Source organism: Pempheris klunzingeri, chromosome 14 (assembly GCF_042242105.1).
Source record: "Pempheris klunzingeri isolate RE-2024b chromosome 14, fPemKlu1.hap1, whole genome shotgun sequence".
NCBI classification, from domain to species: domain Eukaryota; kingdom Metazoa; phylum Chordata; class Actinopteri; order Acropomatiformes; family Pempheridae; genus Pempheris; species Pempheris klunzingeri.
In genome coordinates, this window is record NC_092025.1 from 20824077 (window position 1) to 20965622 (window position 141546).

General features: G+C 40.9%; 2 protein-coding genes across 4 annotated transcripts in view; one reads left to right on the forward strand and one right to left on the reverse strand.

Moving 5' to 3' along the window:
• Positions 1-1186, forward strand: part of LOC139213561 (proline-rich protein 7) — a 12934-nt gene extending 11748 nt beyond the window's left edge. The window contains exon 2 of the mRNA XM_070844292.1: positions 603-1186. Coding sequence (XP_070700393.1) covers positions 603-1186 — 584 coding nt within the window. The remainder of the gene's footprint in view (positions 1-602) is intronic.
• A 13757-nt stretch (positions 1187-14943) lies between these two features.
• dbn1 (drebrin 1) lies at positions 14944-120394 on the reverse strand. Of its 3 annotated transcripts, none has more exons than XM_070844132.1 (15): positions 120255-120394; positions 38002-38057; positions 36699-36811; positions 33674-33748; positions 31635-31778; positions 31280-31357; positions 30329-30480; positions 29750-29807; positions 28286-28336; positions 28089-28203; positions 25952-26080; positions 17960-18079; positions 16472-16959; positions 16265-16364; positions 14944-15781 (listed from the first exon to the last, which is right to left on the reverse strand). In XM_070844132.1, exons 1-15 carry the CDS (start codon positions 120335-120337, stop codon positions 15726-15728), a joined length of 1818 nt encoding a protein of 605 aa, XP_070700233.1. In that variant the 5' UTR covers positions 120338-120394; the 3' UTR covers positions 14944-15725. The 3 variants fall into 3 exon arrangements, with proteins under 3 accessions (XP_070700233.1, XP_070700232.1, XP_070700234.1); XM_070844131.1 differs by having other exon boundaries at positions 28280-28336; XM_070844133.1 differs by lacking the exon at positions 25952-26080 and having other exon boundaries at positions 28280-28336.
• Positions 120395-141546: the final 21152 nt, after the last annotated feature.

The following is a 141546-nucleotide window of genomic DNA, read 5'->3' on the forward strand; positions in this document are numbered from 1 at the left end:
CAAATGTGCTGTGATGGTTTTTATTCCCACAGCTGAACATACTGTCACGGTATCACAGTGGAATGATTAATTACATTTTGGGTTGTGACAATAAAATAAAGTACAATAAAAAGGTTTCTGGTTTGCAGGAGTTATGCAGCCCGCTGCACATGCTCAGTGGTGTTTTCCTTGGCCTTGGACTTCAGATTGGGATGATTTCAAAACATAAATGGCTTTCAATGATTTTGGGAAAGTTTCACAAATACAAAAAATGCTCATGGTTTTAAAACATCATACTAGAAAGAGTAGTAATTAACCTTTTATGAAACTCGGAATAATTTTGCCCATTGGAACTTTGTGTAAAAGCATCAGTGTAAACACAACATAACCGTACAGGTGACAAGAGAGTCGACACCATACCAGCAGCTGTTCACCAGGAGTTAAGCAGTTTGATATGTCCTGTTGACATTTTTACTCATGTCCCTTTATAATGATAAAGTATGAGTAAAATGTATTGGATTTTTGAGTTGTGGTACTTGCTGTTGCCCAAGATTTTGATTGATCACTTTGGCAGAATGTTTGAGTATGTTGTGATTAATCCCAATCTCCTAATCTTTCCCCAGATACAGCTGTGTTTGGGAAGCCGCCCTGCTATGAGGAAGCCGTTCTGATGGAGGATCCTCCTCCGCCCTACAGTGAGGTCTTGGCAGACCCGCGGGGGGGCACCTACCTGAAGCCCACCCCGTTACGAGCTGCTCCACCGGCAGCTACCAGGGAACATCAGGATCCTGCTCCGGTGTTCACATCAGAGACCAGCAAGCCTCCCGTGGCAGCTGTATTCCCCGACAGAGGTTACTCCTCCCTGATACGCCTGCCTTCGTCCCAGCGCTGGGATTCCCTGGGTCATCTCCTGTCCAACATGGACCTGAACCATAACAACCTCACCCCGCCGGGGGCCCGCAACATGCAGGCTGCCACCGCAATGGCTACCATGCCCCGTCGAGAGCCCAGGACGCACCATGATGGACTTGGGCTCCGCAGTGGAATACAAGGACTCCAAGGAGGCATGCAAGGATTCCAAGGAGGGATACAAAGTCTCCAAGGAGGGTTACAGGGGCTTCAGGGGGTCCATGGACTGAGGGGGCTTGAGGCCAGCTGCGGTTTGCCCACAGCCTTCCCCCTGCTGGGTCGGAGCACTGCTGTCTAGACCTGGAGGCTTACTGGAGGAGTCTAACCAGCCAATACACTGGTCCGTCCCTTAAGAGCCTTCAAGCAAGGGATCTATAAAAGTCAGACCTCCTTTACTGCTCAGCGTTTACAGCACTAACATCACTAGAAATAGAGATTAAAGAGCTAAAGAGGGTTAAAGTGCTGCAAAAAAAAAAAAAGGTGCCAGGAGTTCAATTCCCCATGCAGCTCTGTGGGCGAAGGGTGCCACTTACTCTGCTGGGATTGTGGCTTTCAGCCTTACGTGAGGCTAAAAAAAAAAAATTTTAAAAAGAGGAAATTACACTGTTTCAAGCCAGAGGTATTCTCATGCCATATCATTGCTAATCAAGTCAAGGTTCTTTTGAACAGCAGAGGGTGGGGAAGGAAAGAAAACAACAACAACAACAACAACAACACAGTAATGAGGTAAAAGGATGAGCAACAAGCACAGCAGTTTCTCTGCCCTTCATCCAGACTCCCTTTGCCTTTATTTTCATCTCTACCTCCCTCTCTTTTGGTGTCGCCTTCTCATTCTGTTCATCCCTCCCCCCCTCTGCTTTCTCTATGACTGAGCAACCTATTGTACCAGTGTGCCGTTGCCATGGCTCCCGGGAACTGTCTGTTGCCCACGACGACCTCTCCTCTTTTATCTGCTCTGATTTTCAGAGACTCTGTTCACAGCTTGTCTCCTCTCGAGGACTGTGAATTAACACTTACAAAAGAACACGTGGTGACCTTCAGTGTCACAGTGTTTGTGACATAAGAGCCCAAAGATCAGTTTTCCCAGTGACATAAAATAAAACAGGTAGAGTACGACAAGCTAGCCAGAGAACCAAGTGTACATGGATCACATTTTGTAACATGCTGCTTTGTTGTTTAATGTCGTCTTTACTTCAAACTGTTGTTTGGCTTCTATCTGGAGGTAAGGTTCCTTTCCTCATAGGATGGCGTCAACTGGGTCAAAATGTTATTTTTCATGTACAAAAATTTACTATCATTCTTTTAAAGCTTTGTGACAAATGCCTTTTCTCTTGTGAAATAAAAACATCTTCACCTGCCAGGCTTCTTCCAATAATTTATTGTGTGAACAAACATAAATGATGCTACAGAGGCCCGATTTTCGTGAAACTGGAAGGGTGTAGCATGAGCAAAAAGGAAGAGCCCATTAAAATCTTGGTTTCAATCTATCCTTCCATTTTTGTGGAGTTTTTTTTAGCATAAGTAACACCTTTTTTTTGTGGTGTGGATGCACAAGACAAGACACAGTTCCACACTATTCCACTGAGAGTTGGTGGTTGTAACTTGTCAAGAAATATAGCCATGCACCAGCAGGAGCAAGGAAGAGGAACTAGCAAGCAAACAGATGTAAACAATGCTGGTTTCAAAACTGTTTCTCCTCAGTTTTTAACTACCCTCAGATCTATTTGGATTTACTTTGTGATTGAGAGTCTTTTAAAAAGAATAATGAACATACGTGTATTCAGTATGGTTTTCAGATCAGGTCCAAATAAACAAAACATTAACTCAAAAAGGCATGCTGCATCTTCATTCAAACCCCCTCTTCAGATTGTAATTTGCAACAGTAATCTATTAAAATGCAGATGTCAGTGAGCACCAACATAACCAACAACTCAGAGTTAGGTTAGTTGACCATTTTCTGTGTTCTGCATTGTACATTCAGAATCCAACAAGATGAAGAGCTGTTCTCCGGCCTTCTGCTCCCATGAACACACTCTTCTGACCTCTGCTAACCACTGAAGTTTTCACATAAATTATTCATTAGATTATCTCTGTCTTTTTATCTCCGCTTCTCCCAGCTATAAATTGATTCAGAATGCCTGCATCTGTCAGTCAGGAGAGATTTTAATGTAAATAGTGAATTTCAGTTTCTCTTCGACTCCCTAAGGAAGCCTCTGAGTCACTCTCCTCCCCCCCTCCCCCTTCAGCCTCACTCTTTTGACAACACTTCTGTTGTGCTTATTCTGTTTTAATTCCCTCATCATCATCAGACTGTTGTGTTGTCTGTCACTTTGTCGTCACTCCTTTTCTGCCCTTCTGCCTGCCCTGACGTCCTTGCCTAGCACAATGTTCTTTTTCTTCGTAGGTGAACCTGCCACTTTGCAGGTCATGATTGCTTCAGTAAGTTTGTCAGTTTTAAAATCATTCACCACTTTCTGTGCTCAGAATGAGACAAATATCTCCCTTCATTTCACCCCGTCACTATTATTGTCAGAGTCTCGTGGCAATGAACATCAGTGTCAGGCACCACTGCTACATAACCAGGAAAAAAAGCTGAAAGGTGCTGTTGGTTTCAAAAAAATGCTTCAACTTTCAAAACAATGTGGAATAAAGGAGATTTAATTTATTGGCACAGCTGGTATCTGATTACATTTCAGAAAAGTGTGTGATTCTTGCAGCGCCATACAAAAGGAGCCAACAACAAGTACCTTGCGGTTAATACCATGCAAAAAAATCTAATTTAAATAAATCAAAAAGGCTTAATTTCCCTGCTGTTTGGAGCCCTGATTTGACTTTTGAACTGCAAATGTTAAATGAAAGCACAGAGGCAATAAAAAAAAAAAAAAAAACTTAAATGACCCATTCTCATTGATGTACTTGACTGACGTCAGTTAAATTAACGTCAGTTTATAGAGTCCCATGTCGGTAGAATTCTTTGTTGCCATGGAATTCCAGGGTTGATCAGTTCTGTGTCAAAGCTTCTTGAATTCTTTGGCTGAGCCCTGCAGGGCTCTCGAGTTCATGCAATGTGGGCAGTGAATTCAGTTTGACGTTCTCGAATTCTTTATCTTGTTCTGCGAGTTGTTGGAGTTCTAAAATTCCCTCTTTGAGAGTTGCGTGTTGCATTTAGGGAAATACAGAGAATATGGGTTGTCCATTATTATAGCACTGTGCTTTAATAGAGAGAACATTTTGTCATTGCTTTGGTAATTCATGCATTTATAGGAATTCATTGCAGGGGTGCTCACAGAGTCCTGAAGCATGCAAGGGTTAAAAGGGGCAGGCAAGAAATCTAAAGTCCAAAAAGACTATGCAGAGATTTACAACAGAATCCAGGCAAGCAGTCTGGTCTAGTGATCAGGGCTGGTGTGTATATATATGTGTGCTGAGTGACCAATGAGGGAACGAGATGCAGCTGAGGAGGTGGGCGGGGATGGGCAGGCAACTGCTGAGCAGACGAGTTAAGTGGGAACAGGTGTGAAGATGGGAAGAGTAATCAGGCGATGGGGGGAAAAGGGGAAAGTGTGAGGGCATTCAATGGAAAGGAAAATGGAAACACTGAGCATGGGGAAGTGGAATATATTTCTGCAATGATACTGTATGATATGAGGTTCTTAATCTTTGCATCTAACATTGTAGAGTTGTAGATGTTTTTGTCTGGTTTTGCTGATTCAGTCCTCACTTCTGGAGTGACTCATCACTCAGAGCCACGGAGCCTGTGGATACTTCTGACCGCTTTCTATATCGCTGCGCAAAGGGCAAAATTAAACAAATAAACTTTCACACTGCCTCGCATCATTAATGTGAGTCTTGAGGTTCAAATCTCTCTCTACAGATAAAGAAAAGAGCAGCGCAGCAGCAGTTTTCTACCCTGCAGTGGGTGATTCAGTGCTAATTCACCCTTTGAACAGATCATCAATTCCTATCATCACATTTTAAACTACAAAGCCATGCTTGACTTCACAGCCTCAGCCAGAGAGCGAAAACTACAGCAATTTGTTTAAATGTCACATCTTCTCAGCCCCTCTCGTTCCCTGCTGCCATAAAAACGGTGGTAATAATGGTTTTACATGATTATAATCATTTCCAGCTCTGGCTTCCATCAAAGTAGAGAGCCTCAATGATAATGTTGCAGGCAATTATTATCATAAAATCAGAGGGGAAGGGTTGGGACTGGCTGTTGGCTGAATGCAGCTTGACATTTATCATACCAATATGACTGTGGTATCCATCTTTTCAAACGTATGAATGAATAAGTGCATTTCCCAAAAAGCCAGACTATTCCTTTAATTAGGAAAGTCAAGCACTGAACATCTCTGTGATTTCAGCTGTAGTTTTAAGACCAAAGCTCCAAGAGAAAATCTCCCAGAATAAAAGGAGCATCGTTTATGACCCAGAATTCCTCGAGTGATGGTTATGGCTGACATGTGACACAGGCCCCATGAGTATGATGTTTGTAATAAACAAAGTAGGACGTTCCCCAGACAAAACCAACGATATTAAATGATTCGGCTAGAGTACAGTTAGGGAGGGTTCACTGAGTGTGCGGCTAATAAGAACATGAATGCTGCAGGTCTGTGATGGGATATGGCCGTCCGTGTTACCAGCTCACTTTAGGGGGAGCAGCAGAAATGCCTGATCAACGTATATGATGACCACATGAGTGACTTCAGGCTGCTGATTCACTGGCGAACAGACATTTAATGTTCACACCGTCACAGAAATATTTCTTGGCCTTGAGAGACCTGAGAAGTGAATTGCGTAACCGAAGATGACCATCTCAGTTTTAAGAGGTGCATTTCACCAAGGAGATGATCGCCTTGATGATGATTCAGCCTGTGAGGTTATATAAAGAGAGAGAGAGAGAGTGATATTCATCATATTCAATAGTATTACCACAACAGCAAATGTGCTTTTGAGTAATAAAAGATCTGTAGAGAGAGAAGGAAACAGACTCCCGACGATTTTCAGTAGCCTTAACGTTTTCATGATATTTTTGTACTAAATTCTTACAAAATCATGATTCGATAAGCATGTTGTTTGATAAGCATCTTACATATTCACAGATTATTAGTGTGTAATCTTTATACTACGTCACCCTTTGATACACAAAATTAATGGCAGGTCTATAATGAACCCTGTTGTCATCATTGTCTTCCTTACATTTCTAAGTGAGGCGCAATGACTGATGGGTAATCTGGTTTGTTAACTGATGAATGGTTGTTCAGTTTGTCGCTACACGGGTCACAATGTCCTTTGAAGTGAGCATTTTTCTCATCGTACTAAAGATGGCTGAACGTACTGTGCCCACCACTTTGCAGGGAACTACAAGTAGTTCTAGTATTATTAGTTTCCTGCGTTAGTACGACTACTAGGCAGCAGGGACGCATCTTCTGAGTCTGCAGAAAACTCTGAATGGGGCTTTGGAATTCTAGAATTTAAAGATCAGTTGAGTCTATGAAGCTACAGACTAATGGAATTCTGTGTCGGAGATTCTAGAATTTTCTGTTTGTGTCTGTGGAATTCTAGAATTGTTGAGTTAATTTGCGCGACAAATGAACACGTTAACATGTCGTGTTCCAATACTGGAAACAGTTGACTTGTCACATCATATCTCCATAGTACACATGACATCATGTGTTTTCAACTTGTGTTGAAGAGGTTTTTCATGTGGGGTTCAATTGAATTCAAGGGTTAGGGTTAGGGTTAGGGTTAGGGTCAAGGACAATTGAACATGTGGACATGGAAGAGCTGAGGATCCGTTTCCATAGCAACAATCTGGGAGTTTGACACCCGGTGTGACTCCTTCTGCTGGCACTGGGTGACATTTTTTCACCCAAACACCAAACAGAAAAAAAAACCAGAACAACACACCGCTGAGATTTTCTCCTCCATCAAACCTGACTTAACCGTCTAATATCGAGCCTGGATGGCATCTGTGAGAGCAGTTTGTTGCCCGGCAACCTGCTCAGCCTTGTTTACATGTAGTAAAGAAAGAACATCAGCCCACCCCTCCATCGCCACGGCAACGGCTGAGCATTGGCTGCACGCTGCGGTCCTCAGATTTCAGCCTGTGTTGGCAACCACGTTGTCACGCCGACCCCGCCCACTGTGACATCACTGCTTCACAGCTGGACGTGAGCTGTCTGAAAATCGGGGCGCTTTCCCAGCTACTTGTGGAGGTTGAATCTTCCCACAAAAATTCAAGCCCACTGGAGAACTGCAAATAATCTAATATATCACATAAAAACATGATTGTAATTATAGTTTCCTGTGGCTTCAATTCTACCCCAAATCATCCTTTCTTCATAGTGAAGCATTAGCATCTCATCTCATCTCATTAGAGTCTCAAAAGTTTCCCTTTTTCTAATGATTGTTAGTCCATTGCTCTTCTGTTAATAGACGTAAGGCCTGTTTGAGTTGACACGTGTGTGTTAACTTATCACTGTGCTGGTTCCTCCCTGGTTCGACCCCTCGGCTGCACAAACTGTACATAATTTGGCAGCAAGCCGGTCGTTCACACACAGCAGAGATACACCTGTGAAGGCTGACAAACAGCCTCTATCCCTCCTACAGTCAGTCATTCAGTCATTCATTCGGCTGCAGACACTCCTTTGTAAGCCAATTTGATTTGTTCTGTTTGGTTAAGCCTTGGAGCACCATGTGTGTCACTCTAATCAACAAAAAACGTATTTCCTTACTGTTTTAATTTAGTCTTGCGGTTTATCTGTGAGCTGTCAGCGTGAGCAGTGAGAAAGAAACAGCTGTTGCTACTATTGTTGATTATCACTATACCAGAATGACATGAACATAACAGGACCAAAGCTTCTCTACGACCAAACCCGTACTTCCTAAAAGCAATTTAACACATTTCTTTTATAGTCAATGAATAGTTGAGTAGAATGTTTCCTGTATGAAGAGCTGATATTCAGTGTCAGTGATGCCGCCCTGCTGAGGGAGACTCATGCTCACCACTCATTTAATGATAAAATGATGGTTAAGTGTTATATTTCATGGGCTGACCCCAGTGAGGTCATGCAGAGACTCGTTTGAACTGCTTGTATGTGCAGTGTGGCAGAAATCCCAGCATGCACAGCTGGAAATGCAACTTTCCTGAATTTAAAACTTTGTAACAGCCCAAACATTAGAGAGATGAGATGAGACTTTATTGATCCCTGAGGGGAAATACCAATGTTGCAGCAGCACAGAGGCAGGTGGAGAGGTAAGAAAACAAAGAACCAAGTCAATGAAGGAATGAAAAATAAAACAAGAAGCTAAAGAGGTGATAAAAAAACACTTATATAATGAATACATTGCACTACGTCAGCCTGTCTATTTGAATTGTGCATTGTGTGTAGTAAGAAATCTTGTTTTTACTTTTACCTCCACGCACTGTTGAAGCCAAGGGAAAGTCAGACTTCACCATTCAAATGTTGTGTTTTTGTCTCTTAGAGTTTAAAGTATCCAAAGGGTTCACATTCTTGATCCGACCGTAGTGAAGTCAGTGGAGCTGCTGCTCGTCACTCAAAGCCTCTGAGCAAAACCTTGGAAACAAGGGAAATCACTTCTGTTTTTCTGTTTCTCTTCTCGCTGTTTATCTTCGTCCAAGAACTCAACACACGCAATAAAGTCCACTGATTGCAGTGACTGTTAAAATGAATTGATTTTGCTGGCCTTCATGTTGAGATAAACACTTTTTGATTAAACGCAGATTTGTTGATTTGTTTCTGGTGTACACATTACAGTTTGAAGAGTGACAGTTCATCTGGCTCAGAGATTTTCAAGTTTCAAGTTCAAAAACCAGAGATGTAAACTTTTCATCAAACAGGGACACGGTTAAATTGGCCTTCTGAGTGAAAGAAACACTCAGCAAGAAAGCAATTCACTTAATTCTCTCTCCTATAAATGATTGAAATTAATCATTCGGGTTGTATGTCCAAGCTTGAAATAACAGGGAGGGGGAAAAGGAACAAAGAGCTGTTAGAGAAGCACAGAGAGCACACACACAAGGTTTGAAGTCTTTTTATAACATACAGTTCATCAGTACTTCAGTATGTCACAAAAGAAGAGAAGAAGCACACAGGAAAAGATGAAGAGGAGGAGAAGAAAGAAATGAAATGAAAGAAATGCAGAAGATAAATATCTTTAGAGCGATGAGTTGTTCCTGTATTAGGGGGCGGTGAGCGAGATGTTGTACCCATTTTAGGGGGCGGTGGAGGAGATTCATTGCTTTGGTTTAGGCGGTGATGGGAGACTATGTTGTGTTTTAGGGGAGAGAAGTTCTTCTTGCTGCAGCAGTAATAGTAGAGTTGTTGTAATTCTCCTTGAAGTGCAGTTGTTAGAGGTTACTGGACACCAGCAGGAGCAGTTTGAGGGGGTAGAAGAGTTCAGTCATCGTTGAAAATGGAGAGTGAGCAGCAGAGCAGGGTCACAGATGAAATTTACTAACAATATCAATTATTCATGCAAACTATCAACCGAGCCTCGAACCAACAGGCTCATATTGGCAAATCCATGGACTTCTCAACAGCAGCTTTTTATTAGAAAACAGAATAACCCTCACAGCCTGCCAGCACTGTGAGGCCTCAGCCTGGAGGTTCTCTAGTGGCTGCACAGTGGAAGCTCCCAGAAAAACTAAATTAGGTAATCCGGAAAACAACACAATTTCTCTCCAGCAAGACAAAGTCTGTGCCGATGAGTCTGAACTCTCAACATAAATTCACATCTTCTTTAGTCAGCTTTTGTAGCAAATGTGTAAATGATCCCTCTATAACAAGCTGTGGGTGTTCACAGAGGCAACACTTCTGGGTACCATTCTCTTTCACACAATTTGAGATTTTCTGGTGATTTTCCAGTAAATCCCAAACAAGGTGGCCGGCAGTACGCCCATGCTCCACGGCTGCATTTGGTTCCACAGTGACTCACTTTCCTCTGAGTGGCTGAATTTGGACAGAAGGGAGTTGTTTTTAGAGAGAGAGTTTGTGAAGGAGATCAACTGAGGACAAAACCAAACAGCCCTGCACTCGACATGAGGAGGTGTTGATATAACAAACTGTCCTCGGGTGCGTGGACCTGGAAGAGAGCATGGTATCACACCCTGGAGGCCATTTTCTGGATCATTTCAGTCAATCAGCAGCACATAAAAAATGTTGAAAGCTCAACAGATGGTGGAGAATATTTTTAGCAACTTTTGAGGTGGAGAAACAACATCAAGTGAGGGAGGAAATCCTGCGCCATGTTTGATTTCACATCATTTGTATCAGCTTTAAATATAAAAAGACCTTTCTCTGTCTTAGTAAACCATATTTTTTTGTTACTTCATACCTGCTCAATGTCCAATGTCACTAAGATGATAACGAGTTTGTGCTTTTTCCACATTCTACCCATGACAAAGTTTGAGCCACCGAGGGAGTGAAACCCCACGGGAGATGGCCACACATGACCGCAACAGTTGTGGATCAGTGGTAGGAGAAAGCTTGATAGGCTTGAAGCTGGGGGCAGCGTCCTCGATGAACGGGAGGAAAACCGAGGAATGAGTGTGGATACGACTCCCTTTGATTCACTTTGTTTTGAATCCATTTTTTCATTTCCATTTTCACGTAACATCACAGTTTTTCCCATCAAGCTTCTGCGAAGATGTTCTGAGTGAAATGAGGGGGAAGGAAACCTGCAGCTTCTCAGGCTTCGATGCAGCTCGGTTCAGACACAGAGCTTAACCAGAGGTCATTTCCACTGATTAATGAGTGATTAGAGGAGCCTGCTCACCAAGTGGCCGAACCAATTGATGGGATAACCTTTGAGTATTCCCATCTGTCAGCCTAATTAGTTAGCCCACCAGCCCTCTCTCTGAACCACAACATCACTGCAACACACAGCTCAGAGGAGACACGTTTTCCTCTGAAAAACCAGTTTAAATATTTTCCAAAAAGAAAAGAGAGACTGAAAAAACTCCAACAGTCAATGGTACTAAGACATATTGATTGTATATTAATTAGTATTATTAGCAACAGTTCAGCACAAGCATTAGTAAAATCAGTCAGAGCTACTTACATGAAAACACAATGATAATTCTTTATTGCTTCTCAAAGCAAGAAAACACCAAAGTGTGGATTCTCCATATTTTATTTATTCACTTAACTGTTGGGCAAGATTTGTTTCCCAGCATAAAGGTTTGTTGTGTCAAAGCCTGCTCTGCTGGCTTAAATTGCTCATAAGTAGTAAATATACTAAGAGCCAAAGAGTACAGGAATGAGCCGATAAAACACTGAATATGAACAGTTTTAATGGTAGAATGTAAAGAGGATGTCACCTCCAGCCCTGGTTGTCACGACACTTTGGTGGAAAATTAGACTACATTAAAATATCCTGCTTAAACTGTTTCCTGTATATCTGTCTGAGTGGATTTTGACCCTCCTGGCAGGTAAGTTTGCTCTCATGTTACAGCACCAAACATCAGCAGGGGGGAAAAGTGCTACAGAGGTCAAAGATGATCATTTGGGGTGATCACAAACTTGATTTTTACAACCAGAGTGAAACATCAGAGCGAAGACGACAGGAAACATCCTCTCAGACTGTGATGGAGCAGCTGTAGCCCAGAGGTGAAAAGGAAAAGCAGTGGGGCCATCTAGTGGTCGAGGTGTGAACTATAAGTGACATTCAGTGAAGTGTGGATGTGAGGGAGAAAAAGAAGTGAGGAAATGTTACAAAGCAGAAAAAAACTTTAACTTTAACATGTGATGCTGACCAGCAGAGACTCACAACTTAACAACTGAACATAAACCCTCTGCATCGCTCTGCTAACGCTCCACATCCAAACCATCCTCTCAGGGTGTCTGTCTGTCTGTCTATAGATCTTGAAGGGGAAAAATTACTTGCAACCTGAGCCCAGTGATGTTTTCATTATAAAATGTTTAGATCCTTTTAGATTTTCATCCTATAACTTCAGTTCATTTTATTCACCATTGCTCCACATCTTTCAGGTCACATTTGCCTTTAATGACAGTTTACCCTCATTTGATTGGCTAAAACTTCACCACTGGAACATTTTTCTTCTCCAGATTTATTAAGAATTGGGAAACCCTGAACACATCTGAACGACAGCTGTGATATCTGAATATCTATAATCACTAATGTTTCAGGTTGGCACACAAACACAACTCACACCCATTTCTAAACTTACCAGGATCTCAAACTCTTCTATTTTTTTCTCCAGCTTCCTTTGTAGTTTACTCTTGCTCTCTCAGAAGTCCTGAAGCTTGATTTATCTCAGTTGTTTTAAAATCTTTTCTATTTTTACCTAAGTAAAGCAATTTTTGCTTACATTTGTCTGATCTGCAGGTCAAAAGACATCTAGAAATTAAATCTGGGAAAAAAATTGGTGTTCAGATGTTAAAAAACTGGAGAAATAATTGGCTTTCAAAGTATTCCCCATACATCACCACTGGTGGGGTCAGTTGGTTTTAGAAGTCAATAATTAGCTACATGGAGGTCAGCTGTGTGGAGTCAGTGGGTGTCAACTGAGTGTCTTACAAATAAAACTGCATCTGATTAAAAGATGCAAGTGACAGTTTGAGTCACTTAACCTCCCCTGGAGATACAGCTGTAAATCTAATGTGCACGTTTGTATTTTTCCTTGTGTGTTTTAAAAAGACTTTAAATCATTATTACTCTCTGCAGAGACCCTCGAAGGCTTGTGAGGGTCGGTGGTAAAATTAATGCAGTAAAATAAATGAACATTTACATTTATTACAACTTCATGGGTTATTTAATAAATCTTCCAAGTGAGGTGATGACGTATAGTTAACATCGAGGCATTATAGTTACTTCGCACATCAAGATTAATTTTAAATGCTAAATACTGGGCAGCACAGTTATGAATGATGAGACAAAGTGGCAAAATAAAATAAAGAGTTGCATATTTATTCACTAATCGAGCCTCATGTTACAGAATTGAATCAAACTGAGTGTATGGTGGGTGTGACATGTCCTCTTCCCGTCACCTGATCAGTCAGGATGCAGAGGTACAACTCAAACCGGGTCCCACGCCGGGATCGGCTGCTCTGTGAACGAACGAGCCAAAATCATCAGCAGAAGCTTTCTAGAAGCTGAACTCCTCCTGTCAGGTGAACACACACAGCATCCAGGTGCTCTACACACACACAGGTGTTATTATTGCCTAGGAGTTTTTATTTTCTACAGGAATTTACAGCAAAAAAAGACTAACACTGTTGTTGCTAATATTCAAAAAGGTCCTGAAAAGGAATTCTAGCACACTTTTCGACAAGTATTAAAAACACACACGCCTCCCGTCTCAGCCCGCCCCACCTCTCACTCCAGTTTCCAGGGCAACTAAACATCACATCAATAAAAAAATGAAAAGGAAATACATATTTTGCATTGGCACAGAACAAAAGCAAACGGGCAGCAAAATAATAAAAAAAAAAAGTGTTTGTTTTGAGCTGCTTGAAGAACCATCAAGAAAGTTGTTGTGAAATATTTTCCCACAGTTTTCTGGCTAACGCTGTCTGGTCCAGTGTGGTCAATTTCTGGTTGCTTTTATCCTGCGTAGGTGCCGTATTGGCCTGGTTACCTCGTATGGAAACCAGGAAAGATCATGAAATGGCTTGAAAATGCAGAGGGGAAATGATAAAGTCACCTTCTGATGGTGGAATTCTTACTTCTATGAATTTGGAAAATTTGCAAGAATCAAATTAAAATTGAATATTGGGAGCAGAAGAGACTGAGCTATGCTGACTTTGTGTCCCTAGCTGTAGTTGAGGATGTGTTCAGACACTGTGTACATGCACACGTCAATTTAATGTGTTATTGATGATTTTAATTGCTCTGTCCGTCACACCAGTGACGACATCTACAGTTCTCATAAAACTGCTTTGCGGAGTTCAGCTGAAACTAATATGAAGCTTCAGCAGTTAGTTTAATACATTAAAGAGACTTAAAAACATGTGAAATTAAAATAAAAAATACTCAACTTTAGGTAAAAGTCATTTGAAAATGTTATGTAATTATTAAATGTTGTTAGCAAAAATGTACTTAAAGTCCTAAAGTAAGAGCAGATAACAGCTCCCATGAGTGATCAACTAATATGTTACATTCTCATATTATTATTACTGTTGGAGTAAGCGATGCTAATTTAAACTGTTTTATATACTGTTGGCTGCAGCATGTTTTATTAACTGGTCCTTCATTTTGTATGTAAAATGCGAGTCAAAGTAGCAGCTGCAGATGTAGTAGAGAAGAAGTACAAAATGAAGAAATAATACAACTACCTCATATTTGTACGTCTGTACAGTCCACCCCCACTGGTTTTTACAGTTGTTACTCTGAAGCCCTCTTTAACAAACTCTGGATTTTGGGATCTGTAATTAAAACTGAATTGACTGACAGCTTACTTGACAAGATCATATCAAGTAGTGATGTGACAAACTGTGAACATCTGGTTCTCCGCACAGATCAAAACAAAGTCAAAAACAATATTTGGAAGCATCCAGCTTCCAGTGGCGTCATCCCACCTTCCCTCTGTCATCCAGGATCTAACATCTGTCCTTCTATGAGTGGGACAATAAGGCCTAACTGCCAGAAATACCAAAATCATACATTTTTAATTAGAAAAAGCAGGATGGCCTGACTCTCAAAGACCTACCCGACTCTGGACGGGAACTGTGCCCACCGCTGCCTAAAAATGCCCAGAATCTGAAGATGAAAAGTCTAATTTTTAGCCTTTGGATGAGTTTCAGAAGAATAAGAATCACACAAGGGATTTTTCCTACTGTGCACAAGCTGAAGGAGGCTTCATGTTCATTACCATAAAGCCAAACTCTCCTAAAAAACTGTTAACACTTGGAAAAATATCTACAGTATCTTCATCTGGAGTAGATGCAAAAACAGAAACCTTTTTGTGATGAATCTTACGGACCCAGAGGGGAGGGGTGATTGAGAAGCTGCAGTTCATCCACAAGGAGGCAGAAGAAGAAATAAAAGTGCACTAAAAAAAGCAAACAGATTTACAAGCCATTTAATCTTGAATTCAGTCGTAGAATCATACAAAAGGAGTGAAAAAGGTCAAAAAGGAGCAACAATTTGACTTATTTCAGGACTTTCATCTTGAGAATAGATAATATTTCTTCAGGAAATCCATCAGCTGTTATTGAAAGAAGTTCAGATACACCAGAATAAATAAAATATTTCACCTTTTTTTTCCCAACAAAGTGAGGGCTAAATACAAGATTAACTGACTTGCAGAGGTGAATATTTTGTGAGGAAGGCAGAAGAAAGGAGGGAGGTGAAAAGAGGTAAGAAAAGAAAGAGTGAAGATATACATGGCAGCTGTAATGATCCACTGTATTAGTTTTATAGGGTGTTATTAAAGCACTACAGACGAAGTGTGTCGGCTGCCTGCCACACACTGGGCTTCATTGTCTCTAATATGCAGCAGTGCGCTACGTTAATGTGTAATAAATCATTTACACAAACAAAAGTCCCCCACTCCCAGCTGTTACATCTGCATAGCAAAAAGAAAAAACAAATAAATAAAATAACAAACACACAGAAAAATAACTGAGCCTTCAAACCATCTTTAACAATAACTCAAACCCCATCTTTTGTTTCAGTGGCTACTGTTTTCATTTCCTCTAAAAGATAATACAGAAGTAGTTTTGATGCAAGATTTGTTATTATTATTACTTTTTTGTTTGTTTGTGTTTTGTTTTTTTAGAAAAAATTTCTTCATGAAGCGCACTTCCTACTTCCTCTTGGTCCTGTGGTGGTGTCTGATTGGCCGGCTAGTCGTCGTCATCGTCGACCACGGGGTCCGTGTCCCAGCATGTGATGTCAATCTCTGAGCGCACACACAGAAACACACAAATGCCATTTATTCTATGAAAGATAATTATGGCATTTCTAGTATGATGTTACACAATTATAGAAACGCAGCACCACAAACTACATCCTCCAGTGATCATAGAGCTGAATTAACACCTTTCTAAGGACTTAAACTGTGCTAGTTTTAGTTAGTTACTTAATGAACTGGCAACTCACTGCATATGTTCTCTTTCTTAAACTGCAAAATGTGTAAAAAGTCACTAATCTCACACAAAATTCAATTTATGTCATTCTGTCAGGGATATTTTTAAACCTGGGATCTTTTTTTTACATATTTTGGGTTAAAAATGACCAGAGGGAACAAAAAGTTTGACATTAGCTTGAAAGTAAACGAAACAACGAAGCAAAATAGGAAGTGTGAATAATGGAAACAGTATTTGTGTTAAAAAGAGTGAAAACACAACATAAAATAATGAATATATAGTATTAAGTATCTCACCTGGTGGCTTGTTATAAAAGACCGGCGCAGGTTTAGCTGAGGACTCCTCTGAATGGCCAAATTCTTCCTCCTGTGATTGGCTGAAATAGCCCTCGCTCGCCTGTAAGAGCCGACAGATACAACAAGGAGAAAGAAAAAAAACTTTTAACAAACAACAACACTGAACCCTCTTCTTGATTTCCTGGCAGCAGCATTAACACGTCTCACCTGAGTCCCTTCTTTCAGCAGCGTCTCCCCATTGGTCATCAACAGCTGTCCATCTTCCAGGTCCTGCCCCTCCGCGGACGCGTGCTGCAGTGCATGCTGGTAGCTGAGGGTCATCTGATCAGAGGCCGTCACGTCCACCAGACTAGTGGGGTCGTCCTCAGCGCCGGTGCCCGAGCAGAAGGTCCCGTCCATCATCTCATCGAAGCTGAGGAGGGCCTGAGGCTTGCCGCTGGCGGCGGTGGCACTGCTGGGTGGGGCGTTGTCGCGAAGGACGCTGGCGTCACCCATCAGGTCGACCAGATTGGAGGACTGGGAGGGGTTGGCAGGAGGGGTGGAGCTGCTGTCCCACAGGTTGACCAGGCTGTCTGTCCCAGACTCCCACACAGAGAAGTTGGAGGAGTCGCGGGCCTGTGGGGCGACGCTCTGCACGGGCTTGGTGGGTGTTGACTCCTGGACTGGTGGCTTCTGCTCCTGCTTTGGCACTGAATCTGGTGCAGAAAGCACAACACCCAATGAATAACGAATCCAAATACTTTGTCTTAAAGGGACAGTTCACGCCACAATCAGTGACTGTATATAAGAGGTGGACATCATCCACTGGTTTGTGATCTGCCGTTTTGAAGCCTTGAGTTTGGTGTTTTCCAAATCACCACCTTGTGTTTTGAAGCTGGAAGTGATGCATGAGTTTTTTCCCCCTGTTCCTGATTGGTTAGGCTTAGGTATGGCCTGCCTGTGATTGGTTCATCACAAGGTAGTCCTGCATTAAAGCATATCCTGCTTTATCGTCTGTTTTCCTCTAAATCTGACCATAATTTACTAAATGAACATCGTGCTGTGTTGAAGAAGACGGGAAACTAGAGACTGAGACCATAAACTCATTAGGAAAGTGTTTACTGAGGTAAACAATCAAGTGAGAAGTCATTTACTCATAGACTTCCATACAATGGGAGCAGTGGAGTCGCCCCCTGCTGGCCATTAGAAAGGATGCAGGTTTAAGGGACTTCAGCATCAATTTCACTGTTCAGACCAGTCAGTCTATGGTTGCAATCAAAAATACATATTTTTATTATTTTCTACTGAACAACACCCCCCAAACGTCTCACCACGCATCCACTCATGGACAAAAGGCTCATGCTCATGACAGATAGCTGATGTAGCACCACTGAGCTAGCTGAGATGGACACCATTACTGTTTAGATCCTGTGCTGTCACGACCAAAAGCCTCTCTTCCATGAGTCCGTGTGTGATGAGATGGTTGGTGGGTGAAGTTTGGTAGAAAATACAACATGAAACTGCTCTTAAACTCTGTGGCACTAAAGGTAAGAGGACAAAATGTGTGTAGAACTGTATGAACTGTCCCTTTAACTCTATCTGAAGGTTACATCTAACCTTTGTTGTGACTATTTTTCAACATGTAGCTAGGAGCTGCTTTCAACTGACAAGGTCACATGTTGTCATTTGTCACTTTGATTCCACTTTCACTCTCACCCCACTCGTCTCTGCAGTCCTCCTCCTCCCTGCTGAAGTCCTCTTTGATGGGTGTGGTGACTATTTTAGGAATGGGTGACACGGCGGCCATGTTGCGCTCTGTGCTTGCTTCATCGTCCCCTAGAGAGACAGAAAAACACCACAACAACATCAGAGTGGTGCACAGCAAAAGTCTTCACCGCCAAAATCCTCCTAGAACAACAGAATCACACACAGATGCCAGACGTGTTGAACTAACACAGAGTAGTGCTGCTTCACTGATATGTCAGTATGCACAGCTGGTGTTGTTTGTTATACAATTTGCTTTGTCAGTTTACTTGAAATGGGCCCTATTTTTAACATTTGTACACATAGATATTCAAATAAAGGTACAACATGTTTTGGAATTGGTCCAATAGATCGCCGCAGCCTGCAGCCATGAAATAAGCTGCAATGGCTATGATGTAATCCTTTGAGGCAGCTGGTCCAGTCAAAGCACGTCCACTAAAATATTTTTATCAGACTGTTATTCAGTGTGTCCGACAACATTATGGAGAGGATCCATACAGAGACAGACCTGTAGCAGCCGTTACATTGTTGTATTGAAAGCCTCCAGACAGAGATTTTACCTTGCAGAACACACAAGTTGCTGGTCTACTGCTGCCTCAGCTGCTTAGTTTGTTTGTGTTATTGTGTATTACACAAATATTGTGTTGGATCTGGACTATCCCTTTAAAAGTCACACACTAACACAAACAAACTAACCAATGGAAGAAGCGGAATACGAGCAACTCCCATGTTTTGCAAGGTAAAATTACTGTTTTTTGTCTATGGAGTCTGGAGGCTTTGAAGAGAGCGATGTACCGGCAATTTGTGATTACACAAATATGTTCAGGTCCATCTCTGCAGGGATCCTTTCCAGTATGTTGCCAGACATTTTGAATAACAATCTGAGCCTGTCAGCAGCAAAAACAAAATGTTTTAGTGGACGCACTTCAATTGGGCACAGTTGCCCCAAAAAGTCGGCTGCTGGCTGAGGTGATCTACTGGAACAGCTGCAAAACTTGTTGTTCCTATCATTTAGACACCAAAATAGGTAAAACAAAATAAAAAATAAATGAATCAAATGATGGTGTAGCTTCAAAGCTGTCTGGTTTTCTGAGCTTCCACAGTCACACCCTGTGTTACTTCAACACATAACAGAAAATCACAGTAATCACATCACTTGTTTCCATCACACGACCAGCAAACAGACAGATAAAGTCATAGAGCCTGTTTCCAGACCTCCGGACCTCTGCTCACATCTAAGATCTAAGATAGCCTGCTGTCGAGCAATAGAAACATCTTGTGTTGTCTCCTCAGCCAATCAGACTCTTTGTGGATGGGGCCGTAGTTGGTGACATTACCAAGCTGCCATGTCAGGAAGACTCCTTCACTGGATTTAACGTTTTACATTTTATCTGTAGATGAGGTGAGAGTGAAAGAGGCAAAACTCTCAAAGTTGCCTCTTGCGCCGATGCTGGAGGGCAAATCTTGGGATCTACAATATGGACGGCAGGTGTCCAGATGTTGTCCTGCGTGCAGAGGTATCTATCTGGTCTATTTGAACCTCACAGCTTTATTTTTAGCCACACTAGCAGCTTGACTCTGGGGACGACAATGTCAGTCTGCAGATCAGTCAGCTGGTTCATGACTTTGGGCCAGACTGAAATATCTCAACAGCCCTCAGATGGTTTGGAACAGAAACTAACAGTAGTAACTCTTTCCTGTTGGTTTTTTTTTTACATTTCCAGCTAAATATTTAAGAATCCACAAATGGTTTGGCACTGATTTTGTGCAGAATTTTCTTCTAGGGCCGCCATGTTCATGTTTAGGAGAGAGTAGCCAGTTTAAGTCAATTAAAACTGGGAAACAGGTGCATTTTCCAACAAGGAAGTTGTCAAAACCGAGACACAATCAGTATAATCCAGGAAGTCATGAAACAGCCATCAGATACCCTGTGAACATTCATTATTATGCCATCAATGTATACGGACACATTGTGGGTGAGTCACAGTCACAATGCTGACACCACATCCAGGAATACAACTCATCATGACAAACATCATCACAGTGCCAGTCGCGATCGAGATAATCACTTCCACAATCAAAACGTCACTTTTTCTCAGATGTTGGATGATTTCATGCTTGTTGAAGTCAGACGTCCCATTTGGAGAACAAGATTTCCCAGAGGACACAAGCACAATAAACCACTGATGAAGAACAACAGAGTCACTTTGACTGGAAACAAACGGCTGACTGAGATGTGTGACCCTGTTAAAATGACAAATCTCATCCAGCCCAGCTGGGTCTTACATGGGTGGATTCGGCAATTCCAAGAACCTCTGGAGGCCTTGGAGGTGATTGTTGGACGAAATGTTTAATGAAATTGATATTTTTTTTTGTAAACTAGTTCACAAAAATTGTCAATACTATTCATATTAAAGGAGAATCTGGTATTTTTAAATCGGTGCCCAATTTGTACACATTTTGGGTTCGAATTAACTGGTATGTGCAAAACGTTTTGGAACTGATCCAGTAGATCACCTCAGCCAACAGCCGCGAAAGGGACAATGGGTGTAACAATCCTTTTCACAGCCTGTTTCACAGCTGCTGGCTGAGGTGATCTTCTGGATCAGTTCCAAAACATTGCGAACCTACCAGTCATTTAGACACCAACATAAGTAAAAATTGGGCCCAGGCTTAAGAACACCAGAGTTCTCCTTTAAAAGCAGTATTGAATTCAGTGTCAGCTGTCACCAGGGACAGGGACGGACTGGCTCTATGTCCACCCAGCATATCTGCCATTACAAACATGCACCAACAAACACTGCAGATCATAACGGTGGTCTGCATGATTCTGCCCTGTAACTACATTATTGCTGACCAATTTGTACAAAAATAACAAATTGTGTAGCTTACCATTAAAGATATCGAGCCATGCACATAGTTTTTTTTTTTTTTTTGCAGGATTTCAAAATGTATTTTTTCATGTATACAAGTTCTGCCCCTACTCTGATATCGTGGAGATTAATGGGATTTTCTTTGTGGTGCTTGCAGCATTAGGAAATAACTTTAGCAGCAACATCTGTTTCCAAAAACTGTAAAGAAAAACTAAACTAAAACTGAAGAAAATCCATTCACCCCCACTGCATTAATGTAGAGGCAGAAAAACTCAAAGACAAATATGTCAAAACCTTAACAAAGATAATAGAGTTTTGTTTGGGACTGTTGTTTTTGCAATTTCCTTGTTTTTTGATTGTTTGTCAGCTGGTTTTGATTCGTCTTGAATGTCAGAGGCTCCTTTGAGGAAATCAATCTAAAACATGCTGGTTACACTGGAAATTGGTCAGCAGAAATGTCAGGTGTTTAGTTAACCCCCTGGAGTCTGTTCATCTGTAAAAACATGGAACGTGTTTTATTTACAGTAACATAACTTTATTCATACATCGTGTAGAGACAAGATGAGAAGGCTCAAACCCAGTTCAGATAAAACCACCATGTAAAAAGACTGCATTATAGTTTAATTCCTTACATGTTTATGCTTTACATGCGTGTATTAACATTGAAAAAATATTTTTTACAACCTCAAACTTTTCTGTAATTTAATTTTGAGTGATTATGACTAAAGATTTGTACATTTTTATAGCCTCCTCTGTCATTTTCCATGAATTCTGGGTTCCTGGCAGTTTTCTACATCGTTAAATTGTTACAACACTGAGGTTGTGTGAGCTGATTTCTATGTATTGGAGTGCATTTTATAACTTCTTATCTCTTCCTCTCTTGTCCTGTGTGTGACGAGCTGCAGGTGAGTCTTGCTGATTGACTGAGTGGATGATTGATTGTGTGAGTGTGTAGTTTGCACCAGGAAGCTGATTGGTTCCTGCATCCACAGCCCCAGTGGACTCTCCTCTCGTCACCTCTGGCCACATGGCTAGAACGTAGCTGTGTGACAATAAAAACTATTTGCTAACTAATAACAGCCCAGGTTTAGAAGGGGTAGTGCTTGTATTCAACCTGTATTCTCCTGTTTTTTGGAATTAGGTTAGTGGCTTGTCTTTTTGTTTTATTTGACTGGATAAGTTTAGCTTGTTCCTCCTTAGGTCTTTTTTTTGTAGTTGTTTTGCTGTTAGCCCACCCTGAAGCTGCAAAAACCTGAAAAAATGTTAAAAAGCCTGTGACACTTTGTTGCTGGTGGTTCCTGGGAGGAAGGAGTCTCATTTACTCATATTGTGGCAGGTTTTCCTTGAGGCCACAGCGTAACATGAATCAGGGACTCCTTGCAGACTTTTAGCTGAGTTCGTGCAGAGTAAAAGACACTGTGCATGTATGAGGATAGTTTTTAAGAGGTGCTAAACAAAGACAGAAATGAATGCAGAGAAAGTCTGCAAACATGAACCAAAATCAACCCAGACTCCAGAGGGTAAAAGGGCTAAAACACACAAAATTGCCATTATGGTCTTTAAACAGATGGACAACTCCAAGTTCACAGAGGTCAAAGATCCACATTCAGTCAAAGGCCAACCAACAGCGGAGGTGACTGACGGCCAGCTCGACGACATCACGTACACACACTCACACACAAACACTCACAGGTTGGTCAGCCGGTCAGGGTTAAAAGCAGGAGGAGTGTGTTTAAGTGTGTGCGCAGGGAGGTGTTGCAGTCCAGGATCAGAGGCGAGAGATTGAGGATCATAAAAGGAGGAAGGTGAAAGAAAACCAGTGAGATTCTGTAGAGAAGTAAAAGCACCTCGTTGCTAACTGAAACCATAAAACATCAGAAACATTTGGAAAAAGAATTCAACATCAGCAGCTGACTGGACGACATCTAAAGGAGGACGACTGAGGGGACGACAGACTCAACATCTAAAACATCACAAACAGCTTTATGGTTTACAGCCATGAAGGAAGTTCTACTTGTAGTTAGCGTGGGTGTTAGGCAGCTGAGCCATGAGACAGACTTCAGAGGGACTTCTTTGGTTAACAAGTGCAAAACGAGGTTTGAGGCTTAAAAATGGGTTCGTTTTTAACGATCTGCAGGTAAAACACTGTTAGCATAAATGCTTAACATACAAATAAAGGTCGGCCTGTTAAAGACACACACAGAAAGCGTGATATGTAAGGATTCTTGCTGTTTTATTACTGAAGTACTTGCAGAAATTTGGTTTTTGGTGTTCGATAACTGTTACAGAACTTACAAAATTGCATGAAATATCTGCACTTGAAGGATAATGCTGGCATTGATTTCTATATTTTTCTTTTTATCAACAAATCCCAAAAAAAGGCCCAAAGTTCGTCTCTCAATAATAATGACTTCCCTAACAGCGTAGGGAAATATGACATGAGTATACAGCACATTATCATTTTTTAAATAAGGCTCAGTAATTTCCTTTAAACAGCTGAATACTGTAGTTTTAGCTCCAACAGGAGGAAATGGTGCATTTGTTGGACTATTTTCAGCGGCGGATTAATCCACATTTGGTGCTCTAGCTGTCTGTGGGACTAAGTCAGAATAAAAGTCAGTGTTTGGATACGCACACAGTACGCAGTTAGTAAGATACAGTTCTTATTGGTTTGGGTCTTTTTATGGGATTTGTTGACAAGATGAGATATGACAATGTGAGAATTGGCTACTTTAAGATGTTTGGGGGAAATGACAGTAGTTGGGAGCGGAGGGCAGGGCGGGGGGGATAAATTCAGTGGGAGGGGGTGAGGTGGTTTTAAGGGTTGGTGCGCACATGTGTGGGATGTGAAAGTGTGTGCGGTATGCGTCAGGTGGAGTGGATTACAAAAATGAAGAGCTAAAGCTGAGAAGATGAAAATGCATGTGGACTGAAAGTGTTAAACCATGTTTGTCTGACAGGCGTCAACTAATCGCGGTTGACTTTTCACCATTTAACATCGGCGCTGTCAACCTCTCTGACTCATGAACTCAAAGTACATCAAAGTACTGAGTGCTATTTTTCTGCTTTTCATCCACTTTTGACTTTTAGTTCCGTTAAGGCGAGACACTACAGGCACATTAGAATAACTAATATCACCATGAAACAACAATTATTTTTTGTATAACAAGTTTCCCGAAATGTTGATTATGAATTAAATATGAATATAAGGCATCAGCTAATTAAAAATGTTCCAGAACAGAAAGCTGAACATTTTGTTGACATAAAGAGCCAAAAGTTTATACAGTGGACATTTTGGATCTCTTTTTTTCTTTTATTACTCCAAAAATTAGAAAATGCCGTCAACACCCATGCGAAATGTTTTTAGCAATAAAATGTGATATAAATCCGCTATATGAATAAACCCCTTTGTCAAAACCCTCAGAATATAGATATGAATAAAACTGTAAAGTTTGGTGCATGAAAGTGCTGCTGAGATGGAGATTTCTGGCTCAGTTTGAGAAAACGGCCTTTAGCGAGATGAATTTATGCAAATCTACAGACGCAAATAGGTAAAGTGTAGTAAAATAAACACCTACATACCTGCTGTATCTACTAAGAAAGCAGAATAGCCCCAAATCTATAAATTGACCAGTGTAAGAAACAACACTGTTTTTGCCTGTAGTGCCTCGCCTTCATTTAAAGCATATAAATCCAATCTGCTCCTTGCAAGCAGCGAGCCACAAATATGCCTTCCCATTATTATTACAGTGTCCTCTGTTATATTTCCTGGTGGAAAATCTCTCACACATTCCTGTTCATTAAAATACTTGTCGCAACTTTAAAGATCCCCTCCAGACATCTTTTAACATGTATATAAATAACTTTGACAGTTAATTAATCTGATATATTCTCTTTGTGAAAACTATCTTGTTAAAATCTTTTGAGATGGCATCTGCACCTCCTCCTCTTCACTGAATATTAGACTAGGATTGGCTCCCAAACACATTTTCTTAAATCACGAATCATGCTTGTAGGCCTCTTTTTTTAAAAAGAAACTTTCCACTAAAAGCAGATGAATGAGCAGAAAAGCTCTCTAGTGTCAACCTCTGCACATACACTGTTCTCTACAACTGTAGGAACAAGACGAAAAGGGAGTGGAGGGGAACTTTAAAGTGGAAGTAGGAGTATTCTGGTTGTGTTTTGAGTATGTAAACATCGTATCTTAGTTTTTGTACACGTGAATAAGATCTTTATTCTGGTTTTGAGAAACAATGGGCTCAAGTAAAATCACCCTCATAGTCTTATCCTGTGTTTACTTTCTGCTCTGGACCGTCGCACCTTCCTTTGTCCGCAACAATGTCGAATTATCTTAAACCGCTTGTACAGTACATGGCATTCATTTCCTGTATATAAAGATGGATGACATGACGGCTCCACAAACGTGAAGTCAAATTCGACAAATTAATTTTTCCCGAAGAGTTTGTCACTTTAGGTAGTTATCACACTGATGTCTGATCACCTAGCTGTTATACATAATGATCGATAGCCCTGATCACTACTCAGGTCTGGAGCCAGCTCAAAGATTCCATATCTGGAATATTTAGGCTTCATCTTTGTACAGTAGAAGGAAGTGTTCCCATCTTTATATACAGTCACTGGTGCCATGAGTGTCGTGATGAGTTGTTGTGCTCCAGTAGAAACCAGAATACTCTCACCAGATCCAGGTCTTGTAACGTGTACGATTCTTTTTTTTTGTTTTGCTAAATTTTGAGCAAAGACACGTAATCAGAAACCAAGATAATGTTTGAATCATGTTTACAGGAAGATGAACAACAGGATTAGTTCTGTTTCGCGTCAACGTGACGTCCTGAACCTGGACTAAACCACAACAGGATTCAAAACCAGAATACTAGTGTTCATGTTCTCCGCTCACATGCAGTTTCATCCTCCCGTTATCGTCACTTCATCTTTGTTACTTCACCTCCATATTTGCGGAGGGGATTCGTGGTGTGTTCGAGGTGTTCGACCAAGCCGCCGGTGTCCACCCGTCCTGTTCTTCTGCTGTTTATCAGTTATGTGCTGTACCTACCGGCTGCAGCGGCGGGCTGCGTCCGTGCGTGTGGCGTGGTGCGGAGGGGCGACGCGCCCCGGGGTGGGGGGGTCGAACTGGGGCTGCTGGGACTGTGCTGCTGCCTCAAGAACGGGCTGTCCAAACGGCCTGGCGGTCGGGGACGACACACAGCCACACACAACCAGCCGAACACAAAGATTCACACACACACACGACATGTAACAAAAAACACGAAGCGACGCACCAGGACAGAGAGAAGAAGGGAGGACGAGACGGACAAAAAACAACAGATGGAGGGAGAGTCGAGGGAAGACAGGAGAGGTCAGAGTCAAGACGTTCAGCCCCAGAGGAAAAAAGTGAGAAGCACAGGGGATTGTGGGAAAGCCAGAGAGACACGTGGAGGCCCATGACAAAGAAAGAGACACGTGTAGAGGAGCCAGAGGAGGAAAAGAGAGACGCCATTCCACAAAGTATCACAAAATGGAAGAATTAGAGATGACAAAGAGCAGAGGAGTGGGCGAATAAATAAACAAATGAAGAAGTGAAGAAGGAATGAGGATGGTGAACGCAAATGTGGGGTCCAATGAGTGCAGAGATGCCAGAAGGAACCCCGCGAAGAAAGAGAGACAGAAAGGAGAAAAAAAGAGAAAGAAGTGGTTAGTGTGGCTTTAGACACACTGACTGTAGACAGCATGCAGTTCGGCAGAAAAGAAACGCTGACGGAGTTTGTAGCTTTTTATCCTCACGTGTCTTTACTTCCATTTCTGAGTCACGATTCCCACAAATGAAAAGCATCATTTAGAGTCCTGACGACTAAATATTGGTGTTTGGTTGATGTAAATTTCCTTTTTCTTTATGATAAAGGCTTCACAAAATAATGGTACTCAGACAAAGACATAAATCTCCCTCATTAATGGTCTAACCAAACTTCTTATCTCAGCTGAGTGATGACGATGATGGATAAATGATGATGTGTGTTTGCACCTTTACTGTGAAGAGCACTGGTTTATATTCAATTCCTCCACATCCCCAGTGGACACTACGTCCACTGCGTCACTGATATTAAGATTCGCTGTTTAGAACTGGTCCTGACAAACATTAACGCTGCACACAGACGACACACAACAATGTAAACAGACAAATCTAACATCAGCTGATCAGCAGCCATTAAACAGCGAGAGCAGAGATTGTCTGGTGGTTTTACACTGCGGACTCCAGTGAGAGAAGCTGTGGACTTTAAAAGTGTTTCCACTTGAATTCATTTTCAAAAACCTTTGACGAGACAGGATGAATCTCTGAAAATTAAATATTTATAGTTTGGTTTGCAGGACATGTTGAATGTGTGATTTAATGGCGTGTTGATAAATAGTGATTCAGATGTCATGACCCCCTCCTCACACACAACCAGTGCCCCCCCCCCCCCCCCCCCCCCTCCCTCCCTGCCTCAGGTGCTTCATCGCTCCATCACAGACTTCACACTGAAACCAAGGACGCTTTTAGTGCCTGCACACCAAAGCAGTCTGTACTCTCAGCTGGGTACTGATGGAGAGGACTGTGCTGTACTGTGAGTACAATTCTAAGGTGCTTGTAAAGAAACGACCATTATAAAGGAGTTGCTGGTCTGCTGCTGCCTCTCAGTCACTTTGTTTGTGTGATTGTGTACAAATACTGTGTTGCATCTGAACAAACCCTTTAAAACACCAAAGCCACACAATAACTACTATCAATCGACTGGACCAGTTCCAGTAGGGAATGTAGAAACTTATTCCACCACTACTGTCTCTGTTTTGTCAGATAAATAGATTTTTTTTGAGAAGAATAGGATGTAAAACCTCATGTTTGTGTCTGTGGTATAAAAACGTTTCCTGTCCTGTTTTTCAACCTGTTTTTAGGACTGCGAATGGAAATCTGAACATAGTTAGTTGATGGTCCTTGTGTTCTCAAAGCTTCACAAGAATTATACATAATGGTATGAGCCTCTTTATGGACAATGGCCTCAAACTTCAGAATTAATTTACAATAAGTGCTCTCTACTCTTTCCCCCATGTTATCTGATCCATATAAAAAGTTTAGTATTTTTCAGTATTCTTCCACTTTTTCAGGAGAAGAAACTGAACCTAGAGGATAACTGTTAGGTGAGATTTCATGTCTTTACCAGTCCTGTGGATGGAGACGGGTGAGGTGTCGACACTGATGGTCATGGCTCTCTCCTTCTGCTTGAAAAACTCTCGAGGGTTTCCTGACCGCTGAGCAATGATGGCCTTCGCCTCCTGGAGACACACACACAGATAAACATAAACTACACAGCAGTTTAGTGGATAACTTATGTGAAGAGAAATAACTGACCTCCACCTCAGACTCCTTCTTGTTGAGGTTGAGGTCCTCGATGCTCGGCTCTGCTACCTGCAGCCAAGAAAAATACAGATGAAGATGCGAATGAAAAAAAGAAACCTGGCTGCAGCAGTAAACTTCAACATTCAGACTTAAAGCAGGTACGGCTGAACACAAACGGCTTGTATAGCCGGAGGGACTGATCCCACGCTGCCACCAGCGAGGGGCGACAGACGCTGCGTTTGTTTCCACCACCTCAGACATCACATGCAGGAGTAAAGATCAACCCCACAGAGAAACTACAGTGTTAAAAGGTGGGAACATGAAAGAAAACATGCTGTTTTTTTTGGGTCAATTTCTACAAGAGTTATTATTTATTATATATCACATTTCAGTGTTTCACAGCAGTATATACTAAGTCCTAATAATATAATTAACTGATGTAACCTGGGCCTGGATTACTGTCAGAAAATCGATGGATTATTATGGATTATTTAAGGATGATTAATTCATTCAAATTTTTGTTACAGTGACGATGAGCTTTTCTAGCTGCTGTAGCTGCACTAATGACAGTGTTTGTTACAGAAACAATTTAATTTAATTTCACAAAACAGGATTAAACAGCCTCCAGCAGCACAATCCAGTAATAGTTTGGAGGGGTGTGACATCCTCTGACAGCAGAAACATTGGATAATCACCATTAGTGCTTAAAGCAGGCAAGAAAAAGATACTTTCTGTGACTTTTCATACGTACTGAGGCCTTTTCTTGAGGAAACTAAATCATTTAAATATGACATCATGTTAAGGAAACATGAAAAAATTATTTTGTCTGTCTTTCATTTATTGTATCCTAGTGTTGTATCTCACCCTGTTAATAGTTTCTTTAGCATCTTTCTGTCAACAGAACAGTTGTGAATCTGTCTTTTCACCTGAACCTTTGAGGTGTGCTGTTTTTAGCTAGCTGTTGCAAGAGAATTATGATTCTTCAGGGTGTGATTACTTGGGGGAGCAGCCAAATCATCAACCACTTTCACATGCATGTTAATACTCATTATGAAAATATTCTGAATCTCTAGAATAAAAACAAAGTGGAATATTTTTGCATGTAATAGTTATCATTGACATCATGCTGGTTTCTTCTCCTCTTCCGTCGTTAACAAACAATGCCTAAAGTTCCCTGGGTGAAACAATCGAACCACTGTCTGTGTTTGAACTCACCACAAGGACAGAGTTTAAGCATTCAGAAGACTAGCTGAAATATCACAGCTGTGCTACGTCACAACAGGCAGCAAGATGTTTTATTAGTTTTATGTCTTCTTGTAAGATAAGACACACACACACATACACACACAAAGCACACACAACATGTAACCAGACTGAAAAACAAACCTCACTGTCACACTTAATCAAAAAAACAAAACACAAATGCAACACAAACACTTTCACATTCCAGAAACCTGAACACACAAAAACACAGAAACTTACAATGGTAGGCTGGTTCTGCAACCTCTCTCTGGCCTCGTCTTCCTCCACCAACTTCTTCCTGTTTTCACACACAAAAACACACACAGATCCTTTATTCTCTAAGACCTGGAAAATACCTGATGTTTTTCACATCACAGTGACCAGTGAATAATGGAGCTACACATCTTAGACAAGTTTCACTTCAGCAGAATCAGAAAATGGCACATTTGTGACGTTTCTCATAATCGATTTTTAGAAAAGACACATTTAGAAAATAAGACAAGTTTCCCTTTTTTCTGGAATATGCAGCTCTATTCTGTACAGAATAGTAAAAGGGTAGTATAAGAATAAACTTGACATTTCAAGTTACAAGTCGACTTAGGTGCACTAACGTAGTTTGACTTATTTCTTAGAAGTTCAACTGTAGCGTGAAAATGTCAAATTTATTCTCGTCATGAGATCATTTACTCGCTAATTGTTTAATTTTGCTTGCACATTGCTTTTGTGCAGTGTTGTAGAAGAATCCTCTGCAGATATTATTCCTGAAGTAGACTTTTTTTTATTAACATCACGCTGAGAGTTCGGATGTCTGCTCCTCACCTGTGCTCCTCGATCTGCCTCTCCCTCTCGCGGTACCTCTTCTCCCGGTTCTCCTGCTCTTTCCTCTCTAGCTCCATTCGCTCCTCCTCGAAGCGCTGCCGCTCCTCTGCTGCCTTCCTCCTCTCCTCCTCCTTCCTTATCTCCTCCTCGCGCTGGAGAGCAAACAAAGAAACACCAGACATGAGTGAGCTGAAGCATCCGAGGTCCCAAGATCTCCAGAACACCCCAAAATCTTCAGTTTACAACGATATAAAACAGAGAAAACCAAAATGTAGAATTGATCCATTATCTAAAGTATTGTTGAACATTGCTGTTTGACTTGACCTCTAAACTTTTAGTGTCAGAAGCTGTGAAGGGCAGATCCAGCGAACACCCTGCAGCTCCATGTATGACACTGTCACTCTGCATTTTGTTTGAAATCACCAAAGGCAGCACGGCTGGAGGCTGCAGACATTTGACTTTGTTCTTCACCCCCAAACACCAAATACAACTTCAACAATAGTAATACAACTTATTATGTTCTCTAAATGTTTTGTTATTAAAAATACTCAGGTGATTTCAGTGATATTAGATGGCATTTATCATGAAAACTCACATTTTGGCACATTAGCTAACATTAGCTTTCGGGATACGGGACATTTTTCAGACTATCAGGGTTTCAGAATAATGAGCTGTTGAAACAACAGGCTGTACCTCACTGTCATTGTGGGCATGATTATTGTAATAAATGAATCCTCACTTGCAGTCTGACCTCTAAATGAGTACAATCTTATCACAACTGATAGAAATGATGGACAAAACTATGTGAATAAGAATCAAGTTTGCTTTTTTTTTTTTAAATAATGATTCAGGATTCTTTCCTTCCATCATTTTCTCCACTTCTCTTTCTCCTTTCGTCATCCTTTAATTCTCACTCCCTCACTCCCTCCTCCTTCCCTATTCCACACCCACCTTGGCCTGCTCCCAAAACTCCTCTCTATTGATTTTCTTCATCTCCACCTCTGCATTGGTCTTCTCGTACACTGTTCCCTGCATCAGGAGAGAGAGACAGAAAACGGTTGAGTATTTTCAGTCACAGGAACAGTCGTGAGAACAGTGTGTGTTTTTGTGTGTTAACGACAATAAAGCATGTGTCCATTTCTGTCATTATGTGTGTGTAGAAACTTGTTTGTCATATAAACTCCCTTTAGCTCCCTGCTGCAGCCGGCACAGACACATGGTGTTCTGTGTATTGTGAAAACTCTGATTAAGGTAACACCTTAGCTCAGAGTTTGTTGTTTGACAGAAAGAGACTCTCTCTTCGTACCACGTCTGCGTGCTCTTCATCTCGGGTTCTCAGGCGGCTCAGGACTGGACTTGCCACCGCCACCGTCCCGTTGGTCAGCCGCTGCCCGATGGCTGTCGGATCGATGTCTTCCAGACTGCTGGCGTTGATGATGACCTCCACCCCCTGAACAGAGAGAGAGAGAGAGAGAGAGAGAGAGAGTCACCCCATGAGGCAAATCAGACTGGGTTCATTTGCCAACTGTGTGCACAAATGGACAGACTCCAGTATGTATTATTGTATTTCATATGGCGTTCCAATACTGTCGGTATGATGAAGTCGTGGCTGTGTGGGAGAGAGAACTGCCACTTTGAATAATGACACTTCAAAACACACGCACACACACACATGGATATATATAAATAAAACTCTACAAATACTAAAATACACACTCAGCCAGGTAGATGGGTGTGAATACACTGCTGTACACACACACACACACACACACACACACACACTCGATGGGTGAGAGTATTGTCATTCAGCTCAGAGCTCTCAGCACAGAGAGATTACTTTAAAAAGAGATGGTATTAGTCATGCCCTGTAACACACACACACACACACACACACACACACACACACACACTCTTGTTCCTCCTACAGGTTTAACGTGCTGTAGCTTCTGTTTCCACAGAGAGTTGGTTGAAAACTGACTATATATTCAAATGTTCTGTGTGTGACACGAAACTAAAGCAGGTTATGAAACAAACATTCCTCCATTGTTATGTCACCTTATTGATATTCAATTACACAGTTCATTTAAGCCTCGAAATGATTCCGGACTGGCTGTTCTACTGAAATGCCTTCCTCTATACAAGACTGCATGGCAGATAATTGTCCTCAGCTAAATACTGATGATGACGTCTCTATCGACCAGCCTTTGAGTCTTGACCAGCACGCAAACTACTTATTTATTTATCTATTTATTATTCATTACTTTTTTCTTTTATTTTTTTACTGATGCAAAAACAAAACAGTTTTGACTCTGCATGTACAACAGTTACTGAAATGAGGGTAAAATGCACAAGGGCAGAAAATGAATTAAACAAAAAGGAAAGGGAGAGAACAAAACAAACGATGATGAAATAGTCTTTGTAATTTTAATACAGATAGTGACATCATGCACTTACTGCACTGTAATAATAATAATAATAATAATAATATATGTATGTAGATTGTTTGATTTGCTCCCGCTTGAGAAACGCGGCTGAACTCAGGCCCGCTGTGTCCACATTCAGATGATTATACATGCGTTTCCTCCTGTCTTAATTACTGTAATTTCCTTCTCACCTGTCTTAGCAAGACATCCCTGAACCGCTTACAAGTGGCCCTAAATGCTGCTGCCAAGCTCTTGACCAAGTCCCCCAGAAGGTCTCACGTGGCACCAATTCTGATGTCTGGCTTCCGCTCAAATTCACAATCCAGTTCGAGGCGCCTGTAATCACGTTCAGAGCGCTGCACGGCCGGCCAGCTGCCCACATTAAAGAGCTACTGCAGCAGCACCAGAGGGAACATGAGGTCCTCAGATCGCTCCAGGTTCAAGATAAAAACACATTGTGCTTTCGAGGCTGCAGCTCAAGATCTGAGGACACTGTGGAAACCTTTGAAAAGCAAGAGCCTTTTGTCTAAACTGTATATATGTTTTTTAAAATCTCCTCCTGCCTACTGTAACGTTGTAAGGTCAAGGCTGTAATCTTTAATTTACAGAGATCCAACTATTCGAGAACCCCCACATGAATAAGCACATGGTGGTGAGGAAATCTTACCTTTATCAGGTAGAAACCTCAAACAGAAAAATATACAAAAATAACAACCAGCATCTAAAAAGCGTAGCGTAAAATGTGGATTCAAACTGGATAAAAATGTTAATTCTTCTGTGGAGCTTCTGTGGACAGTGAGGGCGGATAATTTAAGTGTCTTATGTCTAGTAAGGTTGTCAACAAATGCTACAGGACAAGCTCATAAGGGCTACATATAAAAACATAGCAAAATAAAATAAAAATCACCATGGTGGGTCTGACCTGGAAGAAGTCAGCGATAGTGGCAACATGGCTGGCACAGGCACACTTCCTGGCATCTGGCACGTCTTCCCCAACCTGAGAGAGAGACAGAGAGAGAGAGAGAGAGAGAGGGATGGAGATATGATTAAAAGCACAAATTAGAGACAGAAGGATGGAAAGGGAGAGGGAGAGAAATAAAAAAAAAAGTACAGAAAAAGAAAGTTCAACAATACTTTACAGCAGCTGACTGTTTATGTTGAGTTTGTTGGAAAAAAACCAACTTGTTTTTCCTGAAGAGGACAGTTTTCCCGTCGTTCTCATCTCATTAGAGCCTTTGTTCAGTTACTGAAACAGTTGAATTATGTGATTCAGTAATCACAGCTCATTCACAGCGACACAATGCAAACGCAGTAAGCAGCAATTACAGAGAGAAAGAACCACAGGAAAAACGACCCCCATGTCTTCTGAATTCATTCCAGTTTATCTCTCAATAACAAAACTGAACCACTTTACCTACATCTGTATCTGTGTGTGTCTGGTGTTGAAAAAGAGAAACCCAGAGAGATAAACTGAATGTTTTTTGCAGTGAATTTTAGACTTTGTGGTACGTTTTGGTAGTTCGGTGTAGTTTCGGGAGCATTTCTGTTCATTGTTGTTACATTTTTGTGCACTTTGTCCACTTTTGGCCTCCTTCTGGCAGAGTTCAGCCCGGTTTGGCCCCTTTTCCTACGGTCTGGTGCTCTTTTGGCTGTCAGTGCTGTCGTGTTACATTACGATGGACTCTGGCTCTGCTCCTCGTCTCAATTAAACACCAAATGTCTGTCTCGCTCTCCATTCACTGCATTTTCCGGATCTCTTTATTGCTTTCTGCACTTTTATCATTCAACCCCGTCTCCAAGAACTTCCATTAATATTCTACTCATTTGCACCAGCAAACGTGTTGAGAGAACTATAATTTTGATCAGCATAACAATGAAACTGATTTAATGAATGTAGCTGACAAATCACATAATGTTTATACTGAGCTATACTTTCTCTGCACTATGTTTAGTGACATGTGAATTTCATTTGTTTCCCTCACTATATTTGTTCTTTCTACAGCACACAACATTCACAACTGAGGCAGGATTAGATGTCTTCTAGGGTTACATTTAGGAAACTGTCAGCACTCGGTTAAGGCAGCTGCAAGGAGTTTTTAACTGGTTATGAAACAGGCTCAGTTTAATAGTGATATCTCTATATGAAGCACACAAGACCATCATTCACAGGTCTGATTCCCCCTTGAAATCAGAGGAAATTGCAATGGCACGCAGACCAAAGAGCAGTCAGAGTATATTTAATTAGTTAAAAGGAAGCAGGAGGAATTTTCTTCTTAGAGAATTAGATTTTTGCCGTTATACTTTGTGGTTGTGACTGACACTGGAGCAGGATCTGCAAAGACGGAAACAAAAGAACTTCCCGGCCACGTAGCACCAGTTTCAAAAACATTTGTGCCTTCTACGGCATAGACAGGCTATTTTGTGAGAAGACCATCTTTCTTGAGATGAAACACTTTAATTAGCAACATTTTCTAAAATAAAATATGTGGATAAACAAAAAAAAAAAAAAAAAAATTAACATTTCGCACATTTGTAGCAACTAACAATAATTTCTAGGACACAGGATACAAATCAGTTACTGTTGGCGGTGAACATAATCCAGGAAGCAAATAGGGTTTCACTCAAAATGTAACTGGTAAAACAAATTAGAAGCATATGCAGGTGGTTTTATTCCACCTCTCTCCTTCTCTTTATGCTCTCTCATTCCATAGATGCACTCGCTCTGCTAATGTCGGGTCCACAAAGTAAAACATTCATCTCAGCTGCTCTCAGATGCTCTCAGACTGTATTTAAATGCTCTTAACACACTCTGTTGGAGACGCTCCCAAATCATTCACCTCTTCCTCTTACGTTTCCTTTTCCCCATGAATTAAATGGAGGACAAATGTCTCCGGCTCTGTGTGGTGACTAGACTCCACCGTTTGCCTCTGTTTGACCCGTTATCTGGAAGGTCACAAGTTCAGTCCCTGTAACAGTCATCAGTCCACATCTGCTCTCTTATTAAAACCACCACATAAAACAGTGTAAGGTGGCATTTGTACTATTATTTACACAAATATAAATCCATAAAACTGCCTGACATCCTGAGCCAATGATGATTGTCTAATCCAAACTGTTGCTGTTCCAAGACTTCTTCTGCTTATTGGTAATTATTTCACTAAAAAGTAAAAATTCCTAATGCAACTTTCTGCATCCACTCGTCTCCATCTCACTGACTAAACAGTCATTTAACCTCACAGAGGACGGGATGCAGACTAACCCTTTAAAACACGGTAACACAAAAGAACTAACCAGCAGTAGACCAATAACTCCTGTGTTCTGTGAGGTAAAATTACTGTTTTTGTCAATGGAGTCTGGTGCCTCTTGAAGTGAGAGAACTAACAGCTGTTGCTGGTTAAATAAAAAGGATCTCACAGGTCTGTCTTTGCAGGGATCCTTTCCATAATGTTGTCAGACACCAAAGCATTACCTTGCAGCCATTGTAGCCCGTTCACAGCTACTGGACCAATTCTACAACTCTTTCTACCTGATGGTCATTTAGACACCAAAACATGTACAAATAGGGTCCAGGTTTAAAAATACCAGAATTTCTCTTTAATGGCACAACAGTTTATTTGGATTGCATTAGATTGTACAGGTGTGCCTAATAAAGTGGACAGTGAGTGCACATCTACAGCTTTAAATTGCTGCTGCTGTTACTGTTCTTGCTGAGGTTGCAGCTCTGTGATTGGATGAAATAGACACAATCTAAATTCAGGTCCTTCACGTCACTGACCTGGTGTGTCCTTGCTAAATAAACTACTACATTAAAAATGTGCTGTGACCCTTAATAACTGATATTCTCCTTTTAATACCACCGTGTGTGAGTGTGCTGCTCGGGGTGTTCGGCATCATTGCGTCATGCACCGCCCCTCCCCTCTCGTCTCCCCCCTGACCCGGCGACTCACCCAGTTGATGAGGATGTATCGTGGCAGAGCGGAGGTGGGTTCCTTCAGGCTGCAGAAGCCGTACATCACCCTGCCGTTGTCAAAGGTCAGTGTGATCTCCGCCAGACCGCCTCCTGCACCGCAGAAAACAAGAGGCTCCATTACTATTACAGCACAGTCACGGTCAGGTCAAGCTTCTGTTAGACTGTCCTCTGCCAGGGATGAGCTGTGCCACGTCTACTGATCGAAACACACAAACTGGTAAAGGATTAACAAATTAATCCACTTATGGAAGAAACTAGAAAGCAATCAGACCATATACTGTACCTCTGCACAATCCTCTAAATGTGTTATTTTAATAACTGAAAATGTTTTGAACTTCCAATCCGCGCCTGGATCTGCACACGTAGTGACAAACAATCCTTAAAAGAACCCAAATCCTGTCTGGGAACATTGACTCTGATTCACTTTTCAATTCACCCCTGTGCAAAGCCTCGGAGTTATCACCATTTAAACGTATCATGTTACCGGAGCACCGCATTTTTCAGGTTCACTCAGAGTTTAAAGGGGAATCAGTCAACCAGGTTTGGGCGCAGTTTCCCCTCTATTGTCCAGAGTTATGTATTGATGTCAAATGGGCCTTGCAAATTGTTGAAAAATCAAGCAATGTTTACGGCGGACATGCTAAAAGACAAAATGTATAAATATGTAAAAAAAAATAGAGGATGAGGACCTGAAAGAGGACACTTGCTGTTGGAAGTAAATCAGCATGTTAACGCGTTGCACTTAATGTCCCAGACGTCTCACTCATTACTTATTAGGTATCTTATATTAGTTTTTAATGGACACCCTGCAGCCAATCAGAATCGAGTATTCACTAGGACCATGGTATAAGTTGCTGATTGATTTTGTGTGTGTTTTTACATTGTTTATTGCATCTTTTACTAATGTAGGGGATCTGAAAACTTCTCCCACCACTGTCTGCAGTTTTGCAGTATGTGTGTGTGTGTGTGTGCGCATGTGTGAATGTGCATCATATACAGAGGAGTCTCATTAAACTGTAATGATCATGCAGCGCGCCATTAGGTGTAGTAATAATGAATGCAGCTCTCTGATGGCTCAGTAACAATGAGGAGATAAAGAAGATGATAATTTCCTGGAAGCAACGGCAGAACCAGCAGAGCTCATCAACTGCAGATCTGCAGCAGCTAATTACACGTCTGAAGGCAGCCATTTTCATGAGAACATAAAGAGAATAACAGAAAGATGTCACATTTGAGAGTTTAAATTGTTGGACTGGATTGACAGAAAAGCACAAACTTACCTCCTGATGCTGCCAGTGTCAAATCATTGCTGTCATCCTCATATGTGTACAAGGCCCTGAAAGAGAGAGAGAGAGAGGGAGAGTGTGTATTAATCAAACAGAAAAAAAAAAAAGATAGGACAAAGGATAAAAAAACAGATGCACTGGTGGCAATAGAACCCCTGATGCCCCCACGTTTGAAAATGTGGATATGAAAAAGACATCTTGGATGCCTCTATGCTAGGTAAAAGAAGATTGCAAGGGTGCCCTTCTCTTGAGAAAACATAATAAAATGCTCTCTATGTTGTAATTCTCTTGAAAATGTGATGAAGTGCCCTATAGATCGTCCTTCCAGTGGAGAAAATGTAAGAAAGTTCCCACTAAGGTGGCCTTCACATGGGGAAAAGGTGAGAAAGTGCCCTCTATGGTGGCCTTCACATGGGGAAAAGGTGAGAACGTGCCCTCTATGGTGGCCTTCACATGGGGAAAAAAGTGAGAAAGTGTCCTCTATGGTGGCCTTCACATGGGGAAAATGAAAAATGAAAATACCCTTCCAGTGAAGACAATGTGAGAAAGCGCCTAGGGCACTTTTACAGTGGAGAAAATATAATAAAGTGCCTTCTAGGTTGTCTTTTCATTGGGAAAAAATTGTGATAAAGTGCCTGCTCCAGTACTTTTCACAAAAAACACAATGCAAGGCCAAACAAGCTCCCCTACGTGACGTGAAGCATGCAGCTTTAAGTTTTCTGAGTCCACCACTGGCTGCAGAACACACACATATTTTGTTTTAAGCTAAAACTAACCACACACACACACACACACACTGTTCGCTCTCAGTTTCACCTCTGCTGACCTCTCCATCATTGTCTTTGTCCAGCACAATACGTGCAATTACATTCACGCCCACCACACATACAGAATATACTCAGTGCATTATATAATATCAATTCTATCTATGCATGCCCACATGCTGTACATCCTCATGCACTGACACACACATGGCTGAGGTTAAATGAGAGTGACAGAGATTACGGTTTAGCCGACATTTCCAGATTAAAACCGGTTGACCTCCTGCTATGAATCCATTAACCTACAGGTCAGAGTTAACTCGTTACAACCAAACAATGAGGCTAAACGTCTGTGGCCCACCAGCCTTGTGAAGATGTGTATGGACTCTTAAATCTTGACCACTTTGAGGTAAAGATGTTCAGTTTGTCCGGACGTTTCTTATTGAAATTGAAAAGCTTCTCTCCGTGCAGATGAATCTTTCAGGACATCTCATCAGTCTTAGCTAGACTTTGTCAGCTTCGGCTTGGGCTGAGCTTTATTTCATCTGATCCATCTCTTAGAAACAAATACAGTGGAGGATGCCTTGTGCACCATTTTATACACATGTATTGAGAGGTAGTATCAAAGAAATATTCAAATTAGGTAAAACTGCACCATCTTCTATTACAAGTAAAAGTACAAAGCTGTTATATCATTACTTAATATACTGCTGGGTAGTTTAATCTATAAGAATGCATAATCATTTATCAGTTGGTTTATAATTTGTATTAATAATCCAAATCTGCAAAGTAACTAGTGACAACAGCTGTCAGATAAATAAAGTTAATTTCCCTCTGGAAAGTAGCAAAGTAGAAATGTAAAGTATCATTTAAGTATCATTAAATACCTTCCTCAAAATTGCACTTACAGAACCTGAATAAATGTATTTAGATACTTTCCACCACTAATGGAAACATTTCTATGGGTTAAATAAAATAATGTGAGCACAGCATGTGTTTAAATGACTGACTCCCTGCTGGTCAGGAGGACTTAAGGTAGATTTACACGTCAGTGTTTTCAGCTTTTAAATATTCTTTGCGTTCTCCCTAATGTGACCTGATGCTGCAGAAGAGCCTGTATGAATGAAAGTATCATGGTGCTCATTCCAGTGTCGGCCGACTCGCCATCAAATCAGGAGAAGCTGCGGAAACTGAAAACCAACAGGAGGAGATGGTGATCAAAATGGATTTTTCTGCATATTAAATTCATGCTGGGATTGAGGTTAGAGAAATTACCCTTTAATCTATCAGGAGATTATAAACTGGAGAGCAGCGCATTGTAGATTATTGAAGATTATCATATTTAGAAAACTGTCGTATAAAACTCTTCACCAAACTCTCAATCAGCACAAAAGCTCATAAACTGCAGCTTTGGGTATTTATTTAAACAGATTAAGAAAGTCTTGGGGAGGGGTTTGGTGTCGGTGGAGGATGTCCTGCGCTAATTTCCTTTCAGCATCTTTCAAAACCAGTCTTAGTTTTAGTCACCTACACTGATGTGTCTTCGGCCTACTGGCGGCGGCAGCAGATCAATGGCTCTGTTTAAGGATTCATTTTAAAAAGCCTTCTTTTATTATTCAGGTACAAAGACTGTTTGATGTCTTCAAAGCCTGAAGCACAGGACTGAGATCCTGGTATTTACTAGAATTTCTCCACAAAATTCAACCTCATTCAATCAGATAAAAATGTGTGCATGTGTTAAACTCTGCCACATCTAGAGAAACAAAGCCACCTTCTCCAAACTACTTTAATGTACCGTTACATCATAAATACTGATGAAATACTTGTTACCACTATGTCTGGGGATCAGTACTCAAAGCCTTAAAATATAAAACATCCAAGTGATACTGAAACTTCTTCAGTTGAACAAAACCTGCATTCGATCCTTTTTGTACCCAGATTTATGAAAACAAATTGATATTAGTGTGGTTGAAATACCAGCAAAGCGTTTGAAAGTATGGCTATACTGTACATCTGTGGTGTCGGATAAAAGCAAATGCATAAACTGCGGACGGATTATTTTAGGAAATAATAACACGATAAGGCTGCATCATGTTCACAAGGTCAATGGCGTCTTCAAAGCCGATGTCGTCCTTTCCTCAAGAAGACATATTTATTTTAAGCCATACAATCATCTTTTCCTAAACCTAACCATGTAATTTTGATGTCTAAACCCAATAACGTAATGTTCGTCTCTGTGCCTACATCTAACAAAATTGCAAAGTGTTGTTTCTCAGGAAGTTTTAATGTGAAAATCATATTTATCACTGCTAACTTGACTGTAAAATGAGACTGTGTAGTTTTACTGCTTAAGTGAGAACAGGCGCCCTTTTACTGTATAAGTCCATAAATGTAGTCTGTGTGATACTGACCTAAATCTACATTGACACAAACATGATAATGTAAAGTTTGCCTCCTTATCTTCAAACTGTTCTGTCTTATAAGAAACCAATATTGCTGCAGTGATATTGGGATGTTTTAATGGTTTCAACTGACAGAATTGTGACGTTTTGTGCTTTTAAATCAATGTATAAATGTTCGTGCAGGAGAAAGGATTTGTGTTTTTTTTCCCAGCTGCATGTACTTGTGTCAGTGTGTGTGTGGGGGGTATTACCAGTCGGGCTCAGTCCAGATGACCTCATGCTGTTTCAGCCCGAGGCTTTAGTCTGGGTCCCGTCTGACTTTCTGCTGACCTCATCTCCCCTCCCTCCATCCTGTCTGTTTCTGCCGAGTCACTCTCTCTCTCTCTCTCTCTCTCTCTCTACGCCAGATTGGGTTTTTATCTTAACGTCACCAAAATCTCCTGTTATCCAATCAGCTCTGTTTATTCATCCTCCTTTTGACTGTCAGTCGGTCTCTCCTCAAAGAAGCACACCAGACGTCTCTCTACATCCAAAAGCTGAAATCAGTCATAGGGGAGTTACCTGTTCCTACAGGAGCAGCAATTAGACCAGAATGCATTGCAGCAATAACACATCGGGCTGATACATGGAGCTATCCTCAATACAGAGTACAACAATAACACTGCAACATTTAACATTAACTGCTCCATAAAAAAAACTCGACATTAAAGCTGCTCCCTGACTTTTTAACGACTTCCCATGACTGAAACGTTGATTTGTTTGTGAAACAATAAACACATTTTTATGGGTTTTTTTGGATGCACAGAATTTTCTCATTTTCCATGATTTGCCCCAATAATATATTAAATTAGACCTTTCACTCTGTGTGAAAGGGGTTGCTCATCATGATGAACCCACAGATGATCATAATCCAGCTCTGCAGTTCTAGTACGTCCACTCTCCAGAGTTTTAGCGTCTTTGAGCTCAAAGCTCAACATATTTTCCATTCTGGTTCAGTCTCACTGGTGTTATTTGAATCATTTTCGACCACAGGCAGCTCTTATCAGTAAAAACAGCTTTAAACACCCGACTGTATAAGACCTGCTCAGCAGAAAACAGCAGACAGACACAGTTAGAAACCAGCTGGTGGACATAGTGGAACATTTAGCAGCTAAAGAGCCACATATTTGGTATTAGCACGTTTGTATTTTTACTTAAATAAATGTTTAAATGGTGGAGTTGTACTTTATTTTAGTACTTTTTCCACAACTGGAAGTACAGACAAGAAGGCAGATTTAGATCATGACGTTTCTAATGAATGTGTCTCCTGAGGAAGCTATTATGCAAACATCACATGATGAAACATATCAAGGTCTTCTTCTACTACTACTACTATTACTACTGCTATTGTGACAGCAGTAGTAATAGCAGCAGCATCACAGCACACCAGTAGAAAAAAACAAATTCCTAGAGGCAGAAAAAAAGACACCAGGGATTAAGATGACAAATAATAATAAAAACAGGGTATAAAAAAATATGGATTAAAAGGGGGTGAGAAAGAGAAACAGGAAGTGTTTGAAAAAAAGAAAGAGAGCATGTATAAGGCTAACTCGCTCACTCAAGGCTCTATAAATAATTCTCTTTAAAGCAGACAGCTGTTTATTATTCATATAAAGCCCTCATGACCTAGAAACAGCTCAGTGTGTGTGTGTGTGTGTGTGTGTGTGTGTGTGTGTGTGTGTGTGTGTGTGTGTAACCACAGCTGGGCATCTAAGAGGAGGAAGAGAGGAGAAAAGATGAGGAGAGGAGAAACAGGAAGGAAGAAAGAGGAAAATAAAAGAGGAAACTCCGTCAAACAGTCGAGTTCCAGTTTACATCCATGTCTGTCCAGACTTATATAAAATATGTGGAGAAGACTTTCCAAGAAGAATTGTTCCTCATCCGAGTCAGGGGTCTGCGGATAGAGGACGCTGTTTGCTGTGCAGATCGTGAGGCCCCCCCTTGAGGCAGTTTTTTGATTCGTGATACATAATAACATGGATTTGACTTGACTTTGTAAAGGTTTTGTTCTGCTGCATGTCTGCTAGTTTCTATTGAGAGAAACAAAACAGTCCAATTCCTGTTATATGTTCACACGCTTGGCCAATAAATCACAATCTTCCCTTCTGCTCTCGAGTAATGGTGTTGGATAGCGGGCAAAAAAATGTTTTTGCATAATATCATGATGTCACAGTGAATGACCTTTTGACCTTTTAGATTTAAAATGTCACCATTTTATCCTATTAGACATTTATGTGAAGATTTTTCACAAATAGCTCATGAATTCTTGATATATGGCCCAAAAATATGTTTATCTCTTTCCTCTTTTCCTTGAATTTCTAGAGAGAGAAAATAGAGAAAAAGGATGAAATGAGGAAAAGGTGAAGGTAGAGAAGTGGATGATGATGATGATGATGTATGTTGGATGAAGAAGACTGCAGTGGTAGAAAGTAGGCAGCATTTATTCAGCTGTTATACTTTTTATATTATACTTTGTTAGATACATTTAGTTATTTTGCAGATTTGGATCATTATTATAGATAATAAATTAAGTATTATTGTGGATTAAGCTAAAACCTCATTGATCCCAGGGAGCATCATACTTAATTATTAGTAATTACAATAGGAAGAGTGAAGAAAAGGAAGAAGACATGTTACAAGAGAAAAAGAGAGGAAAAGGAGAGAAGAGACTAAGAGGCAGGGAGGTTAAAAGAGAGGAAAAGTGGGAGGAAAAGGAAGAACAAACAGATTACAAAGATTAGAGGAATAATGACGGATTGAAGAGGACTCAGTTAATCAACTAATCAGCTGTGGTGGTCATAATCAATGAGTTCTCTCTGTACCAATCAGGACAGAATTCCTCTGGGTCCCAAACACACAAGTTTGGTTCAGATCTTCGTGCAATTTTAAGACAAAAAGAGTGACAGCCATAAAACACAGTCTTCACAGTCACCTGATCTCGACCCATGGGAAATGTACTATATATAGCATGAGTGTGTGTGTGTGTGTGTGTGTGTGTGTGTGTGTGTGTGTGTGTGTGTGTGTGTGTGTGTGTGAGTGTGTGTGTGTGTGAGTGTGAGTGTGCCCACGCTGCCTTTGATGTAAAGAAGAATCACTGTACTGCTTTCAACTGGAGGCGGTACAACAGCTTTCCTCTCTAATCTGCTTTTAACTGTAGGAGGCTGTGTGTGTGTGTGTGTGTGTGTGCGTGCGTGCGTGCGTGCGTGCGTGCGTGCGTGCGTGCGTGCGTGCGTGCGTGCGTGCGTGTGTGTGTGTGTGTGCATACAAACAGTACTAAGTGACCATCATATAACTGATAACTTTATTATCCTCATCCAGGCTTCACAGGAACTGTGTACTGTGTAAAGCTCAGAGGACAATCTAAACGACACCATCGCTACAGCATTCACAGAGATAAAAAAGGCAATTACATGTCATTAAATAGACTGAACATAATCAAGATCAACTCATCTAAAATCACTCAGTTAAACAAATGAACCTGGCATTGTGTGTTCAAACGGACTTTAAAAATTTGAACAATCCTTTTATACTTTCATTTTCAGTCCCTTTCTGCCATTTCCTTCCCCCAGCCTGTCTCCTTTGAGTCCATCCTGCTCACAAACACAAATATATTTAATACTGCAGCACAACACACACACACACACACACGAAACAGACTCGACTCCCCCCCTCCTCCGCCCCCAGTCCATTAAAACAACAGGAGTCTCAACAGGAAGAAGCTACAGATCCAGAGTTATTTTAAGGTGAGAGCTGACTAGTGTTGTGTCAAATTCTCTGGACCAAAAGGCAGCCAACATTTTCTTTGTTTTGAATTTGACCTCATATTTCAGACGATCAATAAACATTATCAGGGAGGTAGAACAGCGGCAATGTGTCGAATCTCAAGTCACAGGAACAGGATGGCCAGGGACTGAATAAACATCTCTTTGACACAGTCTCAACAAACACAGGACACTGTAAACTTTACAAATCTGTTTTTATAACAGAACTTCCCTTCAAAAATGTCTTGTTTTAAAAGGCAAAAAGAACAAAAGACAGACAAGACCTCAAACCTTAAAATCTGTTTTAGATGTGTCTAATTTCTGCTGTTTCTGTTATTTTGTCCACCTCCTGTATGTAGGATCAGCAGGGCATGATATTGGCTTTGGCACTGTTCAAAAAAAAGAGGTTGCCAGGATAATGCTGTCCCACAGGGAGTGTCACCATAGCAACCGGCCAGCATCCCCCATCGTTATCTCGGCAACAGCAGTTTGTGACCTGAGGCAAGCGACGATGTAAAGATAGTGACGGTGGGAAGGAGGAGGGTGTAGGAGAGCTGAAGGACAAAACACCCCAGGTGAACAGCAAGCAGAGAGAGTGAGAGTGTGTGTGTGTGTGTGTGTGTGTGTGTGTGTGTGTGTGTGTGTGTGTGTGTGTGTGTGTGTGTGTGTGTGTGTGTGTGTGGATGATCCAGGAGGACTCACTTCACAGCTTCAAAAGGAAGTGCAGAGCTGGTGTACTGAGCTCTGTCTGCAGACTCTCCTCCACACAGCCAACAGCAGGAGTGTGAGGAAACATGGTGGTATCATGTTTCACTGTACTAAACAACAACAGCAATGACGAGCACAACTGAGCTGAAAGAAATGACTGCAGTATCCACTAAATATTATCAGAAGGGTATCTCAAGTATGGGGCCACAAAATATGCAATTGCTAACTAAAATCTTCAACATGATCATCTTAGAAATATTCCAAAAACACGATCTATCTTCCCTCTTAAAGACTCGAGGACCATTTCACACACTTTTATTGCACCACACCTGGATTATTGCAACAGCTTCTTGACTTGCCTGAACCACAAATCTATTGATCGACTCCAGACTTGGACTGACAGGACTGAGCCGAAAGGCTTTTAAGCAGAACCAAGACACATGATCACATCACCCCTGATCTCACTACGTCACTACTTTTAAGGCTATTCATCTCTCCCTGCTACATCTCAGACCTCATAGTACTCTTTGTGCTAGCACATACTTTGGGATCCTCAGACAGAGGTCTTTTCTCTGTTCCAGAGGTCCGGCTGAAAACTGAAGGGGGACAGAGCGTTTGAAGTCTGTGCCCGAATATCTGGAATGATGTGCCTGAGGAAATCAGGTCAACTGAGACAGTGATCGCCTTTCATCCCCTCTTTAAACATACTTTATTGAACAGCCTTTTCTGATTATACATTTGGACTCTCTCTTATTTCCTTTAAATCATGCTTTTATTTTTTCCTGCACTTTACTGGCTCTTATACGCCATGCTGTCTATTATCTGTGTGTTTTATTTGGCTGCCTTTGCGCAGGACTTTGTATCGTGACTTTTGAAAAGTGCTTTATAAATAAAGATTATCGTTATTATCCCACAGTTATTCCAGTCACTGCATGTCTGCTCATGTTCAGCTCGTGTGTGGCTGAACTCAGACTGCAGATGGCGCTGCTGATGTTGCCTGCAGCAGAGCTTTAGACGCAGGCAGGCAGCCCATAGAGCCTGCAGTGCTTCAGTTTAGGACACGACACGGTATCATTTGAAATGTTTCTGTATCAGTGCCTGAATGATGCAGAGGTTTCAGTATGGAAGCAAAACTCTTTTCAAAATATAAACATGCTTTCATTTTTTACTATCAAATAAAAGCAGCAAATGTTCTCAATATTAAGTTACCATACGTCTTTTGATTGCTGGCAGTTAGTTTGATAACACGTGTAAAAGCTGAGGAGATAGTAGAGGTCTAGAGCTCTCATTAATGTCCAACTCAGAGTAGGTGGCTGTGGCTATTTTCTGGAAGCAGACTCTAGGAAATAGCCACAGCCCTGCACTCTGTGTCTAACTGCCAGTTATCAAAATGGAAGCATTGCAGCGTTACATAGTGTTATAAACCCACTGACAAAGGTTAGGTTGTGTTAAAGGGGACATATTATGTAAAAAATGCACTTTATAATGTCTTTTCAACATAAATATGTGTGTCTACAAACGAATGAGCTATGAAGCTCTCTTTTTCTCTCCTGCTCCATCTTTCAGTAAAAATGTGTAAAAATGCGTTTTGGCCGCGCTTGTGATGTCACATGCAAGGATTTGTTGATCATGTGACCATGTTCAGCGTTAGTATGTTGCTCAGCTAATGTGTTTCTCCATCGGAGACGGCAGAGCTGATGCAGGAGCTGTTGGGCGGTGCCTGCTCAGGGAGCTGACCAATCAGAGCAGATTAGGTTTTCTTGGAGGGCGGGCCTTAAAGAGACAGGAGCTAAAATTAAGCGAAAAGAGCAGCATGGTATGTGCCGTATGAGAAAAACAATGTGGATATGGAACATTACAGCATGTAATCGTATTCTAGTAGGACCCCCAAATACAAGTATAAGTAACAATAACTCACAAGTAGAACCAGCTATCGTAGTAACTAAAGAAAAGTGTCCTCATTTCATTAGTTATTAACGTAATGTAGCCTTCAACTTAATCTAAAGCCCTCCTGCTTGTGGTTTAAAAGCTGCTCAATGCCATAAACTCTCAATGTTCACTCAGACCCTATCAGCCAATATATCGGAGAAATGCGACACTTGAACTTAATGGCATTAATGATGTGACCACATCCAGCTGTGATGTTGCTAGTCGAGTTTTTCTTCAAATGAGAAACTTCCTAATCCAAGTATAAAAAAGAAGACAGTTGATAGTCTTCTATCCCAACTTTCAATACTTGAAAGTTTTCGATGAATTATGCAGCAAACACATTTTAGTTTGTACCAAAAAAGTACAAGCATGCCACAAGCTAACGGAGCTAACATAGTTCTTTTCTAAATGGGGTCTGGGATTTTGAAGGGTATTGTTTTGGATATTTAAAAGTTCTTTATGTCCACAAAGTAGGACAACATGTCTAAATCCCATTTGAATAGTTGCATACTTCCACTTTAAGAAATCAGTGCTGTGGATTTAACCATTGTAATGACATTTAAAAAAAACTGTAAGACTTTGTGTGTTCATTAAACCGGAGTAGAGTGTGTACACAGTCCTGTGAAAATCTGTAGAGGTTTAAGTATTGCTGGGAATACCACAGTCTAAGTACAGAACTAGTCATAGTCATAGTTAAGGGTCTGAATCCCCACTAGGCTCCAGCCTGGTTGTGAAATATGGGATCCGTCTCCAGCCGTTCTACTTTCAGGCCTCTTGGACACGCTGATGTTATGAATCCTGCCAGAAAAGCTCTCTGCTGTCTACTGACTCAGTGAAGACAAAACACATGAGAGTAACCGACTGCCGGGGCTCATTTAGGAAAAAAGAAGACAAAGTTGAGTCAGCAGTTCACTATGAGACCACTCGAGCCAAAGAGACATTAGCAGAGTGAATGGAAGAGAGAGAAGCATGTGAGCACATCATGAGATCACTGCTGGTCATCTCATCACCCATCAAATCATCTGTAAGGTTTCCATATCAAATGATGCCTGTTTTCCAACCCTATCATGAGTTATTTCTAATATCATTAATAGCACTGAAGCTACGCAATTTAAGCAAGTTAAGCAAGTTAAGCATGAAATTGATCTTGTGTAATAAAGCTAATGAAGCCAAACAGCATCAAATTAGTGAGGGCTAAGTGTGAAAATAGACTCTGTGATCAAATACACAACTGTAACGTGCACAGAGTTTCTCTCAGTTATTTGTCCAATTTCAAAGGCAAAGCATGCTGGTTCCCCAACACAAATCCAATATTTATCCTCAGGGTTTGAGAGTTATGGATTCCTCCTGGGTTTTTAATAGCCAGAGGGAAAAGAAAAATATGTGTGGTTAGAGAGATACGCAGAAGAGAGACTGTAAATACAGACAAAGAGCTGTGAAGATAGAAGCAGGCAGACAGAGAGCATTGTGGGATAGGACACAGAGAACTATGGGGGATGATTAAATATGCTGGAAATGACTGCTATTCCTGTGGTCGGATAACATAGTGTGATTTATTGAGCAAGAAACCAACATGGTGACTTAATGTGAAAGAAATGAGGCTGACAGGCATGAGGATGGAGAATTATGGGTAATGTTTCCGAGGGAGTGAAGGAGGGCATTAGGGAACGGCCATGACTCCTGTTCCTGTTGGTCTGGGAATGTAGAAATCTGCACGCCTGTCCGATGAGTAAGACATGAGTGTGAGTGGTGTGAAAGGGGCAGAAGATGGGAAAACAACAAAGGATAATCAGTAGCCACGCTAGCGCCACCATGAGGCTCTAATGGCCATTACAGACCAGAGAACAAAACTGAAGAGACAACTCGGCGATTACTTATCAATGTTAGGGCAAGAATATAACAGCAGTAGATGGTTCATTCTCTCAGGCTCATGAGAGACACACTACATCAGTATATATTCATCCTCCATCCAGACAAGCAACCCCTTGACGCTGCGCTGTGTTGTGGACAAAGAATGAACTGGAAGCTTCTGTGCTGCCGTTCTTGAGTGACCACACTGTGCCGTCTGACTGAGCTCCATTAGCTTGTAATTGTTATCATAACTTAATATGTTACAATGCACTGGTGGGGGAACGTATCTAAGTACATTTACTTATTTCCATTTCATGCAGTTTTCTACTTCTATTCCATTACATCTCTAAGTATCTAGTTACTTAAATACTCCGCCTTCTGAGCCGTTTTTCTGAGCTCATGATACTTGACTTTTTACAGATGCATGATTCTCACATGGTGGATGGCCTTATGGTTTGGAAAAGCAGGACCATATTATATTTGAGGCCTAAACATTAACGTATTTTTAGTTACAACAACAGACATCCTGGAAGCAAGAGTACCAGTGCAGCACCAGCTGTTACATTATTCTTTATTATCACTGATGTTTTGCACAGTATATTAATAGGTGTTAGCTTGACTACGCTACGTAAATATACTGTACTGTAACTACAAACATAAATCATTCCTGTTAACATGCTAACATGCATAAAGTTATCTTAGCGCCATATTAATAACTCGTGTGTTTACAGACGTTTGACCATGAACTGAAATTCATTTTGATCTGTCTGTGGCGTTAGAGGAAAAATAAGACCACCACCATTATCAGTCATTATGATTCACTCTCAGGGGGGCATGAATGTCTGGACATATAATTTGCATCAATCCAACAGATGTGACACACACACACTAAAATAACCATAAAATCAGATCTAATAGTATGACACAAACAGTGGACGGGCAAATGGCAGAGAAAAGAAAATAACAGAGTGGAAGAAGATTTCTGTTTAGCGGGTCAAAAGGAGAACAGAATGAGCAGGAGGAAGACAAAGAGATGGCTTTAAAATGAGTCTGCATGTGTCTGGGTCTGCATTAAATTGTAATGAGTGGAAGAAGAAGTCTCTGGTAATGGACTCCCTTGAGTATATCATCATTGCACTGATGTGCGGTGCAGAGGAGGGTGGAGGGGAAAATGAACATATTATAACAGTTATTTACAGTTTGAGGTAAGAAAGAGGAATACAATCCAAAAACACACCATCATACAGCCTCCACGAGAATATAGAAAGCAGCTAAAATAACATCAAATACCACAGTAAATGGAGCGGGCCATTTTAATCTACAAAAGAACCCTTTAAAAAGACATTCTTGGTCGTAGGTCATATTCTGTATTCTGTAGATAACCTCAAACTTCATCGGTCCGATACATAACAACAGAAAAATGGCACAAAAAAATATGTTTTTCTACCATGAATTGTGTTTCAAGTAGGGCTGGGTATTGTCTGAAAGTTTGATGACAAAATAATTGTATGTACTTTGATCAATTTGAGCAATATGATGTCTTATTTAACATCCGATTTAACTTCCCAACCAAATAATCCTAACACAACAAAGACATATAGTCAAATAGCTTTTCTGGAACAGAAATACTTCATGTGTTGGAAATCTGTTGAAATACTCTGTAGGCAAAACATATATTTTTCAAAAGCATTCCTTTCCATTCTTTTTCTTCCCATATAAGCACACAAACACAGACATACCCACTGAGACCGATAATTTCTGCGCTCAGAGGGGTTATGCTGCGGTCACATCTCAAACAGAATCAACGTTAACACTTTGACACACGCGCTTTTAGCCAACAACAGAGAAACGGAGGGTGGTGCTTCAAAAGAGAGAGGTTAGACAAGTCTACATCCTACTCTGAGAGCAGACGAGCCCCAAACGCTGAAACAAGCATCCAAAATGAATTTACTGACCATTATCTAAGAGAACTATATCATCTGCAAGGACAATAGCTGTCCTAGTGTGTATTACGTAAAACAAAACTACCAGTGCTGATACACCAGCCTGGGGACTGAGCTTGAAGCGTTACTTGTTCCAAACAAGTCCCTCAGTGTGGGAGTCCAAGTGCAGCAGAAATATAAGATATAAGCATGAGTGGGGGTTCATGTGCTTTATCTGCTGTCCAGTGACATGAACAATATCTCTGCTGCAGATGTCTCCAATCGCACATCCCTGCCACCATCCGACACGATGATGGCCGATAATGGATTCCCCACATGGAATGTGAAGTGATATTGCCAAACCAATAGCTGCTGAGGCAGCAAAATTACTGAGGGAACATTTTCCATCAATACTCAAGAATTTGGTAAGCAAACCAGCAGGCTTACCGCTCGCCTAATTGTCTGTCTGTCTGGCAGTGGGTTCTTTGTAATGTTGAGATTGGGAAAAGGCTGACTTGCAATTGATTTTTAAAAAGAATAGTGCCTAGATCAGCAACTGTTTGGTGTTATTTTAAAGGAGCTGAAAGAACCTGAACAATAGCAGCTTTAACCTGAAGGTGAGAGACAGCGAATGACTACAGGTTTGTCATTAAGTTAATTATGATTTCTGAAAATACTAATCTGAACCAGAAATTAGTTACATGTCCTTACTGCTGAGCTTTTTAATCTTTCTGTGTCTTGTTTTTATAGTGTTTTATGTCCCATGTGTTTGAAAAGTGCTATACAAATAAATTTGCCTTACTTTGCCTTGCCTTAACAGATGCAGACCAGAAAGACAGAACAAAATCTTGGGTTCACTTTGTTATGAACTAAGAAGAGATTTGGATAAATAAAACAAAGGGCATCAGTTCCTAGAATGGAAGCTGAAACCTTCTGGTGTGGTTCTTCTCATAAATAAATATTTACAAGCCTCCCCTCTCAACTAAAATGAAACCAGCACAAATAAAACAGAGACATTAGATTAGAAATCTAACTATCAAGCTAATTAGAAATTAGCTTTGGTCCCTAAACAGTAGGTTTAATTTCTCTTCTAGGCCCCAGGCTGAAAACATTCTAGCCATCCATGATGTGATCCTATTTTAACTAAAATGAAAGAAGCAAGTTAACTGAAGAGGAATGTAGAGCATTAGAGATCTGCATCAGAGGAGAGGCTGGAACCACAATGTAGAACTAAACTAAGCCCCAGTCTGACTTCTGCCAGGTCAACTCTGGGTATCAACAGTTTAGAATGAACACAGTCAACATTCTATGATGTGCAGAGAGTTCTAGAATGTTCAGCCATGAGAGCGATGGTGTGTGTGTGTTCTAGAATGTTTCAGGAGTTCCACAGTTTTTCATTGTCTGAGATAAAGTTCTATAGTCTTTATCCATGTAAATAAAAAGTACAAGCTGTTTTTTATAATTTGGTTTTCTGATCATTTCTAACGCCCTCCTCCTCCACTCCCCCTGAAACATCAGCAATTATTATCCGACTTCATGTCTGCCTGCCTCATTTCCTTAACATTAGGTCACCGTGTAAGTATCTGCTGCCAGTATTAAGAATGTTTATCTACCAGAGAATTACAGAACGCCTTCCACCAGACAGAGCTCTGCAATGAGTGTGTTTACATGCACACTAGTATCCCGGTTTTGATCTTATTCCAGATATGGCTGTTTACATGGAACATGAGAAATCTGATTAACATCCCCCTTTACACCATTTCCTAACAGCAAGCTATTGGACTGTCCTAAAGGTGTTTCAGCTAAAGTTTTGTCGCCTGCTTTCTATTTCTGTCGCGTTGAAAGTGCCATAACGGACGAAAAACAGTTGATGAGTAGTGAAGCTGAAATGAGGAGTTATCTGTAAGATACCGCCTCATTTCACTACAAAATCCTAAATAAGGAGGCAGCTGGTTGGAGAGAGATCACAGAAAGCTGGTATCCATAATAAAAACCTGCTGCCGTTAGCTGAGTTGTGTCATTTCCAGTAAAGAAACATCTAAATATCTCAATATAAAATGTGTGTTTTCAGTTTAAAAAGTACAAACGTGGGAAGACAGGAAGTACTCGCCATCTTTTACTGGAGTGGTTACATCTTCAGTCTGATCTTGAGTCCACAGCTGGTAGCTACGTGGTTTGTTTACTTGATGGCAGAAGTGTATATCTGACAGACTCAGTGTGGACAGAGAGCGTCCGATGTTACACGATGGGATGTGACTGTCAGACACTTATGTGCTGGACGTAGTGTTATGAGATTCTAGCAGTATCCAGGTTTCTCATCATCTATGTGCAGTCGTGTCTTGATTTTTCACCATCTCATCTCAGACAACTACATTTCGCTACAAGTTGTGTCTAGAATTCTACAATTGTGACTGTTTGGCAGACAAATAATCTAGACCTCTAAGGTAGATGACCAGTGCAGAAATGCCTGAAAGGTCTCAAATGTTTACCAGCGGTCAACAGCATTTATGCACCAAAAGAGGCCGAGAATGTTTATTGTCCAGCTTTGACTCGGATGTTTTTCGAGCCATTCCAGACAGAAGTACGTTTTGTTTGTCCTTGAAGTCATCAAACGCTGCCTTTGTGCTGCAAGACAAAGGGTTGCAGAAGGACGGGACAGTCAAAACAGTGTCAGCTGTGGCCCAAAGTCTGTCACAGTGACTTAGTCAGCAGGACGGGGTTTTTTTTTTTTCTTGTTCTGGACCCTGAGGACACCTCAAATACACACACATACACCTATCACCAACCCTTCCCAGGTCCTTGCACACTCGCCCTAATCAGCTCTCTGGGGACGAGACTGAGGGTTCAGGATTGTGTGTGTGTGACTCTCTCAGGACTCAGAGGTCTGGTTGAACACTGACTCAGCAAGAGAGACAGTCAGACAAGCAGTGTGTGTGTGTGTGTGTGTGTGTGTGTGTGTGTGTGTGTGTGTGTGTGTGTGTGTATCTGTGTAAGTCTGTCAGTGCTATGTGAAAGAGGCATTACATTGTTTCCAGGATTTCATTAAGCATTCAGTAGTCATCCTCCCTCTGTCTACTCATTCTCTCCTCTACACTGAAAAACACAAAAGTGCCTCAGGGAGGAGTCAGGATACCAGTCCATTATTCCTGAAATAGTCCAAATACCCTGACGGATGAGTTCAAATTATTAATGCTTAAGATTCCACTCAGGGTTGAGCAATGAGAGTCTGTCTCTTTAAATATCATGAGGAAAGTAAACCAATATGTGCAGTTGGTGCAGCAGCCTGGATACAGGTAGGGATGCTGGGAAGATGCTTGAGGCGGATTCTGAATTGTTGGGGACTAACTACTGGAAAATAAAGAAAAAGTTTATTCTGTGTACATGTGTTGTGCATACAGAATGGAACAAAAGATGTAGATGGACATTTGTTCCTTTCAAATTTTGCATCAGCAGTGAAGAAACAAAACACAGAAGAAATCAAGTAATCAAGCTTAAAGCTTTTCAACATGACATCATTGTCAGAAGCTTGATGAGTGTGGGACATTTTCTCTCACACTGGATTGGTGATTGGCTGATTAGGTGCCGGTGTGGAGAACTACTGCTTCACTCCCAGAAAGCAGCTCTCATTAGAACTTCTCATTGCAAACAATCATAAAGCTGAATCCCAGAAATGATCAAATTTCAAAGCATTTGACAAAACATTGCTAAGCTTAATGTTATAAATAAAACTGTATTTTTGTTGTTGTTTCTTCTTTTCTGTGCAGAAATTCATGGTACCCAGATTGTTCCAGCGTGATCCACATTTGTGGTTTTCAGTAAAGTACCTTGACAACTACTAGCTGGATTACTATGTTGTGAGCTCCTAACGTTTCCTCTGAGGCAACAAATTCAATTAGTCTAAAACACTTACTAAAAAATGGGTCCCATCAGCCCCAGCTGTACTGGTAATGTAGTGCTACTTTGCAATGACGACAAGATTTAAGACAGAAATGACAAACAGTACCAGAAATATCATTCAAAATATTCATGCAGAAATGTCCAGAAACAGTGAACTGACAAATTAAATGTTATTATTGTCATTATTATTATATTAATGTTATATGGCACTGCCAGGTCATTCCAGTCTGGACTCAGCACAGCAGCTTTCACAGCCCTGCTTTGTGTGCTGGACGTGTCACAATGGACTTCCTGTGGCTGTGGAGCCGCCGTCTCCTCTGCACCAATCAGAGCTCAGCACTGACCAACACAGCGTCCAGCACAATGTTGGGCCGTTGCCATGTGAGCAGCGGACGAGTGTAAACAGGAGGGAAAACAGAGAATGTTTGGACGGGCGAGGGGACGTTTAACTGGGACCTGATGGTCTGCAGAGATAGTCCGAGCCTCTGAAAACAGACCTACAAGCTGTTTCAATTCAAAGACTTTTCCTCTTGACTGACACATGAGCCTGAAACTGTTTGTTTTCAAACAGCTTTAAGACAAACTGCAACTTTCTTGACTGGCAAAATGATATTTTAAACTGACAAACGTCGAATATGTAATTCATGGCACAATTCAAACAAGATCAAAAGATCCTTTGTCTCTCGCCATTAAATCCTGCACATATTTTTCCAAAATAAGGCCCCATGGTGGTCCACCTGAAGGGGAGGGGCTTCTCTTTGACCTCTTCTCCAAACACGTCTTCTGTTACCTGCCCTCACTTCTAATATTCAATGCTCAAAAACAACAACAACAACGACACAGGATCCCTACGGTGTTATTGCAGGAGACTCACGACCCACAATGCAGCAGTGAAATGTCAAATATCATTCCTGACATTCCTGCTGAGTTTTCCTGGTCAGTAAATGTCTTTCAGGCCTCCCCTCTACGTCACTCAAACTCTCCTGTTTGCTCAGATAATCGATGGCAATAGTTTCCATGCGGAACAAAACAGACGACATCAGCATGCTGCTGGGAGAGATATGAAGGCTGGATTGGAATCAGAGGATCTGCAACCACTATAATGAATTATATGGAAAGGTACTTACCAAAGTGTTATTTAAACTGTCCATCTAAGACTAAATGTACTTTGTAATTGAAGTCAGATAAGCCAAAGGTTATTTGTAAAGTAGGTACCGTCTACCTTTATTATTTCATACTTCATTCCTGCTGGATGCCATAGTCCTGTTACTGCTGTATGGTACATTTTGTTTGTCTTCCACAGCACAGAAGCATAGTTCTGAGTCAATACATCAGAATCCGAACAAGGCAAAACTACACAGTTGTTGTTCTGTGTGTTTCTGCTGCTCTCAAGCTGCTTCTGTGGACCAAGGACGTGCAGTCAGGGGAAGCAGAGCAGAGCCTCACCTCAAGCCTCAAGAAAAAAGAAATAAAATAATAAAATAAAATAATTATTAATACTTTTCCTCTGGCCTATGCTTTAATGCATTTTCGGTGTGGTTCCCACAAGTTTTGATCATTTTTATAGTCAAAATCGCTGAAATCCTGTATTTCCTGTTCAAATACAGCGAAGAGACGAGAAGAGAGGCAGCGTGGAGCCGTGCCTCCCCCCAAGTGGCTCAATCCCTCACAAGGTGGATTGAGCGCGTGCACTTGCCGTGTGCTTGTTGCCATTTCTCTGTATGTTTCCAATATCCTGCTTGAAGACACTTTGATTATACGTCTTAATTGCCATAGTGTTCGGTGATGCATTTCACGTATGTGTGTAATATTTAAGTCTTGTTGATCGGACAAAACTCCACAAGCAAAAAGCTTTCTGCGAGGCAGCCAGTACCTCTGCCTCACAGAGGGGGGCGGTAGTGAGCCTGGAGGGCAATAATTTAATAGCGAGTTACTCTCGCTAAAGTTAAAACAACACTGTTTTTTCACTAGCTGGAAATGGAGGATTTGATTTCAAAGCTAAGGAATTTTTCAAAACTGGACTTTCAGGCAAAGCAAGAATTAATAAAAACTGGGAGACTGACGCCGGAGCTACGAGGTCTGCTTCAAACAGCGGGAGTGACGCGCTCTTTTCAAACGGAGTGGTAGAACAGAAAAGATCGGCTTTGTGGCTGTGCTGCAAAAAAACACCTTTTTGCTTTCCTTGACAATGTCTGGATCCAAACTGGATTCTGTGATTTGAAAAACTTGCTGAAAAGTCTCAGCAAACATGAACGAACAACTACTCACATCCAAAGTCAGATTTCTTTAAAAACTTTTGGAACATCACGCATTGATCTAGCTATGAATGAACAACGGAGTCTTAATATCAGCATCCACAATGGTAAAAGAAAACCTTGAGGTTTTGAGATGAGATTCTTTTTTTTCCTTTATTCATAAAAAAACGCAAATATGCTTCCTCTGAGCTGCTGTAAATTTAAAATTCTTCGACTGAATTGTGAATTTATGCTATTTTATTAGAATATATGTTTATAAATCTAATCTAACCTAATCATTACCAGCAGAGACGGAAAGAGTTGCAGCATCGTGGGTAGAGCCGACTGTGGTGGACTAATTAAGGACTGGACTAATTAGGAAACAAGTCATTATTATTGTCATAACTATAATTAATTGTATTGTTGTTACTGCTATTGTTTTCATAATTATTACTGTGAGAAACCTGCTAATTTCCCCTTCAGTGAGTCATCATCTCTGTGGTCTGGGTTCCCTTCTTTCAGTAACTGAAAAAGTTTTTATGCTTCCACACGAATCGTATCTTTTCTCATCAGACTGGCGTTATTCTAGGATATCCTTACTGTTAATGAAAAAAACTAAACCTGTGATATGTTACTCCATCTCTTAATCTACTTTCTGTCTTTAGCTCTCAGCCCACTGGTGTCTACTGAAAACCTTTAAAAACACCTAACAAATATATAGTTTCATATATCAGTAATCTCCTTAAACAGCTGGTCAGTGGTTTGTATGAAATCAAGATGCAAAGATAATGCATTTGGTTGGGGACTATTTTCTGCCGTGGATTAATTCACATGTGGTGTTCCAGTGCTTGTGAGCTATTTGTGATCCCTCTTTACCAGCTTCACTCTTTAATATGAATATTGTTTAGAGTTCAGATTATCCAGTAATTGACCAAAAAAAAACATTACAAGAGACTAATTAGGACAATTTGTTGTAACAGAAATAGTTTTTTCTGGTTTTCTATCCTGTTAATCCTCTTGTGATCTCTTGTGGGGGACCAGTGCTGTGAGTATTTAGGGCAGCAGGATGGTGTGTGTGGGATCGGGTCAAAATCAACTATAGAGTGTGTGTGTGTGTGTGTGTGTGTGTGTGTGTGTGTGTGTGTGTGTTCATGGTGATGAAGGAGCATGGTGCCCAGTGCAACAGTGTGGTGTGTGAAGTGTTTTAAAAAGTTTTTGGACAACATTGGATCTCTATGGCATAGGGGGAAGAAAATATATCAGGCTGTGGTTCACACACAAAACTCCATTGTTGGTTTTTGGACTTCTCAATCAGTCAATCAATCAACCAGACTTAATTTGTATTTTGTAGCAATAAGGACCTTGTAGTTGTTAAAGCACTCAATAATAACAGAAACTGAGGAAACATTATCATAGATCTCATCAGTGTGCTGTGAGGAAACACCACAGGCAGGAACTCCAAACAGGAGCTAAAAAGTAAATAAAAGATTAAGAGCACAAGATAAAATAATAAAATGCTGAAGGAGAGATGTCCTGAAGTGAGTAAAACCAGAAACAAAAGGTAGGTGGGAGCAACAATCCATAACATAGACAAATAAAATAGAAGGATAAACAGACTAAAATGAATAAATTAAAAAGACCAATAAGTCCAGTTAAAAGTCAGACCAAAAATTTTGAGTTTGCATTTAAAATCTTTAAAAAATAGGAATTTTTTTGATTGTAAGAAAATACAGAAGACCACCACAGTAATTGTAGTGGTTACAAAGCGCCTTATAGCCACATCTCTGTTCATTCACATGCTGCAGGCTGTGTATTAGCCTCAAACAGAGACATCTGTGTCGTAGAAGCTGGACAGACACACACACACACACACACACACACACACAGACGGGCACACACAGACCCCTTGTGAGCAGTGATCGAACAGTCTCTGGTGGCGGGTCGGTGTGGGCCGTCGGCCAGCGAGTTCTTTCATCCTGCCTCCTTCTCTCTCTCTAACACACACCCTGTGTCTCTCTGTCTCCTTTTCATTTTCTCTCTCTCTATTTAAAACACACACATACTCCATTTTCCTGCCTCCCTACATCTCCATCTCCTGTTCACTCCACCTCCCCCCTCCTCTCTCTTTTCCTCTTCATCTAATTTCCGCCTTGAACGCGAGGACGGGCGGCGACGTGCCAAAGTGACCCACACATCACGTCTTGCACACACAAACACACATGTATGTGTACATAAGCACACACACGCACACACAGAGTACACTGATGCTGCATGCGAAGTAGGTCAGGTGACATGTGGCTGAACACATTCACACACTGGAAGGGCAAATTAAAATACATTTGAATAGGTATATTTAACATACTGTAGATGTTAAACAGCTTAACTGGAGCGAGAGGTTGGAAAATGACACACAGAGCATCTGATTCCCCAGAGTTGCTGCCCTGAAATGGATTTCTTGGTCAAATGGATAAAATGCTGAAAAGCATGATTATGTCATGTGACGCAAATGCTCCTCTGAGGACAATATTATTTATAGAAAAGCAGATCAAGAGTAAATTTGCATTTGAAAGGTTACATTTCCTTTTGTTTTCCTTTCCCATTTTTAGCCGTTTCTCATTCTGAGCTAGTTGCATGGTCCTTTGGATGGCAACGTCAGTCTGTCCATCTAATGAGTGTCCATCTACTAGACTAATAACTATAGCTGGTTTACATACGACACCATCTAACTGCATTGTTGTAGCACCAACTGCAGATGGACCACAGGATTTCATTTTCTGAATGAATGAACGCAAACTCTAAAAAATGCCAATTGTTTGTGTCATTTTCAGCCACTCAGATTCATCACACAGAGAAACCACAAGCAGCTTTTATCAAGTACCAAAAGCTGTTGCTCATAAGAGAAGAAGGATGCAAGAAACTGAGTGAAAAACACTGGTTCAGAAAAACACACTTTCTGAACCTCCATCTGTGGTTGAGAGGAGTGAAGGAGTGCAGTCAGATATATCGACCACTTCAAAGGTAACAGACTATAAAAGAAGAAGTGGCTCTGAAGTGGGTCTGAAAAGTGAAGCCAATGCGGTGGCGTCTTCAAGGTGCTTTAAACCTGCGTTCTCTCTAATGGCTAAAAAGAAGTCTTATTGTATAGAAGTCTATGAGAATATGACTCTTCTTCTCACTTGATTTATGGCCTTGGTAAACATTTTTTTCCCAATGGATTTATGGTCTCTCTAATTTCATGTCATCTTCAATACAGCATGATGTTCATTTTGTCCCATTTACAGTAACATAGACAATAAAGCAGGGTGTGCTTTAAGGAGGGGCTACCTTGTGTTGTCGTTTGGAGACAATTCTTATTCATACTTTTGTATGAATCAACACCAGTTTGATGTTATTGTGGCAATTCAGGAGTAATTTGGACCTCTACATGAGCTAGAATATATTTATAGGTATCGCTATTGTTGTTAAATGAAAAGAAAAGTTTTTTGTGGATAAATATCATCATATTTCTCAAAGGTATCAAAAGCTGGTTTCTGTTTTGTGGAGCACAAGTTACAAAAAGTGTGAAAAGAACCAGTCAGCGTTCTGTCCTTCACTACAGACATGTTTTGGTCAAATCATTCAGGTCCAATCACCATCATGAGAAAATCTGTCAAACTGCTGCAAGCATGAAAATCATAGAGAAGAATCTTTGTAAGAAGATTTTATACCAAAGATGAAAACATATTTGTGAGTATTACTGTAATGCTGGAGATGTGAGCATCATTTTCCAGTAATCTATCAATCATCAATCAATCAAACTTTATTTAAATCTCTACTTATACTGCATCTTAAAAACCTGAGAATGGTAAAATGGATTTAGAGACTAATGCACACCAAAGCATCTAAAAAAAGCAAAAGTTATTTAAATAAGACAACAACAAAAGATGGTTATTTACGCTAATTAAAGATAAATAGTTAAATGTAATACAAGCAATAGAGTAATGACTAAAAGTCACACAAGACCCTGATGACAGACCAGTCAATGAACTGTCTATCATCTCAGCGATACCATTTTACTTGAAAGTCAATCAGTTCTGAGCCTGCGGAGCTGCACATGAATCTGTTGATTTTCTAAATATAAACCACTCAGCAGCTGGACGATAATAAAACTGTGCTGTTCTTGTGAAAGTGGCTCAGAGATGAGTAGAAGCATCTGTCCAAAGTGAGCCCACACGTGTGTCTGGAGGATGATGAATACAGCTGGTCTGCATGAGCGCATGGATGATGAATGTGTGTGTGTGTGTGTGTGTGTGTGTGTGTGTGTGTGTGTGTGTGTGTGTGTGTGTGTGTGTGTGTGGGAGGTAGCTACATATGGAAAAAGAAGAGGCGGAATGAATAAGGGAGATTTTTTTTACATGGCTGACATTCCCCCTTGTGTTGTAACACCTTTTTCTTTCATTCTCGATGCTCCCATTCTCTCTTTGTGTGGAAAGATGTATGTCAGCTTTTGAATACTAATATCATCATAATTATTAACAAAGGCATACAGACATTTTATTCCCTCTGAAAAAATGTGTTGGTGTTAGTTTAGGTCAGTTTGGTGAATTAATAGTAAAATGGTTTGCATTCTTCACATGTTTGCCCTCAGTCCTTGTATCTTCATACCTACTTGAAACTCAAAACAGGTCCAAGTAGGACTCTGGGCATTTTAATAAACCAGGGGAGAGGCTGAGTAATTCCCTAAAACAGTTGGAGGAGGGAACTGTGCATTAGTTGGGGACTATTTTCAGCGGTGGATGAATCCACATGAAGGTACACGTCACCCAGTGCAACAGTGTGGCTCATTGATGTGTTTTTAATAGTTTTTGGACAACAATGGAGCTACAGAGTAAAATATATCAGGCTTTGGTTACACACACACAAAACCTGTTAATAGAATCAAGTCATTGTTTCTTTTGGTTTCAATGAATATCAACATGTAGCCTTACAGTAGCTACTACACTACCAAAATATCTCCAAACTACTGTAATTGGATGACTGTTTTCTTCTTCTTCTGTTTAACGGTGGGTGACAACAAGCTTTTAAGGTGCATTAGCGTCCCTCTCTCCCTTTTGTACAGGTGTTTTAATTATATCAAACATTTATCGGATAATTGTTATATATTTCTACTGAGGAAAAATATATTCAAGTAATTATTATTATTGTTTTATCAGCCAGCCCTTATTGTAAAGACCTTCGGGATGCAGTTCCTTCAACTGCCACTACATGACAGAAGATGATGATTTTCCCTCTTTCCAAGTTAAGTATATAAGATTATGTGAAAATATCCAAACACAACAGGTTCAGCTATCAATACCCAGCTTCTCTTCCTCTTAGGTGTCTTGTCGATTCCCCAGTTATTCCTGTTTTACCTCAGTTGGTGCACATCCAACCTGTCACCCGAGTCGTTATATGTAGGCTGTAAATCTACATTACTCTATTGTTGTTGGTGGTCTGGGGTTAGAGCTAGATAAGGGGCTGTTAGACAAATGGCTTTGTGGTCCAGTGGAGTGTTTTCCAGACTAACTGGGGTTTCTGAATAATGGGCCATCGGAACAATGGCATGGCACAGCAAGTAATGAACCAAGAATCCTAGCTGCTTCAAAATGTGTTTTTCTTCAGTCTGCTATTTCTCACAGATATGTTAGCAAGTCTACAAGCCATGTAAGATTACAAGAAGACAGTCATAACCATCAGAAAAGAAATCTGATCCCTTTCTCCGCCTCCGACAGCAGGAAGAGACAGATCGAGCTGTGGTAGCCTGTCATCTCACTGGGTTGTTATGAAGAGCTGTAATTAACGGACAGAGAATGGAGGCTTTCTGACATTCTGCCCACCAGAGAGGCTGTCACACACACACACACACACACACACACACACACACACACACACACACACACACTGTCAAAGAGATGGGCAGTGCCACCTGCTTCACCCACTCTCCAATTACTGAACTCAGCTGGGGGTTCAGTCACTCTGCCTCAAGGTGTGAGTCTGTGTATTTTTGTCTTTTACATGCAGCACATGTTGTGTTTGAGGTCAAGGAGATGTACAATCACAACAGAGTTAATACGGGAGAGGTTTTATATTTACACAGCTCAGGAGTGGACCTTACTCAATAATAAAGAGTGTCACATGCCTTCAAAGTGTTAGACCTGGATTAGTAGGTATTTTCCCAGTGCTGAGACTCTCCCAGCGGGACCATCTGTGGTTCAGCGATTTTAACTGTTTTCCTGGGAATTCTGAACCACGACTGGTGCTGCGAATGACGGCTCTGCGGTTAAATAATTACAGGAGGATTAATCTTATAACAATCAAGCTGTGGCTTCGGTGGACGACTCAGCAGCAAAACAAAAAGGGTGCCATTGCTGCAGCATTGGGTTCAATTTTTCCACTTGTTCATGTAAATATTTCTGTGTGAAGTACGCAGCAGGATGAATTTCACTGTAATTTCACAGCTAGAGAGCCAATCTGTGGGGTCACGACCGGGACGGTATATAAAGATGTACGACATGTCTCTGCTTCCTCCCACTGTACAGAAATGAAGCCCAAATATCCTGGATATGGGAGTCTGTGCAGCAGTGACTGGGGCTCCCGCTCGTACACTGCCCAACTCCATCGTGGGTCAGGATTAGCTGTAAATCATAATGTCTGACCTCCTTTTTTATAGCAAGACATAACTGATTAAAACCAAACATATTCGAAAAGTGAACACTTGCACAAACATCTGCAAGTGGAAAGAAACTTTGATTTATTAGGCTCTTATTACCGGGGGAGAGAAAGACGTTTTGGCTTCACGTTTGAGTAGCTGTCACATTGTCCAGTTTTACAAAGAGTCTATGATTGGGATCAGAGCCAGTCCAGACATATTTTAATGGATCGTATGTGCTTTGTGAAGCCAAATCCACCTAATTCAACCTTTTTTCTTCTTGCTCGTGTTAATATTTCAATAGGAATTTCACTGTGATTTCATTGCAGCTAGGCTTTATAAAGCCATCATTAGTTAGACGTTGCAGTTAGAGCTCAGAGGATAATAAATGTTTGAGGCTGTATATTGATATTTCGGAGTATTTGAAACATTGGATCATGATATATTTACCAATATTCTGTTTTTTAACATAAATACATTAGAAAGCATTTTACGATTGATCAAACGCTGTACAGTCTAAATAAATGTCTAAATAAATGGTTGACATAGATACCAATAAGAAATATCTGCGATAAACTAAACTGGCAGCACCTTAGAAATGTTTCAGCAAAATGTCTTTCACTATAGTGTTACTTGAAAGCTGCATTTGGAATTCACTATTTTCTTCCTTTTGAAGATGAAGGGAGGCTGTGTGCATGTGCCCAAACCACTTCTTCACACATTATACGAACACTCTGGTGACTTACTGCATGAAGAACTGTCAAAGGAAAGCTGCGATAGATGATACTTCAGTAATACATCAAATGACGGATCGGTACCAGCAGATCACGTATATTAAAGAACTAAGATCTCTATTGGGAGATTCCAGCCATACATGCTGATATCACATGGAAGCTTTGCCTTGCTGACTGTGGAGCAGGATATTGCAAAAAAAAAAAACCATTTTTAAAAACAGCCAGCATTGCCAAAAAACTGTATTGGTTCAGAAAAATGCACAGAGAAGGATCATCTCCTCGTTCGGGGTGATCCAAGCTTGGAACAGATGCATCATTCTGCTGCTGACACCATCCTGGCAGCCGGGCGGCGGTGGGGGATGGAGAGCCTGTTTCAATATTTAGCCTGACATGTGAAAGTCATCACTCACGAGGAGGGAAGACGAAGATGGAGTCAGCGTGAGCTAAAAATGGTGTCTTCTCAACAGACATGTTCTATGTTATGTAATAATCAGAATAATTCATTGAAGGTTTCCTGCTGGCTCATATGTTTCCAGCAGATACTGAAGCAGAAATCCACAATTAGAGCTTCACGTAGGAAACTTGTTGCTGATAGTAATGAGCGATGAGAAAGAGAAAGAGAGGAGGGAGGGTGGAGACTGGAAAGGATGCGAAAAACCTCCAGTGGAAACAGTCAGGGAGATACAGGGAGATGGTTTACAGGCAGATACTAGACCACCTGCTGCTTCCTGTAAAACACGGCGGTAGATTATTCTGCATGAGAATATTTACTGGAACAACATGTTGACACATATTTGCTTCCCTCTCCTGCTCATCTACTTTTCCCTTTGGAGTGAATTTGCTCCATCCAAAGTCTTTGCATGTATACTGTTCAAATATATTCAAATTAGGTTTAAACACCTCTTAGTCTAATTGAACAGTTAAGTAGCTGGTTTGATAGCTACCGTGCAGCTACTCTTCCCCCACCTACTCATCCTCCTAGAGCACAAATTTGGCCACCATTAAATTTATGGTTATTTAAAGAAATGCTTCTGATATTTTGAAGTGGGCTGTGTGAGGTACTTGTTCATAGTCAGTGTATCAGAGTCCCAGCATAGATGCTAAGAAATGTAGTACTGCAGCAGAGAAACAAATATTTTTATTCAATAGCTGTTTAAATGTTCACTATTTTCACAGTTTTACCTTGTCGTGAGAAAGTTCTTTCCAACAGAACTTACGCCGCTCTCATTTCTCTTAGCTCACTTCACAGCTACCAGACTCCATTGACAAACTAACACTAAATGGTTAGTTTGCATCCAAAACATTCCCAAAACCATTTAAAACATTTAAGTCACACAATGACACAAACTAACAGATCGAGGCAGCGGTAAACAGCAACTCCTGACTGCAGTACCAGCAGGGGGCGGTAATGACCGCAGCAAAGCTAGCGACAAAGTCGATTGGATGGGTCAAATACAGGAGAAATCAAAAGTCAATGTTGAGTTATTTCAAGTGATGTAGGCTAATTTATGTCTTACTACTTGCTACTACATAATTATGTCAAGTGTGCAACGTAATAAAATCACGTAACTTCACTTCCATAACTAACAAACTTATTCTAACCCAAATCTTTTCCTTCCACAAAGTTTTGCTGCTTCATTTTGAAGGTGTAACCAGACTTTCCATACTTATAAATTCAAAGCTGACTGCAGAATGAGAGCGTGTACTTTTAATGCTTTGGCGAGGCAAAGCATGACACTGACATGTATCCAGTACAGGACTAGCAGGTCCATTGCATGCTATGGTACGATTACTAACTATTGGTTTAGGCTAAATAACAACCCCTTCTGAGAACTTCAGACTACAGTTGAGGCCGATTACAGCAGAGGTGGATGCCTTTCCTCTGGTGTCAGCCTCAGAACTTTTATTCTATTTAAGTGGAAATGAAGAAAAGCAAAGTTGTCTTTCCATCTTTAATCCATCCAATAGTTTTGTCACATCACAGCGTCATGGGGTTAACCAACAGAGGTGTAAAAACGTTCAGCGACTGAACTTTGAGGCTCCATGTGAACCCTTTCTCTCTCTCTGTCCGACTCAGCTGCAGTCCGGTGTCCGTGACGCAGGCTGAGGGATGAATGAATAGAGCCTGCCTGTATTTTTAAGCAGTTATGTTGGCTAAAACTTGACGCTGGTGTTGGAGTCCATTTCTGCTGCTCAGTGGCTCAGTGGCTCAGTGGACAGGACCTGACACAGAGACCGGCGGACCCCCTGTGGTCAGCACTCTTAGCTGGAGTTAAAAGCTTTTGTACAGGTGAAGACCTTTCATATCCACATGCTGCACACTGCGTCTTCCTCCTCCTGTTCGCCTTACTGCCTCTTTCATCAGAAGAACCTTCTGTATTTCCTTCCTTCTGCTTTTCTCTCCCTTTCTTAACCTTTCATTCATCGTCCTGAACACATCGATGCCTCTTCCTCTCTGATCCAAACATCTCATCTCATCTCACAGAATTTCAGCACAAACGATATGATAGAAAAATAAAGACAACTGGAAGCAATATAATTACAAACACTTCATTCAAGTAACACAAATCTCCTCCCTTCTACATGTTGTAACCCAATTAACTAGATATCTAATGATTCAACATTCAATTATTCCAGTTTTTCAAATATGAGGATTTTCTGCTTCTCTCTGATTTATGTCATTGTAAACTGAATATCTTTCTATTTTGGACAAAACAAGACATTTAAAGATCTTGAGACCTGGAGACATTTTATAGATAAATGATTATTCACAAAAAGAGCTGCCAGATGAACTGATGGTGGAAATAATCAGGTGCAGCGTGTTTTAAACTGCGTTTGCTTTGACAGTGAGTTTGGTTGCTTTGTGCATTTCACCATCCTCGAACTGTTAGTTGGGTTTGTTCAGTTCCTCCTCCACATTCGTCAGACACCTCCAGCTATACTTTACTGTGACATTCAGCCTCTCCTTGTCTGATCCGTTTTATAAAACGTGTCTCCCAGCGTTCCCAGCAGGGCTGCCGGACTGAACCTTTAAGTACCGGCTCCTCACAGAGATAATAGACACTCCTGCTGCTCCTAAAGTCACAGAATCTGAAAACTGCTGGAGGTGTGTCTTCTGGTCGATACTGGAGCTGCAGTTCAATAACCCAGCATGGCGGGAGAGACTGGCCCTTAAAAATACTGCAGGACGGATGCAGAGCACAGACAAGTACATTTAACAGGAAGAATGGCAGCAAAGAGATTTGTCTAGACTCTACATGCCTCTGTGGCGAAGAAGGAACAGTCGGAATTACGGCTAAAAACATCGATCATATATTACCCGCAAACATCCCACCATTGCTGATATCTGAGAAATCAGTTGTGCAAACACAACAAGTCAAGTTTGAGCTGTGAGTGTTTCCTTAAGGTATAACACAGTGAACGTATACACACTGACTAACCACCTCTCCAATCATCTCACATTTCCTGTTCAGAGATGAGCTGATTTTATTTGATTGCTGTGGAACCAAAAGCAAATTATTTAACCTACTACAGTCAAGCTGGATTTATAGTCGATGAAACAGGAGCTGTGGATTAATAGTTCAGTAATTACACACTCAGCTGCCAGTGTATGAGGTATGGGCCATATGTAATTAATCGCGGTAATAATATATATCATGATACAGCAACTGTTTTGTTAATGAAAGTGAGAAATGGTTTAAAATAAGAGCCTTGAGCCCAAATAAAAACATCTGCTTCACATGAGACGACACTTGGGTTAAAAACAAAATATCAGAAACTAATATTTATTCAAAATGGAAGCTTCAGTGTTCCAACTGGTTCTAACATTAACAGGTGCAAAACAAACACTAGACAATAAAGATATTTTCTGTTTTATTCTAAATAGAATAGCAGCCTGATATTACGCCTCCTCTTCCTCCTCCTGCTGCTCTGTTTTTACAGTTTCACTCTCCTCCTCCATGTCCGACCAAATCTCATTACCTTACCAGGCAGCTGCATTTACAAAATCACGTGAAATTCAGTCCTGATTTGCTACATAGCCTTCCTCATGTGTGGCAGAGACACTAAGGGATGGGTCCCGTGGTGGAAATCACATGCCCAAATCACTGTGCGTCATATTATCCATCCTTGGTGTTAGATACAACACTAATGCAGTCTAATACAACACTCCTGTGTGATAATGTTCAGTTTTTGGTGAACTCTGGAGCTCAGGATGAAGTGCTGTTGAATTATGTTGTTTTATACTAAAAGGTATATCTGCTGTCGTGACCAGAACGTTTTCAGTGCACTTTGCTTTGCTTTGTTCCCCTCGTAGCTGCGATGGGTCCTGTGTGTTACTGAAAAGGTAACACAAATACCGTGACAGCCTCCTGTTCATCCTGCTCCATGCTGTCTTCTCTCTGAACAATCTCTACAACGGCATCAGACACCCGTAGGAGCAAACACACACCTGGACACGACATGCTCCAGGTGCTACACAGCAGCACTGTAACACCAGAACGACCAGACACAAGAACGGGTTCCTCCCACAGGCCGTCACGTCAGTCAGCCATGCGGCGTCAACAACACCAAAACATCCACTTTATACTCTATTATTGATTCTATATTTACAAATGCAGCATATGTTAACACGTACATATCATCATGCACTGCCGCTGTCACTCTTGATCCTGCATGCTGTTTATGGACAAGTATACATGCATTTACTCCATGTATGTCCTCTCAGTTCTTATTTCTTGTATTTGTTATATTTTTAGTCCTGTCTATTCTTTACTGTTATTTATTTAGCTTTATTCTTAGCTGTTTTATCTATTCCTGTGTAAGTGTAAGAGTCAAATTATTTGTTTACGCGTACAAACGTCTGATTCTTGCAGCCCCATGTGGTGCCTCTCCACTCTGTCCCCTACAGCACGGCCTGGGTGGCTTCTGTCAGATCACTCAGTACCACTGAGGTACTTGACCATATCAGTGTAGGGCCATTTTAGGAGGTTAAATACACATTTCTGCTGCCCCCCCCACCCCCCCCCCCCCACATGGCTTAGCGTCTGTGTCAGGACTCCTGCCTGCTCCTCCAAACTGGGGCCATCTACTGTAGGTAATACACTGACTACCTCACACAACTCCACTTAATTGTTAGCAGAGAAAGCAGAAACACAACAGGTTTGACTGACAGCCTAATTAATGTTCTCAAGCTGTAGTTAAAACCTGGAAATGGGATCTGAGCAGCAGAACAACATGAGGCTAAGGCATTGCAGTCCCAGTCCTCTGGAAGTCTCTTGTTAGCTTCAAACAGAGAACTACTGCACACTCTCCTCCTCTGATTATTATTTATCCCCATATAGCTCATGGTGAAATCTTAAACTGCGTGTTCAAAACATCCCAGTTATATAATACTTCTCTATCATGCAGCAGCAGATCGAGCAGAACCTGATTAAGACCTTCTGAAATCAGTTTGTCCAAACATTTCCAAACCACTCCACACCCTCAGCTTTCACTGGAACTCAGCGAACTTCAAAGACCCTCAGATGTAATCTTCAGCTGTGAGAGCGATAAGGGTCAGCTCGGCTCCACCCAAACACATACAGGACAGTCAACCTCTCACATCTGCACCGACTGTGGTGGAGGTTTCCAAGTGCTTTTGTACAAATTATTAAAAGTTCTTACCTGATAGGAGCAGACAGCAACGCAGGGAGAGATCAAACATGGAAGAGAAGACAGAGAAGGAGGATTAGTCACCTGAATGCGACCAAAACATGAACTTTGACGTAGCATTGAACTTCATAATGATTACACACACAAGTGATTTAACAGTGAGGCATCAGGAAACATGAACATCACCAATAGTTTTCAACGCCATGTGATCAGAAGTACTAGACTGTGGAAAATATAAATAATTATTAAAATAATAATATAATGATTAATAATATTTAGCATCTAAAATAAGGGCTGAGTATCGCCACGGATTTCTCGATTTGATTTGATTTATTGTATTTCTGTTGTAAAATCTTATTTGATCTGTTTTATTATTAGTATAATTATTAAAGCGTACACACGTCCTGAATTTGAACTGCACTAATCTGTATGATAAGTGCTACACAAATAAAGTTTGATTGATTGATTAGTGGATTGTAACTGACAGGCAATGCAAGAGTTAAATGATCACGCAGCCACGGGAAAAGTCATAGGTGATCTTTAGATTGTCATAATCAATATAAAATAATTTGCTTTTTTTTTTTAAACCCAGTCCAACCTAAACTCAAATTCCAGTCAAAAGAGAAGTATTTAATTAATATAAAAACTGGATGGACAAAAATCCCCCGTCCCTGCCACCAGGATAATTAAAGCTCCATGACAGAGACTTTGTAGGTCTAAGTAATAATTACAATGAAATTAAGTGTCTAATGAAGCACTGATGGCTGGTTCTCCCTCTCATTAACAGTAAAGGATTGTTCAAGAGGTCAAACAGAGGCTCAATAGGTCACAGTCAGCATTAAAAGTGTCCCGTTGGCAACTTTTACAGAAAACCAGCAGTTTTTTTCTTTTCTTTTAAGCTCTTATCAATTCATTTAAAGAGCCTGAAGCCTGCACGCATGGGAGAGGATGCAGAGTCTCTCCTTTCAGGTCAGGGAGAGATTGTGGTCTTGGTTACGTATTTAAATAATCACTCTTGACTGGAAGCAGAGGGATGAATGTGGTTTCCACTATTTAACCCAAACCATCAGGTGTTTCAGTAAACTGAACTGGAGAAAACATTACAAGTAATGTCAAAACCATTAGGAGAAACATTTTTAGGAGACAGGAACCCATGAATAGCAAGGAGGACAATCTCCAGCTTAGATTTCACAAGAGTCGTAATGACTTTAATTAAAATTACTCACTTTACAAAGACAGAGAAAGTCATGTTTTTCCCTGCCTCAACTCTCAACATTACTCTCAAAACAAATTTCTGAAAGTCTAGATTAATTTGATGTTTGGGTCGCCTCCACATTACAGTACTTGATGTGATGATGAACCGTCATTTCACTGCAATTAATAAATAACTTGACGCAGGTATTGAGAGGGTAAGAAGCAGCTTCACTGGCAGGGTTGAGGGTCATAAAACTGCACAGACTAAACATCAGGAAACATCAGCGCACAGGAAAACAAAGCGTTAAGTGGACGGCACCGTGAGAGGAAAATGTGTATAAAAGTTTATTTGTCCTGAATAAACTGCAGCTACAGAAAACAGAGTCACGATGACTCTGCTACACTGAGAGGAACACAGTCATCAAAGATACTCTGATTTCATTCTGACTTTCCTTTGTCGAGCTGCCAAGAGCCATTATTGTGCACTTAAATAAAGCATCAGCATTGGCACAGTCCTAAAGGAAATCTGGAAATAAGCTGCAATGACTCCCAGAGTAAATGTGGGTGGATCATTTAGCAACAGAGTGGCCTGCTGAGTGGGAGGAACCACTCAAAGATTATAAAATCTGCCTTAAATCAGCCTTTGTTCTGCTTTTTCATCCACAATAAGAGACTTACTGAAAGCCTGCATTAACCTGTTTTATCTTGAAATATTAACTTATCACTTTGTTTTTTCTAGACCACATTATAATGTCACATCTTTCACACAATTAAGCCAACAGAAACCACGCAAGTATGTTTCATAAACAACCGTTTAACCCCTCAAACGGTTCTTCTTGTGGAAAGTAATTCAATATCTCTGTTCACCCAGAGTTAGATTCATTTATTAGAGGTCTTCATATGTCAGCAGTGAGCTTAGATTATTTTAGCTCAATCAGCAGAACCAGTAGCAGCACTGAGAGTGTAAGACTTTCTACATGTTGACCAGGCACGCAAACACTTTCACAAGAACATGCTTGACAATCCTAATTTTATAATTAGCACTAAACACAAAGTGCAGCTGAGACTACGGGGAAAGTCAAAATAAAAACAAGCTTAAATATTGACCTGATGGTGGCGTTATGGAGGTAAAGTTAAAGGATCGCCAAAGTCATCACAATTCATGGAAAGTGCATGAATGTCTCAACCATATTTCGTGCCAATCCATCCAAACGTAGCAGGGATATTTCAGTCTGGACTAGGTTTGGGCAATTGATGAATATATCAGCCATCTGTGGGCTGAGTCCATTGCTAGATGCTTTTTTGGGGGCAATTTTCGTCATATTTTGCTAATTTGATGGTCTGCCTCCTCCAGAATTCAACTCTATAAATAATGAACCTGTGAAGCCAAATCCTTTGCCAACAAAACAATTGCAAAGACGGCAAATTGGCAAATTGCTTCATTTACGTCCTTCAGCTTGCCGTTATCACCTCAATAAATATCTCACAATGCAATGCAATGGTGGCAATATATTTTTAAATGAGTTCATTATTTGGGTTTCCATGATTACAGGTGTCAGAAAATGATATGATGATGATTACTCAGTGAGCAGTGTGCTCAATAAGATACAAGCTATTGTTTATTACACAGTATGTTAATTAAAGTACACTTATACACTTAGTTACACTTATTTTGGAAATTCCAAATAGGGGATTTTGTATTTTGTATTCTTTTTCTCTGAGTTTATCTGCTGTGTGTCTCCCTGCATGTATGAACACACTGGACCTGAAACCTCCGGCTGTAACCTGTAGCTACGAGTGCTTGGATCAGACTGTGTTTGTCACGACCGCTGTGTTGTCAACCTCGTCTTCTCCAGGAGGATCAACATGCTCCATTTCATCAACATACTGTCCAACATTCACCGCCACATCCATTCACACCTCCAAGCTGCCATATGGAGAGCAAATGTGCCAATACGGACAGACTCCGGGACAGCTGCCTTCATATCACCAGGCAGATCATTGTTACAGAGACGTTTCATCTCAGTTTTAGTCAAAGAAAAAAAAACATTCACCAAGCAGAAAGAAAACCATGCTACTCACACCTAATTACATATCACATCAACCATTAGCAACTTTGACAAGGAGGCACTGCGTGCTTCGGCTTCAGCTGTGCTGTTAGCGGTAGAGTAGAGCAGAGTGCGGGGAGCTGAAGGAATAATTCATCTCTGCCGAGGGAAGGAAAACCCTGGTTATTCCCCCGGCAGGGCAGAGTACAGTAGATTAGAGCAGAGAGAGTCGGTGACCAGGAAAGGAGAATGTGTGTCGAGATGTTTTTAGCTGGAGCACAAAGACTGAGTCAGACAAGCCTCCGCCAGCTGGGATATAACGTCTGCAGACACAGATACAAGGAAGAGGGATGGAAGGAGGGGTTGGAGGAGGGATAGTTTCATCTTCTAGCGGACAGAGAGTTTGTATGTGTTGTTTCAGGTTGGATTTAAGTGTTTCCTCTAACAGTCGACCTCAACAAAACCAATGAAACTTTCATTCCAGCAGCACAGCATCACCATCTAATGGAAAAATAAGTATTTTTCTCTTTGATTAGAGGCCGTCATCAGACAATGTGGCCGTGCTCTATGCCAGGACGCCACATGGGGTCCCAACATGCTGTTTTCCCTGCAGACAGATGGCCACTCTCTCATCCTTACAGCGGAAAGAGGGCCAGTGACTGTTTGTTTTCTGTCCTTACGTCTGTAATTGTTGACAGTGAAGACGAGGAAGGGGCAGCTGCTGGCCGGAGTCCAACTTGACGGGATGCTGCATCATCTGCTTCAGTGCACCACGGCGGTGCTAAGATGAGGACATGCTGCTGCATCAGCGCGTCAACGCAGCCGACATGTTGTTCCTCGCATTCACATGTCTTCTTCTGTCCTACTTATTGCTCTCAGCAGCAGTGGCACGAACCACGGCAGCAGTACCAGCAGTTGCAGATGCAGTAACACAGACGAGGACAGTTTTTAATCTTCTGGGACAAACCAAGTCTTCATCAGGCTATTGCAAATCAATAGATTGACTGTTTTTATAGAACTGTGACAAAGTCATTTCAATCCAGAGGCCTAATAATTAAATATTCAAGCTGTGTGGCTCTGCATAGCCCTCCTGTCCCTATAGCATAAATTTTTTATCATTGCAGATTAAAACCAGAGACTGCAGTGGTTTTGCTTGTAAAGAGTGAGTACGCTGTAATTCTGCTGCTTTAGGCCCCTCGTTTCCAGCGTATCTTAAAAATGCATGGCAGACTACTAGTGTGTGACGACTGTGTTGATAGCAATGCGTTTATACGTGGTAGTCCACGCTGGTCTCACCAAATGACGTATGCACAACACACCACTGTCTTCAATCACTTTTCATGTTGCTTTACACACGTCATTTCACACAATTTAGCCTCTGCTGGCTTACACTGTGCAGAGAAGTGCCTGTGTGTGTGTTAGAGAAAACAATAGTGTGTGTAGGTCCATGAAGGGAGGAGGTCCAGCTGGATGGATGGGGTCAAACACAGGACTTTCACACAGAGGACCAAGATTTCTGTCCAGTGTGAAACAAAAAGTCAGCGTTGACCTATTTTAACCGACTATTTTAAGTACGTCATGAACGTAACCCAAAACATCATCTTTTCCGAAACCTAACCACTTAGTTTTGGCAGCAGCAGCAGTTGTACTGTAAAAGAAAGAGTTGCAGTAATGTAGCAGTAAAATAAGAGCAACGTTGTCTGTCGATCACCATGACGTGATAAAATGAGTCCAATTATTTTGGTGACTCATCCTTCTGTGAGAAACTGATCACTTAATGATCTGTAATCACCAGTTTTACCTCATTGTATACCCAATAAGAAACTTTCCATCAACTCTAATATCACTTCATGTTTATTTCAAACCCTAAAAAAAACACCAGAAAACCACTCTAACTGTAATTATCAAGTCACATGTACGTCACATAAAAGCATCGCTTTAAAAGATAAAGAGCCTCCAGAGCTGCAGTGTTTCAAACTGTTGTGCTGAGGTCACACAGTGTAGAGCACTTTTAAAATGATGTCTGGCTTAAGTGAACAACTAATAACAGAGAGAGATTCACAATTATCTAAGTAAGTGTTTCTTTAGACATTTTTGACAGTTTGAAGATGCAGGTCCGGTCTTTGTGAGAAAACAAGCTCCTAAAGCTACGGTAATTCAAGATTACAAGTAAAGTTGTTTGAAAGATCTTCATTTCCTCCAGAAAACATTAACAGATCTTTCCAACCCCATTGGCTTACAGCTGTTTTCCATTAGTTTACACACAGTATCTCATGTAACTCTGCACAAACCAGGACGTGATGGTGAGGTGGGTGTAGGTGAGGCTATCAGGGGAGAAACTACATGTCATAGTTTACAAGACAGTTGTTATTCTGGATTAACGATGCCTTTGGGTGTAAAACCATGACTTAATATTAATTTGTTGGAGGAAAAGACTGAAGTATATACTGTATTGACAGTTATAAATTCAATATAAGGCAGGCATCTAGTGATTTTGAACATGGAAAATAAATCAGATTTGTAGGTAAAGTAAATACCAGTAAATATTGATGACATTAAAATACTGTGGAAAAGCAAAGACAAATTTACTTTTGCATTGTTTTCCAAAAACATTAATCATTTTTTAACTGTTGAAAGTGACATACGCATGAATCAACATCTTCTCTGCCCCCAGGCTGCATGCACATCCTCAACTGTTCCTAAGTCAAAAGCTCTGCTTCAGTGAATTTGAATGATAGTGTTAAATGCTGGAGCAAAAGGTTTTGTCCTTTTTTGGCACTAAAACCAAAACTGTCTCTACCTTTGTCCTGGTGTGCACTGGAATAAAAAAAAACATACATCTACAAACACTGAGACTGCACAGAAATCCAACCCACATCACCACTAACTGCTTTAGGGTGCATTTTTCCTTTAAGACATAGTTACACTATAATCTTCCAATGCTATTAATAGCGGTCTGTGAACATAGCTGGGATTTTAGCTTAATAAAACTCAAGTGATTTATAAGGGCAATTAAAATAACAGCATATTTCTTGTGTTTGTGAGTCTGTCTGGAGGCTGAAAATAGTTTCTCTCTCTTCCTCTCTCTCTCTCACACAATCTTTTCTGCTTCTGTTCTTAGGATATCTTGAATTTCCCAGATGTGTTTCCAGCTGTACAGATGTGATCTCACTGACCTGGTATGTTACTGTAAAAGCGATAACTTTATTACACTGGCAACCTCTTTTCTAACAGTGTGAATCAATGCATTTTTGATTAGATTCATTCAGTGGTTGATTTATTGAACAGATCAAAAATGCTGCATCTGTTCTGTTTTATGTGGACTATGCATATATGTGGATTAGTGAAATACTGAAAATGACTAATACTGGGCACAGGCCTAGAAGGTCAGGGAGCCTCTATTTGAAAGTCAATCAAACAACTACAAAGAGACCAAATAGAGGCATAAAACAACCAATCAGAAACACATAGTCACTACAAAGACACCATTACCTCATAATGTGTACAAAAGCTGTGTTTTATCTGACTTTTTCTGTGTGTGTGTGAGCTTGGTTGGTCAGAAATACAGTTTACAGCCAGCAATTAATAGTCTCATGAACTATAGTTTGGAAGCAATGAGAAGCCAATAAAGGGATACGAAAGCTTTCCATTTTTCACACCTCCACCTCAGCGACAGACGTCACAGCTGATAAAAACAACACTGAATATGCCCTTGGTTGTCAGTTTTCAGGTTTAAATCAGAAATTTCCGCCAAATTACATTTAAAACCAATTACCTTTAAACATTTTACAATTATTGTCATTTAAATAGACCAAAATTAATCTGTAAAAGAATATGATATACACATCACACAGCTGTAATCTGCAGAGCTGCTGTGTTGTGTGTTTATGGGGGGAGGGGTGTGATTCACTAGTGTGCGTAAAATGTGTGTAACGTGTGTGTGTGTGTGTGTGTGTGTGTTAGCGTGCCACGCTTGAAAAGCTTTGAGATTGAGTCTGTGTGACACATTTATGAATAAATGGCTTGAAACTGGAGTGACCGAGTTGAACACAACAGAGCAAAATGTATCCATCCATCCTTTCCACTGTCTGCTGAGGGACAAACCCTTTAAACTGTCAACTCTAATTCACCACCGTCATGTTCAATGGTTCCACTGTTATACATTTCACATAACTGAGCAGAGCAGAGCAGGCTGACTGTTTGACAGAGGGAAGGAAAACAGAGGAGCAAGAAAACAGATGAAAAACAACCCAAAACAAACTCTCCAGCAGCCGTGCTCTCCTGCAGTCTTATCGCGCTGCTCCAGACCTCAGAGATCTCCCAGATCTGAAAGCATCTTTAATGCTCACTGCTGCATAAACTCTAACATGTGCTCATCATCCTCTCGGTTTGGCTGTGTGGTACTGCAGGGGTCAGAGCGCAGAAGTAGGCCAGGAGGAACCCTGCAGCCTGAGAGGGATGACTCCTGCTGCTGCTGCTGAGGCCGGTTTCAAAGACATTAAATCTTACACATCCAATTGAATTAAATCTGATTTTTCTAAATCTGGCAGCAGATTTACAGAGGAAATGTGTTTTGATATTTTTTTTCTTGTAAACAAATGCCATCTGCAGCAGCTTCTACAAGCATTGACTGACCCCTCGCATGTGATATGATGACTGTCTTTCTTGGGCGAACCTACTGTCTCCAGTTAAATAATACGATTTATTTTAGTGCAACAATCACACTTATTCTGGTGCAATAAATACATTTATTCTAGAACCTGTGTTCGTCCGTGGACGTTTGTTTGCTGAGGTTGACTGTACTGATCGAGAGAAGCCTCCTCAGTTTCATTGTATTCTGTAAAATGACAATAAAGGCTTTCTGTTCAACATGAGAGTTTTGAGTGTCTGTATCCAAAGCCTGATGTATCTTATTCCTCTGTACCACAAACTAATGAAACACATCAGTGAGCCACACTGTTGCACTGGATGTTCCTCAAATGCATCTGTGTTGAAGCTTCTCTCAACACAAAGCAGCTGTACAAGCCAGACAGACTTAACAAAACTTTGAGTTAAATCACTCAAATGTAATCACAGAATAAGTAAATAAGACCGAGACGTGCTGGTAGGTATCCAAAACAGTGCTGAAAGGACTGAAGTTTGATACTCAGCCCTAATAGTGTCCAGTAGGACCATTTACGTCAACAGAAAAGCTTCTGTACAAGAGAAAAGTGGAACACTTAACGGATCTCTCTCTGTCTCTCTTCCTCTCTAGCTCTCTCTATCGCCTCTCAGATCCGATCAATAACTTTCACTGAATAGTTTGAACGTTATTAATCCCCGAGGGGAAACTGAAGCCCTTTCAGAAACAAATACAAGGGCAGCTTGGAGAGAGAAAACTACATTAAAGGGCAGCAGGGTGACACAGTGTTTGTCCTTGGAACAGAATCAGCTTAAGAGTCCCTGAGCAAGTTAACCGTTCATGAGTGTGTGTCCCAGGGGTGACAGAGACAGAGAGGGGATCACTCAGCTGTCTTACATGTTCCCATTGTGTGCGGGAAAATTGATTCCATTTTAATTGCATGATGGAGAGATTGACACTACATGTGACGTCATGACGTGCCACACGTTATCACTATACGGACGCTGGGCAAAGGATGCAGCTGCTATTTTGTAATTCTTTAAGTTTTGCATCGAGGTATCGATAAATCTGGTTATGTTGCTATCAGCTAACAACTGTACAGCTGCTAGCCTTCCACACTGCCTACTGACAATTGTTATACAAGCTTCTGCAGAAGCTTTAACGTATCTAGCTTTGGTTAACTGGCTAAATGTAAGCTCATGAGGTAAAACTTTCTTCAGATGTAGATGAGGAAGCGTATGTACACAGAATCATTGGTACTAGTGACGATCATCGCTCACTGTCTACTCATTTAGGTAATCCCTGGCACAAAGAGTGCCCCATTCAGGACTGTCTTTAGCCTGCTGCTGTATCAGCACCACATATTAATACTGCTGACGTTGTCTCACTCATAAAACATGGGGATTACTTTTGCTGACTGGAGGCAAAACGTCAACTTATAAAAGTAATGAGCCGCCAGACGAGTGAGATTAACAGACATCTTCAAATCAGCTGCTTTAGCAGAGAGCTCCTGTCTGCTAATCCCTCCAATCTGTGATTCCACTCTGATAATTAGATTAATGTGCCAACGCGCTGCGCCTTCAGGCTGCTCGCAACAAAGCCAGTGACAGGGGACGGCTGGAAAAACACATCCACAGCCTGACGATTTCATGATTTCAACGGGAGAGATATCAGCTAGTTGGACTGCAGATACATACAAGTTAGAGCTACATTTCAGTATTTCTATTTTATGACACTTTATTTTAATTATTATAGTAAAAACAACTTTATATAAGCCATAAGTCATAAGGCAAAATGATGCATTGTTACATTTTAATTAAATTTAGCTACAGTTTTGGATATATGATATTGCTGCCTACTCATGAATGCATCAGTAATAATGATCCACTGATGCATATCAAAATTTTAGTACTCTGAATGGTACCATTTCGCAGTGGATTTGCTGCTAACACGTCTGTACTTTCACTTACTGAATGCAGGACAGCAGATGCAGGTCTCACTACTTGGTGCGCCACCTCTGCTTTCACACACATTTTCCAGGGTAATCAACTGTCAACTTTTAAAGGGTAACTTTAGACCCGGGCTTTATTTTTACATGTTTCAGACCGTGGCGTATGATTTCAGTGTCACGATGGGGAATGATGAAATCAGCAAATCAAAGCCAGGCTCAGGCCTATCTAGGGATACTTTTCTGACAGTTCAAGACTCATTCTGATATTTTTCTAAAAGCAGACGCTTGTTGCATGCAAGGAAAGCCTACAGCATTTACACTGACATCTTTTTTTTTATTATTTTCAGCATTACACACTGAAACCAGACGCCGAGCTATAAGACAGACAAAGACGTAGCTGTGTGCAGTTTTTGATGTAAGTAAGACTAAAACTGTCTGCATGGCCAGATACCAGTGGCAGGAAGTGTCAGAAAGGATCCCTACAGAGATCTGATAGACCTGTAAGATCCTTTTTGTTTAGCCAGAAACATAATATATATATATATATATATGGCTTGGTTCAAAGCCACCAGACTCCATTGAAAAAAATAGTGATTTTACTTTTTTTTACTGACTTTCTGTGACTAGATCCTTTTAGGATCTACTGGACCAGTTACAAAACCTTTTTCATATTTAAAAATAGAGCTCAGGTTCAGTTACCCTTTAACACAATGCAGCATCATCCAGCCAAATACATGTAACGTTTCTGGTAGGCCATTTTCTAACATGCAGATTTTGGACTGAGTTTGGATTGTATTTTGTCTTCTCACCTGTACCTGCAGCCTGCGGTCAAACCAACACCAACGCAGCACCGTGTATAGCACAGTATTATTTTCAGCCTAAGCCTAGAATCATTTCTCTGTCTTTCTTTTCCTGTTTCTTTCATTGCCAATACAATCTGCCTCACACCTGCCAAACATCTGAGCTAAAATGTTGTTTTTCAGCTTCGGACAAAACACTGACCACTACCCTCTGTTATCTTTTGTTTCTTTCCTATTGAAGATGATCATTAAATAAAAATTATATTTTGTTTCCTACAGAATATATTTTCTATTTTCCCTGTCACTTTCAATGTGTCTCTCCTCCTCTGTCTGAACAGGCTACCACAGTGGATTGTTATAACCTGGCTTTGCACCTTTGGCTCTCAGTGGGAGTCTGACAGAAATAGAGTCAAGTGTTGCTGCCTCCTGCAGCCTGACTCCTTGTTTACCTGCCAGTCTGACTCTGTCTGTCACACCGAGCATGTCTGGAGGAATTTATTGGAGCCCTGCACTGTTTACTCCTTCGGTTGGCTTCGTGTGCCCAGGTGAGAATGACACCAATCCAGTACATGTGGCACCAAATGATGATGCCGAGCTGTGGGCTCAGAAGGAATTAGAAAATGAACTGTACCAGCAGAGCCTGAGCTCAGCAGTTGTTTGGAAAGACAAAGCAGCAAATCTACACGTTATTTTCTCAGTTAATTGATTTGGTCTATAAAACATTAGAAAATAGTGAAAAATGTCCACCACAATATACAAGAGCCAGAGGTGATGTCATCAAATGTCTTGGTTTGTCCGACCAACAGTCTAAAAAGATAAATATTCAATTTATTAAACTGTAAAACCAAGAAAATCAGCAAATTTTCACATTTGAGAACCCGGAACAATCAATTTCTTCGGATTTGTACTTGAAAAATGACTCAAACGATTAGTCGATCATCAGCCTAGCTGCCAGTTCGACAAAATGTAGAAGCTCTAGTCTAAATTTTCACCATCTAGCAGCCGTTATAGGACCACATCTTAAGCTTGCACAGGTCGCCGTGGTGGTTCCTCCTTTATGTGAACCAATTCCAGATCCAGACCAAAGAAAATGAAAATTTTTCATGTGTGTCTGTCCTTCTGGACCTCTAACTCTCTGGTAGGAAACTGACAGGCTGTGAAAGACTAAAACAGAGGAAACAACACATACAAAAAAAGGAAAAGAATCTTCTGCTCTGTTCCATCACATCCACTTTTCAATTACAGGCACCATCCTGCAGGGTTATTTTTAGCCTGAGCTGGATATCTATAGCCTCTTTTCTGACGCATCTGTCACAGACGTCGCTGCCGGTCCTTCACCTTTTCTATTATTTACATCCAAATTTAAATTTAAGCTATTTCACTGATACCTTCATCCAGAGTACCATTGCAAAAGCAAAGTGAGCCTCAAAGCAACCACTCAAATGGTTTGAACAGAGGCAGAGCTGCAGTAAACCCACTCTATTCCCACGATGTCTGAATGGTTACGTTGGCGTGAAGAGGTGTCGGTGCAAAAGTACGAGAAATCAGAGCTCAGGCAGATGTTTTTTTAGTTCAAGATGGGAGATTATTACAACAAGTAAATCAGGGAGATGGAGAAGGACGGATTCAGTGGGGAAAAGCCACCGTGACAAAAATATTCAGCAGTCTCTGAACAGTACTTATTTGGATGTTTTCCTCCTCTGACTGAATTCCACCTAAAAACACCTGAAACAACCAGTGATGCATGTCACAAATACACTAAATGGTCCCATTTCTATGGGAGCACTTACTCTACACTCTTACTTGAGACCTGCAAACTCTAAAGTAGTGAAAAGGGTGACAAGGTACTTAAAACCAGATGTGGAAATCTGGAGGCAAATGTGGCCTTTTGGAGCATTTTCAGATATGAGAAAACAACATCTTGTATTGATAAACAGGAGGGATGACAACAAATATGTAGGTGTGTTATTTTAACGGACAGACAGAGCAGAACCTTCACAAACGCGTACATTTGTGTATTATTTAATTAAAGGGATCTGGCATCCCTCTGTGTTTGATAAAGCCTGAAGTAAGTCACTTTCATGTTGCTCAGCAGGTCTTGGTATCAGATTTAGAGTCAATACTTGCCGGCTATTTTCGTCTCCTCTCTGCCTGATATCCAACACCAGAATTTGTGCCTTCCTAAAAACCATCAAGGATGTCCTTGTTTTGCAATGATTTGACAGATTTAAGAAGTAGAAGTAGAAGTAAAAAGAACTGAAAAAGTTAAAAGTATTTGAAATGAATAATGACTTTGAGAATGACACAGAACTCATGTAATTATGATATTTAACTAATCTTGTAACCGAAGGCTTTTGTTTTGAAAATATCGATAATTCTGAAGGTCATAATGTGGTTGTGACTACCAGTTAGTAATTTCACTCCAGCATAGATCTGCAAAATGTTTGGAATGACCTTTAAAACACTGTTCATGCAGTGTGTGGATGCTGGAAATCAGGCACAAACTGTACCAGAGTGCAGAGTAAGCTTCATATTTTACATAATAGCATTTTCCTGAATTTAGCTCCAGCTCTGCGCTTTGCCAAAAAAAACCATAATCCCTCTCTGTGGAGTGGGAGTTTGTGTGCCAACAACAAGCCGAAGAGATGAAACCACCTTAAATGAATGGCAGAGAGGGAGAGAGACAAAGCAACGCTGTTTGAATTTCAAAAACACGTTTCATTACAGGATTTAAAAACTATTAATATGAACTGGGTGGATTCTTCTGGCACCTTTGAAAGTCAAACAGATCTTTTATTGATGTCCTTACTTCTGATTTTCTGCATTTGCTTGACTCAGCATTTCATCATCCTGAAGCTATAAGAAGATTTTCACATTTCTTTCCGGTTTCATTTTTAATGTAACTTGTACTATTAATTATTAAACAAGTGTAGTGCTGTGATTCATTTTAAGCACTGACCTTAAATGGTGGTACAGTGAGTTAAGACACAGGTCGAAACCACCAACAGTTTCGAAAAAACCTATAAACTTACTTTAACACCGGCATAAAATGAAGCAGGTTGTGTGGACTTATAGATCTACATAAGTTTATTGTATGAATTTGAACATACAGTGTTGTATAATTACTTTATTTTATTTTACAAAGTATGTTTCTCAGACGTGGTATGAAAACATTAGCATCATACAAAGAGAAGATATTCTTTTTTTATCTGTCATCAGCTTGTATAAATACATCGTTAAGATATGACCTTTTCCTTTTATCCTTTTAGAAAATGCTGTCACGCAGATTAATGTTTCACACAAGTTGTGTTTACTCGTGAAGACCTTTTGTTGTAATGTATAACAGAGGAATAAAGTTCATTGCATTGAACTTCCATCCATCCATGCATCGTCTACACCGCTTATCCTTCAAGGTCACGGAGGGGCTGGAGCCAGTCCCTGCTGACACTGGGCGAGAGGCGTGGGTGCACCAACCGCAGGCCTGACACAGACAAGCATTCACACTCACATTCGTACTTAAGGGCGATTTAAAGTCACCAATCAACCTAACCTGGATGTCTTTGGAGGAAGCCAAAGAAAACCCACGCACACACCAAACTCCACATAGCGAGACCCGCTCTTGCTGTGAGGTGACAGTGCTGCCCACACTTACAAGTGATGAGGTTTGGGGAGTCGTTGGAAATCCACCTATTCTATCACTTCAGTTGTTTAAAAATAAAACAATTAGCTGGTCCCAGCCAAGAAATATTCTGGCACAGAACCCCCAATGAAACTGCTGACAGGTAAACAGCAGAGAGTGAAGTAGGTTACTGGTATTCTTTGAAGTGTTTAGTGTAGAAGAGTCTTCAGAGGAGGGCAGTGAAGGGTTAAATCAGGCAGGAGCGGTCAGACTGATTAATAGTTGTGAGGTCCTTTCTCTCTCTTAGCCAGTAGTGACGTTATCCCTGTCTGGTCCATTTTGTTCAGCCCTTCTTTGGCTCAGTCTGGTCCTGTTCAGCCCAGAGAAACACTCAAATAGTAAATTACAATAATATGGGATCATTTCTGATATAACGTTCCATAAACGTAATAACAGGAGGAGTTTTTACAGTGAGGTGAATCAAAGGACAGCACCAGGATGTTGAAGGTCACGTCTCTGCCTCCCCTGCCTCCCCACTGAAAGTGTCTTAGCGGACGAAAAGAGTGACATGTCTTCAAAACAGGATGAAAGATGGATTCAAAGCTCCTGAGTCAGAGCACTCGCCGTCCCAATCGCACATCCGTCTGTTTTAAATCGTGAAAACCGAGACCTGTTGGACATTTGGTGCAGGCGTCACTCGTCATTGCCGCTGCGGTGGAGGAAGTGACACGCTGACAGCTGAGGGACCCGCTGACCAGGAACAGTGCAGCAAAGAGATTCAGACTCCGGGCTGTGACTTTTAGTTCGCTCTGAATACAAGCCGACGCCTGAGGACGCTGGGCGAGAGTTCACGCCTGTGCTGTGAAGAATCTTAGTTCATATTTTATTTGCCATTTGAATTTCATAACATAACACAATTTGGATTTCTTAGAAAAGACTTGGTTCATGTAAAATGATGAGGATGAATTACAGACTGAGTTAAAGAGCCATGCTGTCACGCATTAACTACAAATCACATACATTTGGATGCTGACTATTTCCAAAGCAGACATTATGTTTTGGGATTGATCTCTGACACGTCTGACCAGCATGCTCAATTGTTAGCAGCCCAGTAAATATCCAGTTGCTTTCAGGAGCTAAATTAAGAGGTAGTATGACCATACTGTGCCTAATAGTTGGCTAAATTGGCCACAATCATGCATTGGTTAGGTGGAACGAAACAGCACTAGAAATTATGCCGGCAGAGAGGCAAAGCAGGAAGTGAGGTGAGACAATATGAAGAAATGTCAATGGGGGTCAATGGGGATCACCAAAGTCACCAGGATTCATCTACTGGGGACCTGTGATGAATGTACAGAATTTCATGGCAATCCATCCCATAGTTATTGAGGTATTTCAGTCTGGACAGGAAAATCAATGGGGCAAAGGCCAAATTATTCTGACATCAAGCTCCAAGAAACACGATATTCTACATTTACCGTTATGCAGCTGGATGGTGTCTCTTGTTTGACTGCATGCAATAAAGTAGAATCTGTATTTTCTGCTTCAGTGTTTGAGTTCTTTATCTCCTCCTTGTACCCATTAGCTTAGCTTCAAGCCTTTCAGCCTCCATATAGAATTTGTCTCTGACGTTAACGCATAGCGAAGTGTTTTGTAGCTGTGTAATGTTGTCGGGCATACATAGAGAGAGACAGCAGGGTTAGCTGTACCCTGCCAGTACCCAGATGGTCTGAGAAGGATGTGTGAAGCGTGAAGGGAGGAAGGAGGATGAAAGAAATACAGCGGAAGAACATTATCTGTCTCTCTCTCTCTGCTTTCCTTGTAAATGTTGGTTCTGGATACATCAAAGAGCCTGTGAACCCCCTAAAATAACACAAAACCGTCATTCTATTCTGCTCACAAAAGGCAACTCAATTAACTGGAGCTCAAATAAATGATTAATATTTAATAAAATATTAAAAGCAATGGCACAGAAGAGATGGTGGGGGGGGGGGGGGGTGCACAGAGAGCTGTAGATCTTTATCCTCTAGCTTGGGTAGGACATCTTTAACAGAGCTATGTACATTGGGTCGCTATCATGCTCAAATAGCTGTAAGGCATTGACCATCGGGGGCTGATTTATTGGAAGCAAACAGGCAGAGAACTCGGACCACCGACTGTGAGGAGCTGCAGGCAGAAGATAACTTCCTCTGCACAGTGTGCAGGAAGGAGATACATGCGCAGGGTTTCCATCCAGCTGTTTTCTTTTGTTTGTTTGTTGAACTGTAATGTTTAAAGCACATTAGCTGAACTGCTGTAGCACAAACACTGAGTGGAAACAAGACAGTTTCACGAGAATCAGAATACATGTTCACGCTTGATTGAAGCAGAAAACATTTGAAGGTATGATGGGATAAATTAGTTTCTGCGATAAATGAGTATTAACAGGATTCCCACTCTAAGTGACATGTAAAATGCCACAAATGTGAATTGCGTTTTGGTTGTCATGTGAAACTATGAAATACATCCAACATGGCGGACACAATGACGTTAACAGCTCGATAAGAACAGAACTTCATTTGTAGGAAAACGTAGAGAAAAGAGGGACGAGGGTGAGACAAGCAGAGAGGAAACAGAAGGAGGTGCTGCACTGCTTGTATCCAGGCAAAGGGAGAAAACCTGTGAGGAAACTACCCACAATGCCCCTGTGGACTCGCATAAGCTGCCACCCTCCCTCCGCTGAAACACACATACACGCACTTACACACACACACACACACACACACACACACACACACACTCCAATAAGGCAGAGTGCTTAACTCAGCAAACTGCAGGCCAAGCTGCTATCACTCATGTTTGTCTCTTGGCTCACTCTCTTGTTTTTCAGTATTTTCTGTCTCTATTCTGTCTCTTCTCTCTGTTTCTGTGACGATCTGTGTCACCTTGTTCACGATTTTGGGTCATAAATCATAATCGTCATCATCAGCTTGAGAATTGGATTTTAAACGGCTCGTTTAAGGGTCTGCTGATGTTTGATAGTTGAACATTTCGGATAAACAGGTTGGATAGATTGACCGAACAGTGTATATTCTGTCCTTTCCATTGGTAAAACAATATACATACAACATAATGTACAATATAATAAGAATACTACTGGTAAATGTTGTCTTGTCACTAAAGGACCATTGAGTGATGGAGCAAACCCTCTCACAGCCATGTTAGGTCTTAGGTCTACGCAGCAATGACTGTAAACAGGCTTTTATAATTAAATGTAGTCCAGGATTTAAAGCAAAATGAAGCCTGAAATGATTGGATTAAAAACTCAGAACTGTATGTAGACACAGGTTTTAATGAAAGATCCTCCGGTAACTGAACTGTTATGTTATTTTTTGTTTTTCCGGTTTTAAAGATGAATCCACCAACTCTAAATCAAACACTAAGATTATGAGATTTAGTTCGGAACTTGATATTTGGTGACTCACATATGAATTTCATATCCCAGATGTTAGATAAGAGACTTGAACGTGATTTTGACTTTGGCTACGTGGAAATAGCTTTGATGACACCAACGCCTGATTAGTGACTCTACTTGACTTCGGTAACTACAACAGTTCACGTTGTTTGTCACAACCACAAAACCGACATGCTGCTCATTTGCCTAATCTGCACATATGAGCAATGCAGCGCATCAAACCCTCAATGTGGCAGCTAATGCCGAACACCTGTTGTGGTTTTGTTGTTTTCCTGGCAGGACTCTCTGTTTCTTCCAGAACCACTCGTTGCTCAGATCCCTGTGGTATCACATCGGCTGGTATTGGCTCTGAAGCCAAAGTTCTGGTCTGGCGGCAGCTTTACCGCTAGGAGCAGCAGAGGAAAGTAGCTGATTTATCCCTGCTATCAGATAGACAAACTGTTCCGTGCTCCGCTCGGCTGAAAACCACATCGAAACAAAACTGGGCCGCTGGGAGCAAACATGCTCACAGAATACAGAGCAGTATGGACTGACGTACGGGGCGAGGATGAAAACGGAGGGGGGTTTCAGCCTATACGGAACAAACTGTGAGGTGAAGTCTGAATGTGCTGCTCAATAACACTGAGATAAACACCAGACAGCAGGAGGTGGTTAGGTTGTGTTGCAGGACTGCAGGTCATTTTCTTAATCAAAAACAGGTCCAGAAACATAATGCCAGCGCTGAAGGACCAAAAGAAACAACTACGGCATTTTTCAATTTCTCATTTGAACTTCAGTTGTCAAGAGAATGTCAGGATCCTCGGGCTGCACATAAAAACATTATATTTACATTATGTCGTAAATAAGCAGCTCTCAGTGTAACGTGCAGTTCTGAACACTGTGAATGAAAAAGGTTTGAATCCCTTTTTTTGCAAAAACTCGGTTCCTCAAATGTGCTTTCTGCTTATACTTGACATTTGAATCTTTTAGTTTAATCAACAAAATACCAAATTACTGTTTTTTTTAGAAAATGTTTCTTTGACAGCCACCACCACCAAATGATCATGATTTTGCATTTGACGAAGTATGAACAGCAATTTCCGCTCAAGGTTGGTGTTAATACTAATAATCCTGATGATTAACTTCATATATAATTTGTTATCCTGTAAACACAAATGTTCACAAGCTACATAATCAAAAGAGAGAGATTTTTCTCAGGAGTTGGTGGAGGCCCATCCTGAGCTAAAAGGAAAGTCAATATGTGACTTAAATTTGGATACAGTCAGGACTGCAGATACATTCAAATGTTTAAATAAAGTTCCTGTAAAAGTGCATGCTAGACAGATGCTGCAAGAAAAACTGACAGGAAACTTCTTCCTTGAAATACAGTGAAGTCAAGAGAAGATTAAGGCTTGACGGATATGTTTGAATGCCAAGATAACCGCCAATTTCCTGTCCTACCTCTGCTCCACCCACACACATCTGCCCAGATTTGGATTTTCTGGCTTTAGTGAATGTCAGCGATGATTGCGAGTAAATCCAAATACAGAATTCAAAACATCCCCTCAAAAATGTACCTCCAAGTTTGTTTGTTTTTTAACGATCGAGGCCTGAAGGTAGTTTTTACCTTTGTGTTTGCTACTGTCACATTTTCATTCCATGCTGATAATAAACAAACAGATAATATTTTCTGCTGCGTGTTTTTTTTTATTATTATTTTTACTGGTATGACGGGTGACAGGGAATAGTAGTCTGGTAAATAAAGCTCCTCTCAGTCTCCCATCCTCCGGCGCTGAGAGCTGCAGCTTTCACCCCTGCTGGGACCGGGCATGTAGAGCCAAATCTTACGCTGCAGACACACTCCTGCCATCCAAATCCCTGTTTAATACCAGGACATGACAGACTACTGTAGAGGGGTGAGGATGGAGACAGAAGGGAGCAGGGAGAAAGAGACTGACCCCCCCCCTCCTGCCCCAAACACACAAAAACACACCGGGCCTTTGGCAGGACACCTGAACAATCCCCTTAACATCAAACAGTGGTGCAGACAAAACCACAAGCATCACAACTGCATCACAACAGGACACCATGAGGAAATACCTTCTTAACACAGACCTGCTCACAGCACATTTGCAGTAAATTTGTTTCTGACAACAAGCTAATCAAATGATTAGGATTATGTTTTATATCATACTGACATATCTAACAAAGAAAAACAACAAATGTGAGAGGCTGGAACCAGAGAACCTTTACTTTAACAATGATTGAAACCATTGACAGGTTATCGAGGCGTTAATGTTTTTAGAATAATCTAAACAATTTATCGACTAATCGTTATACCTGTAGTTCTTTCAACTACTAACACACCATGTAGTTTTACCAGGGGACAAAAACACTGCATGTGTCATTATCCTACCAATGGGACCACCAGATCACCAAATGCACCAGATGCAAGATGGGCGATGGAAACACCTTTGTCACCTAAGTTTTAAGCAGTGAACCTTTAACACACATGACTGATCATCGGTTTCTACTGCAGGCGTCTTAGGATGGATTATAATCATTGCATTTCTTTGTCTTCTCTGGACAGCCTGAACCGTGGCCAATACTCACTGACATGAAAGGACAATTACAACTTACCCAAGTGAAACAAGTCATTAAACTGAAGTCCTCTCTATATTTTTCTGTCACAGAATGCCAAGACAACTGGTTTTGCCTTCTACTCTTTTTAATTCAGCCATGTGTAGCTTAGCAGATGCCACAAACTAAACTACTAAACATTGCATAGCTTAGATTCTTTGCTCAAAACCAGTTCACAAAAAATCACCTAATTTGCATTTTCCTTTTTTTAAAATTTCATTTACATTTTGACAGTTTGCCTAAAAGTGTCTTGACATTAGATGAACCGTGACTATTGTGGCTAACTGCTCAGATCCTCCTCTATGGTTTATAAACGGTCCGTCATATTTAACTATATCAAAGTAATACATAATTACCATACCACATGGATCCACAGTAATCAATTTAAGATAGATTCAAAAGGGACAGTTGATCATTTGATGAACACGGGTTCCCATCATTCAAATGCATCTTATGATCTTCTGCCTCTGTATTAATACAAGACAAAGTTTTAAAATGCATTCTACAGTTTGTTTTTCTGATGAAACTACAAGTGTGTTGATCTGAGACAACCTGCCTGCAGCTGAATCCACTGAGATGGAGAGAGGTAGCCTTCAAAGGCTGAAATAAATAAAACCAACCATCAAACACCACCTCAGCACACACACACACACACACACACAGCTGCACATTCAAGCATGTGTGAGTGTACGTGACTGTACACACACACACATACACAAACGTTCAAAAGTTCAAACACACAGCATCACCATTTCATCCATCCTCCTGTGTGTGTGTGTGTGTTGCTCTCCCACCTGAGGCCTCAGGAAGACACTGAACAGTGATTCCCTGTTTCTCTGCACTCTTTAGTCTGCAGGGAGAGAAAATTAGCACCCTGCAGGCACAAAATAACAGGCGTGGAAACAAGATTTTTCCCTTGTATCCAGCCTTTGTTTCACGGTCTGTAAAATACATTCAGTATGAATTAAGAAATCCTTTTATCCTTTAAAGACAAACACAAAACTGAATGTTAAATTGCTGTATAAATGGATAATTTGTAAGTTTAATCACAGTCGGATTACAATTACAGAATCCAATCTACACTGACTTCCTTCAGCTCATCCTTTTTTCTGACAGACGGACACGAGGACAGGCAGCCATGCAGGGGATCAGCTGTCTGGGTGCACAAATAGGCACAAACAAATCAGAGCCATGTTTCCTCTCCAAGAGACAGCGTAAGATAAATCATGCAGATTCAGTCTCGTCAACAAACTGCAGGGCAAACTGGCGCTTATGTGCCCCACATAGCAAACTGCACAACCTCCTGTCTCCAAGAAACTGAATGTGTGCACTACTGATACGTTTGTAGAAAACATAATGGATTGGCAGCGTTTTTTGTTTGAATGAATGAATGAATGAATGAGCTCTTTGTCTAAAAAATCTAAAGCATATACATTTAACACGGTCCTGATTGGTGTTTTAAAGAGTCGCTTCACAACAACAGACAATGAACAGAATCAAACTAACTGATAAACTCAGCGGTAGATCAGTAACTTGCATGTCGTGCAAGCTAACTTAAATTACCTTTTTTGTCAATGGAGTCTGGTGGGGAGCGATATAACAGCTGTTTCTTGTTAAATAAAAAGGATCTCTGCAGGGATCGTTTACATTATGTTGTCAGACACAACAATCAGGGGCAAAAACTTTTAGAGGACGTGCTTTGATTGGCTGCAGTTGCTCTCCAAAAAAAGACTCAATCAAGTCACCCCTACAAACTTGTCGTAGATGGATATAGTTTCTAGAAGAGGGGGCAGCAGAATGTGTTTGGCATGAGAAATAAATCATTTATTGAATTAGGTAAATTTGGAAATGTTTCGCAACTCAACTGATGTTTTAAGTTTAAGAATCTTTGGCCTGGAACTTGTACTGTGAGGTTTTTCTGTTGAATTGTTTTTTTATTTTTGATTTCAACACTCAAAGTGGTGCCTCAGCAGGGTTTTTCCTGTGTGAAAATGAGACAGATTGTCTCCTTCGAATCATATTGTATATTGATTTAACAAGTGATTTAGACTCAGACAGACTGGACTGGACTGTAGCTGTTACACAGAGGAGTGCTGACTCTTTATGGACAGCGATCCAAGTTTGATAAGTCAAGCTGTGCTCAGCTGCATGTGTGCCAGCACGCCTGCCGGGGCTTATGGGATTGGATGGAGCGAGACAGACAGAGAGTTTATGACACTGACATTTACATTGACAGTGAATGTACTTGAAACGTTGCCGAATGTTTTGCTCTGAATGCAGTTTATTGAAGTGGCTTAAAAGCAGCTTGAGTAGCTCTGTAAATCAGGATCATCATTTTCCTACAACAATAATCCTAAAAATTTAAATTCTATCTCATCCCGAGGGTCTTTCTGAGAGTGAGATGAGAAGATCAGCATCACGCTCATGTCTGTGTGTTACGCACACAGCTGGAGTCAAGTCATGGTTAGCCTAGCTTAGCATAAAGACTGGAAACAAGGGGAAACAGCTAGCCTGGCTCGGTTCTAAAGTACACCTGTATAGCTCACTATTTAGGACATGGTGCAGTATCTCGTCTACTTCCTGACACAGTCACACGTTCAACCCCTTTAAATCAAAGAGTGTTGATATAGCCAGAAGTCCAGTGGGGGGGGGCATTATAACAGTGTCAATATACTTCTTTGCAGGTAGAGCTCCCAAACATCTTACTTTAAGTAAAAGTATGTTATTATTATCAACATAATGTACTTAAACTAACAAAAGATACCTTGAAGATCCTTCAAGTAAAACACTTTGAAAGGGAGAATCACTGTTGCAGACATTGCAATATTTTAGGTGGTCACAAGCCAAAAAGCAACTAATGTTGTTGGAAGTGGTAGTTTAAGTTTAAAATAATCATTTCAACAGCTGTATTCATGAAGGAGCAAATCCTCCAAATGCTGCTCATTCCTTTATTTCACTACCTAAAATAGCACCCTTGTGTTGCTGATACTGAGTTAACAGTCCGGCTCTGCTCAGTCTCGCTCTCCTCATCCAGGCTGGAGGAATTAATCACTGACAGACATTTTAATAGTATTACCACATGTGGAGAAAGAGAAGAGGGGGTGGGGGAGAGGGAGAGATGAATATGTATGACTCAAGCGAGAAAGAGAGACGGAAAAGGCACAAAGAAAGGAGGGCAGATCGAGCCACAGCAGAACTAAACGACTGCACGCTCTCCTTTCAAACCGCTGCCTCCATCTTCTCACTGTAACCCACATAACTGAGCCAGCCACTGGGCCTCAGCCCCCACACACCAACCACCAGAGTGTGATAAGAGAACTGGCAGCTTCTGCAGGAGAAAAAAATAATAATTCGCTGCCATATTTAGGCGAGGAGATAGAACATGCTGTTTGTTTAGAAAGCAAAAGAAATATGTTTTGTTTTTTCACTCTGTGGCACTAATTTCATAATTTGGGTTTAAATTAGGACGTCAAAAGTCATTGTAGTCATTGTACTACTGTACTTTGTTAATATGAACCTTCTGAGAAGAAGAGACTCTTACTGTCTTGACTTTCTTCTACTGGTGTGAGGTGTTCATGTTTTACTGTCTAATACAGTGGTAGATACTGATCTATCACACTTAACAGAAACATGAGATACAATTAGTCCAGTAGATCACAGATCGGCTTGTTTTTGCCAATGACAGGCTCAGATTGTTATTAGAAGCATCTGACAACTCTACAGAGAGGCTCCTCACAGAGATAGATCTAAAATCCTTTTTGTTTAACCACACACATCTGTTCTATCATGTATCTCTTCGAATCTACCAGACTATTAAAGAAAAGCACTGATACTAAACACTAATTTTAACTTATTACTTGGTTAATTAGTTTTTGTTATTGTATGACTTTGGTGTTTTAACACGTTAGCTTGGAGTTGCACCAAAATATCACATTACAGCCATTGCAGCCTGTTTTACAGCTGCTGACTGAGGCGATACTAATCAATTCCAAAACGTTTTGTACCTATTAGTCATTTAGATGCCACAATATGTAACAACAGGGCCCAGGTTTAAAAATACCAGAGCTGCCCTTTAACCAAGTATCTCAACCAGCCCTAATCCATCACAGAAAAAATCTCCAGAAAACACTCGAATGGTAATTTTTTTTTACCCATGGGAGAATAATGACTTGCTTGGAATGGATTAAAATGTAGAAAGGGAGCGCTTGATGAGCTCATACATGGTTACAACCAAATACATTTGCCTCCCTGTGGGGCTCCCACTCGCCACGCTCGTACCCTGGTAGCTCTATGTGTCAGGCACTACATTGGACTGAATCATGCTTTGGAATAACAACCTACTGCCACATCTTCCCACTAAACCCAAATCAGTGCTGCGTTGCTTCCTCTCCACTACAACTGAACCAAAAAGGGGATTTGAAATACTATGAAATGAAGTGTATTCTTTTTAACTGTTCACCTTTTAAAAATCAATTCTCCCTTCCTACAAACTCAGCCTCTGCTTTAATTTCAAGTCTTTACAATAATTGCCTGTTAAACTCATTAAAAAGCAGGTTTTATTTAAGAAAAAAAAATAAAAAATGACACATCGTGCCTATAAGCTGTGCTCCGTTCCATAAATCACCTCTGTAAATCCCTAAGCCTCAGCCGTCATCCAGCAAACATATGATATGAGGAGACAGAGAAGCCTCAGCAGAAGTGAACATTTCAGTAGTGGGGGATGGAAGCATGAATTCAGGGTTATTTCAGCGGATTATTGCACGTTTATCCACCTGGAGTTCATTTATAGGCATGTCAAGTGGAGGGAGGCTTCCTCTGCTAAAGCCTGATATTCAGGGAGAGAGAGGGAGAGTGTGGAAATGGAGCACACTGAATTAAATTATGGTGAAAATTAAGCCAGGTGAGAGGAAAGCGATGAGGAAGAAACAGATGGATAATGATAAAGAGATGAAGGTGTGAAGCAGGTGAAAATAAAGATCTCAGCAGGGTTCGTAAACCTTCCAGAGCATTATTCCTCTGGGCAGTCCATCACGCAGAGAAGAGCAGAGAAACAGGAAGCTGTGATCCCAGAGCTTCCCTGAGCCTCCGCTAAATCACATGGAGGCTGATCCCTATCTGACGGGCCTAAGAGGAGAGGGTGAGATCAATGGAGGGGAGAGCCATGAGAGGGAGAACGACGAGGGTGAGGACGACAGGTCTGTGTGAAAACACCTCATCCATCAGTTTGGTTTGTTTTGTTTTTAATTATCGGCTTTATTGCCGTAGGTGTCTGCTTGTATTCGCTGCTACAGAATGTGAATGTAAAGGAGGATGTCTGAGTCATGTGGTGTGTTTCGGTAATCATTTTCCATCTCCTATTACCCTTACGTGACACCGTATGAGTGGCCACTTTACCAGCAACGGGGCAGAAGATAAAAAATGGAGCGCACTCATCTGTAGTCTCCACAGATATTATTCACAGATGAATCGTCAGACAGCTGTTTTCTGAACTGTCTGTGTATTGCAGTTACTCATGTACCAACTCAGCTACAGCATTGTGTTTTCAGGAGCAACATTGTCAATAAAGATGAAAAGAAATGTGTATTTTGTCAATGGAGTCTGGTTAAACAAAAAGTACCTTAAAGGTCTACCTCTGTAAGATCTTTTCTGTGATGAAAGACACTCAGACAATCCTTTACTTTATCTTTTATCCTATACTTCTTATATCCCATAAAAACAAAGTTAGAAATACAGAAACATAACACACACTCCTAGCTCAACTCCTGCTGCAACCCCAAACGGGATATTCTGGATTGTGTTTCATCTTCTCACTGGAATATATCAGTTCACAAACATATCTCACATGGTACGACATGTTATACCAACACATGGTACACCAACACATGGTACAACAACACATGGTACACCAACACAGCTCCTCCAAAGAGTGCAGATCTCCTATAATCCTAAAACATGATTTCACGACAGAGAATTCAAAAAAGGATCATAATCGAACAAAAGAAATTGTCTTTCTTATATTCCACCCATTGTCAAAACTTGGTGCCTACATTACCCACAATGCAATTTGATTGCCAACAGTTCAGATCAGACATCCTGGTGTGCTATGCTAGTAGCGGCTAATGTAGCCTCAAGCTGAAGTAGGCTGACCAGACCTCTGCAGGCTGCTGCTCATCGCTGCTCATCTCCACACCAATGGGTATTATTTTCATTTTCAAACTTGTAGTTTTCATCCTCAACCAACACTGACTCATGTGACATCACAAGAGGCAATTTATCAGACTTAACACTACAGATGCACGATCGATCGAACAGCTAAAACCAGGGGGATGCGTCCTCAGTTGACTTTAAAAGTATATTTCATATGATTCAATATCCTCCTGTGTACAATATCAGTACAGTCTGAAACATACTGTCAGGTTACACAGAAGACAGGAAGTGATAAAAGGTATAAACTAAAACATTAAAGAATAAGACAGACAGGTGAGGAATATTTTTAGAAGAAAGCTCGCTCAGTTCAGTGCTCTGTCAAAACGTCAACTTCCGAAATAAAACAACAGGCTGTTTTCAAGCTCTGCTGTTGAGTCAGACAGCGTTCACACCCACAGCGCTGGTGTTTCATTTGCTTCAGTCAACCTGGAAGCTAAGCAGCACATCTCCAGGAGTGTTCAAACACGTCCTGTGTTGTGCAGTAGTGTACGTCAGTGTTTAAAAAGGGTTTAAAAGTGGTTATTTCACAGCACCGACAGCATCTTAGATACCAGTCACCTCGTGCAGCTAATTAATATTTTGCAGGGTGCATTTTCTCTAGAAGTAGGAGCTTTTCAGTCTTCACCTCTCTGAGGTGAAGGTAACAGCAACAGCAGTTTATACCTGCCGACGGAGACATGTCGCCACCTGCAGGCAACGAAAGTTACTGCAGCAATTTCAACACCTGCACCACCCGCAGGAAAACAGAGTTACAACGGTAGTATTTTTGTTCACATATCTTATGCTATCAAGTAGCAACCTTACCATCAACCTTATTCTTATTTTCATCATTGTGTATGAGTGGATTTTATGGAAAACAAAAAACTGAGTTTGTTTCAACCAAACCAAAAAACGTTACATGTGACAGGACCCTCAGTGACTTGATAGAGAGGATGCTTTTGCAGACTAAATACTGTATGTAAGACACAGAGAGGAATATTTGTCCCATCTGGTGTCTGAGCTGTAAATGTTTCACTGGAAGTGGCTCTGGACAAAGACTGTCAGCTGTAGTCTGATGCCTGAGATGTGATGAAGATGCAGAGCGGCAGCCATCCACCTCCCAGTGAAAAGTGCCATCTTGAATTATTCCCACTAGTATCAGAAGTGACATTAGAATGTGGATGGATTTTCCATTTTTATTTTATTTGACAAAACTTCTGCATCCAGGTTTTGTGGCTCTACTCATTTTACTTTTTACTTTAGCAAAAGATGTCAGTCACCTTGGTGATGTAAGTGTTTGTTGCTTGGTCCAGAGGTTAGTGTGTGGTGACTGGGCAAGACGTAAGTGGACATTGATTGGTCAAACAAATTAGCCAATGAAGCACCTGCAACCACTGATTTCTAAAAAGAAACCTGTGTAAAATGGTGGCCGTGTAAACACCAGACAACACACAAGTGTGGAGCAGATTGTTGTTCTTGTATGTCACTCAGAGGTGATGCTGCCATATCAACATCACTTCAGTGTTCCCATGGGTGGAGCGAATGCAAACAAAAAAAGCCCTTGCAGGTACGTAGTTCTCCCCAGAGCTGTTGGGTCCTAAAACACAGATCGTCTCCTACTGATGAAGCAGAAATCAAGATGACATTATAGCAACGGGAGTGGGTGGGGGTAAAAAAGAACATCAATCGACCATGACGAACAGGACCACCTCGTCCATTATTATCGCTGCAGCTCAAGAGGGATCAGATGGAGAAAGATCGTTCTGGAAAGTAAACAGCTCTGTGGTAATTGTTAACAAAGGCACAGCACACACACACACACACACACACACACACACACACACACACTCTGCTCTTCCAGGAAGGAGGCCGATCAGACTGTGATACAGGAGGTTGACTGTGTGTGAAGCCGGGGGCAGAAGCTTTCTGATCAAAACAATGCTGGTAAACGGCGCCCATGTAAGGCCGTTTCTCTCCTTCCTCTCTGAGCATACAGGAGCAATTTGTGGTCAAAGCCTCGAGGAAAAAGGAAAGGGAGCGAGAGATAACCTCATCACTGAAGAGAGAGAGTCTACTCTCCAGTCTTTGATTTATTGTTTTTGGGCTTTGCACAAACTCTTTATCATGTAAACATTTGGACATTTCATGGTCTCTATTTTGTGCAGTTTGTATCCTCTTTTGTCTCTTTTATCATACTAGTCTTATTATCATGCACCAAAACAGCAAGGAAAGCAAATTTCATATGTCTGGAAACCTACTTGGCCATAAACCTGATTCTCAGTCGGACTCTGACCTTTCCTCATTTATCAAAATGACTGAAAATAGTTTTAGTTATGTAGTTGTCGACATCATTCCCTCGTTCCCCTTGATTACAGTAATCATCATTAATCACCACCTTCACCGTAGATACGCTGCACACAGGCCCAACGTTGCACACTCATTTCCTCCATTTTTGTTTTTAGATTGAGTAACCGGTCCTTCAATAGATGCTGTGAGTTTGACTTGGGTGGAGGAACATTTCAGCTGTTGGCTCGTGACCTTTCCCTTTGTTAATGATTTTTCTTGTGATGATCATTTACTCGCAGATATTTCCCACAACTGTTCAGATGCTTCAACTCCACTTGCCCTTTCAAATTTGTTGCCAATGTGGCGTTCTGACTTGTTTTTTCAGACCTGGCCTGCACTATTTGAAGGATAACTCCAATCCAATGGATGAAAATCTCTTGTTTTTCTGCAAATGGCACATCACTGGGCATCGCAGTACAAGCCGATTCAAATAGTTTTAAAATCCATCCATCCATTTTGGATCCAGTCCCAGGTTGGTAAAATACTTTTCATATATTAAATATCTCATCAAATCTTTTGGCTCCTTTCTTGTTGCAGCAGCAAAGACCAATAAAAATACTCATTTAGCTATAAAGCAACACAACAGATTGCTGATTATTAATAAAACTAAAAAGCAGAGGTCGTCCAAAGGGCCACATTGTGTTTGAAGTGACTTTCTCAAATGTAGAACAGGAGGGTGTTTCCTCCATATGAAAACCATTTTCAGCCTTTTTACTGCAGGACATATGCAGACAATGGCTGCGCACACACACATACACACACACACACACACACACACACACACACACACACACACACACACACACACACACACACACTCTAACATGCACATCACTAATATTAACTGATGTGCTGACACATGGTGGGTGTGGACGAGCACCGTCATCTACACCCAAGCTCCAAGTCCACCAGTAATGTAAACATATCGGAGGCTTATTCCAGCTGCTGACCGTCTCCCTCTAGAAGCATCTTTGGCTGTGGTTTTCATTCAGGTCCTCACAGGACAATAAAAACTGTTTGTCATCCAGAGACAAAAACTGTGTAAGAAATAACGGCTGCAGGCTGGACGGGCGAGGCCCCCCGACAGCTGGGACTGTTCCTCCACTTCCACACGCTGATTTAAGAGTTTCAACAATTCGCTGAGGCCACTTAGCAGCCAGCAGCTGGGAGAGCTCAACAGTGAGGGTCAGGGCAGGTCAGACATCACACACACACACACACACACACTTTCCATAGCTGTACAATTTGATGTCCGAGATACAAAACTGAAGGAACCAAAAAAAAATGAGAATACAGAAGAAAATGAAGGTGCTTTCCCACGAAGGTGCTGTTATTCAAGACTCCCAAATATCAACATTGGTGTGGGTCTATGAAAATAACTTAGACGTGCACCAATCCTGTATCTGGAATGATCATTTTCTTTGACAACATGTCTTAAATGCCTGGTGACGACTTTTGTGCCATTTTCATAAACCTTCCTGATCTCAGACATGATCATCTCTGCACCTGAAGGACTGACAGCTTTAAATGGCTTGAATTGTCTCTTGCAAAGGCATTTAAGGTATTTAAGGCATCATGATCTCCTACTCTGACATAATGATGTATTTTAAAAACTACAAACCATTTACAGCAACAATTGAAACCAACGCCAGACTGATTTTGGTATGAATTTTAAAACAGAAGAGATATGTGGACTCCAGATTATGCAGAATAAGAAGATGCAGGTTAAATAAAGTCTTTCTCCTCCATGTAGTTTGTTAATATCACAGCAGGGTTTTACTGTAAACCCTCAGACTTCACTGTGAAACCCCCCCAGTGGAGGTAATGCAGTTCAAATGACTGTAAACTGGTCCAGCTCCGTGTGGCCGGACTGGGAGACAGAGACAGACAGATAATATGTCTCATATACAGACAATAAATTCCTCACAACTGCAGCTTCTGGCCAAAGCTGCAGACTGGTTTCTCTTCCAGTCAAATGAAATCTCACAGGACAGTAAAGTGAACATCCCCAAGATACAGTCCATGAGCCAGACCAGTAAATCCCAGTCTAATCTTCACAGCCAGGGGTGAAAGGTTTTAGAAGATTGTCAGTATGAGCCTGGCAGCGACATTTGGCCGTTAAAGCCTCCAAACCAAATCCCACTGGACCCAGAACTCCTCACCAAAGACTGGTGGGTTTTGGTAGACTTTCAGTTCATATTTTGTGATGCAAAAAATGAAAACCCTCATTCTGAAGCAAAAACCAAGCAAATTCAAACGTTTTATTATTCCACTATTTAGATTTTGTTGAAACTGTTTTCGTTCTTATAGGCTGAAGATGGAGATGATTAGAAGTCATTAATTACTGTCATACATCAGGGGTTTTCAAAGTCCAACACCGTGGGACCCCCAGAAAAAAGTGCGGCAATAAGTGTTGCCATGGATTCACTGATTTCCCCTGCTGGCCACAGTGGCAGCCTCCTGTTTTGAAGCCTATATTTCTTTACATTTTATCTCAGTGGCAGCATTAAAATTATGCCGAATTAGCTATTAGCAGTCCCTGTTTGCAGTGAACCCATAGATGTACAAGCAACAGTCACTGGATTACTTTGAAACTGAAGAAAACCTAAAAACCTGGCAAGTTCTGCAGTTAGCAAGTGTCTTCTACACCAATTTATTGACATTTATCCATAATCAGTAATAATGATATCAGGAAATGTACGATGAAAGAATACTACAAATATGTTTCGTGTCGGATGTGACTGAAAGATGTAACTTATTGCTGCAAGGAGGAGGATGTTTTTTTTAAAGCTAATTGCAGCATTCAAGCACTCATGTGTCCAACTACTGACCCTGTTGCTAATAGGACCAACAGAAAAGTAGAAAAAATAAAATGCCAACTTCTATTTTTGGTTTAAACAAAAATTCCAAGTTGTTAAACCTTAGAATCCCAAATTATCAGCATTTTGAGTCAAAATTGAAGTTGTTCCAGTCTCATTATTACAATAAACTGAAAGTTAATGTGTTCTTTTCCCTGTAAATCCCATTGAGTCATACTGAAACTTTTGAATGACTCAGTTTCATTTTGACACACATAGTTTTCACTATCAGAACTTATATTCATTATGTTAAATTGACTAAATGTATAACAAGTAATTTACTCATTGAATGAAGTTATTTGGAGTATATATACCACAGTATTGATCAAATTTGGGTTAAGAATATGACCACAGTTACATGATGGAGGTTGACGTTGCATCAGATGGTCTTTCTAAAGTATGTGCGTAGTAAAAATAGTTTGTTACGACAATGTTTCCTCCTTCCAATTTCCTTAAAATTGAGTTTCGTTTTCTCAACTCTTTCTTTTCTACAGTGTAATTCTGTCACCATGATGACATAATGACTGTTTGACTTCTGTAACACGCTGCCTTAAAGGATTAAACAGTTTGTTTGTACATAAATTTAATAAAGAGCAGCTCCATAAAAACTATCCATGCTGCAAAATTTGTCATCTCATGTAAAAATAATGAGTCTTGAGGTGTTTTTTTTTTTTCCAGATAACTCAATTGGAACTAAAAATTAAAAACATTGAGATATAGATGATCCTAATAGGATGTAAAACACACACACACACACACACACACACACACTCACTAAGTCCTATTTGGACTCTTGTCAACAGTACTTCAGTATTTACACCCCCCCTCCTCCATTGACCTCTTTAGCTCCTAGTTTCAGTTTCTATCCCTTCTCAAATCCTCATCAGCTTCCTCTAAATCTCCTCTCTCCCTTCCCCCATCTCAGCTTCTGTCATTTATTCATGAATTTGGGAGCTCCACATTGAAATTTTAACCATGGACATGCTCTCATATCAATGTGTATGTGTCAATCTAGACATCTAAATAAATGTCCACTACTTAACCAAATTTAATCCACTTAATCTATTCAGTCTGCTGTGTGGACGTTTGGGGAAACATTTAAAACAATTACCAACCCAACTTTTTGTTTATGAACTGACTCTGAAATTTAGAGACCTGGTGGACTTAAAAAACTGCTCAATTAATGTATGAAGCTCAAAATAAGATGATTCTATCCAGATGCTGTTTCTAGTTGGGACAATAAAGGCATACATTTTGAGGTTTGGGGTTATTTTCTTCCATCACATCTCTTCTCTCTACTTTCTACTAGACTAGTGGAAGGAAAACATCCACATAGTCTGGTTTATATTATATTTTATTCCTAAAAACATGGCTGAACTTGTTTTTTTTAATGGCTGTTTAAATTATATTCTGATTAGTGGAGTGGAAAAAAACCTTTGGGTTTAATGTAAGACTTTTGAATCTGTACTTGACTTTACACCACATCCATGCAGTATTACATGAATGCGTTTGGTACATGACGTTTCGTTCAATTCCATAACTAACCCATATAATTCCAAACTATCATCTTTTCCTAAACCTAACCACATCATTTTGGTGCCTAAACCTAACCTAACCGCAACCCTTTCACAACTTTAACCACGTATTTGTTATTATTACCATGACAACAAATGTCCGTTATGCCCGTCGCTGGCTCTCTCCCACTGTCATGTGTCAATAATAGATAATATGAGCCTTGTGGCCTACTGGTGGGTGCAGTTGGCTCCGTCTGAAGTATTCCAACTGTGGTGATAACAATGATAACGGGCCATTTAATGGGCTGAAAATAGTCAAACCAGGTGCAAATTATCATGATATAATAGTTTTTCTTCTTCTTAGTCTTTCTGTTCAGAGACTAAACTCAAGACGCACATTTTCTGTGGCCTTTGGCTGTTCTTAGTAGTACTTCTGTCTATTATTGTGCTCATATCTTGATATTGCCTTGAAGTTGTATTTATTCATTTCCTCACATTGCCTTTTCTTGTTGCTACTGAGCCTCTGGTACCACCATTTATGCCTTTTATGCCTTTTATTTTACTTGTTATCATTGATGTGCGCACGCTAATTGTGTTCGGCACTTTGGTCAACTCTGGTTGTTTTTAAATGTGCTTTATAAATACACTTGATTTGACTTGATTCTTTGCTTTCATAGAGACAGAGCCGATAAAAGAGCTGCAGAAAGTTTGTCCTCGAGGTGAAGGTCCAGACAGGACGACACAGCACAGCCCACGGCAGCTATCCACCTGCCAAAGCACACACACACTACACAGTGACATTGCTGTCATCGTACCCACTCATAAGCTCTCACACATAAAAAAAAAAACACTGAACAATCAAACACAGAGATAAGAGTGATGTTATTTCTCCCTCTCACAGTCCCAGGCAGTGTCGTGGTGACTCAGAGGTCCACAGAGGACAAACACTATCCTCCGTCCCTCCATCCCTTGTTCACACAGAGAAAGAGAGAGATGATCTGTGTGTTTCATCTGCCTCAGCATCTGTAGGTTCAGTTTTGAAAAGAACTGAGGCACATGAGTCTTCTTGTTGACAGGGATAGAGAGAGGGAGTAACAACAAAAAGTGTCCAAAAATACAGATTTATCTTTCAGTCAGCTCTCTGAAAAGGCAGAAATAAAAGGAAGGGTGTGGACAGATGTAAAAAAAAAAAAAAAGAGAATTTGAAAAGAAAAAAACTCTCAAATGTAGCTGGTGACAGGAAAAAATAGAAAGTGAGAGGCGAGAGAGGGAGAATGGAGGAGGACAGGAAATGAGGAGCGACGAAGAAGAGCTGGAGGATCATGGAGGAAGTGCAAGCATAAAAAAAGCTGCTACATAAACCAATAGATGCTCTATTGAGAGTGAGATACCCTACTCAAAAAAAATCAAAGTATGCATGATGAGCATGATAAGTAACATACTTTTGTTTGTGCTGTGCAAGATAGTGAACAGTAGCAGTCATTTGTCAGTTCTTCTTCTACTGTTCTTCTCATCAGACAACAGAAACAGCAGAGGTGATCAACCCTAAATACTGTTACAGTCAAAGTGCACTTTGGACAAAGGTTAACTGGTTTAAAAAGCCATTACGTTGAGTCCAGAGGTCAGATGACAGGCCCCGTCACAGGGAACACAGCCTGAACTACATTGACTTCCAATCTGAATCCAGTCGTAGTTCAGACTGGCAGCAGCAGCTTTGGGTCTGATGGCTTTTTATTCGATAAAAACAACAGACAAAGTGGTGTTACTGTAAGTCCCATAGAGTCCAAACTGCCACCAGTGTTTGGAAACAGGACGAGGTTATCTTCAGTCCTGCTTCTGTCTCGTGTTATCATGAGCAGTCAGTCACTGAATACCTTTTTCTAGTGAAAACAGTAGAAGCAAGAGAAAACAGTTAAGTCTGATTGTGATGTTAGTTGGGGGGTCTGCTGACATTAGCCTGCCAGCTCTCTAAGCTAAAAGTAAACCACTTACTGTAAAATGTTTTAGCATTCATAACCAGCATCTTTATGTTGACTGTGTTCTTCTCCTTAAAGCAGATCTAACCAAGCATCTTATACTTAGATTTAAAGTCTAGTTGGTCTTGTTTTTAGCACAAATGGATCATCTAGTGCTTTCTAAGGAAGTCCTTAACACAAGTACTGTAAACGTCACCTGCCTTGTCATACTAAACACCTTTGTCTTGAAGTTATTTTTAACCAGATACGAGGGACGTGCCAATAAAACAGCCAGACTACTGTCATCTCAACTAGTTTACTTGAAAAGTGCTTCTTATTGCCAGATTGACTCAGACACTGACAAAAGCAGTAATTTTACCTGGCAGAACACTAGTCTGGTTAAATTCCTCTGTGATATTGTGTGATTCTGTGTCTCAAAGGCTTCATTCGGATCCTAAGTGATGTGTTCAAAACACCAAAGTCACAACAACTAGACCAGCAACTCCCTTAATCTGTGTGGTAAAATTACTAATTTTGTCAATGGAGTCTGGTAGCTTTGAAGAAAGCACTATAACGTATACTTAGGGTAGGCTCAAACTGATGTTCATTTCTTTTAGGTTGGCCTTTTTTATGTGGCCAATTCTCTGTGGCGTTCTCTGCTGCTCCCGTCCACAGCAGTACCATGTTTAGACTTTTGTCTGTCGACGAAAACTGAAAAAGATCAACAGCCAAGAATTTAAACACAAACACAGACACACACACAAGCGCGGTTTCCTTTTTCCTGTTCGTTTCAGTCGTTTATTCACGATGGCCTTGAAAGAGAGCTTCTATTACAATAGTCTTGCAATACAGCTCACTCTAGGCAGACACACACACACACACACAAAGAGTGTCACACACTTCAGAATCACTTAAACTACTCAGAAAAACACTTGTAATCACAGCTTTCCTTCACCTCGCAAAGTCATCCATCAATTTTCTCTTTTCTCGCTGTGGACTGTCGGGATGAATCACATATCGTCCTTTCAAGAAGGTTCTACAATATGTGATTGACACTGGTCTCTGCTTCTGATTTCCAGACTGAAAAAAAACACAGAACGCCGGCCTAAGAAAATCAGTTCCTGAGCAGCTTGGAGGTGTGAAACGGCTGCAGAATCACACCTGACTTGATTATCCACAACACCTCTTCTTCATAAATGCTGACGAGGTTTGGGAGTTTGAACAGGCAACAGGTCAGATAATTATCTAAGACAGAAATCTCAACACTAGAGCTGAGCTTGGGAGATTTCATTCCGATGTTAAAGTATATTCATTTTTCTGTCTAACTAGCGTAAAGTTTGACTGCAGTCTGTAAGTGTGTACATGTGTGAGTCCTGGACGCCATTTGGCAGATGTCATGATTAACTTGAGCAGCGCGTTCGTCTAATTCAGACTGCAGTGCAGTGATTTATTTTTTCACTTAGCGTGCTGAAGCAAAGAAAAGTGGCGTTTCCAGCTCTGATCTGACTGCAGTAATCAGGATCAGTACAACAAGCACACATGTACAGACCCTGCAGTGGAAAGTATGCTCAGTATATTTATTCAAAGGCTTGTACTTCACTCCAGGAATTCCATTTTAATTCTATTCTATGTTACTTTATACTTTATTTGATCAATTTAATCACTATTTACAGATTGAGAGTGATAATATAAAATATTATCCACCCATCCATTGTCTATACCACTTATCCTGAAGGGTCCAGCAGCCAGGTCTTTGTACATCACAAATAGTCTCAGAAAAAAAATGTTGATGCATTTTTTTATACATAATTGAAATAGTTCACACAGTGAACATTGACTGCAAGTTGAACCACACATTGGACACACTGGAGGTGTCATGTGAGCCTTCATTTAGGCCTTGAGTAACTCTAACCTTCGTTCAGGATGTCTGTTACTTCTAGTAATAATCCAGGACTACTGAGTGCATCTAAGAAACCAATCTGACTGAGTAACCTTCACATTATCGCAGAAAATGTTTGCAAGCGCTTCCTCCTTAATCGCACATGAAGTCTAGTTTAGGGCTAAATGTGTTTTATTAGACTGTATTAGATACCTTCTGTATGTTCAAAGCTTTGAAGAGCATCAACAAGTTCCTGCAGAATGAAATAAGGAATCACTTCTACATGATTTCTTAAAGTATAAAGTGGCGAGTTCTGTAACTCTGGTTGTAATTTAAAATGTGCTCGAAGTGTGAAAGTAAAGCTAAAAATAAGAGCTGACTGACTTTTCTGGCCAATTTAATCTCCCTGCTCGTCTTCTTTCCCTCCTGCTAGGAAACTGTGAGGGCAGAGAGCAAATGATTCACAGAGAGGCAGAAAAAAAAAGAATCAAGAAAGCTTCGAGGTTACAAACTGAAGGCTCCCTCTTGTACCAACAGCACTCACTCGCTCAACTCAAAACCTTCGGCATGACAGCCTGACACTCGGCCTGACAGAGTTTCAATGCACTTCACTGACTCAAGGTTTTTATTAAGTGGACCTAGCACTGTTCATTTGGCAAAATGGTTTTTGGATTAACTGGCTATTAAAGATTTTCCTGGTTGAGCAACATACACCTCAATCGACTCCTGAGTTACTGATGTACCTTCATCACCTCAAACATTATCATCTGTTTTTATCTATGTTGGCTACCACTGAAACATCCACATCTCCTGTCACAGGCAGCAGCTCTCCTAATGATTAATCAATTAGTCCAGTGGTTTTTATGACAGATTATCCTTTGAAGTCATTTATCAAAGTAAAAAAGGCCCAAACAGACACCAACTCCAGTGTGACGATATGCTACATACTCTAGTAAACTGATGCCATTTTGGGCTCTGGGTGACTAAAATGGGCAAATTTTTTGACTTCTACATTAGTGAGTTAAAAGAATGATCAATAGATGAATCACTAGTAAAACTAATCATCTGTAATATGGCCTGAAACAAAGCAATTCACCTGAAAAAATGTACGGAAGAAGAAAACTGCTAGTTTGCAAACATGGAAATAAACAGTGTTTTCAGATGTGCAGTTTTCCAAACGCTTAATGACAGAGAAACGTATTCAACGTGTCTGTTAGGTCTCATAAACACACACACATGTTCATTTTGGTGGGAAACGCTGAATGTAAACACAACTTGTTCACGAGAAAACTCCACAAAATCCATCTACCTTTGCTTTAAGGAGAACAGCACGTTGCTCCTGCTACTGCCGATAAAACCAGACGTTCAATCATCAGCCGCATGATATCAAATCCATAACTTCATGGTAAAGCAGTGCAATACTCCCCTCATCCTAATACACCTGTTTATGTCGAGCTGAAATGTATCATATTGACTTATCCAAAATCTTTTTGAGACAATGAAATTACCCCCATTAAACTTAATACATTTTTCCATTACATTCGATATCTGTCTCCTTATTAAGGTGATAACAAGACTACAGCCACATTAGCACAGGGTTCCCACTCTGCGTCAGCTGTAAAGTTCCCTGACTTTTCCATCACTTTCCATGTCTGTTTATTCTCGTCCTTGTAACCAAAGCTCCTGACATGTTTGTCGAAGTTGCCTCAGTTTTCATCAATTCGACAACCAGAAGATAGCTAACGTTAGAGAGGAGGAGAAACTGGCACTAAAATGTAATGTAACCGTGACCGATCAGAACACATGTTTAAACCGGAAACAGCCGCAAGAAGGAAATTCTCTGGTTTTGCCCCAGTAATTTATTTAATTCCCTGACTTTCCGTTTCAGGAAGAGACTTTTCTTCATCCTATCACCTGTGTGAATGAGCTAAATGCTACCAGCAGCATGCTAACAAGCAACTTTCATGACAATCCATCCAAAAGGAGGATAGATGGTGGATTCTGAAGCTGTACATATTGTAGGTCTGGTGGAAAAAGAGAACACTGAACACCATCAATCCAATGAGAGCAGAGGTAAAGTCAAATATATCAAAAGACAGTTTGGAGTCAGCGAGAAGAGTAGGTCAGCAGGGAGGTACCAGGGGGGAGAAAAACACTGATACTGACCTTCAGTTTCACCAGCACAGAGCTCATCCAATTCAGTAAATCTCATCTGTATCTCCTTGGAGGAGCAGCCCTTTGAAAAACATCCAAATATTCACCACTGACATCAGAGCCAAGATTAATCTGAGTGGAGACCCTCCCCGGTTACGTCCAGATGTCAGCCTCATACGAGAAACACTCAGAATAGTTTCAAAAATGAAAAATGAACAAGCTCTGGAGGAAAATTAATTTTTCAGCTCAGTCTGCTGCAGGAGCCACCAGCTCCCTGCTGTATTGTACTGAGCGCCGGTTTGAACAATAAAAACAGAAAACCTCCATTATTTGTAGCCTCGTAGCCTTGACAGTTATATTTTAAAGAGTGAAAAAGGGTCCTGGATTTGTTAAATGGACAAAACAGAATTCTTTATCAACAAAACTCTGAAAGTAAAACTCTGGTATTTTTAAACCTGAGCCCTACTTGTACATATTTTTGGGGTTTGAAATGACTAGCAGGTACAAAACCTTTTGGAATTGGTCCAGTAGATCATATCAACCAGCAACAGCAAAATGGGCCGCAATGGCAGCAATGTAATCCTTTGGGGCGCCTGATCAAAGTACGTCCACTTAAAGTTCTTGTTTTAGCCACCGACAGGCTCAGATTGTTATTCTAAGTGTCTGACAGCATTATGGAAAAGATCCCTACAGAGAGAGAGGATCTCACAAGTCTCTCTTCAAAGCCACCAGACTCCATTGACAAAAACAGTAATTTCACCTCACCAAAAGTGGGAGTTGTTGGTCTACCACTGCCTCCGTCAGTCAGTTTGTGTTATTGTCTGATTTTGGTTTGTTTATAGGGCTAGTCCCAATCCAAACTGACCCTTATACACACAAAGTCCTGTGAAGTAAAGTTACTATTTTTGTCGCTGATGTATGGTGGATTTGAACCAAGCTGATTCTGGTTAAACAAAAAGGATCTTACAGGTCGCTAAGGATCATTTCCATAATGTTGTCAGAAACTTCCTCCCACTGGTATCCAGCCATGCAGATAGTTTTGGTCTTACTTATATTGAAAAACTGCACACAGCAATGCCTCTTTCTAATTTACAGCTCAGCGTGGCGTCTGGTTTCACTGTGGAATGTTAAAAATGCCCAAAAAGCTGTTTTCTCAGTGTGAGCACTGTAACTTTTCCCTCCAAGTATCTGCTCAGGAAAATGTCAGAATGTGTCTTGAAGTGTCAGAGTATCCCTGAATAAGGCCTGAGGCACGTCTGGTTTTGATTTGCTGGTTTCGTCGGCTGGACTGCATCGGTAACATCACCCTCCTCATTCCTTATCCTGACCTTGGCCTGACACACCGCCGCAATCTCACATTTCTCTGAGACATTTACTGAAGGTTACGACCCCATTATGGAGGCACGGCAAGTCACCAGGCAGAGCAAAAGAGGGAGAGGAGGTGAGGGAGAAATAGAGGTGGAAGAAGGATTTATATTCTTAAGTAATAATACTAATACCACACTGTAAAAATACTCCAGTGCAGGTAAAAATCCTATATCCATAACCTTAGTATCTAAGTATTCAAGCAACATTTATTCAAAGTAAGTTTAAAGTGCTCATGTTGCAATATAATGTTCCCTGTCAGTGCTTCTGGATTAATGTTGGATTAAAGTTGAGCCAGTTTAACTACTGTTGAGTAGTTCAATCTACAGCAAAGCATGATGGTCTGAAGATCACAATATGTTCGTCTCTGTCCTGTGAGAAACACAAATCACAAGTCTTAAAACCGTTGATGAGCTCAGAAAAACAGCCTGCGTTGAGCTTTGGGACGGTTGTTGTGTTGCACATCACACTCTTTATGGCGATATTTGTCCACATTTGGACGCCGTTTTGTATTCTTCTGCACAATACGGATGCAGGCAGGAAATCTGTGAGAAGGCAACACTGAACAGGAGGACGACTCCGACCAGCTGAGACAGAACGAGGAGCCTGGGATTTATATTATGTTAAATACTTTTGCACAAAATCATCATTCACAACAAGTGGCCCTAAACCAGCCTTTAATGTGTCTTTGCTCATGTAAGTGAAGAAGCTATAAATGTGCGGGGGAGAATTGTCCAGGGAGAAGATGTCCAGCTGTTTCCCAAAGCAGACATGATGAAGGTAAAAGCCTGTTTTGCATGTTGTACCACTGACCCTGTTCTATAATAATCTGAGAGAGTGCAGAGAGAGCCGTCAGCCCACCAGGAGAAAGACAACGTGCCCGCTTAACTGCACTCAAGACAGTTTAATTTAAACTAGAATAGCCGCAGAGGAAACAGAGCAGAGACTGAATGACAAAGTAAGAATCAGGTTGTAAGATTTTGGCCTCAATCTGGACAAGAGGTCAAAGGTCAAACCGGAACACATCTGATTGCTTTGAGGAGACTTCCTGTCTCCTTCCTGTCTCTTCTGCTGATGGAGAATCTGTCCCCAGAAATATGAAGCTGATTGGAGAAAGTCTCCATCTGTGTGTGTTTTCACCCAGACGATCCATTAAAACTACGGTTCGTCTCCCGCCGGCACCAACACGTCTACAAGAGGCAACATAATCAATGAAGGGGGTTGATGCTTCCGCAGGGCGAGACGCTCACACTTTAAAGGGGTTCACTGTTTGTCCGGTCAGAGAGACTTAACTACATCACATTTACACACTGAACATATGAGTCAGCGGTTAAAGAGCACAGACGGTTTTATCCTGCAAAGGGTGACTTGACAAAAAAAAAAAAAAAAGGTATGTTTTCAATGTATGTATTAATTTATTAAGTTATTTATTTACTTAAATTTGTGAGTGTACAAACACACAACAAGCTCAAGTCACCTGTAGCTGATAAAGTCGTGAGCGGCTTCGGGTCATTATTTTCTACTAGTGCTGCAACAATTAGCCGATTAATTGACTGAAGGCAGTCCTGACTCTCAAAAGTAAGAACTGGATGAGTCTCTGTCGTTTAAAATAGCAATCAATGAATAAGGTTGTGGTTTTTGGGTTGTAGGTTGAATAAAATACATTATGTGAATACAACACTTTAGGCTGTGTTAACTTATAAACACACATATTTCAATAATATTTCATTGGCTGGTTAATGATTATTTTTCTTTTCAATGAATCTGGTAATTATTTTCTCAATCAATTCCTCACAGTTCTATTTTATACCAGTTTTAGTGTATAAAGGGGGATTCCACCAAATTGACTTTTAGTCCCTGACAGGGTCAAATACTCGATACTTCACTTCCCATTTTAAAACTCTTTCATTCAAACTCCATTCCCCTCAGTCAACAGCTTTCTGGTATATTTTTTCAACCCTGTGGCCCAACCTGAGACGACCCTGATGATGTCACAGTGACGTCATCGGGGTTGTTTTGACAAAGACAAAGATCGTCGTTGGGGTCGTCCTCACACCAAATGATGAACGCTGGCGTTTTAGTACAAATGATGTTAAATGGCCTCAGTCAAGCCTCACTGTAAGTCACTCCTCACATACATGTGTTGACTGCATATTGTCCATGTTTGGTCAGTTATACAGATGTCTCAGTAAGGGAACAGCTTTATTGCTCCTCGTCATAGAGAATCCTAGTCTGTCCTGCTGCTCTGATTATGGTGGAGAAGAGCTCCGACTTAAATTATCACTCCAAAATCTCCCACATCTTAAGTTGGGATCTGGTGACTGTGACGGCCACAGCTTGTGATTCAGTCAGTTCAGCTCTCGTGTGGAAGCATCTGCATTCAGTACATTTCTCCACTCATTAATTCAGGTTTTTCCATTCATTTATTACCTGTCTAGATAAAACAAAAACCATGAGTACTTTGGCAGTCAGGCTGCCAAAGTACATGGCCGGTGGCTGTTTTTCTCAGCAGTGTTTTGTTTTTCCCTTGACCTCAACCAGCTCTTTAGAGCTACATTATGTGACCGACCTTAAATGCAGGCCTCAGTGTGAGCAGAAAGCTTTCCCAGGGGTAACTAAAGGAGCTCTGCTTAAAAAATGACAAGCTGGGTAAAAAAAAAATGAGCAGGGAGAAGCAGTGATGTTAGCAGTTCAAAAAAAAAAAAGAACAAATGCGTCAGACCTGAGGGCTTCAATTAATGCAACATGACTCAGAGTTCGCCGACCCTCCTGCTCGGCTCCTCTTACGACCAGGCTCTTTTTTTGTCAGTCTGGGTAGAGGTGACTCGTCAGGTAATGGCTTCTTCAAACAGCTGGAGGGGGTCAATGGGTCACATGACAGCAGCCGCACAGCACGCTCAACATTCCCCAATGTCTGCGGATTGTTTGATATTGGATAACCTTGATTTGCTGGCTGCCCTTTTCACAATGTCGCCCCCTTACAGTCTGACATTTGTCGTTCCAGAGCCGACGTTCTTTTCTTCTTCCTTCGGGCACTCGATGAAATAATGACAAAAGGCTGTAAAGGCAGTTCCATCCTATTGTATCTCCTGTATCTGCCCAGCCAACATTTTGGCACTGTAGTAACTTTACAATCAAAAACCAGACTTTTGTAACTGTCCATCACTTCTAAAAGATGGTTTACAATAATGTCCACTGTGCCATCCATTGTCTATACTGCTCGTCTTTCAGGGTTTCAGCTGACTTTGGGCGACAGGCGGGGTGAACCCTGGACTGGTCGCCAGCCAATCACAGGGCCGACACAAAGAGACATTCACACTCGCACACCTACGAGCCACCTTCCCATTATTGATAGCGAAATTCAACTTCTCCCGAGATTTGACATCCCTATGTAACCAAGTGTTGGTGTCCAAATGTCTCCTGCTGTCATGAGACACTGTTCACCACACAACATGAGATCATCAAGGTAAAAAGATTATTGCAAGAGATTTGCATGAGGGCAACACAAACAAACGTGGAGGAGAGTGGACGGGACACAGGATGGCTGACTGCAGCACACCACTTGGTCATAAGAGGCGTCACCTGGTTGTGTTTTCGTTGGGCAAGTTTTGTAGATATTACATTTAAACCAATAGGAAACCAATCTAAACACTTCAATAACCCTCCTATCAAATGATGTCTAAAAACAGGCACATTTGATGTTTCCTAATAGTCCTTCAGCAGCTTCATCCTTCTCTCAGGCTCAACACAAGAGGACACGACCAACTCATCCGTCATCTGGATCCATCCTGCTTGTTATCACTTCAGTTTCCAGCCTCCTCTCAACCGCTCGCTGCTACCGGCGTGTTGAGGGCGAGCCGGTCACGGCGGCCACGTGCACTCTGGCTGCGGGCGACAGGGAGAACCAGGCGGAGCTCAAAGTTTGAGAAACAAGCTGCACAGTGGCAGAATGAGTGAGCGAGGCAGAGATAAGGCCTGTTCACCGGGGGATGAGCGTTATGTGAGGATGTCATGTAATTAATGAATAAGCCTCTACAGCTTTGTGTTTCGTGAAGAAAAAAAAAAAAAACATGCTCCTGATTGACTCTGCTGCGGCACAGAGAGCAGGAGACAGAACTCAAACCTTTACAAGATAAAGAAGGAGCAGGAAATGAGGAAGAGACCGAAGAACATGAGGAAGATGGAGATTTGTTTGTACTTAGTTGGTAGCCTAGCAGAGGTTCACAGATTAGAGATTAGCTTTATTATTTTATTAGTCTGATGGTTATTTTCTTTATTTAATTAGTTGATTAGTCACTTGGTTTGTAAATCATCAGAAAAATAGTGCAAAATGTCCAAAGTGCTTGTTTTGTCCAACCAATAGTAAGAAATATTTCATTAATTATAAGGCAAAGTCCCCACATTTGAATATTTTCCCCATCAATCAATTAATCTTCTTTATTGTTTCCTCAATTAATCACTTGGTCTGTAAAATAGTGAAATATACCAATTACAAATTCCATTACAGAGTCTAAGTTAACTTATCCAAATGGTCTGAAAGTCCTAAACCCCAAAATATTCAATTCACTATCACATCAAGTGTTTTCATTCAAGATGATATTAGTTGAATTTTTGACATTTCTGCTTAAAAACTTGAATGAATCGATAATCAAACTATTGCTGCTTAATTTTCTATTGATCTATCGATTAATTGACCACCTATTGTGTTATCATGCAGTTTTGTTATACTATTCTGTTACTCTTATTCCATGTCTCTGGAGGAGTGGAGGTTATTTTGTTTCATGATATTGCCCACATCATTTTAAGGTGATTATGGATTAAAAATGAATTTAAAGTAATATTTCCTCTCTTCAAATAACGGCTCCCTTTCACAAGCCTGTGTGTTCAAGCCTGGTGCAACAATATCACAGCATCTTGCTCCTTTTAACATTATTATCTTATATCACAATCCAAATCATATCCATAATGTTGACGACTCTCATGGAGCGCAAAGTTTTGGTGAACCGGCGTGTGGAGACCAGAGATGCATCCATGGAAAAGAGACATTAAGGATTTAAATCACTCGTGCTGATTAACACGGCTAAAGAAGGCGGACATGTCGCTCCACTAGTAACATCACTAAATACACAGCAGGGTGCAGATTCTGGTGATTATAAACATCACAGTTCTGATAGTGAGTTAGTTAAAACCACCTCAACGCTGGTGGAGGGAAACAACGAGCGCAGAGTATCCTTCAATCGTCGATACAGGATTCATAAGATGATTCTTAATGTGCCCAAAAACTAGACCAGATAGATACATAGATATGAGTGTGTCATTATCAGGACAGAGGGGGTGGAGGGTGTTTGGGGGGTGTCCCGTGTTGTTTGGGGTCAGCGGTGTTTGGAAGTCTCTGCCTTTGTTCAAATCTCATCAAGTGTGAAAATCGGGGGCAGGCCTGAGGCCCTCGGCATCATCCCTCTGCTCCACCGGATCATCCGACAGAATAAGCAAACATTTGAACGCCATTACAGGAAACATTAACCTTTGGGTTGATTGTCAGCAGCTGTCACTCACATGAACAGGTCACAGTGAGTCATACAAACAGGGTTATGCTGCCAGACGCACACTAATTTACACTTGCACGGGTTGGAGAAGCCCAGAGAGACGTGAGAGTGGGAAAAAAACATCAATTCCTGATCCTGGATCAACAGTGACGTTGTTGCATCTCTGGAGAGCTCAGTGTCAGACTGTTATGATGCAAACGTGCTCAGGAACTGTGACAAAAACTAGTCCAGGACTTTCTATCTATATGTTTGTATGTTATAAATAGTTAATAGTTAAACAGTGTTAGAGAAGTGTTTCCAGAGGACTGGGTGTCAAACCTCATGAAAGGTGTCTGTAGCATCAGGAATCAAAGCTGTAAAACCACTGAGCTTAGTCTTCTTTTCTCATTAATTGATAGAGAAATACTTATGCTTATATTCCTTAATATGAAGTATCCAAACAAATAGGTTTCTTGTATCATTAAACTATAACTCTGACAAATGTAGGGGTGCTATTGGCCACTGTGACATTTAGAGGTTTGCAACTAATGATTATTTTCATAATCAATTAATCTGCCAGTGTTATTATTATTATTTATTATAACTGGGGCAGGACAGGAAAATGCAGCACTGAAAACCTCCACCTGAGATCGAAACTGTAACCAAACCAGAAATAAAATGTGGAACCAAAACCAAAATCTCCCCCAAAACCACAACAGCTACAAGCTGAAAGCAGAAGCACTTTGCCTGTATTCAAGGCAATCTGACCTCATTTAGACTAATGGCCGGCAACAGATGGCACGGGTTCACATTTCATAGTTAAGATGGTGACTAGAGTGTGTTTGGCTCCAAACAACTCAAAACAGGATCTGTAATCTGAGCTGAAATCACAGCGGATCCTCCACCGATTTTGAAATTAGTCGTCACTCATCAATCAGCTATTGTGGACAGACGGTAAATTTAACAACACTTAAATCAAATCCCCTCAATCTCTTTAAAGGAAATAAGAGTGACGGCAAAGTGAAAACAACGTGATGATGTTAAAAGAGAACATTCGAAGAATCTTCACAGCGAGTTTGAGCTCATTGTTTATCTGTCCGCCCACAACTTTACTGTTTTGGTTCGCTCTCACGGATCTCATAAGGTCAGTAGAACCTCTGAAAACCCGCTGTTCACTTCCTGCTCATCAGCAAGCAGCAGACAGTCAGTACTGCAGTGTTTCCACTGTAAGGTACGGCTCGCCTCGGCTCATTTTGGTACCAGGTACTGATCTGGATTCAGTTTTCCACGGCAGATAGGCGGGATTCTTAAGCTGATCGCCGTAATAAAACCACTTAAAACTGCCGTAGTATCATCTTCAGCATGACACCTTCCTGCCTTACAGTAACAAACTGTATCTATACTACTGAACTGACAACTCCACCGCTAGCTTTTCTAGCTCAACCACACACACCTTACACACTGCCCTACTACCCCTGTGGGGTCGATCGCTTCATACTTTTAATGGTATCTCTGTGACGGATGTGTGTAGCGAGGGTTAAATGGGCCACGCTGCTGTTATAAGAGAGCATATTAAAGGGATTGTGATCTTGATCTATCTGCACTTCGTCAAATCATCAACTGATCGCAATTTTTTTATCCACTCGTCCAACTGACTGTCGCTATTAAAAAAATGGCAGGTTTGTGCAGGATGTCCCATTTCTCCCAAGTGACAAATCTAGTGCCGATTCTCTCTGAACGATCGATCATCTGCTGTGTTTTCACTTCCTTTTAGTATCAGATGGAGGCAATATCAAAAAAAGTATCAGCTACAGACGACTACCTACAAATTTAGCCGATGGAAAACCAAAAAAAAACAACGTTTTCAAGCGAGCAGAGTCTATAGTGGAGCATTTAGTCGTTTAAGAGTCAGATATTTCCCACAGGAGTTGGTGGAGACCAAAATCAGAGCTAAAAGAGAGTGAATATCAGGCTTACATTGAACAGTTCACACAAGCACGACTCCAAATGAATTCTCGTGTTGTTCCATAACTGCTGGATGCGTAAATATGCAACTATTTTCTGACAGGTTCAACTTAAAGTGTTGTTTCTGCTGCCCCCAAGTGGCCAAAAAGAGAGTTATGGTGTTTTTTTTAAGGTGGAATAGTGTTTGCCAAATGTTTTCTGACTTTGGCATTAATGATTTTCTTTTGTTGCCACAGTAGTGACCGCTGGCTTATCATGATCAAGGTTACAGTTTAACTTTAAACCTACAGTGCTGCTCAAAGTCAAATATTACCTCTTTTGTCCTGGTTCATTAACCCCAAAAGTGAAACATCGAAACAGAAAAAATAAATGCCCCTACAACATTCCCATTCTGGATTCACACGCTGATGGGAAAGTCCGACATCGGGCACTTCCTGGTTGAGTGCTGAACACCTCTGCATTCATGTGCAGCTGAATCAGAAGCTGTGGGCACAAACTACTACTAAATGTAAATACTAACTTCTTCTGTTTGACTACAGACAAAGTAAACATGGAGATTGTGTTTTTGTACACTGCTAATTTCTCACAAACCGCTTAAATTCCACTGAAATAGCTGGATTTCCATATTTGGAGACTTGAAAAGCAGTTTCCTTTTCCAACTATGGCTGGAATCAAACATAAAATTCCAGCAGTGGTTATTCACTTCTCATACTTCGCCTTTTTAACAATCCTTCTTGAGGAACTATGATAGTATCTGCTGTGAGCACAGTCATTTCACTTTCATATCCTGTATTTTCAGCAGGCTTTTCATTACCAGGTCATGCACATTTCCAAGTGAGGAGAGGCCACAAAGGGTGATGATGGAAGCCCACCTCCCCTCCTTCCCCTCCCAGCCTCCCACCCCCCTCCGGCCTCGCCCCTCTCCTCTCCGCCCTCTTTTGGGGATGCAGGGGCTCATCAGTATCTCTGGACCAGGCCCGTGTACCTCTGTCTCACACACTCACACACACACCGCTGCATCGCATTATATAAAAGCATGAAATTGCTTCCAGCTGGCTGCGAGTAAACCTGGTCCCGACTGAGCGCAGAGAGGAGAAACTGAGGGGAAACAAAGCGCTCTGCTTGCACAATTATTTGTCCAGTGCGCACAGTGTTGCACAGCAGCGCACGTTGCCCGGACTCTGCAGTGCAGTTCAGTTCAGTCCAGACCCGAAACCCTGCTGCTCTCTGTTTTACAAGCCAAAGCCCCAAACTCTCACTGCTTCAGCTCAAAGCGTCCCTCAGCTCAAGGCGCTTTTTTTAAAAAAAATTATTATTATTATTATTTAAGAAAAGCTGAGATAGCGACCAACTCGTCTGTCCTGTCAGTGGAGGACTTCACAGCCCGGCCTCTGTGTCTGTACTTTCCACCAGTGAGGATGATGATGATGGTGGTGGTGATGATGATGTGGATGTGATGGTGCACCCCTGTGACCTGCCCTGCGCATCCTCAGCGTGCACCAACCCGGACAACAAGAACCCCCCAGGGGGAAGCCAAGAGAGGAGCACACCAGAGGAGAGGGGAGATGGAGAGAGGTGGTGACGGAGGGGGGGGGGGGGGGGAGACCAGGGGACGGTCGGCCGGCCGCAGGACTCACCAGTCGGTGTCCGAGGTGTCGTCAATGACGTCCTGGTAGGCGGTCAGCAGGGCCAGTCTGTTCTTGCCGAGATTCACAGCCATGTTTCTGTCCCTGCAAGCATCCAGACCGCTGCTGATGGAAAGAGACACGGAGTGAGACTACGGGGAGGACGGAGAGCAGCAGCAGGAGGAGGAGGAAGAGGAGGAGGAAGAGGAGGAGGAGGAGGCTCTGACTGGTGGAGACAAAGAGACGAGCACGGTGTCCGAGAGGTCCTAGTGCCGGAATGTTGGGTCCTAGTGTCTGGGAGTGAACTTCTGCTATAAAATGTTTTATTAAATATCAGCTGCTGTCAAAGCAGAGAGACAAATTAACACTGGTGGAAGTAAATAAGTACATTTATTCACGTGCTGTATCTAAATATAGTTAGAAGGTGGCCTACATGAGTATTTCCATGTTTTCTACTTCATACTTTACATTTCAGAGCTAAATATTGTGCTTTTTCATCCTACAACATTTATTTGATACCTGTAGTTACTTTGCAGATTCAGATTAATGATGTAAAATATGATGTGTTATTATAGATTAAGATGAGACATTATCAAAGACATACTGAAATTCACAAGGCTCCACCTTTTAACAGCTGCAACATTAAAACTCCCATATTCAGCAAAATAAACTTCTGAGTGTCTTTTAATGATAAATGTCCTCAATGTCCCTACAGACTTCAGCCAAACTGACTAAAAACCATCCTCTTTTTTTTTCTGCTCCATCGTTTGATGAATGTGTGAAAACATGCTGTTTAGATTTGGCTCCCCTTATGACGTCATAAAGGGATGATCATGTGACCTCCTCCAGACCCTCAGCAGGCCGACTGTCTCGGCCCTCTGAAAATCTCCTGAATCCACTTCGCTGTCCGCCATCGTTTTTCCTCCTTAAAGCCACTCGAAGACGTCAAATGCGAGCACGAAGCTGCAGATTGATTCTGTTCTTTTAAAATGGAGCTGCAGCATTAAACCATGTAAACCTGTTCTGGTGGGACCTCGAACTTTGACTTTATTAAACCAGTAAATGGAAATTAAACAAACACACCCATTAATTTTAAAAGCCGTTTATTGATTTATATGTTGTGCTTGTTTCTTTGTTTGCAGCTGTAATGCCAGGTAGCTCCATCTAGGTCCTCACCTGCGAACAATGACGTCAGCAGGTGATTCAGGGCAGTAGATGATGTAGAAGGAGAGCTAGTTTAGCAAACTGTGTGAACTTAGTTTCATCTTCTTTGTGTGCCGGTAGCAAAAACGTACCTCTGCCTGTCCTCTTCCTCCCAGGGTGTCCCGGCAAAAGCTTCCCCCAGGGGTTCGGACACCTTTTATTAGTTCCAGGAGGGAGGTGCCATGTGGGAAGTGGGTAGAGGGGAGTTTTGATTTCCAGTAATGTAAATAATTATGTAAAGTAGTTAGGGGGGTATTAATTAAATAGGGTTTAGGTTAGTTTATACTAATTTAGTGTGTATATGTTTGATTGGTTATGGTTTTATGTAAATATGTAGTATTTATTCATGTGGGTGTGTTTGGGATTTACCTATCATGTGGTACGTGCCTGATAGGCACAGGGGTATTTAAGTCGGTGGAGGGAAATAACAGGTTGTTCTTTTTAATGAGCTGAATGAACATGCTGGTGTATTGTGATGCAAAAACTATAATAAAGAAAATACTGAGGTGCATCTTCTCTTCTTCATTGGTCGCCTCCGCTGCTCAGGCAAGTTGACAGTAGGTATTAATGTATCAGTAATTATAACTTATATTATACTGAAATGACCAATTCTGCATAATGAGAACTCTGGTACTTTAAGTGTGTTTCTTTTTGGCATTTTATAAATTCAGCTGACAGATTTCATGAAGTTTTATTCTGGTTCTGTCTTACATTTGCACTCATATCTTGATGTCACCCTGTAATTTTATTCTATCACTAATTTTTTAACATTGATTTTACTTGATGTGTTGTGATTGTGGCTTTTTTTTAACCACCATTTGTGTCTTTTATGCTTCTGTTTGGACTATGCAGCAATAGAAGAGATTAAATTAAAGAAAAAGTCACTGAAATAGACATTTTGTACAGATAAATTACAGACTATACATCATTCTGTCAAAACTGTGATTACCTTTTATTATTTAGGCCTAATTAAAAAGGTGAGTGCTGATATGTGCCTGATTTAGAGAACATTATTTCATAACATGGCGAGGTGACTGAGTAATGAGTTAACCTCTGATGCCCACGCACTGTGCTGGGAACATCACAGCATCTTCATCATTGAATCAGCAGTAGTGAAAATAAACAGTGTGCCTGACTCAGCATTTTACCTTTCCTCTCCATTTCAGGTGTCAGGTGCATTATACAGATAGTTTGTGAATATAAGGGAAGGAAAGTTGAGGTATATAATGTCTTTGTTTAGCTTTAAATATCAGATGTGACGTGTTAACACATTCATGGGCTGCAGTAAAGGTTTATATTACTTTTAAGATTAGGATTATTTGCCTGCTGACTCATGAAATGATGATTTCTGTAACAATTTGCTTGTATGAATTGTTTTTAATGCTAATGTGTGGACAGGATTGTAACGTAAGACCTTCCTTACATTATCTCCACCAAAACACTATCTGAGCAGCTGCTAGTTGTCCAGCTTGCCAGATTACTTCACCAACTAATGTTATCCATGATAACTTCTGTATTATGACAAATAGTGCTGCTGTTAGCCAGCATCACAGGAGGACAACAACCCAAAAGTCCTATAAACCACCCAGCGCAGCTAAAGCCACCATGTGTGAGAGGTTTGTATCAGGATGTAGTCGCTCATGCAGACGATCCGTCTCGTTCCTTCGCTTCCCGGCTGATGACAGAACGAGGAGTCGGTGGGTAAAACAAACTAGGTAAGATAATATCACATCTGGGGCATGGCTAAGTTACCTAGTTAGCTAACTAGCTGTCACTAGCAGGTGTTCAAGATGACTAGATGTAGTTCACTGAGCAGTTTAAGACAAAATTAAATGGTGCATTAATGTCTTTGTGACACTGTAGCATGGACAAACATCCTATGTTTCTAACAGCCATCACATATATACTGATTTTCTTCTTTTTCAGTGTTAAGCTAGTAATTAAATTAACGTTTAAAGCTAATATTTTAAAATATGGATGATCATTCACATTTAACTGATCTTAATTAGATTCTAATTTACTGTGTAAATCAGCTGGAGAGAGAGGACTTTTTTTTAATCCATATTTCTACCAAATGTAACCTGTTTCAGGTTTCTGTCTATATTCTCCACTAAGTGGTACTTTATCTTTGAACAAGGGTACGGGGGTACAAACACAGTGCTTATTGACCACATGGGAGTGACAATCAATGAATATACAGCTGATTAGGTTGTCAATGATCAAACAGCTGTTTTGTTTGTTTTGCCACATTTACTCACACATTGTACTTTGAGTACTTTTACTGAAGTAAATGATCGGAGTACTTCCACCCACGGTACTGTGCATGCTAGCTCATTGGCATGTTTATTTATACCCCTAAATAAGAAAAAATAACCACCATCAGCGTTATTAGATATACTTGTACTTTTCTTGCTATGGCAGGTTAAAATGTCTGCAGTAAAACACATAAGTATTATTTCAAAGCTCCGGAGCAGCCAGGCTACAAGCACAGTGCTTATCTGCCGCAGTAATGGTGTGATGATCGATCAAAATACTCCATAGTCTTTATAATGTGAATTTAATGACCGTAAAGCCTCTTGTGACCATCTTCTCTCTACAAACGTCCTTCAGATTCCCTCCTTGCAGGAGCTTGGAGGGCCGTCAGGGATAATTCAGCTCACCTGGTCAGACTACTGTCAGTGTGTCAGGCCGGCTTTCATTCACAACCCTTTGAGCTCGACAGCCTGTTTCAGTTTGGTTTAAAGTGAGCGCGTTTACTCAAAAAGCACTTTTCAAAACAGATGTTACAAAGTGGTTTGAGGAAAGAAGAAAGCGGTCAGAAGACTGAGAAACACGAAGAGAATTAAGTTCACAACCCACAAAATAAAAGTTAATCATTGAAATAAATCAATGAAAATATAATAGACATACACACAACTCCTTACCTTTGCTTTTTAAATGCACAGCTGCAAGAACTTTGTGTGCACACTGATTAATGCAGGGATGATTTTAATATGCACACACACTACTTCAGTACGCTTAATGTCAAAATCTGCACACACACACACACGGTGCTGACTTGATTACTCAACAAGATGCATCTGGTGCAATTAGCCACAATAGCAACAATAGAATCTGAACCTTTCCCCTAAATATTCTTGAATAGAACTCAAGTGAGACTTTCATGGCTCTGTGTGTCACTTTGTCACTTAGAAACAGCTCGTGGTGTGCTGTGGTCTGACTTCCTTGACTGAGACGATGTTTTATATGATGTAGTTGAAGTTTACCTGCAGAGACAATGAGTCAGCAGTGTGTACTAAGGGGTCTCTTTTTTTTTTTTTTGGTAATACTCAAGTTCCCTCTAGATATAAAATCCCTCTGCAACATCCTGTTTTACAAAAGTATGTACAACAAAGGAGAAAAAATTAAATTCTCAGAGCGACTTCTTACATTTCTTGTTTAAGGGTGTGTTGACAGCTTGTGACCGTTCCACATTCAGAGTCTGTAACTGCACCCAGAGTCTGAACATTTTGGACAGACGTGAGCCTGGACTGCCACTCTGTCTCGCTCTCCAAGGGGGAACTTTTTTTTTTTTTGTGAGCAATAACCTGCAGGACATGATAATATTTCCTCTTAAGCAATCATCCGTGACCGTGGTCTCCAGCATTCTTGCTCACTCATGCATGTTTACATCTCTGCCCCTATCAAATAAACATAAAATAAAATGGTGACTCACCTCTCTGGTGCCATTTGTGGTTTGGAATAAGAACCAAGGTCACTTTAGGGCAGCAAAGATTTGTGTGGCTGTCAAATGTTGGTAAAGATTCATTTCACCCAAATTACAGAAGTTCATGATTGTTTCAATTAGTTTTTTCATTGTAATTACTTTCTGCTTGAGTTTTTTCTGGAAGATGCTTTTTAATTTTTTACTGGGTTTAGTAGCAAATTGAATCTCATTCACTTCCTTTGTGGATTTTGTGAAGCAGACTTTTCAGATAGCATCTCAAAATTGGACATGAGTACATTTGGCAGCCCGTCCTGATACTGAAAACATTGTTCGTATTGTGGTAATGACGACAAGAGCAAAGGAGGAAAGCAGCTGACAAAGTGAAAAGAGCAACGAATTCTGCGGAGGAAAAGGACAAACAGAGGAACTAAAAGTGGGTTATTTTAACCCAAACCATGATTTTGGTGCATAAATCAAACCGCAACTGTTTCACAATGTTAGCTGAAGTCAAATACATAACGTAACTAAAACTGCTGATGTCGTTATTGGAAATCAACCTGTTCTGCAGTTTCAGTATGAAGATGTGTTGAAATTTTATGATTTGCGCTAAGTTTAATCTAACCTCGTTCCAGACTTCTGAATCACCTGCATCTCCAGTTAGACTTTGGATCATTGACAATTGTTCACTTATCTCTGATCGTTGGAGGAGAAACAATCCACCGATCAGAGACACACAATGGTGATCTTCTTTTAAGAGCTAGCTCTCCGAACTTTGTCCATGAAAGAAAAAAAAACACACACACACACAACATTAAGCTGGATGCAGCAGTGCAAGTTGTTACAGAAAACTCCTAAAACAGATTTCTTGCATCTTTAGTGAAAGACACACAAGCTTCTTTCTCTCTCTCACTAGTTTGGAAATCGGTGACTCTCTCCAGCAGGCAGACGACTCTCCCCGGCTGCCTCTGAGAAATGAGAAATGTGTCAGTGTGTCTCCTGTTGCATCGGCCTCCCTGCAGCCTCTCAGAGAGCAGCAGCTCCGAGCTGATGGTGGGTGGTGGTGGTGGTGGTGGTGGGTGTTGGGGTTGTTCAGGGAGAGAAGAGGACGTCTGAGCTGTATGTAGATTCTGTGCGTCCCTGCAGGACAAACAGGCTGCTAATTAGGATGTCGTTTCTGGAGCAACTACAGGCTGATTCTGCTGCACTGAAATCAAATCTTCATGGTGTCCAAGCATTTTTACAGACGGCTCCGTGCAGGACTCCGAACATCAGCACTAATGAGCACAAAAAAACATAGATGATGTGTGTGTGTGTGACTGAACAGGATTTTGTTTGTGCTTGTGAAAGAAAACTAAAAATCTGTTTTCCTCAGCGCATAGTAGGAAACAATTAGTGGGGCAAAATGTAAAGTTTGTCCCGAGGGTTGAGTTAGAGGACGGATCAGAAGGTTTTATTCTCAGTAGGCTCATGGAGGCCTAAAGGTAGTTAAGGTGCAAACCACATAATGTCAAAGGCAAAGAAGAAACTAAAGGGAAGAGTCTCTCATTTCAGACTTGTCAGGCTTTTCTCTCTCATGTCAAACTTTGACAGATCAATTTTCATCTAGCCTGGACTTCCTTACCTTCAGACTGTACTGATACTGCCCTCACATGGGGTATGGGACAAAGTATATTCACTCAAGTAACGTATTTAAGTGCAAATGAGGTATTCAATCTTTTTTTTCATGCCACTCTCAACGGTTACCTCACAACGTCTCAGAGGGAACTATTATACTTTTTACTGCACCACATTTAGTTAGTTTACAAATCAAGATTTGTAGACACAAAACATACGAGGGGTTTAGAAATGTTTTGTTATAAATTAAACTACCCAACAGTTTATACAAGTACAGCTGAAATGAAACTATTTGTTGATTGATCAATTCGTCAAACAGAAACCTGATGGGCAGCTATTTGGATGAAGTCATTCCTCGTTTAACATTTCATGGGTCCAACTTTGCTGGTTTTTCCCTTCAGTTATTTTTATAATTTGAATGTGTTTTGGGATCGTCTTTCCAAACCAAACAAACAATCAGCAGATTAATCCAGAATGAAAATCATTAGCTGCAGTCCGCTGAGCTCCGTCTCAACCAGCTCCAACAGTAAAATCCTGCTTTTCACACTGATCCATGAGGAATAATGATCAAATGATCTATAACACTTTTCTGCATTGACTACTTTTAATACTGTAGGTAGAACCAAATGAGCAAACTTACTATGACTTTTTTTTTATTTCTCTGTCACTTTCATTTAAATCAAAGGTTAATAATGAACGTTTTCAGTGATCTGATGGTCCAGGAATTCCTCTCAAAGCTCTTTTTTGAAGGGATTAAAAAAAAAAAAAAAAGCCCTCATGAATGATAGACTGAAAATGAGCTTCTTTTCTTCTTCTTTCCTGGAGAAGTTGACATTTAGGAGGTTTCCCCCGCCTGGCAGCGCTGGCTGGTTGCCACGGTAACCGGCCTGCCTCTGAGCTGAACCCCACACGGGCAGCCTCGGTGTTTTTCTCCCAGGCTCGGCTGGCACAGAGCCCACATACCTTCCCCTCTGCTCTCAGAGCTCAACGCTGAGGCCAGAGGATAATAGAGGAGGGGCGGTGGCGCTGGTGGCCGCTTTAATTGGCACAAACAGCGATGTAGTACAAGGTGAACCTGCTGAAACTCACTTTGCCCACAATTCAGTTTGCATAATTTAGCAGATACATCCACCCTGCTGTATTCACCGCGCCTGTGCTTTTATACAGGGCTTATTTATTTTCATGGTGAAGTCCCGCCTACACCTTATTTAGTTTTACAAAATAATCCTCTTAAATTGAAGTTCTTCCTGGTAAATAAACAGATAAGATGAAGAGAAATGCTGCTCAGGCTTTGCACATTTAATGTGACTTAGGTTTATTTTTCTAAATAAAAAAAAAAATAAAAAAAAACTTTCTGTTCCCACAATTTGAAGTGCATCAAATAATTGGCAGCATTTCAGCATCTCTCACCTCTCTGGTGGCATTTAAGGTTTGGAATAAGAACCAAGGTCATTTTAGGGCAGCAAAGATTTGTGTGCCTGTCAAATGTTGGTCTTTTAAAACGGTCATTTCTCCCAAATTACAGAAGTTCTTGACTGGCCTGATTGTTTCAATTTGTTTCAAGTTTCAGTGTTTTTTCATTGGAATTACTTTCTGCTTGAGTAACTGGGCCACTCTTTCTGGAAGGTCTTCTGCTTCTTAATGGGTTTAGTAGCAGATTAAATCTCAGTCACTGCTACTGTGGATGGGAGCAGAATTTTCAGATAGCAGGACATGACGAGTACATACAGCATGTTTGGGTCATTTTGTAAGAACATCTAAATATTACTAAGCACCATAACTATTAATCAAACACTAATACAAAAGTCTAAAGACAGGTGGCGTCATGCTGTAAAGTCCTCTAATGCATTTTATTTTTCATTAGACTTTAGAAAATCAGAAGGACTTGACTGACAGGTCACTATTAATGTTAACAAAGCTCCATGAAGGAGCATCCAGATTGAACACAAGGATTTTCCACCTCGAATCCTCAAACATGTAGGTTGAAAGTCGTCTCTCTGACTTGAGTGAGGTTGCATCCACTTGCGTCTTTGACTCTAAACAACTTCGGTTAAACATCAGCTGTTTAAAACATCCGCATTCAAAGTCAGACAAAGACGTTCTGTGAAGAAGACTAAAGGCTGCAAACGACAAAGCCCACCAGCACAAACGTGCAACCCCAGTTAACATGACCCTAGATGCACTTTCACACACACCGGTGGAGGCATCAAATATCCGCAGCATGAATGTGTAATAAGGCCTGGACCTCTTCATTGGCTCAGCTGTCATAGGCTTTATTCTGTAGCTCCATGTTACAAAATCTACATCGCTCAGAGAGAATATCATCTGGGAAAAGAGGACGGCGCTACTACTGCTAACTTAAGCCAATTTTTTGTCTCATCAGACCAAAGAACCTTCTTCCAATTGACCTTGGAGTCTCCCACATGCTCTCCCATACAGTTTAGACGAGTGAAGAACCTGGGCAACAGTTGTTGTATGTGCAGTCTCTCCCATCTGAGCCACTGAAGCTTCTAACTCCCTCAGAGTGGTCATAGGGGTGTTGGTGGCCTCCCTCACCAGTCTTCTTCAGAGTGTGAGGATTTCTTAATGATGGATTAACTGAACTCTGTGGGATGTCCAGTGAGTTGGAAATCTTTTTGTAGCCATCTCCTGACTTATACTTTTCTCTGAGTGTTCTTGTGTCTTCGTGTTGTAATTGTAGCAGGACTACTGATGAACCAGAGACTGGACCTCCCAGACACAGGTGTTTTTATACTTCAATCACTGGACACACATCAACTGCACTCAGGTGAGCTCCATTTCACTAATTGTGACACTGCTGGCATCAACTAGCTGGACCTCTGTTGAATTAGGTCAGTCACTTTAAAGGGGGTGAATAACACTTATTTTACACTATATATTTTTAATTAATTGACATTCCAACAATCCAACAACAATCCAATAGATGAGATTTCACCAAAATCATAAAGATTAATTGCCAGTAAATCTTAAATATCTGTACAGAATTTCAGAGCAAAGCATCCAGCAGTTTTTGAGACGTTTTTTTTTTTTAGACTAGCGTGACTAAAAATTCTAACGTGACCTGTAAATGGCATCTTTGAATTTTTTTTCCATGTTTGTCTGCTCCATGCTGTCTCATCCGATGACTCTCTTACTCTGCCCTAACACCACCCTGCCACACACACACACACACACACACACACACACACTGCCCCTCCCCCTCCCCCTGATGTTAAGTGGGTTAGTATTAATTAATTCTCTTCACCCTGCAGGTCCTCTGTTGTTTCCTGCTGACACTGTTTGTTTTGTTAGTGTGTGTGTGTGTGTGTGTGTGTGTGTGTGTGTGTGTGTGTGTGTGTGTGTGTGTGTGTGTGTGTATACAGTGGCCTGCAGTCACCATACATTTTTCCTCATACCTTCTCTTGACTAAGACAAGAAATAATATTTTCAAAAATCAATGCGGCCTGTCAGGACGTGACGGTGGAGCCTCCCTCTCCTCAGTGAGGATAAAGCTGCTGTACTGGATGATCAGACAGACTCTCAAAGTGCAAATCTTCTCCTCTAAATGAGATCCGGGCCTGCAGAGTGAGCTGACACTAAACTGCCTTCTCCTAATGGAGGCTCTTACTGGCCAAATTAGCCTGTCAGGGCTGAACAGTGGAGATTATACCGACTCTGCTTCCAGCTTCAGGAAGGAATAAATAACACTTAGAAAATCAGCAAAGTTTTAATCCACCAAATGGCGACGAAGAGCAGCTCCAAGTCCTCCAGACGTGGGTCAAAGTCTGCTGAACATGAGGAGAGATTACTTTTAATTTTAGTCTTTTTGAATGAAACTTTTTTGCTGACACGTCCACTGAGATGAAAGAAGAAATCACTTGGGTCACTCAATTTAAATGGGATTTATTTCATTTACACCAGTGGGACATCATGTGTGAAGACATCTGAGCTAAGTTTTTATTGTTTTCCACTGGACTTAAAGACGACGAGCCGCCAGCTAATGGGGACCCAAATAAAAAATAAAGAATAAAATGGATTAGAGAGCTACTACTTAAGCCAATAATAATATCAATAGGTTTTGGCCACTGGGGCTCAGTAATGTGTTGTGTGTTATATGTGCTAAGTCACAGAGGAACAAGATTCCAGTGTTGGTTTTGGTGTTTTCGTGGGATTCGTTGAAAATCTGAAATAACGAAAACTTTTCATGGTTTACGCAGCTAATCTACTGTTTCTCTTGTTCTGGACAGAGAGAGAAAACCTTTTCAGTGCAGTGAAATCACAGTAGAAATGCTATAATGTCATATTTTTACCAGGATGTAAACAGACTTTACTGATTTAACGTTGTACCTCAGTAGGAGGATCAAAATCAGTGCAGCCGAATTAGAGATATCATTGTTGTTGTTTTTTTTCCCCTTCCTTGTCAACACCTGCAGCCTACATTACCCACAATGCAACTCAACAGCTCAGTGTTATGTTTTGGGTGTCCCTGTGGAGACGCTACAGGTTTTGTACTGCACATCTGGAACAGTACCCCCAAACACCTTGAAACACTTCGATGCGTTAAGTCAGTGCAATAATAATAATAATAATAATAATAATAATAATCAGACATTTTATTGTTGTTTCTCTCTTGAGGGTCAGATGTCGCTGAACTAAATTGGAAGCTTAACTGAAGATGAATTAAACCTCCAAACTGCTGCATCCTGCGTTTTATTTTATTTTATTTTATTTTATTTAGGACTACATCTTGACAGCTTGTTTGTTTGGGAGACTTTCCTCCCAGGAAGAACAGCAGCATCAGCCATTTCAACAAATGCCTCCTAACGGCTGTTCAAGTGACAAAGCTGCTTGTTTTTTAAAGCAACGCTCACTCTCCGACTTTAACCTCGTTTTATTGTAACCATGATGGAGCTCCTCGAACCTTGAACCCAAACCCAGAAAGAAAAATTTTATTTTTCAGTGATTTGTAAAGGCTTTTTAAAAAGCAGACAAATGTTTAAATCACCCAGTCAATTGAAAACACTCGTGTTTCTCTTCCTAGACGACGCGAACAAACAGTTATCTTGTTTCCTCAGAGGATTTGTTGGTATTTAGAGTGAAAATTGTGAAAGAAAATAAAACTTTAAACTGGTGTTGGTTTCACTGCCTGTTCTTTTGTCTTATCAGCTCATTCTGCTCCTCTGTGGCAGAGGGGTATTGATTGATTTCTATTGATCAGCTTCTATACTGGGATGTCTCTGTAGGAGGAGGCAGACAGGTGGACAGATGGGAAACAAACAAAGGAAAAACAAAGATGGTCCATTTCCCATCTGTAGCCTTTGTGAGTGTTTTCTTTATTGTCTTTACATTCACTTTTAAGTCTTTTCCTTTAATACATCCTCATCCTCAGTTTATGGCCGATCAAATAAAGGCTTCAGACATTTAAATTCTCTCTCTGTAATCTCACATCCTCAGAGATAGTCTCTGAGTTAAGCCTGGTTTAACAGTTTAATTCCTCTTCTTCCATTTTTGTCCAGCTCCCTCCACACGCCGCCTGTCTGATTCTGTCTGAGTGGAGATAAAATGAAAGGAAATAATTAACTCCACCCTCGGAAATCTCCACACAGTGAGGACGTTAACTGCACTGCAAAGTCAAAATATGAAGATTTTATGCTCTGAGTGTTTCAGGGAACGGGGCTTTATGGGAGTTGGAGAGGAAACAGATGAGGGAAACAAATTGTGTGTGTGTGTGTGTGTGTGTGGAGGGGGGTGGTGAAACAAACTGGAGATTAATTCTGAATGCCGTGGATGTTGGCAGCAGAGTCGAGCTGTAAATCTTTGTGTCAGAGACATCAATGAATCATGTAACGGAGCAGGTCTGCATCGGTCTCTGAAGGCCTCTGTGGTCTTTAAACCTGCAGCCCTGCTGAACAAAGAGGCCAGTGGCTGCTTTTACATCCTAAACATGATACAATAGTATCAGTGGTGGACATACAACAGTACATTTACTCAGTTACTGCACTTCAGAACAACTGAGTTAGTTGTAGTTTTTCCTTTAGTGTTACTTCACATCACGGTCTGGCTGAATACTCCATCCTGATTGGCTGCTAGGTGCCCATTAAAAAGTGATAATAGACTCAGATGACACAGTCTCTGAACACTGAACACTGATTGTATCACATTTATTTACACATTAACTGAACTGGAGCTTTTGTCGGCGACCTTGAAAAACTCGGCACAAGCGATCAGCTGACTTCAAACCAGACCTTCAAACACATGGCCGATCGTTTGGTCGTGAAAGTCTTGACACTGATTTGGGGACAGAGACGTAGCTGATTAACTGCCTGTCAACCGTGTGCTGCGTTATCTATGCTGACTCTTGCTAGCATAACGTTAGCTTCCTGGCTAACAGCTGATCAAAGGGATCCAAGAGTTGAACGGATTAGAAATATCTCCTGTTGCCACATTCATATCAACGTATCAGCAATGTTTCCACTGCATAAGAGCCCAATGGTAATGATAATGACTGTTCCATTCAAACCCTCGGGGAGTTGCAGCTTTTGAAAAACTTTAGATTTTGATTGCAAAAGGCATGAAAATATAAATGGCCAGTGACCGTGGTATGAGCGGTATAATGCCCTCATGGTGCCCATAATCTGGATTTAATGGATGACTTGGAGGCAGAGAACAACTTCCACCCAGGAGGCCACTGTTCACGTCCTACGTGAGACCAAAAGTCAGCGTTTGGTTATTTTAACAGATTAATTTACGACGTCTGGCTGTTCCAAATCTAGCATACTTACTTTAACCCAAACCATACTCTCTTAAACCTAACCAAGTAGCTTTGGTGCCTAAATCTAACCAAACTGCAACCGTTTCACAAGTTAACTTTAGTCACGTACGCAACGTAACTATTTATCTGTTTGCATGTGGCTGTTCCCCATCCGCCCTACAGAGGGCGCTGAAAACACTCGTGTTTTGGTGTGAGGACGTATTTGGTTTCCTAGCAGCTGTCAGTCTTTTCTTTTAACCTCGACCACCATCATATCCTAACTTTAACCATGTTATTATTGATGTAACCATGACAACAAAAGCTCCTCAAGCCTTATCCGAGTAGTTATTTAGACCCAAACTGTCATGTTTCCTCAACCAAGTCATCTTTGTGTGTGTAAACCAAATCGAACCTAAGTTTCCAGCTGATGGAGGCGTCAGATCAGAACACCGTGTCGCTTTAATGTGGAGGATTTGTGTCTTTGCTGCTGTAAAGCTGAAGGTTTTCAGCTGAATTTTTAGATGTCTGTCTACATGTGGATTTCTTTTTTTTATTATTACTGTGTGAGCTGTTCAACTCTCAGACAAAAAGAGAGACTTCAAATGAAACTATGTATGAGTCTCAAAGGGTTAAGTCTGTCAGGCTGTGCAGGAAAAATAAAACTCAGATACCAAAGGAGTGAGACGCAGACCCATGGTGCCTTCTGTAATCCAGAAAACAGGACCAGACCAGAGCCACTCAGTGTTTTATCACACTCCAGCAAATCAAACTGTATCTTTGTCTGTCTTTAAACATGCAGGATCGAATACTACTTTAGCTTTATTAGTGCTTTGGTACGTAACATAATACCCACATTTTATTACATAGTCATCCTTTCATCAAGTGGCTGAAATGTAGTTCTGTAATAAGGGATTTATTGTTGTATTGTATTAAATTGCCACTAATGCCTTTTCATTCAGTAATAACTTGCCCTGGATGTGCTCCAATCAAAGTGCGCCACAGGAAATCCTCTCTTCCCTCAAACTTTACAGCTCATCTGCCTCACAACATGAAATGGACACCAGAGGCATGAGGAGCTGAAGTGGCTCCAGCCTCAAAATCTTCTTTGTTCCTTTTTAAACTCGTCTCTCTTTGGATTATAATCATTGCAACTCTGATTTACAGGATGCAAGAAGTATTACTGTACAGACATATCTATGATGCTTACCATTGTCCCAAAGTCCTAGTTTATCTTATCCTAACAACATAAGAAGTGTTCACAGTACACTGTGGTCGTCACACACACTCAGAGTTGCAGTATAAACAAGGACAGTTTCAACCCTGTTGAAACTCTTCAGGTTACCAAACGACACTATTAAACCAAGTCGTAACATGTAACCTTTCCATAATAAAATGTTAGACTTGTTATATATTTGTTTGTATATTGTATATAGTTTTTATTCTTGAACATATCTTTTTAATCTTGTGTGTTTATACTGTAGCTACTGTTTATCTCCTTTCTTTTTCTTATTATCTATTTAAGGCCAAAGTTCAAAGCGAGTACTTCGTTCTGCGGTAAAACTTGTACGCATGACAATAAAATGATTGAACTGATTTATTAACAGTTTCATTTTGTCTCAAACGTTTCCAACGATGTTCTAAAATCATTTTTTAGTCATCATAAGATCCTGTTTCACTTGGTCACCTGTTAATGGCGTCATATTCCTTTTACCCCCCTCGAGCTGCTACAACTTAATATGTCAGAAAGAGGAAGGAAGTCAGTGAACCAGCTCGTCAGACAGCCACAGCAGCCCCCACCTTTTGTTCTGTGTTGTTCACTCGTGATGGATGACAATTGATAATTAATTGCCGTCAACAAGCTAACGATTCATTACTTAACATTACTTGCAGCGGTATCATTAAAGTATTATGATGTGACTAAATGTAACGTGCATGAAACTTTAAAACATTATCTCGTCCGTGAATGTAACTGCTGCCTGAGTAAACTCAGATTTCCACCAGAAACAACTCCCATGATCCCATATTACTTCAAGTTGCTTTTAGAGACTTTGCTTGTGGGGACATACTGTGGGTTTAATGCATCTCAGAACATGTGGAGTAGTAAAAGGGAACAACTGGACTGTAACTAATAAAGTAACTAACTGTGGAAGCAGGAACAGCAACGTTTTCTCTGTGGTTATTAATATTTATTCATTAAGAAAAGTACAAGCGCAGAATCTGAGTCATAAATCAATCAGTTAGTTTCAGTGGAGTTTATACAGATGAACTTGCCTTGCCTTATTTCTCCTGCTGGGTACACACACACACACACACACACACACACACACACACAGTGAAGGTAACAATGTTCCTGCAGCAGACTGAGGAATGTGTTCATTTCCTCTTCAGTGTGAATGTTTACACTTTCGGACATTTTTGAAACAGGCTGAGAATAAAAGTCCTGGAGGGAAGGAATGTGCAACGTGTGTGCATGTGTGTGTGTGTGTGTGTGTGTGTTTGACATTAAACCATGTGGTGAGTTGAGGTGCAATGTGACCCCCAAACTAGACAAAGGTTATGGAATCAGCAGTGAAGTCTGTAACAGTGTTTGATTTTATAAGCATATCAAATGTTGTATAAAATGTGTAAAATGTCAAATCTGACCTTGAGAAATAACTAGTAAATATCCATAAAATGCAGTAAAAAGTACAACCTTTCCTTCTAAACCGTGGTGGAGTACAAGTAGATGGCAGCTTCTAAGTGGAAACACTCAAGTACTGTGTGTCAGTGTGATTTTGAGTTACTTTACAGATATTACAGATATCTGCCTCCATCTAGTGTTCAGTTTGGGGAATAATGGGAAGTTCATCTTTAACGTCATCAGACGGAGATCATAACTGATATCAAAGTACCTGTTGGTGTTAATAAAATAAGTGTGTTGCTATTTAATTTGTTTTTCCCCAAGACCTGGAGAGATGTTGCTCACCACCAAATGGAAATGCAGTGTCAGCTGCCCGCAGGTTCCTCTGGGTCCTACCATCGATCCCTAAATGAGAGGTAAATTGATATTGAGGTTTCAAACCTTAATATCTGGCCTGTCTCTGGAAGGCTATCCACCTAAACCCAGGCATCAGCGTTCTGGAGCCAAGTAGACTATAAACCATCCTCTGCTCAAACACTGGGTTTGTTAAAGCCAGTTCATGACCAGCAGAGAAGTCCAATATTAAAGCACCAGTCTGGGCCAGAAACTCTGATCTGCTGTCGGCTGCATGAGCGTAAACACAACAGTCAGACCCTTCCAGCAGCAACTAGGTCATCTAGTGCAAACATTTCAGTCCATGCTGGACACGTGTGATGATGTCACTCTACAGGTGCACCCAATCAGTGATCCAGGTTTTGATCGAACGTGATGCCAAATGTCATTATAAACACAAACATAGGATAATATAATGAATAGGTATAATGATATACTTATTTACAACAGTCAGACCCTTCCAGCAGCACTCAGCCAGGACCTGTGAGTTCTGTCCGTTTGGGTTTTAAGTGGTTAAATATTTAGAAATCCAGACGTTAGTCAGTGCCCTGCACGGCAGAGAGGTTCAGAGAGACGAGGGTAAGAATAAAAAAAGACAAGTTATCACAAATATATACTAATTTAATCTGCTCAGTAGCAAAATCAAGCTGTAGCTTTGAAAAGGCCTTTTTAGCTGCTCCAGGGCCGGGTTTCTGCCAGATACTCTGATCGAGTGGGAGAGTAGATCTCTTGTAGGTCTAGATGGTTTCTGTCTAAACGATGGTGTCTTGTTAGAATCTGTGAAGCGAGGAATGACGGATCAAAGGTGTGTCAGGTTACAGGACTGCAATCACGACTCCAGAAAATGATAAAACTGTTCTGGCAGGGCTCTCAGTCTGTGCAGGACGTGAACACACACACTATATATTGAACTCTTTGGCTGACGCTCCTAGAAGTTGTTTGGAAATGTGCAGTGCATGGTTTGATTTCACCTGCTCCCTGTTGTGGTAGATTTGTGGTAACCTTGAAGCAATAACCAGGCCAATCGTTTTGAAATCCATCATTACAATGCCGATGCCTTTGAGAGGATTTGTCTTCATCTGCTAATTGAGAAACTACAGGATCCAATTGTCCCTCGACACTGTTCCTCTTTTATAAAGATTCACAAGTGGTAAAACTAGTGAGTGTGTTTGGTTTTCCATATTGACTTTGGTCGACCTGCTCTTGTAGGGTCAAAGTTTGGTCTGAGAATTTACATTTCTACAAGACTTTTGTTTGTTTCCTGTGTCTTGATTGTTTTTGCATTCAGACTTTAAACCTTGTAGAATAAGAGGGAGACAACATTACAAAGGTTTTCAGATCAACTGCACCTTTAGCATTTCTTTCTTTCTTTGCAAGTAAAAACAGTTTAAATCAGAGGGGCTTAAATTGTCATTTGTTGTCTTCTTTGCTGCGGCAGACGGCAAAAAAGTTTCACTGCAGCGAAGATGGACGCACACAAGGAGAATTAAAAGAGTAATTCAGACTAAAGTTTGGATTTCAAACATTTCTAGTGCAACTGCATGCGTGTTACTGAGCAGGTGGACCTAATCAGTGATCCAGGTCTTGATTGAACGTGATGCTAAATGTCATTATAAACACAAACATAGAATAATCTAATGAATAGGCCTAATTATATACTTATCTGTGTGAACATTTCCACTACAGTGATTTGGGATCATTGTGTCTACGGTAATAACTATATGGCCTATGTACTAGTGACTAAATGCACATTGTCCAGATAAATGGCTTCACGTGGAGTTAAAACATGAAGTGTGTCCAGACCTTTGACTCGTACTGTATAATTTATTTGAACAGTTTAACATTTCTATGGAAACAAAGTGAAAGTGTGCGTAATGATTTCATGTACTTTTGTAGTTCCGTGGAAAAAATACTGTAGTTGATTTTTACACATTAAGTGGCTGCTATAATTTGTACTTTGATACACCAATTAAGTCGTCTATCAAAATAGATGTTGATGTACTTTTGTTGTACATGTTTACAATGAGAACATGCTGCACAATTTCTGTTGCCAGTGTCATCAACAGATAAAGTGTTTTTTTTTCTCCTCCATATTAAAAACATCATGCCAAAGTGTTTAACAGGCATTAGAAAATACAGTAATAAGTATTTTAGCTGAAAGTCCAAGTTCCTCTGAGTGATCAGATGGTCATTCACATCACCTGTTGTGCTCCAAACTGATAATTGAGGGCAGCTGGCTGATTTCGCCTGTTGGCCAATCAGGGTGTGACGACGGCTTCCTGTAGAGCTTAAGAGAGGTGGGACTTTGGTCTCCAAAGTCATTCTGATCCTTCCTCAACTCACTTCAGATGTTGCTTTAGCAGCCAGAAGCTCTGCTCTACTCTGTCTTTGCCCTTTGAGACTTCTTTGCCATCTTTTGTTCCTCTGATTTTTGAGCAATTTGGGTTCCAGTTGAATGAAAAGTAAATGTCACCTCAAGTTTTCTGCATTTGGGCAGAACTGTGGTATTTTTTGCAAGAGCTCTTGCTTTCCCAGTAATAGTATCCATCTAAGGACTTAATTTAGTTTTTTATTAAAATCCTTTCTATAAATGTTAGTTATTAGCAGCATTTGTTGGCTTATTAAGTAACTTGAACATGGTTTTTATATCTGCTCCTGTTCAGATTGCTCAGGTGCTACAGCATCTACATAAGTCATTTGTCTGTAAAGTGACCAGCAAGTTTCAAATTAAAATGCCTCTCTTTACTATGGTGGGCCTCAAGATAGTTTTGTATTTGCGAAACAGCAGTGACTTTCTCTCTGCCACAGTGAGATCCTAGCAAACATGAGAAGCGTTTCCATGGTTCTGCACATAACTCTGAGCCTGAGAATCCATACATGGGAAGAATTTCAGAGCTGCTTGGTACCTGACGTACCACTAAATCTACTGGCTCACTCCCAGTTTGTTGGAGCTACTGTGTACCGTGCTGTCGAACAGCATTCCAACCCAATAATCCAGTTTTAGAAGTCATTACGTCTAATCACATTGCACATTTTTTTTTAAATCTACACTAGCTCTCACTTTCTTTTAGCAATTGTCTTACTATTTCCACACTTTAGTAACTTTAGCCAATCAGTTATCTTCTCACACACCTGCTGAGAGACCGACTGATCGTTTGGGAGCTCTACAGTCTGGATCATCCCTGGGGCCAGAGCGGGAGACACTGGAATCAAATTTTAAAGCTGCTGGCTAAAGGAGGATAAACACATGGTTTGATCCTTCATGATCCCCACTTATGCCAGAGGTCACTAAAGTTAATGTGGAGTCTGTGTAATTATGCTAAAAGACTGTCTGACTCTTTCTCTGGTCCCCGGCCCAATCTGACCAGCGCCACATGTCGGCATTCAACCACCGGCTGTCGAGCAAAACTGTGAGCTTCATAGATAACTGGCAGTCTTTTTGGGGAAGACCTGGTCTGGTTAGAAAAGACGGCGTCCATCCCACTTTGGAAGGAGCTGCTCCTCTTGTCTAGAAATGTGGCTGATTCTTTTTATTAGTCCCAAAACTTGAGAATCCAGAGGTGAGACCAGGAGGCAGAGCTGCAGTCTTACACACTTCTCTGCTCCTCCATCAGAACTGTCTGTCTGTCTGTCGACCATTTAACTCTAAGTCAAAAGTAAACAGGAGGAGTTATACAGAAAAATCTAATCATCATTAATGCCACCACTGGCAAAGACAAACAGGAGAGGAGAGTTAAATGTGGACTTTTAAACATCAGATCTTTGACATCCAAAGTTGTGTTTAGTAAATTATCAGACCATCATATTGATTTATTGTCTTACTGAAACCTGGCTGTGCCATGAAGAATGTGTTGGCCTTAATGAAGCCACTCCCCAGTCATATTAATACTCACATTCCTCACGACTCTAGACGAGGAGAGTTGCTGCCATTTTCAACTCTAGCTTACTAATCAAGCCCAGACCGAAACTTGACTATAGTTCGTTTGAAAGCTCATATCCAACCTGGACAACCCTAAAGCCAGTCCTACTAGTCAGTGTACTCCTGGTGGTCTTGGCGCTGCTTTCATCTCATTATTGGACTCAACTGGCTTCTGTCAGTGTAAATTAACCCACTTAACTACACCCTCGACCTCTTTCTGGTTTATGGCATTGAAATTGAACACTTAACAGCTTTTCCTGTTATCACCATTACCTGGTAATGTTTGCTCTCCCATTACTGGACTATACACCATTCGACCAAATGTCCTCACTGGATGCCTAACTGATGGTGCTGCTGAATTTATAAGGACGCGATCCCATTAGCGCTTAAGCTAATGCAGTGTCTCTAATACAATAGAAGACCCCTATGCTGATCTTAACCCTCTCAAATTATCTGGTTGATGGTGCTGCAGGCTCACTGCGAATGAAACTCGACTCCATCACAAAAAACAGTGCTTTAATTCCCACGCACAGGAAGATGGACTCAAACTCAACACGAGGCAAAACAGACTGCAGGACAAGGCACCAGAACACAAAATACTAATGACTACAAACCTGACTGGACTCAAAACGCTCACTACGAGACACTTTGTTGAGACTCGACACCCATTTAGTCTGGCAAGAGTGTTAAAACCTATAGGAAGGCCCGCTGTTCCTCGTTAATAGAAGAAAATAAAAACAGTCCTGGATTCCTTTTTTCTTTTTTTTTTTTTTCAGCATGTTTCAGACTGACTAAGAGCCAGAACTCCACTGATCCTTGTGATCCTTTTAGCGCTCAGTAGCAACGCCTTCATCAGCTTCTTTAATGATAACATTATAACTTGGAGGCTAAATTCATCACCTCCTGCCCTCAACAGGCTCTGATTCAACCTCCAAACGTAGGAACCATAACAGCTGTTGGGCTTAATGTGCATTTGGACGGCTTTTCTCCAATTGATCTTCCTGAACTGGTTTCAGTGATTTCCTCATTCAAACTGTCTCCTGGACCCCTTAGATCCCTACAAGGCTACTTAAGGAAGTCTTATCCTTAATTAACACT

What these genes read in the sequence shown, in the direction of transcription:
- dbn1 (XM_070844131.1), bottom strand. Translation starts at nt 120,337, where the DNA reads ATGGCTGTGAATCTCGGCAAGAACAGACTGGCCCTGCTGACCGCCTAC. An exon ending in AGAAGGAGTCTGAGGTGGAG is followed by an intron (nt 28,204 to 28,279) that starts GTCAGTTATTTC and finishes GTGTGTCTCCAG; the next exon opens with GAGGCGAAGGCCATCATTGC. An exon ending in GGACTGCAGAGACGAGTGGG is followed by an intron (nt 16,960 to 17,959) that starts GTGAGAGTGAAA and finishes TTTCTGCACCAG; the next exon opens with ATTCAGTGCCAAAGCAGGAG.